This window comes from Peromyscus eremicus, chromosome 20 (genome assembly GCF_949786415.1).
Source record: "Peromyscus eremicus chromosome 20, PerEre_H2_v1, whole genome shotgun sequence".
Taxonomy (NCBI): domain Eukaryota; kingdom Metazoa; phylum Chordata; class Mammalia; order Rodentia; family Cricetidae; genus Peromyscus; species Peromyscus eremicus.
This window is the reverse complement of record NC_081436.1, coordinates 60,447,321-60,567,645: the sequence shown is the minus strand read 5'-3', so window position 1 is coordinate 60,567,645 and position 120,325 is coordinate 60,447,321. Positions and strand designations below refer to the sequence as shown.

Here is a 120,325-nt window from a genome sequence, read left to right as displayed (position 1 = left end):
GTCTGAGGAATAGATGTAATATGCTTGCCTGGACCCTATGAAGTGATGGACACCTCACACTGTGGTGGCATGGCCCCCCACCAACCTCCATCTGATACCTGATGTCTGCATCAAGGACCCACAAGCAGAGGAGTCCCCAATTCTCCCTGGATCTCCAGCTTGGCTCAGTCCCCAACTGTTGAACAGGCCTGTTTTACTGCCCGCCTACCTACTGTTCACCAGCCTTGACCTGAACCTGCTGTCTAGGCCTTCAGACCCAGGGCTGCTCTTTCATTGCTCAGCTCGACACCATAGCTTCATTCCCAACCCTGACTCCAGCATGTAGTTATATAGATACTTTTACTGTGTGCTGTGAGCTCTGCTATACGAGCGTTAATATTGGTAATTAAGACTGCAATAAAAGAACCTGCATTTACCTTGGACAGATGGCAACATAGGCAGGATTATTTGGCAAATTTCTTCTATTGAAACCACTGAACCTTGTGCATTTATTGTTATTCAATGAAATCTGCCATTGCAGACAGACACAAATGTGTTCATCTTGTTTCTAGCATGGTATGCTCATAACAGAGAATAAGGTTTAGGACCCTCATCTGATGGTGGTCTTCTTGCTGGAAGAACCCCTCCAACTCTTCTAGGATCATGGGCACTTAATTTTCATTATTTTCTATTTTTTAGTGTGTGGATGTTTTGATTGCTTGTATGTCTATGCACCGCATGAATGAGTATTACCAGAAGAGGCCAGAAAAAGGTGTCAGATCCCCTGGAACTGGAGTTACAGATGATTGTAGCCACCATGTGGGTGCTGGTAATCAAACCTGCCCTCTTGAGGAGCAGCCCATGCTCTTCCCTGATGAACTGTCTCCCTAGTCTCAAGAGTTTAAGTTTTCAAATTTTCACATATTATTAAACATCCTTCTGCTAAACCCACGAAAACCAGTTTGTATCTTTATCTGAAACTGATCAACTTGTCGATGGGGAACTGCACCTCAGCCTCTGAGAAGAAGCAGAGCAGAGAGAAGATGTCAGGACACACTGAAGAAAGACAAGGAAAAGCCAGGCTTCCTGGGAGGGCAAGACATGTCTGGGCAAAGATGCCCCTGCGCACCTCAGCAGTTTACAGGGCAGGCCCAGCTGTACAGCAACCTATCAATACATTCCTGAAGAATTACTGCAGATCACAGAGCCTGACCTCATCCCCCTCACATCAGAACAATAAGCTTCCCTAGCTCCACCCCTAAACAAAAGCAAAATGCCTTCTTACAGATGGAACGGACAAGGTCTGTGGTGATGGTTTCGTGCTCTCAGGAGCCTCCCCCAGTACAAACCATCTTACCTAAGAGAAACACAAATTTGAGCTCAACTAAACACAGTGAAATCTCCTGAGCCACATAAGACCAGAGACACAGATCCTGGCATGCTAAGAAATTTAATACAGTCCAATAAATGGTAATCTACCAATTCTCTCACACACCCAAAAGAATCAACTTCAAAGCCATTGCTTTTGAATTTTGATTTAAGACTAAAGAAATTCTTTCATCATCGAGACAGAGCAAGAGAAGACACTCCCCACTGCAAGGTCACAGATTTGCAAAACCAAGCATGGGACAATAAACCATGAAATTTCACCATAGACAGCTCTGTTGGGGGAGATCTGTTCCGGTTGATGGCTCTGAGACCACCAACAGAGTCTGACTTCCGGTCAGGATGGACCAAAGAGTTTCCTGGTGGAATCAGAGGGAGATAGAAGGACACACAGGGGAGGAAGAGAAGGAGCCGAGGGGTTTTTGCAGCCTTTTCAATCAGAGAAATGGAGAAGGGCAGGGTCATGTTTCAGTCACTCTGTGGATCTCCCAGGTTTATTACCTAATATTTATGCCTGAGTTTTATTCTTTAATTAACAATAAAAGAAATCAGCTTTTGCTGTTAACTTAAACAATTAGTCTTTTGAAATTGGAATCTGCATGTGTAAGGAACCAGTGTTAGTCCCTCATCAAATTAGCTTGCTGTAGGCCACTCGTGTCTCCTAATATTTTATTTTGTTTTGTTTTTGTTTTTGTTTTTCGAGACGGGTTTTCTCTGTGTAGTTTTGGTGCCTGTCCTGGATCTCACTCTGTAGACCAGGCTGGCCTCGAACTCTCAGCGATCCTCCTGGCTCTGCCTCCCGAGTGCTGGGATTAAAGGCGTGCGCTACCACTGCCCGGCATCTCCTCATTTTTTTAAGTGCCATAAACGTGAAGTTATTTGTTAATTAAAAACAAAATTCAACATCAGTATTCTGCGTTGAGCTGTAATAATTGCAGCTGACCCTTTTGGTTAAACTTGATAACGATTCTTGGGCCAGAGGAACCAGCTGAGTGGGTTAAGGAACCTGCTGACAAGCCCAACGACCTGAGTTCAATCCCCAGAACCCACATAGGAGAAAGGAGAACCGCCTCTTAGAAGCTAGCCTCTGACCTCCACGTGTGCACTGTGGCATATAGCATGTGCTGTGGCATGTGCCCCTTGGCAAACAATCTTAGTCTTGCAAAACCAAGAAAGTACAAGCCTTCTACTTTCTTCTCAAAACTTGAGCTCTTATTGGGAGAGAAATTTCTCATCTGTAAGGCCATATACCATATAAGGGATTAAAATATTACGCTTGGCAGTTTCCACATCTGGTTTCCTCTGGCTACATTTGCCATGTTAAAAGACCATGCACTTACTGGGAGGATTTTTATATACAAGCCACCGTGTGTTGGGAACAAGAGAAACGTGTGTGTGAGCTCAGGATTGCTCATCTCTACACTCCTGTCCATCTCCAATCTTTCAATACAGTATGGCCTTTTCAGGGTGTAAAGAAATACATGGAAGTGTGCTCACTAGTGTAACCCTGTCAAGAGAAAAAGTTTACAGAAGAAAAAGTGGAGAAGGGCACGAGTCTCTTCACGATGAGAAGTCTTGGCCAGTACCTCAGAGGATGCTGTCTATAGCTAACATGCGGTCTACATCTTAGTCTCCAACAGGACCCACGGCCTCAGGGTTAAAGCTTTAATGCAATGTGGGTATTAAGAAGAACTTGGCATAGTCCTTCCAACGAGGATCCAGGCACTCTTTCTAAGCAGGCAGCATACCAAAACTTCTCCATTCAGGGTGTCATTTGTCTACTCCATGATGAGTTGTGGAATACAGAACTCCTAGTGATGGAAGCTTGAATGACTCAGAAGAGTCTTTCAAATCAAAGAAAATGCAGGGTTTCATTAAATATCACCCCCAAACATACTGCCCATTAGCTCCATAAACCCCAACTTATCACTGAATTGATTTCCTTTCATGATTAGCGTTTGTTGCTCTAATTTGGGTACATGATGTCACATTGGTCACCACAGGGCATTCATATGCTTGAATCAGCCTTAAGGAGTTTTTGAAACTCCACATTAATCTACTAGTTAATCTAGCATGAAATTCTAGGAAAGTTTTCCCTGGTTGTCAACCAATCTCTGTTTTGCTGGTCGTTGAGCTTAGGCTGTCTTACAAACAGTGTAAGAGTTCTGTGGATTTTTATCAAGTCCAGTTCTTCCCAAGTACTCGACTACCTGAGCTACACTCCCAGCCTATGGCAATTTCAATGTTTACATTCGTTTATGGTGTCAAGTCACTTTTAAGTCTCTGCCATTCCAACTAACATAATTTTAAAATCCCAAGTTACTAAAAAAAAGACTCCTAAGACTGTGACAAGTGCTACTAAAATTTTCATCACACTTATATTCAATTTATTCATTTTAAATTATGATTGTGTTCACTAAGCAGAATACAAGGTTTCAGGAAACACCATCACAGAGCATATTGCTTAAACCTTAGGACTGTAGCTTAGTGGAGGAGTGCCAGCCTGGCACACACAGTGCAGGCTGGATCCTCAGCCTAGCCAACACAATAAAATATCCAGCATATTCCTTACTGCATTGGTTAAGTCAAAGTCACTAAAAACAGCAAAATGCAAGGCTTTCTGGATGCCGCCATGAATTTACAGTCAGAGCCTCCAAAGGGCCTCAGTGGTTACCAAGCTTTTGAACATGGACTCTTTATCAGGAGGTTTCACCACACATAGACATACATCATTTCCAACAATCCATTCCTTTATGGGCCAACTTATCTTCCTTGCAGACCATTTATTCTGAGGATATGTTCTTCTCATTCTGACCAGTTTCTAAACAGGTGGCATCACAATTTAACAAAGGTCATATGTACCCCCACACCACACACTGACCCTTGTACCCCCACACCACACACTGACCCTTGTACCCCCACACCACACACTGACCCTTGTACGCCCACACCACACACTGACTCTTTGGGCCCTCCCGTGGTTGTGGCTGCCTTCACCACCTAACCGCAATGTAGACCCAATGAACGCCTGATTCCTTGTCTTTTAGCAACCTGACCTATCCACTGAGCCCAGTGTGGTTTTTGTTATTGTCTAACCTAGGGAGGCACCTGAGATCTCCCTGTAAGCCCCAGTTCTAGCCCTAAAACCTGGCCAATTTCTGTTGAACATGGTTTCAGGCATTCAAGACTACATGAACCAGACCTGTCTGTTGCAATTTCCAAATTCAGTCCAGACCTAGAAATTTGTCCGGGAGTGTCATTAAAGCGTAATCTGAGAGGACTGGAGCAATGGCTCAGTGGTTAAGAGCACCAGCTGCTCTTCCAGAAGAGTTCAATTCCCAGCACCCACATGGTGGCTCACCAACATCTGTAATTCCAGTTCTAAGGGATCTGATGCCTTCTCCCAGCCTCTGCAGGTGCCAGCACACATGTGGTACACATACATGCAGGTGAGACACCTATATACATAACACCAAAAGAAAAAAAGAGAAGCCTCGAGCCAACTACCCTGAAGAAGGAAGTGAAGGTCCAAGGGCAGGGCTGAAGCTTGGGATGAAGACAGAGGAACTACTTTCTCTTTCTCAACAGCGTAATACTTGCTTGGCCCACATCTTCAGGCTGTTCCAAGATCAGAGGGTGCTGGGCCTGTACAACGGCTCTGTATCTACAGAGTGACACACAAACTAGAGGAATCAGAACCATTTAATAAGAGAGAGAGAGAGAGAGTTAATGAAATTATTAGTGCTTTGCTCTGTCTTTACATGAAGGATCATGCCTAAATTATCCATAGAGAGTCTGCTCTTTGAAAGACTGGTGTTATTACTAATATAAAAAATATTGTCATTAACATAAATTATGCTGCCATTGTGACCATGTGACATGTCAACAGAGGGAGGTCCAAAGTGCAAAAAAGTTTCTTAAAGCTGACAGAGCCTGACATGAAATCAAGGCAAAGATTTAAAAGCACTTTGTAAATGGGAAAGTGCCAAATAAATGCCAGTCATTATTATTATTAGCTGAACTAAGGATGACTTACTCAGTTGGACATTTAAGTTCATGTTGAAAAATGCCAACCAGTTTCCAATTCTGTCCCGAGGCAGTATTTATTGGTGCCATCTGCTGGAAGTTCCTGAAAACTTGATAAACATGGTGATGCCAGGATGAACTGCATGGCCAGCAGAACAGCACACTGTACTGTGTTCACTCTCTGCACATGCAAACTAGTGTAGGTAACGTTCCTCAGGTGCATTTCCTAGATTAGATTTTGCTGTGTAAAATATTCAGTGCCAACTAAATGAATGTGTTTCCTGAAATACAGTGTTTGCTCGCTCACTCATTCAAAGAGAATTTTGAGTTGTCTGCCAGCCCTGGGCCATGAAGCAGACATGTGAGGAGGTGACTAGCTGGCCAGCCTGTAAGGGCTTGTGGCTTAGTAGATCTGCCTAAGTGTCATGCACTGGGATAAACAAAGATTCCATAGAGGAGCTAAGGAAGGGGTCTCATAAGCTCAGTGGGTGGTGATCTTCTCCAAAAAGTCCTGAAATTCTACCATTTTTGTAGACAGGGAAAGAGAGAATTACTAAGGAAAGATCCCTTTGAGGGAATGCAGCCACCAGCAAGTAGAGGCAGGATTAAAGAAAACCGAGCTCATTTCAGTCCCGTGAAATATCACGGTGCCACATGGACCTGATGAATTGCTGGACTAGACTCAAATCAGGGTAGTCTTCTGTCTATTAAATGGACCATAGATTTCAACATAAAATGTCTATACCCTGAAAACAAATATAATAGTCATAAAACCTAGACCTAATGTTCCCTCCAATGAACTCAGACCAGGACAAGTGCAGTGGGCTGCCTCTCTACTTAGAAGATCCACCCAGTCAGTTCATTGACCCTGTAACAATGCGATCTTGCATTTTATGTGACTGAAATTTGTGGATCCGGTCAACGATATGTTGCTGAGGATTTACAGGTATGTGAAAGTTATCAGTGGTTCTCAAACTCTAAGTCTGCTTCCAAATTGCCTGAAGGGCTTTTTAAAACACAGGTTGCTGTGTCCCATCCCAGCTTTCTCATTCAGAAGGTGCAGGGAGGGGCTGAGAACATGGAGTCTAATCGGTTCCCAACTGCTGCTGCTGCTGCTGAGGACTGTACCTGGGTGCTTCTGATTTAGATTGACAGCATAAGTTTAAAGATGATAAAGGCAAAATAGTCATAAGACTTACAAGCATTTAAATTGATTTATTCTGATTTTAAAACCCAGGGCTGCAAGTGAGATGGCCCCGTGGGCAAAGGCACTAGCCGCCAAGCCTGAGTTCAATCCTGGTACTCATATGGTTCAAGGAAAGAAATGGCTTCCTTAAGTTGCCCTTTGACCTCTGTATGTGTCCCATAACATGCACAGAAGCTCCCGAAGGTGAGTGTGCACATGCACGTGCGTGCACACACAGAGGCACACACTCTTGTACACTAAATAAGCAAACAAATGAATAAACATTTTTTTTTAAAAAGTAACACAGATTTATATTGAAAAATAAGGACAATTGTAAGGAAGAATATTTCACTTTAAATCTCAACACCAAGAAATAACCGCTATTAAAATTTGATATATTTCTTTCCCCATTTCTCTTGCTGGGTATGTATGCCTGTGTACATAATCATGCCATATATATTCAATTTTTCATTTTCCCCCTTTGGGTATTATATCATGAATATTATTTGTAAACTAGCCAGCACAGAGTACAATGAACAGGATATTCCCCTGAGCAACTAAGGGCTTAGATCACGGGGAGTTCTCTTTTGTGTGTGGGGTTTTTTTTTTTTTTTTTTTGTTTTTTGTTTTTTTGTTTTTTTGTTTTTCAAGACAGAGTTTCTCTGTGTGGCTGTCCTGGAACTCACTCTGTAGACCAGGCTGGCCTTGAACTCAGAGATTCGCCTGCCTCTGCCTCCTGAGTGCTGGGATTAAAGGCACCACCACTGCCAGGCTTTGGAGATTTCTTGAAAATAGATGGCACCTGCCAGAGCAGACGTTGGAGGAATAGGGAAGGGTCTTCACTCCACAGTGCCTGCTTGTCATTAGTAGAGCTGTTTTCCAGAACATAAGTTCTCCTGCTTTGCTAGCTGCCCAATGCCTAAAGAAATCTTTCCTCAAGCCCCGGGTGCTTGCAACAGGGTGGAACCAAAAGCATCTACTCCAGCAATAAATCAGGAATAAGGATGAAACCTCCTAAGGCGGGACTGAGGAGCACATCTGCCTTAGTGAGGGTTTCTATTGCTGGATGAAACACCAACCATGACCAAAAGCAGCTTGGGGAGGAGAGGCTTTATTTGGTGTATGCTTCCATATCGCTGTTCGTCATTGAAGGAAGTCAGGAAGAAACTCCAACAGGGCAGGAACCTGGAGGCGGGAGCCAGATGCAGAGGCCATGGAGGAGTGCTGTTTACTGGCTTGCTTTCAATGGTTTGCTCAGCCTGCTTCCTTATAGAACCCAGGACCATCAGCAGAGGGATGGCCCCACCTACCATGGGCTGGGCCCTCCCCTTTCAATCACTAATTAAGAAAATGTCCTCTAGGCTTGCCTACAGCCTGATAGTCTATAGGTGCTTTATCAATGGATGTTTTATCAACCTCTCTGATGACTATAGTTTGTGTCACGTTGACATCAATCTAGCCAGCACAACATCCATACAGTCCTCTTACAGCCGCCCGGGCACCTGGGACCTCTGCAGTAAGTTCTCTTCGTGCCTTAGCCATCACTCCATCACCAAACGGACTTTCCAGAGCGGATGTTTCTCCGTTGTCTTATGCCCTGTATACAACGCGATAGTTTCCATCCCTGTACGAAGTACCTGGGATTGAAAACGTGGAGGAGGGAAGATTTACTCTGGCCAACGCTTTCAGATGTTTCGCTCCACTGTCATGGTTCTGTGCCCGTGGTGAGGCAGGAGGACACCATGGCGGTGGAATGCTGCTGCTCACCTAATGTCACTTGGGAAGCAGAGAGAGGACGCCAGGGGAAAAGTACACCTTTTGATGTCACATGAACAGTCTGCTTCTCACAGTTAGCTGTGAACCTCTCAGTGAATTTAACATCCTTGTTATCCAATCATTTCTCCATAGGTACACCCTCTGGGAACTGAGCCTTTAGCATATGAACCTTTTATTTTTGTTACTATTTTTTGGGGGGTGAGTTACTTCACATCCACACCGTAACAGTTTTCAGCAAGTTTGATTTTCAAAAATATTTTCATCAGCTATGTTTTTTTTTTTTTAAATTGGTGAAAGTATTAACTGAGGGGGCTGGAGGGATGGTTCAGTGGTTACAGAGAATCCAAATTCAGTTCTCAGCATCCACAATAAGGCGCTGACGATCACCCGTCACGGGTGACTCCAGCTCCATGGGAATCTGACATCTCTGTCCAGGTGCGAGTATCCACATACAGATATCTACTTACCTAATAAACACATGAGAGGCGCTTGGCTGAGACCCCTTCTCTCTCCGTCTGGAAGACTTCCTTGCTCTCTTTTCTTTTCCTCTCCAGCTCAGCAGGGGATGGAAGGAGTATGAACACGTAGGAAGTCAATGATCAAATATCCCCCTTTGGCGGAAAGGCTCTCAAGTAAACACTAGGAATGATCACAGTCTCGGCTCCTCCCACAGCCTCTGTATCCTCAGCCCCTTCAACTGTGGGTGAACAGTACTAACTTGGAATGCATTAAGAAGAGTTTGCTTCAGTGGCAGTTTTGATCAGGGCTAAGATTAGCTGATTAAGCATGGAACTAGCCCAGTTAATTGTGCTAGCAGTCCTAGCACAGTTTCAAGAAATCTGACTGTAAGTAAAGAGACGTGGTGGCTAATACTATTGCCAAGCTGATCTGAAATCACCTAGGAGACCAACTGTTGGCATTCTGGCCCTGCCCTTGGGGACCCGCCCTGCATCCTGACGTAAAGCCTCCTTTAAGGAAAGACCCCTCCCTTCTTCTTCCTCTCCCCCTTCCTCCCTTTCTCGCCATGAGGTGTGCACACCTCTGCTTTCCCTCTTCCCTCCCTTTCTCTCTTTCTCTCTCTCCCTCTTTCCTTCCCGTCCTCTCTCTTTCTCTATCTCTCTATTATAATAAACTCTCCACATGGATGCTGTGTCTGCATGGTATGAGTGACTTTTCACCGTGCCACGATGCTGCCCGCCAAGTCTGCACGGCATGTCTCCCTCACCCACGGGGGCACCTTGGCACCTCCTGGGCGCCGTATCATTGCACCAACCCCAGAGCATATCTGTGAGGGAGTTTCTGGATTAGGCTAATTTGGGTGGGAGGACTTGGCATAAACGTAGGTGATGTTATTCCCTGGGCTAGGGTCTTGGACTGAATACAAAGGAGAAAGGCAGCAGAGCACCAGTGTTTATCACTGTCTGCTTCGTCACGGTGGACTCAGTGTGGCCAGCTGCTCTGTGCTCAGGTCTTTGATTTCCACAGAGATTGACCCTCAGACTGTGAGGCAAAGAACGCCTTCTTCCCTTGAGGTGAGTTAGTCAGGTATTTGTCATCAACAAGAAAGGTAATAATACAACAGATCACAATTTATGATGAGAGTAAAATTCGGGGGCAGACCTCTAGCTTCAGACCTATAAACACTTTTTAATTCTATAAATAATAAATGTTTATCAAATAAAAGCATTATGTCTTTCCTTCCCAAAATATTTTAATTATTTAGGCAGTCACTCTAGTTAGTTAACGATATACCATACCTTACCTTGTCAAGTCTGAACTCTTCATTTCCATAGTTTACTAATTAACTGTGTCATCTAGTCAGAAATACTCTAGGCATTTCAAACAGAGGATTCACCAGGAAGAAAAGCTACAATGTTTCTGGAAGGGCCAGAAATCAGAAAAGGCAGGATGGTGCGATATTGAGAGAGTAGTGACTGGGACTCAGCTATCAGCCTGAGGCTAGAGGAGAAAGAAGTGATGTTCAGGGCCCACCAAGCCTTCCTCATGCTCCTGCTGAGGGTCACTGTTGCTGCCTCCCACTGCCCACCAGCAGCTGTGGTCCTACTCCGCAGTCATAGGTCCTCTTACCTCCTAAAGCGCTCTGATGGCACCCGGAAGTTATTGATAGGACATGATCTCTAGAATCAGTTCTTTACAGTAGAACTTTCTATAGTGATGTAAATGACTTTTAATCTGTGTGACTTAGTTCAGCAGCCACAAGGGGAAGATGGAGTGATTGAAATGAACCTGGTGTGACTGAGGAACCGATTTTTTTTTTAAGTTGATGTGGCTAGTGGGTATCAGGTTGACTACACAGATCCAGCACCTGTGATACACCCCAGACTGTAGAAGGGCTGTGTTTGAACCAAGACAAGTGACTGGTGGACAGTAGTGCTCAGGAAGCTACCCTGCATCTGCCACTCATTAGCTGTGTAATTGGACAAGATACTCTGTTTCTGGAAGCCATCAGTTAAAACAGTAATGACAGAGCAGTGTATGGTGTTGCTTTCCTGCAATCCCAGGTCTTGAGAGGCTGAAGAGGCGACCGCAAGGGGGTCACAGGTTGGAGACCAGGTAACGTAGTGAATTCCAGGCCAGTTCCCACCACATGGTGAGTCCCTGTACCAAACCCCCACGATAAAACAAACAAACTCAAGCCCATCTCCTAGGATTATAGAGCCATTGTCAGAACTAACAGAAAGATGGAGCTATTCAACAAATGCCTGGCTCACGGTAAATGCCCAATGAGTGCTCATTATCATCATCAAAATAACTATTTCCAGAACTTTGGTCTTAGGGGAGGAGGAGTGGCAAGATATAGGAAGCTTGCAGAAAGATAGTCAAATATGTCTCCAAGTGCTTTTTATCTGTGATGTACTTGGTATCTGTTTCTTTTCCCTTTTTTTATAGTATTCTTCGTCTCTTTGTCTAGCAATCAACTTCAGTCTTTTTTATTCTTATAATAGGTATTATATTTTCACTCTTCATTATCATAGTGTTACAGCCATAATGTTATAGATGGTTTACTTGATTATCATAAGCTGTGGAAGTTCACAATGGTGTCAAATGTTTGTTGGGCCTGAAGTTTTCTTGCTATTTGCTGTTTGGCTCCCAAGACTGGTTTTGGGTGTTTTGATGACACTATTATAACACAAGAAGAGGCTTTAGTCATAACACAGTGGTTGTGTGTTTATGCTTAACTCTTCCTTATCAAGTTGTTAGATAAGAAATGTAGAAATATTTGCAGATGTGTTTGTAGTGTGGTTCTAATATATTGTAGAGATTTAACTTGTTATGAAATGCAACATTTTGTGCCAAACCTAGCCATCTCTCCCACAGTCTCGTCTGCGCTTGCAAGACTATGCTCTGGAGACTTATCTCTTACACAAACAATGTTGATGAGGCCTATATGTTGGCAGCTGCTTAAAGAAGAATATCCCAGAGGAAATCTTAGAAATTTCACAAGACAGATCCATCCTTGTAACTGTGTTGAAGGCGAGCCTGATCACGGTTCACGCTGTTAATGAGACACACCTAGAAATGAAGTGATTCTCTCACCAGGGTAAGAAAACTAACTGCGTTTTCATTGCTCAACTATATTATTAAATGTGTAACATTTTTGTAGATAACATGTAAGCGTAAACATAAAAGGAATGTTGGGTTCTAAATGTCATCCAACAATAGCAAGATTGGCCAGCATTCAGCTCCACTGGCTGCTGTTAGCAATGTGTGGTGATGTGGCCAGAAGCACAGCAGGTCCTCTACCAAAGCCAGGAAAGGTCATGTGTTTTCCCATGGATACTTAGTTAACACTGAAGGGAGCTCTTTATATTCAGCTAGAACAAAAAACAACAACAACAAAAAAAACCCAGGGCCCATAGCTTTATTCATCAAGTCTTCGGAGTTATCTTTAGTGCAATCATTTGCTAAGACTTTTTTTTGCTTGTTTGTTGGGTTTGTTTGTTTGTTTGTTTGTTTTGTTTTGTTTTTTTCCTTTTTTTTTTTTTTTTTGATTTTTTGAGACAGGGTTTCTCTGTGTAGCCCTGGATGTCCTAGAACTCACTTTGTAGACCAGGCTGGCCTCGAACTCACAGAGATCCACTTGCCTCTGCCTCCCAAGTGCTAGGATTAAAAGCATGTGTCACCACACCAGGCTGGGACTCCATTTTTTTAAAAAGCATTCCAATGAATTTAGAAGGTGGAAGTGAATAATTTTCTCTGATCTTTTCTTTTCTTTCAAAAAATTTTAATTTACATTATTTTATGTAAATTATGTATGGGTGTTTTGTCTGCATGTATATCTATGTACTATGTGCTTTCCTGCTGCTTGTGGAGGTTGGAGGAGGGCATCAGATGCCCTGGAACTGGAGTTACAGATGGTTGTGAGCCACCATGGGTGCTGAGAACTGAATACAGGTCCTCTGGAAGGAGCCAGTGCTCTTAACCTCTGAGCCATCACCCTTCCAGCCCCAACTTTCTCTGGTCTTCTTTTCTACCTCTGAGCAATATTTAAGTGTGCAGAAGGACATTAGCTGCTGGTAGTTGGTACTTTGCCCAAATCATGGTTCCCAGGTGTCTTTTCAGTTACTGCGCCTGTGAAGTCCTATGCTCTGCTTAAGACCACACAAGATTCTGGCACAATGTCCAGACAGAGGACAGCAATTTCCTCCCAAACTCAACTTTCCGTATAGTCATACTTGATCACCGAAGTTAGAGGGACTTGGCACATTCTTAGAGAGCATTTATTGGAGAGCAATGTATAAGCTTTGGACCCCCGTTTCAGTGGACTTTCCAGGGGACACCCATAGTTCTATTTCTGATAGAGGAATACTGGGACATTAGGGTGGAAGTGAAACATGACCTGTTGTAACTGTAATGTCATTCGAGGACACGGACTTTGCCTCTTGCCTTACACATTTTGGTATAGACTCGAAGAGTTGCAGCAGCTTGGTCCAAGTTTTCTTTGGTTCTTTTCATGACAGCATGTTGTACCTAGTGAAAGCGCAGTGCACAAAGTTCCAGTTTCCACCTGGTGGAAAGTTCAGGAAGTCTCTCAATGTCAGGCATGGTGAAAAGGGCTTATGTGTCTTCTCTCGTACAATTCTCACACCGAAGCTAGGGCTGAATATGTTCTTTAATTTGTATGCTTATAAATTGAGACTCAAATTAGAACCAGCGAATGGCTGAGCCGTGATTCAATCCCAGATATGCTAAACCACAAAGACCATTTATTCAAATTCTGAGACTCTACATGTGATAAAACACCAAAACAACTTGAAAAAGAAAATGTTTAATTGGGATTATATTTTCAGAAGCTTCGAATCCATGACCATGGATCAAAGGCACGGCAGCAGGAGCAGCTGAGAGATACTAAGAACGGCATGAGTCTTTTCAAACCTCAGATCCCATCCCCAGTGACACAGCTCCTAACAAAAGGCCACACCTCCTAATCCTTCCCAAACACTTCCACCTCTGGGGACCAAGCATTCAAACAAAGGAGCCTACGGAGGCCATCCTCTTTCAAGCCACCACATGACTCATTCCTAAAAGCATGGGAGCAAGTAGAAGGAATGTTCCTTTCCCAAAGGAATCAGCTTCCCAACATGAGAGTTTCCGACCTCCTCAGAAACGGAATGTCTGCAAATCAAGTTTAGGAAAACATGAGACGGGCTTTCTCAAAACGCTGTGGCAGGGAGTCAAATGCTGGGCAAACTGATCACGGCAGACCTAATAGTCATGCCTAAGAGCCAAGGTAATTTGGGTTTTCTCCCTTAAACACAGCTTCTCCAGAGCTCGTGGTAGTTAGAAAATGTCTCAAATTGCTATTTTTCTTGCTGAATATAGCTCCCAACATTTCAACTATAGTTAAACCAGTCCAACCAGGAGAAAAGCCAAGGAATGTGTCCTTCAATATTTTCTACCCAGTACAACAGTGTATATCTTTGTGCTATAAGATTTCTTAAGTGAGAATTTCATTTGACAAGCTGGGTGAAATGTGACCAAGACATATGCTTCTCTAGGAATGTCTTTGCCTATCTAATTTTCCTATTCAGTTAGGAAATACCACTCATTTTTCTGCCTTTTTTTTTTTTTTGTCGCCTCTTAGGACCTATGCATGGTGCCTTTCCACATATAATACATTAGGACTCAATAATCACTGGCTGAATGCAGAACAGTGGGGACCCTCCACCACTCCACCCCAACACGATGCAAGGGACCTGACATTGTGATTATAAACAGGCTTCCTTTTGCTTTTACTCACTATCTGATGTTCTAGGACACTCCAATAGGATTAACTCTGTCTGCCTATAGTTTTTAAAGGCCCCAATAAGGACCTCCTAACTCCCCCTGTCCCTTTAAATTAGCCGTGGGACACCCCAAAAGCAAGATGCTAGTCTTATTCTGGGAAGTTTTCAGAATTATTTTCTTTCTTAAGATTCATATTTTTTTTTTATGTGCATGAGTGTTTTGCCTGCCTGCATGCATGTGCACCAACAGGAAAAATAAAATAAAACACTAACATTTATCAGATACAACTTTGACATAAAATTTCTTCCATTTCTTTGTATTTGTTGTCTGTATCCAAAACTCATTATTAAGACCAATGTCAAGGGTTTTCTGAAGTTTTACTGTCTCAGGTTTTACATTTAAGTCTAATTCATTTCAAGTTCATTTTCCATCTGGTTAAGATAAGGGTGCAAGCCAGGCGATTGTGGTGTCCATCTTTAATACCAGCACTCCAGAGGCAGAGGCAGTCGGATCTCTGAGTTTGAGTCCACCCTGGTGTACAGAGCAAGATCCAGGACAGTGAGGGCTACACAGAGAAACCCTGTCTCCACCATTCTTTCTTTTGTGTGTGGCCATTTGGCTTTCCTAGCCATCTCTTGACAGGCTCTTCTCTCCCCATTGTGTATTCTTGGTGCCTTGCTAAAAGGCAGTTGATTATATAAACATAGGTTTATTTCTGATCTCTCTGTTCTGGTCCATTTGTCTGTAGATTTATTTTTAGACCAGTAACATATTGTTTTGATTACTATAACTTTGCAATTCAGTCTAAAATTGGGAAGTATGATGCTTCTAGCTCTCTCTCTCTCTCTCTTCTTATGTGGTACCATACAAATTTTTCAATTTCTGTAAAAAAGCCCACTCAGATTTTGATATGAATAGCATTGAATCTAGATCACTTCGGGAAGTATAAACATTTTAACAATATTAATTATTACAATCTAGGGCAGTTTTAAAAACCACACAGAGTCATTAGCAGCCCATGAAATACAATCAGGTATAAATTTAGGTTTTCACATCAAAGGAACTTAGTTATTTTCTAAATCACTAAGCTTGTGGCAAGAAACCCTAGATGTTAGCTAGTAGCTGGAGGGGAAAATACTATTTCTACTACTTGACTTAATATGGCTGCTTTGGTAAACCAAAATAAAAAGACAGATATTAAACATTAAAGGTGACCAGATGGCAGGCACTGAGCCACTGGAAACAAAACCCAGCAAGTAAACTCATAGAAACAAAAGTGTGACTCAAAGCCTTCATAGGGCGGAGGCCATTTTTCTTCATCATTATAAATCTCTTTATTTGCAAATGACAATCCCAGAGCTCCACAGACGCAGTCTTATGCATCAAACTGTCATTAAAATATGTAGCTCTATCCCACAGTGTCGTGTTACTACTGCCCTGCAAAGTTTACTTTTCCAGTCATACTGGAGGGAGTAGTTAAAAGGTATATCATGTCTGGACAGCTATATAGATGCAAAACAAAGGTGAACTGCCATGCTGCAAACACTGCACCACTTAGATTCTAGTGAAAGCAACAGGCAAGGCATGTCATGTGAAAGTCCATTTTAAAGTAAACACTGTTCTCTAGGTCATGTTCACAGACACCCTTAAGTCAATGCAAAATTCACAAATACCACTTGTAGGGACCTGAGCCATGGGGAGAGCTTTCAAGGCTTATGGGAAGGTGGAACGGAGAATTTCAGAAGGGAAGGGACCCATGCAAACACTCTGCTTTCCTAAATGAGCCTTGGTAAAATATCAGAGATGAAGAAATTTATTATTGCATGTATCTGCAAAGCCTAGTGATGGGTTGCAGATGTCTGGATAAGTAGTGAAATGAAAACTTCTACAGTTTATAAATTATATATTTACTTCAAATATTTATTACATTCTGTATTAGTTACTGTAGTCGGATGTTTCTCCGGTCCTGCCCGGCCCTGCAGTTGAGACAAATCTCTCCCACTTGCATCCAGCAGCCACTTGGCCCCAAGTAAACACACAGAGGCTTATATTATTTACAACTGTATGCCCTGATTGCTCAGGCTTCTTGCTGGCTAGCTCTTACAACTTAGCCCATTTCTTTTAATCTACAAGTTGCCACATGGCCATGGCTTACCAGTACTTTCACATCTTGCTTCTCCTGGTGGCGGCTGGTGTCTCCCTAGACTCCGTCTTTCTCCTTCCTGTCTCTCTCCTTGGATTTCCCACCTGCCTCTAAGCTGCCTTGCCATAGGCCAAAGCAGCTTCTTTATTAACCAATCAAAGCAACACACATTCACAGCATACAGAAAGGCATCCCACAGCAAGTTACTTTGCTGTTTCTGTGGTAAAACATCCTGACCAAGGCAACTTATGAAGGAAGAGCTCATCTGGGCTTCGGGTGCCAGGGAGTTAGAGTCCATCACCGAGCAGCAGGCATAGTGGCTGGATGAGGGAGCGGATGCTCACATCTTGAACTGCAAGAAGAGGCAGAGAGTGAACTGGTGGTGACACTGAGTGGAAGCAGGACAGAGACTTTGATTCTCAAAGCCTGCCCCCACTGATATACTTCCTTCCTCCAGCAAGATCGTGTCCACTGAATCTCCTCAAATTGAGCCATCAACCTGGGACTAAGAGTTCAAAGGTCAAGACTATGGAGGACACTTCTTATTCCAACCACCACACATTCAATTCAGCAAACATCATTTAATGTGCTAAAAAATTTTTTTTTGAAACAAGGTATCACTTTATATACATTGGCCTAAAGCCCATGGCAAGTCCCCTGCTTTCACCTCCCAAATGTTGGGAGTATAGCTATGAACCACTAAGCCTACCTATGATAAAAGTTTTATAGAGCAGTGTTCTGCTCACAATCACATCAAATTATGTAACTTTCCTGAGTCTAACTCCCAACATTGTAGTTTTTATTATGTATTTCAGGGGCTGACCCCAGGGCCTCATGCAGAGTAGGCAAGTGTTGTTCCACGGATCTGCACTTCTGACCCTACTCTTGGTATTTTTAAATAGTTTTGAGAGACTTGCTCTCTTAAGGCTGGAATTACCAATACTATTCCTAAAGTAATACATTTTTTTTTTTAATAAATGAAACACTGGAGATTCCAATCTGACATGTAAAGAACTTAGAGACTGTCCGTTTGTCCTAGCAATAAATGAAAACTTGAGCAGATACAAATCAACAACTCTTCTTAGATCTGGCAGAGAAGTAAGGCCACCAAACAAGCAGATAGATACAGAGAATGACCGCCTAGCACGGCAGAATCCACCAGCAGAATCCTCCGGAGAAACCGGCAGAGGAAGGAACACCAGAGCAGTCGCCGCTGAGTTGCTAGAGGCTCCTGTGGACCATCTGAGAGTCAAAAGTCCCAAGGGGTCCAGTCTCGGGGACCACCCGCATTGCTGTGTGTTTTACTTTCGGGGTTTCCCACTGAGAGTCAAACATCCCCTCTGCATCCAGGAGGAAGGGGAGGGGAAGCAGCCACTTTGAAATATGACTGCTATAATCCGACCTTGGTTGCTCCTCCAAGGCCCGATGTTAAGGGCTTGGTCCCCAGCCTTGAGTGCTTCTGAGAAGGGGCAGGATCTAGAAGAGGCAGGGTGGCTGCGAGATGATTTGATGGATAAAAGTGCGTGAGTTCGATTCCCTAGAACTCACAGCGGAAGGAGGGAGCTCACTCCTGGAAGCTGTCTTCTGACTCCCACACACTCCTTACAGCACGCACGCACGCACACCGGGCCCATGCACGCACACCGGGCCCATGCACGCACACCGGGCCCATGCACGCACACCGGGCCCACTAGAAGGTCCTAGTGACGTCCTGGGGTGTGCTCCTCTCCTACCTCTCGGCTTCCTGGCTTCCAGGAGGTGAGCAGCTGTCTCCACCACACTTTGCAGCCATGACTACCTTGCCACAGGCCCCAAAGGAACAGGGCCAAGTGACCACGGACAGAAACCATGACCCCAAATCAGTATTTCCCCTTACAAGGTGCTTATCTCAGGTATCGCCAGGTGACACAATGCCAGAGCGCTGTTTTTCTTACGGAAACCTCCTCTCAAGAGAAACTACTTTACTAGAGCCTAGACTACTGGGAGCCTAAACCAACTGGAGGGAGTAAGATATTCAACCCCACCCTTCTAGCCACCTGACCCATCAAAGGGGGGTGGAAAATGAAGACGGTCCTGGGAACTCCCAGCCCAGAGTCTCGGGATCGCTAAGGTTAGAGGGACTCCTCGGTCTCGACAACAGCTTCTCCTCCCTTCACACATTGTCACCGCGCACTGCAAAGCCAGCCAGAGACAGAGAAAGCATCAGAACGAGTTTCAGATTCGGCAGCAACACTGGACTTACTAGACCAGCACCTTAAAATAAGCACAGTTACTGTGCCAAGGGCTGTAAGGAAGACAGTAGGAAAGACACAAAAATTTAAGGAAGAAAGAATTAAGATTTCCTGGACATAAAAAAACACTGCCGGTCCTGGAGTTGGCTCAGCACCTAAGGACACTCACTGCTCTCTCAGGACCTGGGTTCAGTTCCCAGCACCCACGTGGTGACTCAAAACTGCCTATAACTCCAGTTGCAGGGGATCAGACACCCTCTTCTCACCTCTGTGGGCACTAGGCACGCACAAGGTGCGTGTACATACATGCAGGCAAGACAAAATAAAAATAAATGAATCTGTTTAAAGGGAACCACTGTAATAAAAATAAAGAATTCCTAGGATAGGTTCACAAATATCAGTAGATTGGACATTGTTGAAGAGAGAAGCTCTGAAGCTCAATAAATCAATAGAAACTTGTAAAGCCAAAAAGAGAAAAGCAATGGAATGTAATATCCAAAACTGGCTCAGCTAAAAAGTAACATTTATGTGACGGGAGTAGCAGAAGGATAAAAACAAAAACGAACAGAGAAAAAAAATAAAGCCACATGCTCGAGAATTTCCAAGATTAATGCTAGGCATCAATAATGTCAAGATTAATTCCCTAAAAATAGAGGGAATATTTTCTAGCACATTTTATGAAAGCAGCATTACCCAATATCAAATCTGGACAAAAGCATCAGACAGACAAGTATCTCTCATGAATGTAGACATAAAATACCTTAACTATCAGATATACTTCAACAGTGGATAAAAATAACTGTTGTAGCTGGAGAGATGGCTTAACCATTGAGAACACACACTGCTCTCATAGGCGGCTTGAGTTCAGTTTCCAGCACCCACATGGGGAAGTTCACAACTGCCTCTAACTCCAGCTCCAGGGGAGCCGAAGCTTCTGGCCTCTGCACTCCCCTGCATGGACCTCTATACACAGTCACACACACATATGTTGTGAAATATTTGGTTACACTGTGTAAAGATATGTCACTGTGATGGGTTTAATATAAAGCTAATCAACCAATAGCTAGGCAGAAGGTATGGCAGGGACTTCTGGACAGAGAGAGCTCTGGGAAGGAGAAAGGCAGAGTTGCCAGCCAGATGAGGAGGAAGCAGAGTGGGCGGTACAGAGATGAGGTAATAAAGCCATGAGGCAGAAAGTGAATTAATAGAAATGTGTTAGTTCAAGTTGTAAGAGCTAGTTAGAAACAAGCCTAAGCTATCGGCCAAATTTTCATAATTAATAATCTCCGTGTCATTATTGGGGAGCCAACAGTCCCAACAAAAAAAGTCTCACTACACATATACACATAATTAAAAATAAATTAAGGGTATGGAGAGTTGCCTCAGAGGTTAACAGCACTTGCTTCAGAGAACCCATGTTTGGTTCCTAGCACTCCCACCAAGAAGCACACAACAGCCTGTAATTCTAGTGCCCTCAGAACTCCCCCACTCCCTAGATCCTAGATTTGGTTACCAAAGACCCACTCCACTGTCCCCACCCCTGCATCCTGCCTTATTGACCCCCCCTCTGCTGTGCCCCTGGTCCCAATTCCTGGGGACTTCAGCTGCTCAGTCACAACCCACACCAGTCAGAAGAACTGGTGCAGGCCAAGCAAGCCAAAAAACCAGATAGGTGAAGTCGGGCAGAGACTCCCTGATGGACCAGAGACCCATCAGCCACCAGAATCACAGATAGGCAGCCCACCAGAGGACTTCCTCCACTCACTCAGTGCCCCCAATCCCCATTCCCCTCCTCATCACCATATCCCACTGCCCAACTGGGGCAGAGACGCCCTGCTGCACCAAAGGCCAAGCTAGGTGCCAGAAGGCCAACCCCCAATTTGGACAGAGACTTCCTACTGGATCAGAGGTCACACTGCCACTAGAAATCCAGGCCACAATGCGGGAGTCCAGCCTCAGCTCGGGTTCAGGGAAGGGGCATCGGCACAAGGAAAACTTCTGACCGCCAAGTGGATTGCACTCAAGTGGCCCCGAATAGCTCAGGCCATCTTTATTTATACTTAAACAGGGTTTTTCTTATCAGGGCTACACAAACAGCTATATTATTGGCTTCTATTTTTTTACTTTAATAAATACATTTAAAGAATACATGGTAATCACTATAAAACCCCCATTGTTCCCCTTTATGCTTCCTACCCCCGAGTAACCTTATTCTAGATATAGAGTTCAGTATGTCTTCAGGCTTAGTTAACTATCAAGCTAGACACATCCTACTCTGACAGCACTTACTCAGCTGGTAGCTACCTGCGGTTACAATGTTAAAAGGTAATCGACATGGGCACAGTGCTTTTTTTTTTTTTTTTTTCCGAGACAGGGTTTCTCTGTAGTTTTGCGCCTTTCCTGGAACTCACTTTGTAGACCAGCCTGGCCTCAAACTCACAGAAATCACCTGCCTCTGCCTCCCGAGTGCTGGGATTAAAGGCGTGTGCCACCACCGCCCGGTGGGCACAATGCTTTAAGGACAATATTAAAACCCAGATAATTCTTTCATGTCTGCAAGATATATTTTTAGACAGTTCCCATGTCTCAATCTCTCTGTAAAAGGCAGACTTTGACAAAGCATTCTTTTTTCATCTCATTATACCATATTTCTTCCATCAATATAAACTCCTAGGTGTGGTAAAGATGGATCTATCCATCCCACATTTTGCATTTTGTTTTTTTCCCTCTTGGAGCATACCAGATCCTACCAATGATCCTATGCTTGGTGTTCAGGGAACTTACTCTCAACAGTTGGCACCACGTGCATTCCCGAGGCTTTCTTCCTAGTGTGTGAATGCATGTCTTGCTCTCCTGTCCTGAACTGTGAGACATGGTTAATGTTCCAAGTGTCATGTTCTCATATGTACCTAACTATCTCCATTGAGTCAGAAAAGTTTCCAGGGCTGGGAGTTGTAGTTAGTAATTCCAGATAAGAGATTTAAGAAGCATTCACACCCTGCTGGATCTTACGGGAAAATATTTGAAAAGGAACAGAATTTCCAGGGAAAATTACAGCTGTTGCATGTTCAACTGAAAAAGTAAAACTAAAAAAACCACCCAAAGAATCATCAATATAATGAGAGAGAAAAGGCCCATAAGCTGCAGATTCCTATGCTGTCGCCTGGACTACCAGTCCTTGCCAAGCAAGAGTCGTCTCCACAGGTGCCTTGCCCTGAGGACACCTCGTTGGACAGGTAGTGATATGCTGATCTGAGACTAGGCTGCACAGCTCCCAACATCTCTCTCTTATTTTATTTTTTAAAATAATGAGGCAGACATTACAGGTCACATCACACAAGGCAGAATTCAAACGTTTGATGATGACTAGAAAAAGAAAACAAGGATCAAAATAATCCTACTGTAATGTTCAGACTAACAATAAAAGACCTAAAATCCTCAGCAGAAACATAAGATTGGATAGAAGAAAGGAGGAGGCAGCAAAGTCAGCGTGTGAGATAATAGATATCTGATGGTGTTAATCATGAATATTAATATCTAATCAGAACTATTTCCAATTTTTTAAATATGTGCCTGAATCTACGTTCAGGTAAAATTAGTGCCATTATATTGCAAAAGAGTAGCATAAATCCATTTATATGCTGCATGACAAGAGACCATGAGTCTGACTTTTATATTTTGAATTTGAGTGTACATGCATATTGTAGCTTCTTTTAAAACATTAATCCTACCCATTAATACTTTATCTGTACCTTCCTGTGTCACAAGTGCCAGGGAAACATTTTTGGATAAATTAAAAACGTGATCAGCTGTATGTACTTGCTGTACCAAAGCAGTGGTAGATGCTGCCTCAGAAGCTACAATAGATATCAGGGCAGTAATGCCCAAAATCAAGGCTGCAATAAATCGCCTTGGAAAAGAAAAAGCTTGGGAAACAGTCTCCAAGGCATATATACCAGTAACATCAAACCAAGGCAAAGATAAGTTTACGGGCAGCAAAACTAAAAGAGTTTGTCTAATAATTAGGAAATTACCTGGAGTAAAAGTATGATCAATACAGTTAGTAATAGCAGAGTTAATATAAAAAATAACATAAGTCCAATTTGATTTTTCCATATGCAAAGATCCAAAGTCTCCGAGACCTGTCAGTACAGCAGAAAGAGCAGTAACACAGGCCTGAAGGCCACTTCTGATTGTGGAGGATTGCAGAGGCCTTCTAACTTAAGTATAACTGGTGGCTGCAAAGAACTTGTATAAATGTCTTTGAAGAACAGGATGAGTTGAAGTTTTGGCCAAAAACATAGGGACTAGAAGCAGACCAGCTATAAATTTTATCTTGAATGTCTTTAGGGGAATAAACAACACCTCCACAAAAAAAAACACAAAGAAAACAACTTGAATGCCCCATAACAGGATCAACAGACTCCCATTTGCCCTGGGGCAAGAAATCAAGAACCCCAGGGGGAGTCTCTCTTTAGTAGTAGCCAATTAAGTGGATAGGGATTTATTAGCCCCTGAGACAAAAGAGAAAAACCAAAGATCTTTTATTATTTTATTTCCTCTAGGGGAGTTAGATATCAATGTCCTATAAGAGAGAGAAACACATCTTGACTCAGGAGTGATATCTGTTGAGAAGTAGATAGGCCAGGCATCTGCATGTCCTGTATAGTTTAGGAGACCAGAAATCTCACAATGAACAAAAACATTTATATCTCCCCCATCAACCTAGAGTCATTAACCATCACTCTTACTTCCTCAAAATCCCAAGTCACAGGGTGAAACAGAGGTATCCCCAGGACATGCGCCCAGAACTGTTCCTGAGCAGCACATCCTGGTAATAAAGACAGCAATACCTGCATGGAGAGCAGAGCAATCATAGCCAAAGTCAGAGAGGGAGGAGTGACTTCACCGCCTTGATCAATCTCGGATCCTCGGTCATAAATCCCAGGTTTGGAATTCAACATCCCAGTCCTCCTGTTGAATTTCAATCCAGGATGTCTCCAAACCCACCAAAAAACCTATCAGAGAGAAATGTCCCAAGTCACGTCCAAAGGCGTCTCTTTCCGTGTGATGGGAGCCCAGCAGGGTGAGCGGAAGCTTCCTGGCATGCCAGTACGACTTTCATAAGTAAAAGTAAACGAAGCAGGGAGCAGAAGGGGAGAGACAAGTGGTTAGAGCAGGAAGGGGAGGAAAAAGCTGGAGAGATGAATCAGTAACATTGTCCCAAGTGCTGGGATTAAGTGGGGCTTGGGGATCATCCATTGGAATTTCCAGTTTAGTGTCAGGGCCCGGCATAGCACCGTAGACACCGTCAGCCAAGCAGCCCTTCCAAGCCATTTTCCCAGACCCATAAGCATTTCGTGAGTTAACTCTTTTCTTTCCCCAATGAATCACCCTGGGGTGGGCCTGACACGGCATCGTAGGAGCAAATCCCATTGGCCCCTTTTTATGTTTCTGGGGGTGAGGTCGTGTGGTATCGCAGGCAGTGTCAATCAGAACTATGATACTTTGCTGCCTCCTTCTTAGATCCTGAATGAGATAACAACAAAAAAGAAACTTACAAAAGAGATGTAAAGTTTATAAGAGTGAGAGACATAAAAGCTTAAATTACTTATTTATTTAAGAAAACGTTTTAAGGTCTAAAAGGATATTTTTAGGCTGGTAATACAAGACATGATGGAAGATGGTCTAGATAGAAAACTTTGGACTCATCGAGATAGGATAGATAATACAGCATTTTCTCTGAAATTGCCAAATACAAATGGACTGGACATTGTGAATGTAATTCTTACTTGATAATTATTCTTATTATATATAGTTTTACTGTGTTAGAATTAAACCCTTTCTTTTTTTTTTTTTTTTTTTTTTTTTTGGTTTTTTTTTCGAGACAGGGTTTCTCTGTGTAGCTTTGCGCCTTTCCTGGAACTCACTTGGTAGCCCAGGCTGACCTCGAACTCACAGAGATCCGCCTGGCTCTGCCTCCCAAGTGCTGGGATTAAAGGCGTGCGCCACCACCGCCCGGCTTCTTTTTTATTTAGACAAAAAGGGGGAAATGTTGTGGAATATTATGTACACTGTAAAGACGTGTCTCTGCCTAAGGCGCCTTCTGCTTGGTTTAATAAAGAGCTGAATGGCCAATAGCTACACAGGAGAGGATATGTGGAATTTCCAGGAAGAGAGAGGAAGAGGAGGAGGAATCTAGGCCCGCGGACTTTCACCAGCAGACTCAGAACAAGTCAGATGTGCTGTACTGAAAAAAGGTAAAAGCCACATGGTAGAACATAGATTAATACAAATAGGTTAATTTAAGTTATAAGAGTTAGTTGTGGAAAAGCCTAAGCTAAGGCCAAGTTTTTATAAATAATAACAAGTCTCTGTGTCATTATTTTGGGAGCTGGCAATCCAAGAAAAGTCTGCCTACAAGAAATGGAGAAGGACATTTCATACTCATCAAAGGAAAAAATCCTCCAAGATGACATTTCAATTCTGAGCATCTGTGCCCCAAATGCAAGGGCACCCACATTTGTAAAAGAAGCATTACTAAAGCTTAAATCACACACCAGACCTCACATGCTAGTAGTGGGAGATTTCGATACCCCACTCTAACCAATGGACAAAAACTAAACAGAGGAATAATAGAGCCAACAGACACTATGAATCAAATAGACCTAACAAATACCCACAGAACATTTCACCCAAACACAAAAGAATACACCTTCTTCTCAGCACCTCTCGGAACATTCTCCACAGCTGACCTCACACTCGGTCACAAAGCAAGTCTCAACAGTTAAACCTTGTATGTCACAACCACCATCCATCCTCTGGCTCAACAGATTAGAATCAATGTATACAGTTCATCACATTAACAGGCTAAAGAAGAGAAGTCACATGATCACATCAATGGATCCAGAGAAGCATTTGACAAAATTTGACTCTCAGCAAACTAGGACCAGAGGAGAACCTCTTCAAGTTGCTAAAGAATATCTGTAAAGAACATACAGATAGCAGATGTGAGAGTGAGAAAATTCACCTGAGAAGAATGGATCAGAAACAGTGCAGAAAGGAGAGTGGGGTGCAATACTTTACATGCTAAGAGAGTAAAACATCTACCAGCCTAACATTCTATACCTTGGAAAAACTATGCTTCAAGTTAAAAGTGAAAATCTGCTTCAACTTTCAGTGACCACACCCCCAGCACTGGATCAGAGAAACATGAAGAAACTGAGAAAGAAAAGATGAGCAAAGCCATCACTGTCAGAAAAAAATCTGTGTGTGAGGTGATGATGTCCAAGTTCACACAGCTCCAGGTCCCAGAGCTAGGCTTGGAAGCCAGTAATTCTGAACTCCCAAGTTTGTGCTCTTAATCTGATGCCATTGAAATGAGCTTTTTATATTGAAAGACAAGGATGATACAGATAATTGCCTGAATGTTCCACATCCACCCTCAAATGTCCCCAATCATTTTAGTGTATCACTACTCACTATATAATTAAATGCAATTAAGGATAAAAATAGACCGCATTTCTGTTTTTTTTTTTAAAAAACAACTCATGACATTTCCCCTCCAAATCACATAATATATGTTTATGGATTTCAAATATATTACATTAAAATGCCACTACCTGCTTCAGGTATTCTAGCCTGATCAGAGAAATGTTCACAAAGCTTGTAAGAATAAGGGAGCTAACAGATGACTTTTCCTTCTGTATTTTGATCAAGGGCTCACTATGTATCCCGGGGTGACCCTCAACTTTCTCTGTAACCTAGGCTGGCATGGAATTTGAGATCCTGTCTCAGCCTCCCAAGTCCTGTGACACCACACCCAGCTGAGAAATGTTTCTTCTACATAGAACCTTAAAAATTTTGTGAGAAATACTCTTCCCACGTAGAAGGTTAATTTTCCACACAGAAACATCCTGCATAGAAACCCATTCTGCAGTACATAAACTGTCTGGCTTCTAATAATACTAAGATCAAGATAATATTAAATTTTCTTTAACACTGCCTCGGCGTTTACAGTTGTCCTATGCTTTTGTTCTTGCTGTTGTTTCGTCTTTTCATTTTATGTACCAACCACAGATGCCCTCTCCTTCCTGCCCTCCAGCCTTCCTCCCAAGCCCCCCCCCCACTCCCCGCTCATGGGGAGTCAGCACAGCCTGGCACATTCAGATGAGGCAGATCCAAGCCCCTCCCTCTGCATCAAGGCTGTGCAAAGTGTCCTGCCATAGACACTGGGCTCCAAAAAGCTGGCTCATGCACTAGGGACAGATCCTGATCCCACTGCCTGGGGGCCCCTAAGCAGTTCAAGCTAAACAACTGTCTCGGCTATCCAGAGGGTCTAGTCCAGTCCCATTGGGGGCTCCACGGCTATTGCTCCACAGTTCATGGGTTTCCACTAGTTTGGCTGGCCATCTCTGTACATTTTCCCATCATGATCTCTCTATACGTTTCCCCACCATGATCTTGATGTCCCTTGCTCATAGAATCCCTCCTCTCTCTCATCGATTGGACTCCTGGAGCTCAGCCTGGCTCTCTGCAGTTGATCTCTGTTTCTTTGTATACCCTGGCTGTCCAGGAACTCAGAGATCCGCCTGTCTCTGCCATCCCCAGTGCTGCGATGAAAGGCGTGTGCCACCCTGACAGCTTGTCCTAAACTTTTGATAAAGCCAGGAAAGAATTCTCTTCTCCAAATTCATCTCCATTTTAATGTTTTGCCGATCTCAAATCCTGGTTATTCAGTGGTGTCCTTTATCCCAGATGCTGAAATGTGACATTTTTCTATAGCACAGCGATTCGGCTAATAGCAGCCTCAAGTTACTTTACAGGCTGCAAATGCAGTTTAACATAGCAGGCATTCTATTACTAGTATACACAAGGCCTTGGGTTCCCTCCCCATTAGGGACAGCAACAACAAGAAAAGTCACTTTGCATTTGTCAAAGCGTTTCTACAAGTTCGTTTGGACCTCACCCCAGAGTCCTGCAGATTAGATTTAAATGAACGTGAAAGACTAAAATTAAGTAACCATCGGTGTACCCAGTTATCCTGTCTACTTAGGGAGGGCTCTCAACACTCCGTCGTCCCTTCTAGGTCATTTATCCCAAGTGAGGGTGGCAGAGCTGGTACCAAACACCGCGTTGACTAAAGCAGTCGAGTTTCTGGGGCTCTTCCCGGCGGCAGGAAAGCTGTAGAACCTGCCGGGGCTGGAATTCCACCGGCACCTGCCGTTCCGGGTGGTTGCCAGACTGCCGGAGCTCACGGGCTTTTAAGGCAAGCTCCCCGGGAAGTGACACGCGGGCCAACTCCGGTCTCCGCAACAAGTGGCCGGGGAGCCGCCCCACGCGGTTGAACGGGAAGTGGGTTCGGAGCGGGGCTTGGGGTCAGCGCTGCGGCTGCGGAGTGGCCGGGGTGGCGGGGACCGGCCCGGGCGGCGGGCGAGCGGGGCGAGTGGGGCGAGCGGGGCGGGGCGGGGCGGGGCCGGTCCCTCCGCCGCCGCCGCCGCCGCTGCCGCCGCCGCCGCGAGCCCCAACCTGCCCGGCCGACCTGGCGGCGCAGTCTCGCGGGATCGCCCAGCTCTCGCTCCCCGCGCGGCCCCGGAGGCGGTCGAGGCCCGGACGCTGCCCCCCTCCCCACCCCACCCCACCCCGTCCCCGCCCGGGCCGTGTGAGGTGGCGGGGCCGCGCGACGCCGAGGGAGAGCCGCCCGAGGTGAGGCGTCCCCGGCCCGGCCCGACGGCCAGCAGCGGCCCGGGGCTGGCGCCGCAGGTGCGTCCCCTCCGGGTCCCCGCGGGCCCCCGGGACGCCGCTGCTCCGCTGCAGGCCGGGGACAGGTGCCCGGGCACGGGGCAGCGGGTTCAGGGGAGCCCCCACCCCGGGAGCGGCCGACGGAGGGTTTGCACCGGGTGGAAGGCGGGGTGAGGAGGGCATGGGGTGGGCGCACTGAAGGGACGGTGCCGAGGGGAACCAGCCCAAGGGGATGGATGGCACTGGGAGTCTCCAGGCCGGCCCACTCTTCCTGGAGCACCCGGGGCAACCCGGCCAGACAGATGGGCCTTTGGGGGAAACAGGAAAAGCGTGTCCGCAGAAGACTGCTATTGTAGCGTGCTGACCCTAGGGACTCCCACTGGGCTTCAGTTTTCCCCACTTAGAGAGACGACCAGGGGACCCCTGGCTGCGCGCCTCTCTGCCTTACGTCTCACCACCCCCCCCCCCCCACCCCGTCCCTTTTCTCACCTCCAGCCTGCTCGTCCCACGTCTCTCCTTTGCCCCGCGTTGTTTCATCCTAACCCCCCCATCAGCACTTCTCCAGAAGTGAAGCTTCCTTAGCCAACCGATACATTCCATGCCAGGGCAGGTGGGAACGGAGCTGGCTAGGGTGGACGTTTGCCATAATTTTTTTTTCCCCCAGTGTCGATCACCTCTAGAATGAAGTTCGGCGTAAATGTCAATGTGTGGCAAATGTGGCTGATAACGCACTTTGGGGTTGTTTTTACAGCAGTTGACCCAGAACTCATGTTCAGGAAACACGGCTTCCTTCAGAATGGTCAAAATAATGGCATGAGGCGTTTTGGACCTTTTATCTCCCAGTGAGAATCTTCTGATGATGCAAGGACTTTGAGATTTAATCCAAGCCATGTGGTAAAGTCGGGGGGTCTGAAGAAAATGGAAAGGCCCCCGTTTCTGTGGCTGTGCCTTTTCCTGCCCCTGGTAAGAGGACACAGCCTGTTCACCTGTGAGCCAATCACTGTGCTCAGATGTATGAAAATGGCCTACAACATGACCTTCTTCCCCAACCTGATGGGCCATTACGACCAGGGAATCGCCGCTGTGGAAATGGAGGTCAGTGCTTCCGAGGCCTTTATCGAAAATTGCTTTATACGTAGTTTTTTTTTTTTTAAACTATTATTTTATCTTTTCTTTTTCACAAGTCATTTTATAAAATTACTTTTGAAAATTAAATCCTACCCCACTATCATATTTTGTGTACAATTGGGGCCTCTAGTTAATTCGCTTAAAGGGAGCGAATTCGCTTAAATCACAATGAACAGTGATTACAGGTGATTAGATATTTTGCTTTTCTGAGTTTTGGATGGTTGTGTCTCTAAAATGGTGAATTCTGAATTCTTTTAATGGTTGACTGAGTGTATAATCTGTATTGCTTGAGCTAAAATTGAAGAAACTTACATGTTTTTTTAAAAAGTACTTGTCATTTGGTTTAGTTTTTTCCAAAGCAAATAAATTATTGAAACGTTTTGGCGTTAAAGATAATGTTTTACTGAAAAGTGACTTTTTCAGGCATAGCATTTGAGTATGGTTTTTTTTTTTTTTTTTCTGTAAGTTCCTTGTGAGCAGAAACCCCACTGGTAGGGTTAAGGACAGAGTGACTCTAAAGATTGCCTTAGGTGCCTCAGTTACCTGCCTGTCTCTGGTTTAGAGATATGCAGATGTCTCAGGGAGGTGTGGGAAGAAAGAGCTACCTGTAGAGACAGGAACCTGCCCTGCCACACAGATCTGTTAGGTTGATAAGTTTCATGAAGGAAAAAAAGAGACAAGGGTGTTGTTTTTGTAATCTCTCTAGAAAAGCTGAAGGCAGTAAAGGGTTTTCCTCAGGCTGCCTCTAAGAGACGAACCCGCAGAAATGTAACTAGATAGGACATTTTAACGTGGCTCCATTTGCTGCTTTGAAGGTCTGCCATTGTCTTGCTGCCTCACTCTAGACTCCTGTCTGGGTAGGACACTTTCTAAATACTAAGATATCATTTTAGAAGATTTACAGGTTACAGTATTGTAATCTCTCAGGGGTTTTTCCAAACCAATGCAAACTCTCCTTCCCTTTCGTCAGACGTGGAGAGGTCACTGAGGACTGATCACTGCCCCTCTCAAATGCAGCAAGTTCTCCCACTCTGCTACACCCTCCACCCTGTGAGGTGTTCTTTGAACACTCCACAAACGATGCGGGGAGACTTCCATTGGTTAAGCAGAGCCATAGTATGTAGTGGGAATACCATCAAGCAATAATTACAGCCTTTGTTCTTGCTTTCAACGATGACAATGTTTTACAACCCATTTTCCAGTGAGTTTTTTCAAGCATTTATTTTAATCCGGCTTCCTCACTGTGTTTAGCTATGTACATTTTAAGTCTAAATGTTGACAGTGACATATAAATCCCTAACATTTACCCCGAGTTCCTTCATGTTGGGTGGCAGGGAAGGCCAGGATACACTGCTATTTTAAAGGCTTTTTGAAGACAATAACAACTGGTTTCTGTCACATGCACTTTTTATAAAGACAAGTGTTTGTTTTCTACCTTAAAAAGTTGTTGTTTTCCTCTCCTAGCTTCTTTCCCAGATAGTTTCAGTCTGGACTCCCTCAAGAAGGGTTTTTGCTCTTTATTCGAGTACTGACATTACCATCTCTCCCTGTATGATCTCCACAATACCAAGCGCTCCTGGCCTTGGGCCTGTCCAGGTTTCCTGTTACATTTCCAGGGAATTAGTTTTAAGATACGGACTGAAGAATTTCATGGCGGTCATGGCAGCCACTTGTTCCTTCTTCTTTTCTCGTCTTTTTGCAAAGACTTTTTATTTTGAGACAGAATCTTGCTTAGTTGCCCTGTCTGGTCTTGAACTGTCTCTGTAGGCCAGGCAGACCTTAAACTTAGACACCTTCCTCCTTTTCCTCCCAGGAGCAGAGGTTAGAAGTCTGCCAGTGGCACAGGATTTCTTTTCTTTTTTAGTGACCAGGGTCTTCTTGTGTTTTCCAGACTGGCCTAGAACTTGCTGTCTATCCTGGGCTGCTTTTGAGTTCATGATCCTCCTGCCTCCATGTTCTGAATGCTAGGATTATAGGCACTTAACACCATGCCTACTTCAAATGTACTTTCTTAGCTTCCAAGAATTCCATGTTAAGTCAAGAGATTTATCTTATTTCTCTCTTTTAAAAATTAATTTTTTATTAATTGTATGTGTGTATATGCACAGTGTGTGTGTGTGTGTGAGTGTGTGTGTGTGTGTGTGTGTGTGTGTATACACACATATTGCATTCTTAGTAATATGTTACCTAGGCTGCATCTTACTTACTTTCTACGTGAATTATTTATGTATTTGTGGGTGGCATGAAGAGGCAGGACAGAGGAGTATATTGGGTGTCTTTATTGCTTTCTGCCATATTGCCTTGAGATACGGTCTCTGATTGTACTGGAATCTTACTGTTTTGCCTAGGCTGTCTGGCCAGCAGGCCTTTGGGATCTACCTGTCTCTGCCCCCATTGCTGGGATTACAGGCATGTACAGCCATGCTCAGCTTTTTATTTGGGTGCTGGGAATTCGAACTTAGGTTTCCATGCTTGCAACTCTTACTGCTTGTGGTGGTTTGAAAGAGAAAGGCTTTTTTTTTTTTTTGAAAGAGATAGGCTTATATGTGTGAATACTTGATCCCCAGTTGGTGAAACTATTTGAGAAGGATTAGGAGGTGTGGCCTTGCTTAGAGGAGGTATGTCACTGTGGGGGGCTTTAAGGTTTCAGAAAACTGACACCTTCCTCAGTGTCTCTCTCTGCCTCCTACTCGTGGATCAGTATGTTGGCTCTCAGCTACTGCCTTGCCTGCCTGCCTGTCATCATGCTCCCACCATGATGGTCATGGACTCTAACCTCTAACCATAAGCCCCAAATAAACTGTTTCTTCTATAAGTTGCCTTGGTCATGGTATTTATCATAGCAATAAAAAAAATATCTAAGACACTCTTTGCGCCATCTCACCAGACTCTGAATGTGAATTAAAAATTTTTTTCATGGCCCGGCGGTGGTGGCACACGCCTTTAATCCCAGCATTTGGGAGCCAGAGCCAGGCGGATCGCTGTGAGATCGAGGCCAGCCTGAGCTACAGAGTGAGATCCAGGACAGGCACCAAAACTACTCTGAGAAACCTTGTCAAAAAAATGTATTATTTTTGAACTATATGTATGTGCATATGTTTGTGTGAAAGTGTTGCATGTGAGTGTAGGTACCCTCAGAGACCAGAAGAAGTCATCAGATCCCCTGGAGTTGGAATTTCGGGCTGAGCTATTGGACTTGGGTACTGGGAACTGAGCTGCGGTCCTCTAGAAGAAGCAGCAAGCACTCTTTACTGCTGAGCTATCTCTCCAGCTCCACCCTGCCCCAGCATGTGAATTTTGTTGTTGTTTTTGAGACTACATGACTTTTTCTGGCTTAGAACTTGGTATGTTGACCAGGCTAGCCTCTAACTCATAGAGATCCACCCACCTCTGCCTCCGGAGTGCTGGGATTGAAGGCATGGACCACCAGACCCCACTCTATATGAATTTTTAGTCAAATTTGTCACAAGTCAAAAGGATCTGACAGGGATATCATGGCTCTTCAATTTTGCTTCAGAAATTGCTTGAAATAAGATATTTCAGTTTTTCCACCTCATTTTATTAGCTAAGCATAAGGTCATATGTATTACAAAGAGTTAAGTTATGACTCTGAGTAGTAAGTTGGCTTTGTAATAAAAGGATGTTGTGCAATTGAACTCTCCCTGATGGGAGAACAAATGGCGGCTGGTTTTCCATTATGTTTCTTTTGTTTTCTATCAAGAGCATCGCTTTAGAACTTAGGAGGTTGACATCCTGTGAGAAGCTGATTTCATATGCTAGGACTGAGGTTGGTCTAGGGAAATGGAAACAGGAATATTGTATTATTCTTTGTTAGAAGTCCAGGCTGAAACCGAGTCATGTGTTGTGTTTAGACCAGCATGTGGCCGTTCTGCTTTTAAACAGTTTAAAGGAAGTAAGCCACAAAAATCTTCCTTTTCATTTGTTAGTATGTACTATTAAAGTGTCGATATTCAATTAAAAATAAAAGGAATGGACAGATACTGGATCAACAGACTTCTAAGAAAAAAATGTTTCTATGTAGAGTAACTTTTTTAGACATTTGCTTTTTTGTGCTTTTAGAGGAATCCAGTGGACTCTGTCCTGATATCATTTACCGCCTCACTTCATTCTTAGACCCAAGTCTGTAAAGGAGAGCAGATGTTTAGTGTGGCCCCGCTACTTTGCTTTAGGGTGTACTAGGTAAAACAGCTGTGGTTCTCCCACAAGTAATATAGGGGTTGTAGAGGTGAAATAAATAAACACTTGAGAGTGTTCTCTGTCAGAAGTATCGTAGCTGCTCTTTTAAGCAGAGACCCACAGCTCACCTTCCCTTGGGATGTTGTGTTGTAGATACAGAGAAAGGCCCCCGACTGCTTCTGGGTCTACTGAGTAAAAGGAGACCCCATGTGAACAGAAGGGTCTGTGACTAGGCACAGAGCTCCCATTTGTGTCTGGCTCCCCTGAGTCTAGGATGCTGTCAGTCATACTCTGTGAAGAGCCTGTCCACAGAGGGAAGACTGTGGTGGTTATTTTCTTTCCTTGAGAATGTGGAATGCAGGTAGTAATACATTTTATTTCTCCATTTGTGTATTTATAATGTATTTATTAATATTTACTGATGGTATACCTGAATGTATGGTTTTCTCAGAATTAGCTTTCCGTGTTGGACAGTTGCCTATCTAATATCAACCAGTAGGATGCATATTTTTCCAGTTTTCCAAAGGAAATAAATTAAATAGTATAATGCTCCCTGCCGAGAAATATTTTTCAGATCCATATGGAAATGTGCATTTTTAATTTCTATTGTTTGGAAGCTTCACTTTACATTTGTTAAAGAAGCTGACTAGCCTGAGATTGAACTCGTTGATAAAAGCAAGTAAAAGCATTTGTATCACAGCAATACGTAATAGATTGATTTTCTTAAAGAATTCCTCTAGACCACGCATGTTGGTACATACCTTTAATCCTAGCACGGGGGGATGCAGAAGCAGGAGGATTTCTGAGTTGAGGCCAACCTGGTCTACAAATCAAGTTCCAGGGCAGCCAGGGCTACACAGAGAAACCCTGTCTTGAAAAACAAACAAAACAAAACAAACCACAAGAATTTTATGCAGACTTTTATAACCACCGTGACAGTGTTTCCATTTAATTAGCATTTGGGGACCTTCAAGAGTTCATTGTTCCTTTTCTCCCTAAGGTCTGTCACTTTCTTTATCAGTCTCTTTGCAGATTTCTTGATTGTCACTCAATTCTCATCACTGTCACTAGACATCGGCTTCCTTTTTGGTTCCCTTTAAAGCAGAAGTGAAGCCTTGCTCACTCTGTGGGCACTACTGAGTGCGACCGGGAGTAGGGAGCATACGTTCTGAAATGAAAATCAGATGCTTGGCTGCTACCAACAGGATGCTGATCCGTGCTTCTGTGAAAGGATAAATGTTCTTCAGCACTCTCCGCGACAAAGCCAGCCATGGTGCCCCAGGACTGCTCTGCTTAGGCTTCAGAAGAAGTCTGACACCTTCCCTTCTCTCGGCACCTCAGTTAGACATTCTAACGCACACTTTTCAGAACTTCTAGTACTGAACCCCAGGCCCTTTCCCCGTATACTTTACTGAGACTAGCGGGTATCCATCCATTCAACAAATTATTTGAGTGCATAGATCAATAAATAACCAGAGACACCGGTCATACAATATTGAATAAGAGCGACCTCCGTGCTCTCGTGGAGCATCAAAGAAATATAAAACAATCTATCTGGTTTTGCCTTACTGTTTTCCATTATAGTTTTCAGTAAAGGTTTATATTCTTAGATTGCTCTTTGCCCACAGCTGCTCATTAAACGAAATAAACATTTAGAACTATTTTAATATTATTTTGCTCTGATCAGTGATTCATTTCTTTTACATGCTTTTGATTATTTGCACTCTGTAAAGGAGCCTCCTTGGGATTTTTTGTTTGTTTGTTTGTTTGTTTCTCTTCCTAAGATAAGGCATCTGGACTAGTGAGGGAGGAAAGAATTGACTAGTATAGCGGTGGACAACTTATTTAACAGACAGATGAGAAGTGGGGCCCAGCTCCAAGGAAGTAAGCTTCAGTCAAGATGCTGGTGGAGGAGGAGTCTACTTAGGAGAACTGCACATAGAATTCCATGGAGGGCAGATGCTTACTGGAAGGGATCCAGGGTCTTAACCTGGCAGTGCATAGCTGCGTGGTCCATCTGGATGTGGTGCCATATTAAGGGCTTTAGACTGTTGGCTTCTCTGCTTTGGGCATCTTGACCACTCAGCGATAGCCAGGCCAACCTCAAGGGAAGTCATACTATTGAATTTAGATCCCCTTCCTGCTACTATGACCCCGTTGTTCCAGGGCCTAACAATCAAATCTTGAATAATGAGAAAACAAAACAAAACAAAAACCCGATTCTCATCCAGAGTGGATATTTAGTCTACATGGTTGAGAGTTTCCTCTGCGTTGAAACCTTTTGGCTTGTATTCACACACAGCCAAACCACTGGATATTATAGGCTCCTTTTGGAAAAATGTGCTTACATACTGCTTTTCCAGATTTCTAATCACAAGTTCTCCTGTCTTCCTCTTTAAAATAACTGTGTGGGGCCAGCGAGATGGCTCAGCAAGTAAAGGTGACTGCCACTCAGCCTAGTCAGAGTGGATCCCTGGGACCTACATGGTAGAAGGAGAAAACTAACTCAGAAGTTGTCCTCTGACCTCCACATGTGTGCTATGGTTTATGTCACACACACACACACACACACACACACACACACACTCACACACTAAATTTAAAACAAATTCTCTTTTAAAAATATCCCTATCTGGTTATGCTATTAGTCATATTCTATCAGTGTAACTTCTTATCTCAAAGTATCTTCCAACTGATAATGTTTATAAGACACAACAATTAAAATTCTGTTTACTTAGGGCTCTCTCTGAATAAAGTTAGCATGATACAGTAGTTCACTCTTGGCTGGGCCAGCTTGTTTAAGCTAGACTGTTACTGGTCCTCTTTTGTCATTTAGTCCAAGGGAATTCTCCAGGAGGCCATAGTGCTGCTGCTGCTGTTGTTTGTTCTGTGGGGCTGGTGCTTGGATGCAGAGCCTTGGGCATGCCAGGCAAGCTGTTCAAACTTGAGCGGCACCCCAGCCCATCAGTGACGTTTTAGGACAAAACAGCAATATGGCAGAAGTAGATATTCTAAGAACTTGAGCAATATGCTTATAGTGCTGCCCCATGTCTTTAAGACATGCTTAGCCACTTGAAGATGGAATGCCTTTGGGTACACCTGACGTCATGAGTAGGTGAGTTTGATAGCTCCTCGTTCATGAGAAGTGACTTAGGTTGGTGACCTAGATGTTATTTAGATTTTCTAGATATTCCATTGATTTGTTCAATCCCTATTAGGACCAGTACAAACCAAGGTGGAAAGTGCCTTTAATTCAGTAGAATTAAACCCATTTATTTGCTCTAATGTGTTACCATGGATCTGGAGCATAGGTCTATCTATGACCTCATCAGTTTTACACCCTTAATATAATGGGCTGGTCTGACATCTGTGAAATGGTGATGTGGGTCTCTGGCAGGGAAATTGAGATGCAGAACTGAAGAACTGGTTCTCATCTGAAGAGGTTATCAAGTAGATCTCTGGTCCCAACCCCAGTTCCCAAATCAGTAGATCTGAGATGGATGGCGAATCTGCATCTCTAAGAAGTTCATGGGAGTTGCTGGTGCCATTGATCTAGGGACTAACTACTCTTTGAGAATTCCTTTCAAGGCAAGTTAGCCTGGACGTACCACTGGCCCGTCTGTATGTGCTAAAGAGCACTGGCCAGATTAGAGCTGCATACAGGTGCCATGGCAACACTGATTTGTTGTAGTAAGGAAACTACATCTGGAAAAGAACCTTACCCATGCATTTGGGGTTGCTCAAGACAACTACTAAGAACACATCTAGTTCCCTAGGATGTTAAAATGGACAAGTAGCAGGGTTACTCGTTTTGATGGTGTCACTAATCTCAGAGAGCCCTATTGATCTACATTATTGATTTTTTTAAAATTTTCTATCACGATAGAGAAAAGACCTCTTACTAGCTTGTGTTTGGCTCTTCCTCCCATGGTATTGTTTGTAGAAAACCAAGACAGTGATTGTACTTTTGCTAGATACGGCTATGTAAGACATACACATAGAGGTTTTACAGGTGACAGTGGGTTGGCTTTGTCCAGCCTCCAAAAACCCCGTTTCTGAAGCTAGCATGCCAAATCTAGATTCTCTGAGAAACAAGCCCATATTCTTGTTGTTTTTACTTTTTGGCTCTTTTGGGGGGCCCACCACCCTGCTTCCAAATAAATCACACAGATTCTAATTTTTATTTAGGAATGCCTGGCCTTAGCTTGGCTTGTTTCTAGCCAGCTTTTCTTAACTTAAATTATCCTTTCTACCTTTTGCCTCTGGGCTTTTGTCTTTCTCTATTTTGTATACCTTTCTTTACTTCTTCCTCCGTGGCTGACTGTGTAGCTGGGTGGCTGGTCCCTGGAGTCCTCCTCTTCTCCTTTTCTCATTCCTTGATCTTTCTCCTCCCAGATTTCTCCTCCTATTTATCTTCTCTTCCTGCCAGCCCCACCTATCCTTCCTTCTGCCTTGCTATTGGCCATTCAGCTCTTTATCAGATCCTCAGGTGTTTTAGACAAGCAAAGTAAAACAACTTCACAGAGTTAAACAAATGCAACATAAAAGAATGCAACATCTTTGCATCATTAAACAAATGTTCCATAGCATAAACAAATGTAACACATCTCAATTAATATTCCACAACACATATTGGTATATAAAATTGTGTTCCTTTTTTCTATCTTTTCCTGGCCCCTCAGAAGTAAATCTCAACAGTGTCTTGCAACTAATTTTAGCTTTTTGTTTTTGGATTTTGTTTTGATTTGACCCTCACAAATTATGCCGGAATGGAGCTCTTGGTTGAAGCATTAAAGAGTGATGGGGATGGAGCAGAGGCAGTTTACTTTCTTCTTACAAAGTAAAACTTGCCAAGAAGGAAGATCTTGCCTCAGAGGCTGTGGGTTTAGAGTGCTGCACGGAAAGCCCTCTGGCCTTGTCACCATCCCCATTGGAGCTCTGGGTCTCACTGCTTCCTAACCCTGTCACTGTGTGATTTCTGTGAAAGAAAGGCACGCCCAGCTGACAGAGATTGACAGCCTGCAGGATTAACTGTGCGTTCGGTTTCCAGCCTCTGCGGCTCTCAGTCCTTTTTAAATTTCGTGTTTAGAGTCAAGAAATGAGAGTGCTAATCATGCCGTCCTCTAACTAAACACGCCCTTAGAGCCTTTACTTCACACACCATCTTCGCGGTCTTCGTTTCGCTGTGTAGTTCTCTGATGGCGGCTTTCAATTGATTCAGAAAGATCTGTTCTTTCCTTCATAGGAGGGATCTTTCTTAGGTGTACTCAGGATCCAAGAGATTGCAAGACTCATTTAGTCTGTCATTTATGCCCCATATGTTGCCAGATTTTCATCTCTAAATGGCAATAGGATGCTTACTGCTTTTGGCCTCCAGTTAGGCTGGAAACTCATTTCTAGAATTTGTTCCATTTCCTGAGATCATTTACAGTCCATTCTTTGTGGAATTTCCATACTAGTTAGTCATGTTGGCTGGTTTTAGGGGGAAAAATGGATGGAGCTTCAACAATATATAGACTCCATGACGAGGCTGGCAAAATCAGATTCAGATCTTGGGGGTGGGGGGCATGAAAGGAGCCAGAACATAGATAAGATCATGCCAGAGGATGTTTGTCACCATGCCAGGCCTTTGGCACTACAGAGATGGGGTTGATCTCACCGCAGCCATCTCACCTAATCTATTTATATCTCTCTTTTGCCCAGTTCCTTCCCGAGTCATATACCTAAGGCATCCAAATGGCCAGGCCTGTGAGTTTGTTGCCGGAATGCCTCTCTGTAACCTCCCTCCTTAGCTTCTCTAACATCTCCCCTACTTTCAGATCCCCAAAGTGGAACTGCTGAGTAGACGGAGAGTAAATGTTGATGCCAGAGCTCATGCAAGACAGAGTTGCCTGCCAGAAGCACGTTTTGTTGTTCAGAGGTTAGCTTTGCTGGTCATGTCTCTGTTGCTTTTCATAAACTCTTGAGCTATCATGAATGTCCTTAGAGGTCGTCTAGGAATCTTCTCTCATTTCACTCTGAGAATACCTTGAGACTCAGAGACAGAAAATTGTCTTGGAAGGTGACAACAGGTAGTTCAACAGTATGTAGAATTTAGTAAGAATTAAAGTACTGGTAGTATATCCTATTCATTAAAAGATCGTGTGAAGTGGCCCCCTGTTCTCGTTCTCATTGTCTGTTTATTCTATTTCAGCTGGTTTTAGTTTTGTTTTTTCAGAACGCAGTAGAGGTGTGAATTCCCTTTTCGCTCTCTTTCTCCTTCCTGGTTTCTGCAGGTACTAATACTAGCAGCTCTGTCTAGGGTTCCAGCTGAGGACTGACCCTTGAAGGAACCTGCTTGTCATTTCTCTGAAGGTTAAAACTTCAGTTAACAGGACTACTTATTTATTTATTTCTTTGGTTTTTGTGTGTTTGGTTTCTCTGTGTAGCCCTGGCTGTCCCAGAACTCTCTTTGTAGACCAGGCTGACCTCAAACTCACAGAGATCCACCTGCCTCTGCCTCTCAAGTGCTGGGGTTAAAGGTGTGCACCACCACCTGCCCAGCTGGACTATTTTTAATCATTATTAAATGTTAGACCCTCAAAAGTATTAGTGATACTTTTTGTTACTGTGTGACTTTCTTCGAGAATACAATAGAAAAATGAAAAATTCATGAGTGAGATCATGAAGTCATAGGATCGCTGAGAGAGTTGGGATATTTCACCAAGCAGGAAAAACAAATTGAAGAGACTGTGGAGCTTGACTATTTCCTCAGTTCAGAAGTTTACATGGCACTTCCTATGCAAATACACTTAATGACGGCATGGAATTCAGCGTATAAAACTGAAGGACATGAGGGATATCAAGGTCAGGCTTTTAGTGTCTGCATCTAAAGCTTTGGTTTCCAAATATGGAGCAGGAACGTTCTCTGGAAAATGTTGATTCCTAGTGAGATTTTTCACTTCAAAAGCTTGAGAAAATACTCTCGTCCTGTTCATGCTTTCAAGTGACTGCTCTGTGGAGTTCAGTAGCAGGCTGACCCATTGTTTGAAGTAGTGCTTGTTTCTAAAGTATTTGTTCCAAAATTACCTGTTCACAGTCAGGAGGTCTGCACAGTATTTGGAATGATAAACATACCTTGAGGTTTTTGATGTGTGACCTGTGAATTTCTGTTGTAGATTTCCAGTCCTCTTTTAAGGTATTCCTCCTCCATCCTTGTTGGATTGAGGCATTTTACTTGGCTTGTGGTTTGAGAGTGTGATTTTCAGCAAGAACTGGGGTAAAGATCAAGAGGACAAACTCTGGGGTCACATGGGCTACAGTCCCTCCTGTTGTTTACACTCTGTCACTATCCAAGGTTACTTAACCTCTCAGAGCCCGACCCTTCATCTGGAGGCTGTTTCACAGGGTTATTGTGGTGTCTGAAAAAGCTCATTATAACATTTGATAATTACAAGACTTATAATATTATAGTAACAGTAGCAGTGAGTTGGGAATAAGAACATTTAGATTCTAATCCAGCATAGATTTGGGTATTTCCAAAATAATTTGCACTAAGAAGTTGGCACATACTCCTTGTGAGCCGAAGGCTTGGCCCAGCTCAGTGGTTGTAGGACTGTGATGTCGAGGTGCTGTGAGGTCACTGTAGAAGGAAGCCCAGAGAAGCTTCTCAGCAGGGAGGGTTTCCTTCTGGGCCAGAGCAGCTGAGCCTTTGTTTGTTTGGTAGGTCAGGCTTTTTGTACTTAGCACTTAACCGTTTATTGGCTAGATGAGGTGTACACAGACGTTTTGAGAATCACTGACTCAAAGGTCCTCGCAGGCTCCCAAGACTAAGTCCTTTGTCTGTTAGTCTGATCAACTTGCAAGTTGGTGGCTCTATTGGGTCTGATCCAAAGACGTGTTCTCTTTGTCCTGCATAGTGTTTTAAATGTGTAAAGTGCCAAGATTCAAGATTTGGGAGATTTCTCACCTAAAAATTGAGGTTCTCTTTTTTTGTATATGCAGAATTGATGTGTCTGATAATTCTGTGCTCACATCTCCAAGGAAAGGTCTGCTGGATCTAGGTGGCAGCCACTGTCAGCCACTCCCCTGTCTCACACACATGTAACTGGTGAGCCTGGCCTTCAGACGGAGTTTCCGTCTTCAGTGTCTAACTTAGTCTCTTTTCTGTATGTAAATGTCAGTGTTGCTGTAGTAGACAAACTGTTTGTGTCAGGGCTCTCCAGAGGATTAGAACTCTTAGAATGAACATGTATTAAAAGTAGCTTCGTTAGGTTGGCTTACAGATGGCATACTGGGGAGCCCAACATTGGCTAGCTGGATGCTGGAGAGCCTGAGAGACCAGAAGCTGCTCAGTGCACACACCTTGTGTGTTTGTCCTGTAAGAAAGTTGTAGAGTGGCCAGGCAGTAGTGGCATACGCCTTTAATCCCAGCACTCGGGAGGTAGAGCCAGGCCTCTGTGAGTTCGAGGCCAGCCTAGTCTACAGAGCGCGATCAAGGACATGCACCAAAACTACACAGAGAAACCCTGTTTCAGAAAAAAAAAAAAAACAGAAAAAGAAAAAGAAAGTTGTAGAGCAAACGTACGTGTGTGACTTGCATCTTGCCATTGAACTGGACACCAGTTTTTAAATGCTGGCCGTCAGCTCACTGTGGCAATTGTGAAGTGGTTTCTCAGTTAGAACACAACACTGTACCCTGGCATTCTTCCTACTGAAGAATCTGATTATCAGACTACTTAAGGACCCTAGCATTTTCATAAAGGCTGTTTTAAAGTCTTTTACTTGTGCTGCAGCTATGTTGGAATATTTAGGGCCTGCTGTGGTGGGGTTGCTGGGCTCTATGGAGATGGATTGTCCTGGCTGTTATTGTGTTTTTTATGCTGGCGTCTAGACACCTGGGATTGGGAAGACTGTAATTCTAGGTGTTGGTGTCTTGTCTTTGTTGGGTGGAAGTTTTGTTCCATGGTTTCTGTTTCCTTTCTAGTTCTTAAGAGAGTGTGGTAGACTGTGTGTTGCCTGTAGGAAAATCTGGGGTCCTGATAGGTATGGGCATTGGGGGTTTCAGGTAAAATGTGTTTCTGGATATTGGGACCTGGGACTTAGGAATGGGGAGGGGCTGGGGGCAGTAGAGAGGTTTCACAAGAGGAGAAAAGCAGGGTGTTCCACCAGGATCTGTTCAGTTAGTCCACTGGGTATGCGGCAGAAAGTGAGGGGAGGCTGCAGCAGAATGTTTGCTTAAGAGCCAGGGATGAGACTGGGGGATTGGACTTTGGGGGATGCAGGGAGAGGTGAAGATCTGCAGTTAGCTTACTTGCTGCTCTGGCAGGAGTGGCCTGTGGGTTCCCAGAGAGCGCCTGCTGGAGTTGGGGGCTGGAATAAAGCAGTGAGTAGGGCATGGGAGTTAGGAGGGGAAGACCTGTTGGATCCACTGGAGATCGGGGAGGGCTGCAGGAGGTATTCTGGTGCAGAGCTGGGGATGAGACTGGGGGATTTGATTTGGAGGAGCAGAAGGTGAGGCGAAGGTCTACGGTCAGCCTACCTGCTTCCCTGGCCAGACACTCAAAACTATTATATTAGAATTAGACTTGTTGAGGACAATATAAACAAGAATTCAGTGGGCCAGCTGTTCATGCCTCCTCACCAGAAGAGGATTCTCACAGGGCCTCGGCAGTTTCCTGGCCAGGTGAAAGGCTGACCATTGAGTGCCTTTTTACTGGTAAAGGCTGAGAGAGATACAGAATACTAGCTGTGGGCTGGAAAGATGGCTTTGCCGTTCTCAAAGGCTTGGCCCACAACCAGAGTGCCAGAATACCAACTGTGGTGGCCCTGTTTTTCCTTAGTCACTTTGCCCCATCAGGTCGGGTGAACTTTCCGTGGGTCCAACATTCTCTAAACCCATTGTCATGTGATTGTTGAGTGTGGATCCTCAAGTTTTGATATACCTGGCCGAGAACTTTCTATAGTTTTGTCTCAGCCTCATTGTTATGAAATTGTCCATCAGACACACACACACACACACACACACACACACACACACACACACACACACACACTTTTGTTTTGTTTTTAGAGACAAGGTTACTCTGTGTAGCCCTGGCCACCCTGGAACTCATTCTGTAGACTAGGCTGGCCTCGAACTCATGGAGATCCACCTGCCTCTGTCTCCTGAGTGCTGGGATTAAAGGAGTGCACCACCATCATCCAGCTAGCTGTTTATATTTTAAGAAAAAATGTATTAGGTATAAGCAGTATTCAACAGTGTATTTTAAAGTGTATTTGCAATTCAGGAGCTATTTAGTTGGCCATACTGAAGAAAACACCATCCCTATTCCTTTTTATCTTCCAGAAACTTTTCAAACCTTATAATTCACCAATGAGAGCTTTTCCTAGGTTTTTTTTTTTTACTTGTTTGTTAATACAGCTATGATTTCAGGATTTTTTTAAATGTTTAAATAAAAACAGTTCTTTTCTGTGGCATTAAGAAGCTGGAGAAAGGATGCTAAAACATAGGTTCAGTACATTCCTCTCAAATCAGAATTTCCAGTCCTCTCCTACTACACATTCTCTGTATATGATGTCAGTTTTTATACTGATGACTTTAAGAGTATGTATTCTTTTTAAAGATACATTTATTATTTATTCATGTATGTGCATGTGTGTGTGTATATGCTGTGTGTGTGTGTGTGTGTGTGTGTGTGTGTGTGTGTGTGTGTGCATCCGTGTCCTCTGGAGTGGGAGTTATAGTCAGTTGTGAGCTGCCCAGCATGGGTGCTGGGATCTGAACAGTGCTCTTAACTGCTGAGCCGTCTCTCCAGCCCCGAATCTGTATTTTAAAGCATCTTGTGTAGCTGCCTGCTAGTAGTTACTCTGCACTGAAATGTCCCATGGACACTGTCCCGTCAACAGTCGAGTGAATGGAGGAGCAGATGATGGGATAACAGTGCAGTGGGATCCCACAGCAGTTAGAAGGAATGGACTATTGCTCTACGAACAACATGGATGCATCTCACAGTAATGACCTTGGGCAGGAGAGCTGGCAGTAAGTTAAGAACACTTACTGCCTTTGCAGAGGATGGGGAGGGTGTTTTCAGGTCCCCATATCAGATGGCTCACAGCCACTTGTGACTACAGTGCCAGGGAATCAGATGACCTCTGGCCTCTTGGGACACCTGCATACATACACGGTACACATAAACTCACTCGGGCACACATCACTAAATCCATAAATGAATCCTTAAACAATGATGATTCCGGGTTAAAGAAGCCAAGCAACAGAAAAGCACACATACTGTGTGGTTCCACTTGTATAAAATAGAGGTGGTTGCTGGGGATGGGAGTTACTGAGTGCATGAGGTGGGGAAGTGACGGGGAGGGGAGGGTTACAGGGGACTAGATTATAGTCACCTTGACTAGAGTCATGGTTTCAAAACTTACCTAGTTGTACACTTCGTATATATTTAATTCATCCCATATGACTACTTGAGTAAAGCTGGGGAAACCCTCAGTCCCAAAGGCTTCCACAGAAGAGCAGCAGGCCTTGCCCACACTTCCCCGCCCTGCCCCAGACCTGCTTCCCAGAGCAGCCACTTGAACTCCTACATGTGTTTTCTCTGTTCTTTGTTGACTGTCTCTGTCAAATTTGAGTCTCTGTTGTAGGTCAGAGTTCAGTTCCCCTATTCCACTGCTTTTACTTTTCTTTCCTGCGTCCTAATGACAGTGTTTAACCGAATTCTTATCAGTGTTAGTGTTACAAGGGACACTAACTATCAGATGCCGCTGTGTCAGGAAGTCTGTTTTATTTCTTTAATATCTCCACAGTTAATGCAATAGCTGCGTTTCCCCAGTTCCTTTGCTGTCCGTACGTGTGGCTGATTCTTTCAGATGTCTTAATAGTCTTGTCAGACACCTAGCACCAATTTCCCGAGGTGTTCCAGGTACTGTACAACCTGTTTTCTGTGTGTGTTTCTTTTAATTTCTTCTTGGAGTTTTATTTTTGAGACAGGGCTTCCTGTAGCCCAGGCTGGCTTCAGACTCACTGTGTCATCAAGGACAATCTTGAACTTCTGATCCTTCTCTCTCCACTTCTTGAGTGCTGGGTTTAGAATCCACCATACCTGGTTTACAGTGCTGGGACCTTACACGTGCTGGGCAAGCACTCAGCTGACTGAGTTACATCCCCAGCCCCTGCAGTCTGTTGGTTCCAGTATCCCACTCCCCTTCCCAGGCTCTTTCCTTCACGCATCTGCCTTCCTGTGCTCTGATGACTTTGTGCACTAGACTCAGAGCTGTGCTGCTCAGGGCCCCTTTCTGCTCTCCAGTGTCGGGACACTCAGTCCTGCACCCTCACCATTTTCCTTCTTCGTTTTTCCCCATCGGTATCTTTTCCAGGAATGCTACGTACTTTACTTTTCCACCCCCTTATTAAAAATGGATTTTTTTTCTCTCACATCATATATCCTGGTTATGGTTTCCCCTCCCTCTACTCTTCCCAGTTCCTCTCCACCTCCCCTCCCATCCAGATCCACCTCCTTTCTGTCTCTCATTAGAAAACAAACAGGTTTCTAAGGGAATATAATATAATATAATATAATATAATATAATATAATATAATATAATATAATATAACCAAAACTAATATAATATTTTATATAAACTAATATATATTATATAATACAATATATAATAATATAATATAATATAATATAATATAATATAATATAATAATAACCAAAACTAACACTTCCGAACAGAACAAAACAAACAGAAGGAAAAGAGCCCAAGAGAAAGCACAAGAAAGAGACTCACTGTTCTTATAATCAGGAATCCCATAAAAACAATGAACTGGAAACCATAATGCATATGCAGAGGACCTGTAGGGTGAAAGTAGAGAAGAAAAAGTATATATAAATAAAATAAAAAAGGAAAGCCCTGACAGGGCAATATGAGACAAGCAGCCTCCACAGCTGCCCTGAATCCACTTCCTGTTGGCCGTCAGCTGCTGAGCGTGCTACCCTTGAGAGTAGTTTGTTTTCCCCAGTGAGACTCCCTTGGAGTAGACGAAATTATCATTTGCAGGTGGTTGTCTGCTGGAGATATCTCTGGGTTAGGGATGGGGACACCTGTCCACTCTCCCTTTCCGCTCTAGGATGCCATCTGGTGCAGACCTGTACAAGTTGTCTCAGTCTCTGTGCGTTCATAGGTGCCTAGATCATTGATTAAGAGGACCTTGTTTTCTTGGTGGCCTTCATCCCCTCTGGCTGGTACACTCTTTCAGCCTCCTTTTCTGCCGGGGTCCCTGATCCCTGACAGGAGGGACTCGATGGAGACATCTCTTTTAGGACTGAGTGTCCCAAGGTCTCACTCTCTGCATAATGTCTGGCTGTGGGTCTCTGTATTTGTTCCCATCTGCTGCAGGAGGAGTTTCTCTGGACACACTGTACTTTTTAATTTGAAAGTTAATTTTTAAAATTCCTTCCAGGGCCAAAAATGTCATTATTTTACCCTAACCTAAATATTTGGCTAGATATAGAATTCTGTATTGAAAGTGACTTTCCATCTGAACTTTAGAATTATTTCTTCATTGCCTTCTAGCGCCTGATAGATTAGCAAATATTTAGAATTTAATCCATTTGCATATGTCATCCTTTGGACACAGTTGTGATCCTCTCTTTGCTGGCCTAATGTTTTGTTTTAGGCATGCTTTGCCATTGTCCATTCATCCTCTGCACAGGCATTCATTATTTATATATATGTATGTATATGACATCACTGGGTAGCAGACACTACTGTAGACTCTGGGGATACAGCAGCGACTGGAACAGACTTCCTTCCCTCCTTTAATTTCATCTAGTGGTCAAGGCAAACGTTAAGAAACAACAGTATAGAACAACTCCTTAGACAGGTAAGGACAAGCTGCAGTAAGGGGTGGGAAGAGACAGACTGTTTTAGATAGGTGGGAAGAGGACGTCTCCAGGAGACAGGCGAGCAGACTCTGGTGAGGTCAGAAGTCACGACTGTGGCACAGTGTAAAGACTGAGGCGGAAGCACCGTGGATGGGAACAAGCAAAGGAGAGCAATGCAGGAGAGAATGGGAACCAGTGCCGGCGGCGGGTGAGGCCGGCAGGGCACGGTAAAGGTTCTGTTGGAGTCCTCGAACAAGAGCAGACCCAGATCTTAAAGATCACGTTTGTGGGACTATGGATTGCTATGGATGTAAGATTAGCAAGCATGGGATAGTGGGGCCCAGAGGGACCTCTGCAGTGGGCTAGGAAGGGCACAGTGACTTCCACTGGGTGGTAATAATGGGAAATGGCCGAATTTGAAATATATTTTGAAGGAAGAATTGTAGGATTTGTTGACAGACTGGGTATAAAAAGAATGAATTCTTTCATTCCTTTCAAGATTCTTGGCCTGAACAGCTTGAGCATCATGAGATCTGGACGATTGGGGGACTGTTTGGAGGACAGTGGGTCTGAGTTATGTTGTAAATGGACTGAGTGTGAGGTGCTTGGTGAAGCCAAATGGAGCTGTCAGGAAGCAGATGTTCACATCTGGAGTGCACCAGAGAGGTAATGCTGGTGGGTTTCCCTGGAGCAGTGTTCTGGTGCAGGAGGCGCAGGGTCTGAGCTCTAGAGCATTTCTTTCTTTATAATCAACAAATAGAAGACCTAAAGAGGAGCAGGCAGTGAGGTGAGTAAGAATCCAAAAAAGTTAGTATCCTGTCAGACAAAAGGAAAAGATGTTCAGAAAGAGGGATTGTGCTGGTTTTGATGTAAACAGGATAAAGACTCAGAGTTTGCCATTGGACTTGGTGTGACGGCTGTCACAAGTGGTTTACATTCTGTTCCTTTCCTTCTGCCACAGTCGTGACTTCTGACCTCACCAGAGTCTGCTCGCCTGTCTCCTGGAGACGTCCTCTACCCACCTATCTAAAACAGTCTGTCTCTTCCTTACTGCAGCTTGTCCTTACCTGTCTAAGGAGTTGTTCTATACTGTTGTTTCTTAACGTTTGCCTTGACCACTAGATGAAATTAAAGGAGGGAAGGAAGTCTGTTCCAGTCGCTGCTGTATCCCCAGAGTCTACAGTAGTGTCTGCTACCCTGTGTGTGTGTGTGTGTGTGTGTGTGTGTGTGTGTGTGTATACATCATCTGAATGATGAATGCCTGTGCAGATGGGATGAATGAACAATGATAAAGCATTTCTTCTAAAAATAAAAAGGTATAACCTATAAAGTGATAATTTCCACATTGTATGAAGAACTCATACATAAATCTAACAGACTAAAAAGTTCCTACCTCAAAATGTAACCATATTGAAAGAAAGAGTTAAAGATTCATTTGGAAGATAAGTAAAAAGGTATATGCTTTAAGCATTTGTGACTAATATTTTTCTAACTGTGTCTTTCTATTTTTTTCTTAATAGCCCTTTCTGCCTCTTGCAAATCTGGAATGTTCGCCAAATGTTGAAATATTCCTTTGCCAAGCTTTCGTACCAACCTGCACAGAGCAAATTCATGTGGTTCCACCTTGTCGTAAATTATGTGAGACAGTATATTCTGATTGCAAGAACTTAATTGACACTTTTGGGATCCGGTGGCCTGAAGAACTTGAATGTAACAGGTAAGTTATGTTTTTCACTGAAAATTGAAAATACAAATACTGAGTACTAATGGAATGTTAGCATTGTTAGCTACCCATGGTATTACTAACAGTTGACTCACACTTGGGCACAATGGTGGTAAGCACTGCAGACCTGCTGGTTAGCAATCAGCAGACTTAGATTTCGCTCTCAGGGAGCTTACAGTGAGGAGAAGGGGCAGATAATAATCGAGTAGTTCCGCTCGTAAATACAGTCGTGACTGAGACACAACAAAGATGAGAGCGTAATTAGAAGAGGTGCTGGGCCTGGGGAGGGCCCAGAAGGACTTGATGTCCTCTAAACTGTGACAGCTACGGCTGAGCTACTTCGGTGATGGGAGAGGGGAAGAGCATTCCAGACACCAGGAGCAGCTTGTCCAGACCTTGTGATGGGAAAGCTCTTGGCACAGTAGGGCGTTGAAATGCCATGAGGAGCTGAGCACGGTGGCACAGGCCTGTAATCTGAGTGCTCAGGTGCCTGTGCCAGGGACCGAGACTTCAAGGCTATCTTGTCAGGCCCTTCCAGGTGCATAACACGGTACGGTCTCCTGCCGGGGGCAGGGGTCTCCAGGTGTGTTAGGGTAGGAACGGCTTCCGTGCAGACCAGGGCGCTCTGCTGCAGTCCCATGAGGGATGTTGGAAAGCTCTCCTTGGCAGTTCACCTCAGGACTCCAGGCTGCCTCCCTTTCCCAGAGTTGATGAGTAAGGAGTTCACCTCAGCTGCCTCTGAGAGTAGCCCTTTACATCCAGGCTTTTTGTTTTGTTTTGTTTGTCAAGATGTCAGTCATTTGGTCACACCTGACTAATAAGGAAAGTGTGAATGTGTGTCCAGGAGGGAGGGAGGGGTCCAAGGATGAGGAAGCACCGGGTCCAGCCACTGTGGAGGAGCAGCCGCTCCTTAACCGGAGCGCTGGGGGCAGAGGCTGGACCGTGGGGCTAAGAGTGATGGAGGGGATGGAGAATAAGGTCAGACACGTGAACGGTCTTCTGGAAACCTGGTGTTGAAACAGAGGAAGAGGGTGTGGCTGCCAGAAGGACTCAGAAGATTTCCCTTAATGAGATAAGTGGGGAGAATAAGAGAGCACAGAGAAAGTAAACAGCAGGACTTTATCTGTGGTGAGAGTTTTATTGGACAGATTTAGTACAAGATAAAGGAGCAATAACTGACTACTGTAAGAACTTCAGATCAAGGGAAAGGCAGCCATGTACAACAAGAAGAAACAGTCAATAGAGTCTTCTGAGGAGGAGCCAGGATCCCAAGCACAAATGTGACAGGCAGGAGGCGCCTCCATCCTAGTGGTGGGATGGGGTCAGGGTGGCCCCAATTGGTAGGGTTGTATGGTTACCAAGGTGCTTGGAGGACTCCTGCCTGCTGGTATCCGTTGGAAGTAGCTGGTGTCTGGGTCCTGTTGAGTCGGGGAGGTGGTTATAAATTTGAGAAGCGGCAGGTGGAGTAGACTGTCCAGGCACTGTGGGTAATCCTGAATTTGTAGTGGGTACTGGTCTGTAGAGACATTCTGCAGCAGTGGTGGGATGCTGGGGCCGATTACCTGGGGAGCAGATGTTTGGGTTTAGTCTGTGGTTGAAGTTTTATCAGATGGATACAGGGCAAAGATGAGAAAGGGTACCATGAGAGGCTGCAGAGGTGGTTCAGGGGTTAAGAGCACTTGTTGTTCTTGTAGACAACCCGGGTTCGACTCCCAAGCACCCACATGACAGCTCACAACTGTCCATTACTCTTGTTCCAGGGGATCTGATGCCCTCTTTTCCTCTGAGGGCACTAGGCATCCACATACAGATATGGACACAAAACACTCGAGTACATAAAATGAATAATAGAAAGAAAGAGTAAGATGAAAGAATAATGAAAAGGATATTTAACATTAGTTAGCGTGTGACTGCCTAAATGGATGATGACTGAGGTGGAAACAGGATGTCCCTGTGAGGTTTAAAAAGGCATTGTAGACAGTTTATAAACACACTGTAAGATTGGAGCTTACAGACCACTGGCAAGATGCCTGAGCTGATTTTTGAAGCTAGTGCGCCCCTACAGAAAACGGCCAGATTCCCAGGTCACCATAACTAAAGATAGGTGAAGTGGCTCGGGATTATCTTTGGAGGGAAGGAAGTTAAGAAGCCAGAGTTTAATGAGTTGTCCACAAGGAGGTCAAATGCCTCAGGATGATGCCGGCAGGAGGGGAGGTGAGAGAACCCCAGATTCCCCCTCGGTCTTCATGCCTTCTTACTGTATGCCCTCCTGGCCTAAGCTGAAGATACAGCAGGGAAGAATTCCTGTTGTCCTGGATCTTACAACTTAGTGGCAGGAGGATGACATAAATAAATTCTAGGTGTACTCAGAGGTGATGTCGGTGGGAAAGATGCTTGCTCTTTCTGGGATTGCCTGCACAGTTTTAAAGCATAAAGGTCATGAATCACAAAAACATGAGTGATATTGAAGCTGACATTTCCCCCTCTTTTGGAGTTTTAATTTGTAAAGTTTGATTTTGTTGAGAAACATTGTTTTCTTATACCAAATCAAATTTGTTTTGTGTTTGAAATACCTGATACATTGCATTGGGAAATAGAATCTCCATTTTTTAAAAATATTGTGTAAACCCAATGTCAAACCATATGTCACTAGTATAAAGCAGACAAACCTCTCTTTTTAAACTACTGATGATTTGATCACTAGAAATACTCTAATTTCTCCCTGGATGTTAGAACAGTCTTTAAGGTTTTATGGCATCTTATTTTGCAAATACAAAAGCAGGAGAATTTCTGACTAGAGCTCTTGTCCTCGCCTGCTGGAAGCTTTAACACAGCCCCACAGGCAGCTTCTGTTCGACTCTGGGACTCTGGAAGAATGGCACACTTAGGCTCTGGGTTCCCAGGACAGTGCCTCTGCCCTTCCAAGTGCCTTTGCTTTGGAACAGTGGGGAAAGCACCTCAGACCTTGGAGGCCCAGGTCCCCAGCTTGTTAGGGCCAGACACGCTTTTTATGCAGGACTGTGTTGCCAATGGGTCAGTGTGTCTCCTCCTAACCGCACCTCCTCCCTGTCCTCTCTTGCCTGACTTTCCCCGTAGCACAACCTGTCCAGTACATGGGGGAGGGTCTTGGGGTCTTATTTCGCTTTCTTCCCTCATTCTCAGTCTTTCATAGCCACACCTTCTCCATAACTGTGTACCTGTCCTGTTTTCAAGACAACATACTTGGGCCTGCAAAGAGGGCTTGTGTTGCTCTTGCAGAGAGCTGGAGTTTGGTTCCCAGCACCCATATCAGGTGCCTCACAGGCGCTTGTAATGCAGCCTTTTGGAGGGTCTTCACCTTCATGGGCACTGCAGTCACATGCACAGACACATGGACTCACAGTTTTAAACAGAGAAAATCTATCAGCACGTGCCTCCACCACCCAGAATACTGTGATGGAGTTTTAAATCATTGCTTGCATTCCATAATGAAAATGATGCAAAAGTGCTCACTTAATGTTTTTATAATGTGAACTATCCTACTGTGTCAGGATCAAAATGCTACTTGTGTTTCTTATGTATACCGTCCCACAGTACTAATGTAATATATTTAGGCAAGGTAAAATTGTCTGTTAGACATGAGTCTCAGGAATACATTTTTTTCACCTAAGTAAATTCCATCTAGGCCTTTGTGACTGAATAAGTGTGATTAATGTGATTAATATTGTGTAGGTCTGACCAACCGCAGTTACAGTTCACAGTAAGAAAACAGGATTTAAAGCTAGGCATGGTGGTACACCCATGTAATACTAGCACTCAGGACGCCAGGGTAGGAGGATCCCAAGTTGAAGGCCAGCCTGAGGTATGTACCAGGTTTAGGCTTAGGCCAGCCTGGTCTACACAGTGACAGCTTGGAGGGGGTTTTAAGCACAGTTAACTTATGAATGATCCTTATCAATTCATTGAACTTTACACTTTAATGTTTATTATTTTGTTTCCTATTCTGTAGACATTAGGGGTTTAGAATTTTAAATATTTAGTTTATATAGTGAAATCTCACACAGTAAGTTGGGGAAGGCTGGTTTTTTGTTTTGTGTTGTTTATCGCCAGGCTGAAGAAGGTATAGAACCTTTGTGGAATTCACACATTCTGGTAGATGCATAATCATTGTCCAGAACAATTTAATAATATGTGGTAAATTGTAAATGCCCATATCCTAAATCTGAGAAATTGTCTATAGAAACTCCTAACAAATTCTGAGCCATCAACAACAATATCGGTTATTCCTTCTAAAAACCCTATTGTGGTAGGTGATTTGTGCATGCCACAGTGTATGGGTGGAGGTCAGAGGACACTGTGGAGTCAGGTCTGTCCTTCCACCATGGGGGTCCTGGAGATTGAACTCAGATTGTTGGGGTTGGCAGCAAGCATCTTTACCTGTTGGGCCATTTATGGCCCCCATTTTTTTTTTAAGTAGAAAAATATCTGAATGTCCATCACAGAAGAACAGTTAGCAAGTTGTGATGTACTTACACACTGAACTACTACTATAAGGTTGATAAAATGAACACCCCTGACTCACACCTGTCGATATTAATAAACTGAAAAAATGTGTTGCATGTAGACAGCGAAGTCATGGCATGATGCCATTTATATACAGTTCAGAACCTGTGAAACTATTATACAAGGTTATGGCTAGTAAATAATACAGTAAAATATCTTCAAATGCTTGAGGAGAGTAAAAACCAAATTTCTGGTAATGAATGCTCTTGAGAAGAAAGAAAAGGGAGTAAGATGTGACAGGAAGGAGTCCTGGCCATGTCTGTAATGTTATATTGCTTTACTTCAAAGACACTAAGCATGATGGGCGGTGGTGGCACATGCCTTTAATCCCAGCACTCAGGAGGCAGAGACAGGCTCATTTCTGTGAGTTCGAGGCCATCCTGGGCCTCCAGGAAAGGCTCCAAAGCTACGTAGAGAAACCCTATCTCAAAAAACCTAAGGGGGGAGAAAGACACTAAGCAGAACTGAACTGAATGATGTTACATTTCAATAAAGTTGCAAGATTTTGAGTATTCATTTTACAGGAATATATTTCTATCTCCCTGTCTTTGTTTTGAGACAGATTCTCACTATGTAGCCCTGACTATTCTGAATCTCACTCTGTAGACCAGGCTGGTCTCCAGTTCACAGAGATCAGCCTGCTTCTGCCTCCTGAATGCTGAGATCAAGGTGTTCACCACCACACCAAGCTCTTATTCATATTCATTCTCTCTCTCTCTCTCTCTCTCTCTCTCTCTCTCTCTCTCTCTCTCTCTCTCTCTCTCTCTCCCTCCCTCCTCCCTCCTTCCCTCCCTCTCTCTCCCTCCCCCCTTTCTCTCTTTCTCCCTCAAAAAGTATTTTACTGGGGCTGGAGAGATGGTTCAGCAGTTAAGAGCACTGGCTCTTAATTCCCAGCACCAACATGGCAGCTCATAACTATCTGTAACTCCAGTTCCAGGGGATCTGGCATCTTCACACAGACATACATGTAAGCAAAGCATCAATGCACACATAAAATACATAAGTTGTTTAAAGTATTTTATTGATATTTATGAATGGTTTGCCTGCACGTATGTCTGCGCAGCATGTGTGTACAATGCCCACAGATGCCAACAGAGGGTGTCTAGTCCCCTAGGACTGGACTTACACAAAGCCCCTAACTGCCATGAAGGTGCTGGAAATCAAACTCAGGTCCTCTGGAAGAGGAGCTGGTGCTCTTAACCACTGAGCCACCTCTCCACCCTCTTATTCTCCATTTTAATCTTAGACTGTTTTGTTTTGGATGCGTTCTCATTGCTTTTAAACCGTGTAAACCCTTCAAAGTAATATCAGTGTGCACAAATTCAGCTCAGTGGTAAAGTTCTGTGTAGAAGAGAATTATCTGTGTGTTGCTCAGATTTGTCCACAAGCAGAGAGGCTGCCAGCCCGTCAAACCAGCGATGTGAGTCAGGCTGGTCCGCAGCCTGTGTCGTGATGGCAGTCCTGTCCTCCTTTTAAGAATGTAAGCTCTACCCTGTCACTCTCCTAGCCATCCTAGTTTATTCCCCTTGGTCACGTGATTGATCCGGAATTGCTCTGAGCATCAGAGAAAGGAAGCCGGGTAGGCTGGCGCTCGCTCGGTGGAAAGAGCACTTGTCCCGCGGGCGCTGTCCCACACTCAGATAAAGAAAAGCCCGTTTCCTTGGGTTTTATATTTCACACGCCATTATTAGGCAGGCCAGTATTTTGTCTGGAGATTACCAAAATAGGTAAATTATACATTCTCTTAAATATTCAGTCTTAAAGGCAGAAAATATTTAAAATTATGACTTGACTAATTATTTTCCAAGGAAGTAGATTTTTATGATTTTCTGTCTTCATGTTGATATATTTAAGTGAACTGAGGCTTTGTGAACAACCATAGATTTTGGTCAGTTTCAAAACTCTACCCAACCCTGAATCACTCAGCCTTACATGTCTCCCATCAACTGTGAATGCACCAAGACCATGGTTTATACTGGGGAAGTGTAAGATAAAGTGGGGGTGGGTCTGAGAGGAGTTAGGGGGACAGAGAGGTGAATATGATCAGAATACCTTCTAAAGAATTAATGAAAATGGTGTTTAAAGACTGATGAGCTCATGTATTGAGTTTTTGTGATCTTTACAGATTGCCACACTGTGATGACTCTGGTCCCGTAACTCCTGATCCACACACAGAGCTCCTTGGTCCTCAGAGGAAAACTGAACAAGTCCCAAGAGACATTGGCTTTTGGTGCCCAAAGCATCTCAAGGCTTCAGGAGAGCAAGGCTATAAGTTCCTGGGGATTGACCAGTGTGCCCCTCCGTGCCCCAACATGTATTTTAAAAGTGATGAGCTGGACTTTGCCAAAAGTTTCATAGGAATAGTTTCAATATTTTGTCTTTGTGCAACTCTGTTCACATTTCTTACGTTTTTAATTGATGTTAGAAGATTCAGATACCCAGAGAGACCAATTATCTATTACTCCGTCTGCTACAGCATCGTCTCTCTCATGTACTTTGTTGGGTTTTTGCTGGGCAATAGCACAGCTTGTAATAAGGCAGACGAGAAGCTGGAGCTCGGGAACACGGTCGTTTTGGGCTCGAAGAACAAGGCTTGCAGCGTGGTGTTTATGTTTTTGTATTTTTTCACAATGGCTGGCACTGTGTGGTGGGTGATTCTCACCATTACTTGGTTCTTAGCTGCAGGAAGAAAGTGGAGTTGTGAGGCCATTGAGCAGAAGGCGGTGTGGTTCCATGCGGTTGCCTGGGGGATGCCCGGATTCCTGACGGTCATGCTGCTCGCTATGAACAAAGTCGAGGGGGACAACATTAGCGGGGTTTGCTTCGTGGGCCTTTATGACCTGGATGCCTCTCGGTACTTTGTCCTCTTGCCTCTGTGCCTCTGTGTGTTGGTCGGGCTGTCTCTCCTTTTAGCTGGCATCATTTCCTTAAATCATGTTCGACAAGTTATACAACATGATGGCCGAAACCAAGAGAAACTGAAGAAATTCATGATTCGAATTGGAGTCTTCAGTGGCCTGTATCTTGTGCCCTTAGTGACACTTCTTGGTTGCTATGTCTATGAACTAGTGAACAGGATCACCTGGGAGATAACTTGGTTCTCCGATCATTGTCGCCAGTACCGCATCCCGTGCCCTTATCAGGTAGGACCTATCATTTGGATTATGCCACTGTTTACTTTTCGTGTTCCTGGAAATGCGCTTGTATTGGTCGTGGTCAGAAAATTAGACCGGTTTGAGAAGACCTAACAGACACAGGGAGTCCTTCCCTGTGTGCCAGTCAGGCTGGGCGACAGCTGGAGTCCTTCCCTGTGGGCCAGTCAGGCTGGGCGACAGGCTAAGAGTTCACTCCTCAAGCAGTAATTCTAATTACAGTTATGATACAGTGAGTCTCCTGTAGTTATTTTGAGCATTAAATTGAAAATAACAATTAAATTGGGTTATAAAAGCAGATTAACAATTATGAAGAACAGGCCTCACCAGAGGGATAAAAGGAAAAGTAAATGCTCCTGAATTGGAGAGGTTTATTGTTTTTTCCCAACTCCTTTTGGTAGGAAACCCCTGTGTTTGGGTTTAACCTTTTGTGTAGTGTATGCTTCTAAAAACAGAACTTGATTTCTGCCCATCCCATCCTGTCATTCTTAACCAAGAAAAACCACACAATTGAAAATAGATTTCATGTGTCTCTGGTGCTTATGATTAGTATAAGGTGCTGTTTTTAAAATGAAAAATGGTAAATTCCTGAAAATATATAATTTCTTAAAGTTGAATTTTTCCTAGTAAAATAAATTTTAGCAGTATGCAGTATGCCTGTATACTTAGGAGGCTGAGGTAGAATGGTTGAGTTTGAAGTCAGCCTGAGCAGTATAATATAGTAAGACTGTCTCAAATAAATTAATAAAGTAAAACTTAGGCTTCTGTCTGGCTGGGATGCAGCTTATGGCAGAGTCCTCACATAGTGTGAGTAAGGTCCTGGGATATACCGGGCAGCTTCTCTCCCTCCCTTCCTCCCTCCCTCTCCCTCTCTCCCTATTCCTCCTGTTCTTTGGCTCCTCCTGTAGAATCACTTTAAATATATACAGATGAGCACTACAGCATTATTTGCAGTTGGAACTAAGTGGGAAGTAACCTAAGGATGTTGAAATAGGGGCTAGTTGAGTGAGGTAGAACTCACATAGGAACAAGCCTTGAAAAGCAAAGCTCTGTCTGTGCTGGTGTGCGTGGGGCTCCTAGGCATATTAATTAGCACAAAAAACAAGATACAATGCAATCTGTGCAATACTTTTATACTTGAACACTTACTATAGTATTTGAAAATGTATGCTTTAAACAAAAGTATGATTTTACTTTTTATGAAATTTCTGCATTTTCACATCTTACTAATATTTGTTTTGTGGCAGCCAAACAAATTTTAATATCATGTGCATTGGTGCAGAAGGACTAGAAAATAAGAGTTTGATTAGTTTTTAGTTTTTCCTTTTTATGCATATGAGTGTTCGCATGTATGTATATGACCACATGTACATTTGGTGCCACAAAGGACAGGAGAGGGCGCTGGAACGGAGCTGTGGATAGTTGTGACCAACATGTAGTGCTGGGACCTGAACCTGAGTTCTCTGCAAGAGCAGCCAGTGCTCCCAACTGCTGAGCCATCCCTCTAGCCCCAAATATATTTTAAACATAGATTATAGTGAAGGGAAATAGGTAAATACTTACAGACAAATATTTTAGCAATTATGAGAGGCCACTCTACCAATAGGAGAGGAAAAGGTCAAGAGGTCATGCCAAGATTCTGAAAATCATAAGTATTTTTCTCTGTGAGAGCCATATTTTGATATACATATAAGTTCCTTGTTCAGAACTTCATAAAAATGTATTGAACTTAAAATGTTGTTCCTTATATTATTTATTCAAACAGACTGAAGATTTATAATTTGCTCAAACTTTACTTTGACAGTGCAGATTTTTCTTTATATTTTAAGTGTTATTATTTATTTTGTTTTTAGGCAAATACAGAAGCTCGACCAGAATTGGCTTTATTTATGATAAAATACCTGATGACATTAATTGTTGGTATCTCTGCCGTCTTCTGGGTTGGAAGTAAAAAGACATGCGCAGAGTGGGCCGGGTTCTTTAAACGGAACCGCAAGCGAGAGTAAGTGCGGACTGTTTATCCTAAGATTCATTTAAAGTAAAGAGAACAAAATACTGATTTTTTTTTTAACCTAAAATGATAGCAGTTCAAAATATTGATATTCTGTAATATCAATACATACTTAGGAGTAAATAGTTCATTTTGGTTCTATATATATATATTGTAGATAATGTGCTGTAGATTTTTTATTTCCCACTTATTTTATTATCACACTCTTCGTGTTACAGACTTCATAACTATAGATAGACAAGTGGGTCCTACCTGTAGCCCCCACACTTGGTGGCTAGAGGCAGGAAGATGGCAAATTTGAGGCTCACTGGGATAGCAAGACCCTGTCTCCAAAATAGTTTAATTCAGAACTATATGCTTTTCCACTAATAATTTTTGAAAACTGAAAATTTCATTTAATTGGGCTTTATTATTTTCATTGTTATCAGTGTGTATCTCATATTTATGTATCCATACTAACTTTACTATAACTTGTCAACTTCAATGTTAGAAAACGGGGTCATTGATTATACTATACCCTCTTCCTTCTGGCTTACCCCTATGTTTAGCATATTTCTGTGGGATACAAATACAGTCAGTCTCGTTGAGATGATTGTATTTCTTTGCCTTCAGTCTTTGGTTTTTGACTGTTTAATTTCTCACCAATGTGCTGCTTCTGTTAGCAAAAGCAAAGAAGGTGTTTGCACAAAAGATTTCAGGATCTAGGAATCCCAGATTTTATAAATGCTACAGACCGTACAGAGCTTCTAACTAAGGAGTCTGTCTGTACCACTTGAGATGGACTGAGCAAATTCTCCCCTGGGTTTCCCCGCAGCCCCATCAGCGAAAGCCGGAGAGTGCTGCAGGAGTCCTGTGAGTTCTTCCTGAAGCACAATTCCAAAGTGAAACACAAGCAGAAACACTACAAGCCAGGGTCACATAAGCTAAAGGTCATTTCCAAGTCCATGGGGACCAGCACAGGCGTGACAGCAGACCACGGCACCTCTGCCGTGGCAATCGCTGACCATGACTGCTTAGGACAAGAAACTTCCACCGAAGTCCAGACCTCCCCGGAAGCGTCCGTGAAGGAGGTGAGAGCAGACAGAGCAAAGGACCGGGACTGTGGAGAGCCTGCTTCCCCTGCAGCGTCCAGCTCCAAGCTCTCTGGGGAACAGAACGACAGGAAAGGCCGAGCGGGCAGTGTGAAGGAAAAAAGCAGTGTGTCGGAAGGGGCTCCAAGTGAAGGAAGGTGAGGTCAGCTGTGTTGTCTGCAGTTGTTGTGATTCGAAATAGAGCCTTATTCGTTTTGTATTGGCACGTACTGCATCTGGAACAAAAGCATTTTATGATGAGATACCTTTACTTTTAATTCAAGGAAGTTTGGTTTCAACCAATAAATATGCTACTTAATAGTTCAATTCTTAGCTTTAAGAAGAGTCTTAATGTAGGAGTTCAAGTTGGAAAGTGATATTCATTTCTTATGATAATTGTTAGAGTTATTTGACATTTAGGTAAGGGTTTACAGTACATCTGAAGTACAGGCCAAACTATGGTCATACGTCATAGCTGAGCATAGTGGTACATGCCTGTAATCCCAGTGCTGGGAAGCTGGAGTTACGAGGGTCATGACTTTGAGGCCAACCCAGGTTACACACAAGCAAGTGCAAGGCCAGCCTGGGCTATAATAGTAGCAAGAAAGAAATATCTCGAGGAAACAAAACACATTATTTCATTCTGTATCTAAGGTACTATTTTATACAAAGATGATCATAAGTTTTTAGCTTCTGAATATGTAAAAATATGGTGGATTTTTCCCAATGGCCAAAAGTAACCAAAGCACAGGATTGGTTATAGTTTTTGTTTTTGTTTTTTCTCAGAATGTTGACAACTAACTATAGCAAGACCTTAAGGTTGTCCTAAACCCTCTCAGACAGGGCTGAATATACTTTGTGTTCCCATAATGCTTCCTTGTACCCGGCTGTAACTAGCTAGATGCTTTACCCTCCACAAGATTGGAGCTGAGGTCTTGGTCATCATTGTATTCCTAAACTCTTACGCTGTGTTTTAACACTGCTAAGAAATCACTAAGCTAGGAGCAGAAATCTGCCCGAGGAATTGTGTTCCCTGTGAGATATATCATGCTCGGCCGTACAGGACAGCACTGGATAAAGTTTCTGAAGTCAGCAAAGGTTGTATCTGAGAAAAAGTGTTTGTAATTTGAAGTGTTACCCAAAAGCTTTAGTGGATTGTCTTCTGATAGAGGTCAGAGCTGCTTGGGGGTAAATGAGCCACAGTTAGTTAGGAGGATGATTGACATCCTCTTGTGATTCTGCATATATGCGTATCAACTTTCTTTTTTCTAGGGTAAGTCCGAAGAGTGACATCACTGAAACTGGCCTAGTGAAGTGCAGCAATTTGCAGGTCCCCAGTTCTTCAGAACCAGGCAGCCTCAAAGGTTCCACATCTCTGCTTGTTCACTCAGCTTCTGCAGTTAGAAAAGAGCAGGGTGCTGCCGGGCATGCAGACACTTGAAGAAACTTTTATCTCATGACCCTGGAAGTCAGTTCTTATTACACTGGAGACGACAATGCATTTGTCTTTTTAAAAAAAACCACTGTTGAGCTGGGAGAGTAGCTCAGTGGTAGAGCATTCACCCGGAATACTTGAGGACCTGGGTTCATCTCCCAGCACTGCAAAAAGAAAAATCACTGTTACATTCTTCTTTTGCACTGAAACCAGCTTTGTCTTCTGCCTAGTTTTTTGTTTGTTTGTTCGTTTGTTTCGAGACAGGGTTTCTCTGTGTAGCCCTGGCTGTCCTGGAACTCACTCTGCAGACCCGCCTGCCTTGCTGGGATTAAAGGCGTGCGCCAGCACCACTGGCTGTGTGTCTGCTGTTATCCTGGGGCAGGGGGACAGATTTCAAGAATAGTACAATGCTTTCATACCTGGAAAAAACAAAAATATCCAGGTTAATAATATTTTCAAACTGTAGGGGGTGGAGAGGGCATTAGAGGAATCTTCCTTCTATTTATGAAGATTCTTTCTTTAAAGTATTTTAAGATATTTTATGCTGTTTCATTCTTTTGATATAAAACCAGGATTTTTCTGAAGTATTTAAAACTTATCATTAAACCTTTATATGTATGTGTATATATATATTTGAAAACACACTTATATGCATTTGAACTTTTTTGAAAATCCTAGAAAATTGATTCAAATATTTGTATGATGTTATTCTAATATTTTAGCTACTTTGCTATTACTGTAGCTGTTACACTGAATTTATAAGAAACTTGTAAAACAGCATTCTTTATAGTATAAAGAACAGGTATTACACTGAAAGGTTTGTAAGAAGCATTCACCTTTCAAAGCCACTCCACCTTACCTTACCTGTGAGTTTTGTGAGTGTTGACATGTGAAGAGTTTCACAGGTCTCTGAAGGAGATGCTGTGGAGACAGTGTCCTCCTTGTTGTCCTGCCTCCTGCTGTTTGCATCTGACATTGGCAAGCTTTCACTTGTAATTTTTTTTTTTTTCTGGAGCTGAGGACCAAACCCAGGGCCTTGCAGTTGCTAGGCAAGCGCTCTACCACTGAGCTAAATCCCCAACCCCTCACTTGTAAATCTTTATAAATTACACAAAGCTATTGAGTTCCTTTTTTTTTTTTTTAAGGTTTCATGACCACTCAAGATTGAATTATGGCCATTTATAGTTGCTCATACTTTTCTATTTTATTATTTTTTATCTTTTTGAGACAGGGTCTTACTATGTAGCTCTATCCAGCTGTCCTGGAACTCAGTATGTAGACCAGGCTGGCTTTAAACTCACAGAGTGCCGCCTACCTCTGTCTCCCAAGTGCTGAGATTAAAGACTTGAGCCACCACACCCAGATTTCATCCTTTATTAAAATTTAAACTTAAATTTTTATAGTACTACAGATACATTGTATTGTATCTTTCTCAGATGCTGTGCAAAATTCATGTCTGCAACTGAACATGCAAAAGAAAGTGTGCTGGTAATAGTAGTGAAATATACAGGGAAATGTAACAAGTGGTAAACTAATGTGGTTTGAACAACACACTTGAAAATAACAAGGAATTTCCTTAATTTTGTTTCTCATTAAGTATTATTTCCTGAGCAACATTTTCTTGGGTGCTTTGGGCCTGTCAGACCTTCTGCTAAAGTTTAAATTAAAATTATCATGTACTGTATGGAAAATGTTGTAAATACTAACTTTTCCACATTTGTAAACTTTGTACACAAGAACTTTTTTGTGTGATCTTTTCACCAATAAAATTTTCTTTGTATAAAGTATTGTGTTGTGTGCTGAGATGTATAGTACTGACACAGGAAATAGTGTAATTTTTCAGGTTAATGATGGCATAACTAACAAACCAGAAGTTCCTTTTTAACTGAGGAAGGATATTTGCTTTCTGTCACAGTTTCTTGTAGCAGGCTTTCTTTTGGGCCACCAAAGAGCTCCCAAATCATGACACAGAGACTTCTTATTAGTTTTGCATGCTTGGCCCTAGTTTAGGCTTGTTTTGGGATAGCTTTTTAAACTTAAATTAACCTGTTTCTCTTCATCTATATTTTGCCTCAGGGCTCTTTACCTTTCTTTCATTCTGTATGTCCTACTCCCTGGCTGGCTGGCTGACCCCAGGTGTCTCCCTCTCTTTCTCCCTCTCCAGCCTAGATTCCTCCTCCTACTTATTCTCTCTGCCTACCAGCCCCATGTATCCCTCTACTGCCTAGCTATTGTTATTCAGCTTTTTATTAGACCAATACGGTGCCTTAGACAGGCAAAGCAACACATACTTACACTGTTAAACAAATGCAGCATAAACAAATGTAAAGCATCTTTACATAGTTCAAGTAATATTCCACATTTCCCCCTTTTCTCTAAATAAAAAGAAAGGTTTTAACTTTAACATAGTAAAATTATATACAATAAACAGCTATCAAGTAAGAATTATATTTATAATATTCAGTCCCTTTGCATTTGGCAAATTTGGAGAAAGTACTCTATTATCTATCCTATCTTGATGAATCCAAAGCGCTGTACTTAATTTACGTCCTATCATAACTAATGAAAACTGTAACTGTAACTATGCAGTCTTCATCTCCGTCGAAGACCCCAGAAGGATATAATATTACCTGAGTGAACAGAAAGTGAAGAACAAGCAATTTCCAAAACTATAGAAACAACAGAGACAGCCGGCTGCCTGGACAGTCACCCGGGATTCCTCTGCAGTGTTGGGGCATCCATCTTTGGCCTGCAGGCCTAGAATATCCGGCAGACTTTTCTATGAAGTAGGAATTTTGAAGGACTGTCCTACCTTTTTTTTTTAAGTTCAGCAGTCACTTTCCTTTGTGTCCTACATGTCCAGTTTGTACAGCACACTGTCAGCAGTCAAGGAAGGGCAGTTTCTTGCCCAAATGACTAGTTTTTTGCCACAATGAAAGCAAACTCCTTGTGGAGGTTCTTCAATGCCCATCTTCCTTTCATGAATTAGATTGATTTTACCAGGAGCAGACGTGTCTCACTGTCATAAAAAGTCCTATGTTAACAAAACATTTTAAATGCCATATTCTGTAGGTCTTTGAAGCATTTGAAGATTACCTATCTATCTAAAGTGTATCTGTTTAACCTTGAAAACATACCTAATATGACTACAAGTTTGATTATTAGAGACGACTAACTACTACCTGCATTTGTTAATTACATTATATTTTTTAATGAGTTGCATAAGCACAATACCCTAAACATACATACAGTATAACAAAAATAACTTTGTATCAATATACCAAAATGTCTTAAACAAGAGTAGAAACTTATATAGAGTATGTTCTAACAAAAATGACCTTAAATTTGTATCAATATACAAAAATCTGTACCAATGTAAAATATTTGAGGTTAATAATTGTCTTTTTATCCTATATTCTTATATCCTCACTAAATGATGGCAAACATTCACAACCCACCAAATGACCAAAAAACCACTCACTCCACTTCTTGGGAATGTGGACCTTGTGTTCTATAGACTGCTTCCTGTTGTCTGAGGGTGACGGCATCTCCAGGGGACTCTGAGAAAATTGAGATAATGATCACATCCTGAGGGAACTAGTTGTAACATTTGTTGTCCAGTCTCAGAACTGTTTCCATGCAGAGGGATCAGTATATATGGCACCTGACTTGTAGTTTTTCTTGGTTTATTTCTTTATGTCTGTAGGTTTTCAAGAGGACTTCCATGTTCAAATCTGATCTCTATTACCTTGAAGGAATCCACAGGTTTTTATTTCCTGTGGAAACAAAAGTATAAACTCGGCAGGGCAGTGGTGGTCTCAGGAGGCAGTGCCAGGCAGATCTCTGTGAGTTTGAGGCCCATCTGGGCTATAGATCGAGTTCCAGGAAAGGTGCAAAGCTACACAGAGAAACCCTGTCTCAAAAAACAGAGAGAGAGAGAGAGAGAGAGAGAGAGAGAGAGAGAGAGAGAGTCAAAAGTATAAACTCTTCCCCAACACAATACATTTTCTGAATTCCATTTTAAAGTTAAGGTGTTCTTAAAGTATCTAGGCTGGTTTAATTCAGTAGCTCCTGTTACAATTCCATGTCTCTCAGCAGCTGTTGTTCACTCATCAGCACTCAAAAAATTCAAAGTCAACACAACACATTATAGGCTCCAGACTCCCTGTGTATTTCCCACCTTTACATGGCTTTTTCCCTTCATATTGCTTTACTCTCTCTTTAAAGACTTTATTATTTTTAAACTATTTTTTCCTATGACTGTCTATACCCATTTTCTTTCTTAAGCCTGCACACATTTTTATTTAAATTTATTTGAAATGCATTGGTGTGAAAGTGTCAGATCCCCTGGAACTGGAGTTACAGACAGTTGTGAGCTGCCATGTGGGTGCTGGGATCGAACCTGGGTCCTCTGGAAGAGCAGCCAGTGCTCTTAACCACTGAGCCATTTCTCCAGCCCTGCCTACACACATTTTTAAACACTTTGTAACCTGTTTAGATTATTTTTTTCCATCTAGACCCGCCTTTATTACGTGTCTCTAGCCTTTTCTGACATTGTAAACCAAACCTTAAATTGCTAAGCCATAACTAGGCCCTCCACCATGGCTTTGCTGGCTGGCTCTGCCCCCTCCCTGGGTCCATCAGAGCTGAGCCTTAAGCCCTTTAAGCATTTAACTGGCAGCTGCCTTTAACCATCCCAGCTCTAGGAAGCTAATGCCCCACTGTGGCAGGGGTCTTTCCTTAGCTTGTTGTTTCTACTTGACATGCCCCCTACCCAAGTGCTGGCCGTACGGCAGAGCCTCTCAAAGGAGCCCTATCCATTTTGGGTTTTTGTTTTGTTTTGTTTTTTGTTTTGTTTCCAGCTTTCTCAGGCCCTATGTGAAATTTGGGCCACACGTTGGAATGCCAAATGTAGCTAGCTTTCTTTTGGGCTACCGACCAGCTCCCAAATAATGACCCAGAGGCTTATTATTAGTTATGAATGCTTGGCCTTAGTTTAGGCTTATTTTTGGGCTAGCTTTATTAACTAAATTAACCTGTTTCTCTTCATTTATGTTTTTCCTTGGGGCTTTTTACCTTTCTTTCATTAGGTAAGTCCTACTCTGTGTCTGGCTGGATGGTGGCTGCCTGATTGACTGGCCTTGGGCTCCTCCCTCTCTTTCAACCTTGTTCTCTCCATCTCTCTTCTCTCTGCCCACCAGCCCCGCCTATCCCTCTGCTGCCTAGCTGTTGGCCATTTAGCTTTTTATTAGACCAATCAGGTGCCTTAAGCAGCCAAGGTGAAACAAACGCAACACATCTTTACATCTTAAACAAATGCAACATAAACAAATGTAACACATCTTTACATTGTTAAACAAATGTATCAAAAACAAATGTAACACATCTTTGCCTAAAGTAATATTCCACAACAGTTCCTTTCCAAAGTATAAATTATGTAGCCATGTTTTCTATAACATGTTAGAGCCAGTGGGAGACCTGCTAGGTAAGACAAAGGGAACCAGGACCCCATGTGTCTGTTTCCAAGAGTGGATTGGGTCATTTGAACAAACCTCCTCAGTAAATCGATGCAGTGAAGCAATATTGCTTTCCAGATACTGAAAAGCTGATAAAGTAGTGAGGAAATGTCAGGGTAAGATCTGGGAGGAGGGGAATTCCCTTCGCCAGCCCCAGTGTTTGCAGCTTCTTTTGTCTGGGGCAATTAGCTGATAAGAAGTGTTGCTGAGAAGTGGACATGTTATGGAAAAAGCCTCAGAGATTGAAGTTGTGACAAGGAGAAAAGGGACAGTACCTGCCATAAATTTAGGATTGTGACCTCGACGGGCTGAAAACAGCTACTTCAAGCTCTCTGGTTAGGGGAGAAAAAACTCAGACTCTGACACTAGATTAAGGTGGTTCTGCCTGAGGAACCCTCACATAACAGACAGAAGCAGATGAAAATCCTTTGGAGGAAGAGAGTTATTGTTTGTACTCCATGAATTTGTTTGTTTTGAGACAGGTTCGCTGGCCTAAGGTGGCCTACATAGAGAGCACAATGTACTCCAGGCTAGCCTCTGGATTGCAGCCCTGCCTATGCCTCCTGAATGCTGGGATTACAGGCCCACACCACCATGCTTGGCCTTCCACAACCCCTTTTTAACAATAGTATCTAGGGGACTGGAGAGATTGTTCAGCAGTTAGGAGTACTTGTTCTTAGAGGGACCTGGGTTCAATTCCCAGCACCCACAACCATTCCTAAATCCAGTTCCAGGGGATCTGATGCTGTTCTCTGTCCTTTGTGGGCACCTGATATGCATGCATAGACATGCAGGCAAAACATACACATAAAATACATAAGTGGAAAAATTTTTTAAAGAGTGTCTTATTAGGCCAGGTGTGGTAGCACACGTTTTTAATCCCAGCACTCTGTGAGTTCAAGTTCAGCCAGACATATATGTAGAGAGACTGTATCTCAAAAAGTCAAAAAAAGTATCTATTCTATAATAAATGAGGCACGACTGACCAAAATAAATCCATTTTTTAAAACACTAATCTATCTTACAGTTTTTTTTTTTCAAAAAACTAATGATGGGTGTAAGGTGTTACTAAATGTATTTTTCTATCAATATTAGTTAACATTAAACTAGCCGCCATGGTTAGTAAGCCTCCAAATCTTAGAAGTACAAATCTTACCTGCTTACCTGTACCTAGCGGGTACAGATGTTGTTGGTATTATTCAGCCCTGCCCTTGACCACACCCATCCGGGCTGCATCATCCTTCCCTTGGAGGATACACACTTCTATCACTATTCCATTTGCCAGAATGTGGGCACAAATTGATACCTGGCAGCCAGAGGGGCTGAGAAATGTGTTCAAGGATGCTTGCTTGTCAGAAGAACAGGCTTGGCAACCCACCAGCTGCTGTGGAACAGTCTTTGTACACTGGAAATACGTATTGCTCTCATTGTTAATAAAAAGCTGATTGGCCGATAGCTGGTCAGGAAGAGATTGGGTAAGAGCCAGACACAGAGAGAATGCTAGGAAGAGGAAGGGTGGAGTCTGGAGTCGCCAGCAGACCCTGAGAGAAGCAAGATGGACGTGCCATACTGAGAAAAGGTACCAGTCATGTGGCAAAGCATAAATAAAAATTACGGGTTAATTTAAATGTAAGAGTTAGCTAGTAACAAGCCTGAGCTATTGGTTGAGCATTTACAATTAATATTTAAGTTTCTGAGTGGTTATTTGGGAGCAGCTGTGGCATAGGAAAACTCTGTCTACAACCAGCCCACATTTCAAAAGGGTAATTTGATGTGTTTGATAAGTGTACTAATGTAATGATATCCTTCAGTTCTTTTAATAGCCTTCCTTGGTCATAATATATCATTTAATATATAACTGAATTTGAATGTTATTGATTTATTTAAAGTAAAAAATATGTATACACATCCACATATTGGCTTAGTACTTATAGACAGACAGCTTGAATTTTAAAGATATTCATTGTGAATACTTTGAAGAAATCTCTAAAGTATTTAATTTGAAAGAAAATAGGAGTGTGTGTGTGTGTGTGTGTGTGTGTGTGTGTGTGTGTGTGTGTTTTATGAAGTCAGTCTTTAACTTGAAAAGGGCCCAGTAACTTAGAGGTAACAATTTATAAGACTTACATAGCGTTTTGAAACTGGAGAGATGGCTCCATGGTGAAGAGTACTGGTTGACTTTCCAGAGGACCCAAGTTGGGTTCCCAGAACCCATGGGATGGCTCACAACCATCCCATGGCAGATCTGACACCTTTTTAGCCTCCACAGGCACCAGGGATACATATGGTGCACAGACGTACATGCAGACAAAATACCCATATGCATAAATAAATAGATAAAATTTTAAACGTAATTACATAGCATTTTCAATTAAAGAAATTTGGATTAAAATGCACAAGACCATTGGATTTATATTTGTAGCAATAAAGTTTGCATGAACGGTGTACAAATATACTCACAGGCATCCAAGATAGGGTGATACATTTTCAGAGATCCTCAACAAAACTTATACGGGACAGAATGACATCTTAAAGGCCCAGGGCACCCTGGGAATCCCTAACTGCTACACTACTCAAGTTCTGAAGAAATCTTACCTAAACTTTCCAGGTAAAACCAGTCTGGAATTTCCAGCCATCATCAAAATCAGTTTTCCTGCTGCCTCTGTTCCATCCAGAAATGTGCCACTGCTGGGTGTGTCCACTCGCTGCCTCTGCAAAGCACAGCGTTGCCAAGGCAGCAGTTAGTGGACACACCCACCAGGAAACAAAAGATGTAATTTGTAATAACCACACGGAACCCTGCTGCTTCCTTTCTGCTTGGAAAGCATAATCTTCAATAACTCACTGCCCAGAGTCGAAGTCAAAGGTTTTGATTCCAGGTGGCAAAGGCCTTTAGCTGCCGCCACTGTGACCTGTCGTGTGCAGAGGAACCAAACTGCTGTTAACTCACCACAGCAGTGTGTCCAGGCTGGTCTGGGACGAGCAAACGCCCTGAGCCCCAGAGCCGGTTGGCAGTGGGACATGGTACAGTGGAGTTCATGGGAATCATTGCTGGAGGAGGGAGGCCTGCTGGGGGCCACTGCAAAAGAATGGAGATGTGTGGTGCTCAATGCCAATGGAAAGAGGTTGCTGAGATGGGTTAAGTTTGGAGCTAAACCTGAGGTTTTCATTTTCCATCCCCGGAAGAAAAACAGACTAGGAAGAACTTTGAAGAAAGATTTTCTAGTTTTCTACCACAAAAGGAGGTAAGGGTGAACCTACTTAAAGTTTTGATTAAAATGACTTTTTAAAAGTTTTCCAGCAGGGCAGTGGTGGCGCATGCCTTTAATCCCAGCACTTGGGAAACAGAAGCAAGTGGATTTCTGTGAGTTCGAGGACAGCCTGGTCTACAGAGTGAGTTCCAAGACGGCCAGAGAAATCCTGTGTTGAAACAAAACAAAAACAAATTTTTTTCCAAATAAATTATTTTGCAAACATATACTGCAGATGTGCGTATGCTTTATGTGTTTCCTACTTATTTTTGACTTACACTGAATTTCAACATACCTATGCAAAGATTCTACTAAGCCCCACACACATATATAATGTAAGCATATTGTTACATACTATTATATATATTTATTTAAATTTGTTAGTTTGTTTGTTTTTAGTTAGACTGTCATAGGCAGACCTAGCTGGCCTTGAACCTGTGGTAATCCTCCTGCCTCTGCCTCTCCAGTGCTGGGATTACAGGTCTGCGTCAGCAGAGCCAGCTCAGACTATGATGTAGGTTATGTTACGGTAAGAAGTGTGATGTCAGCAGTGACTTAGACACATTTTTCCTAAACTCAGAAGAAAACAAAACACTGTGATGCTCTCACCATAGTTTCCCCAAAGGATTAGCTACTTTGTGAGCTGGTTTCCTTAGGGCTCTATCCCAGGGACTCCAGGATTAATTGTTTCCACATCACAGACTGTACAAGCCTGAGGAGACGCCACACTCCAGCTAAGACAGTCACCAGTCCCCAGGGCTTCTTGCCCTCCTAGTTGCCCACTTGAAAACGTTTCGGTCTGTCAGAGTCGATCACTGGCAAACCCTTACTGGTGTTTTGTATCTCTTATCCCCTCCACCGTTGGGACAGGCTCTCCGGGACAAGGACAGCATGGCGTTTCTAAAGCTGTCGCCTTGCAGGCTCTGGGCAAACAGAAAGTGAAGAAGAACAAAACAGCAGACCAGTGTTTCCTCAACCGACAGTCAGCACTGCCTGTCACCAGCCCTCAGACTCTGGGCATCACACGTGCCAGGCTGAAGATGTTTTTGATCTAGCTGGATCAATCAATTTGATCTATCTGGATAGAAATCACAGACAGACAGAGGCCGCACTGACAGTTCCAGCAGCTCACGAGCTCACCTTCCAAAGCCAGAAGCGTTTAGCCCAAGCCCTGGGAACCAGAGCCTTGGTTGCAAGCTTTAAAGCCAGGGGCTGTTGACTGCACTCCGAGCCGGGGCTGAGGCTCTTGGCCTCCGCTTGGGTGTTACAGCCCTGAGGTGGAACTGTTGGGGTTCCCACCCTCTAGGGGCTCTCTAGCTACCTCAGCTACCTCCTTGTTGCAGCTCCCACCCTAGTTCTGAAGAAAGCCCATGATTTCTTTCCACTCTTTGTGCAATCATCTCAGCTCACTCTACACACAATAACAAATATGCAAAGTAGAAGCCTTACAGGGCCTAATGTTAAAACACTGCAAGATGTCCATGTGTGTGTGTGTGGGGGGGGTGCTGGGGGGGTGGACAGGTGTCAGTGTGCCGGGGAGAAGCCTCCCAGACTAACTAACCCCAGAAGAGGGGCAAGCACTGTTTATTCAGCCAGAAGAAGGGTGTGGCACGCTTGTACACATTGTAAATCCACCAGTCACAGCCTGCCACACGCCCACTTCCAACTCCACCAGTCACAAACCTTCAGCTCCTCACACACGTTTTGCTAGAGTATTCCTTCTTCATCCCAGACATTGCTGAGGACCGCTATTCTAAGCTCAAGAACAGTCAAGGGTGGGGCCTTCTGCAGCCACCGTGGCCTGGACTACTGGGAGGTTATAACTGATAGGAAGTTTTCTGTCCCACTGTAGACTAAAACACTGTAGCTAGGGCAAGGCCTCCTGAAGCGGAAGTTTGCGTGTTCAGCAGCAACTGTAGCTGTGGTGTTTCCTGCAGCCAATGTGGAGTTTCCATCCATGAAATTACTGAGGCAGCAGAGATGCCGTGATGACGGGCCTGACAGCTGCCAGTAGAGGGGCAGCTTGGGCGACATCTCGCTACTCAAGGCAGCCAGGCACAGCAGATGCAAGAGAAGGGCCTGATGTGTTGATTTAAACATCAAACTGCCAGGGTCTCCAGCAGCTTAGCCTACTTATTTGAAGGAAAAGTAATATTAAAGTTCATAATATAGACCTATTATTATTATTGCTATCACTTGAAACAGAGTCTTCTGTCACCCAGACTTGCTATGGAGCTGAGGCTGACCTTGAAGTTTTGATCCTCCAGCCTTGTTCTCCCAGCTCTGGGATGACAGACATGGGCCTCCATGTCCTGTTTCTTCAGTGCTGGGGACTGAGTCTAGGGATTCACACATGCAAGACAAACAGCAGCAGGGCTGCGTCCTCATTCTCTAGACTTATCGGTAATAGTAGCATTCTTTTTTTTTTTTTTTTTTCTCAAAAAAAATTAGTTCTTTGAGGATTTCATGCAGTGTGTTTTGATGATATTTTGTTTTTGATGCTGTAACTTACTGCTCCCAGACCCACCTCTTCCATACCCTGCCAACTTGGTCTTTTTTCTTTAAATACTCATTAAGCCCAATTTGTGCTGCCTCTATGTTCTTGTTGTATGTGTGGCCTTCCACTGGAGCGCGGCTGGCTCACCAGGAGCAACACTCTCACAAACAAACAAACAAACCAGCAAATGGACACCCCCTCTCCTGGCAGCTTCAGTTTCCAATAGTTCCTTGGCTAGGGGTGGAAGAGACTTCTTGCCTACGTCCCATCCCCATGCTGGAATTCAGGCTGGCTTGAGGTTGCACAGGTCCCGCACATGCTGTCGCAGCCACTGTGAGTTCATACGTGACTCTGCCCTGTGTGTGCAGAAGACACTGGTTCCCTGTAATCATCGACTGCCTCTGCCTCTTATACTGTCGGCTTTCTCTCACGTGATGATGCCCGGGCTTTGGGAGAAAGGACGTGATCAGTGTATATCCTAGTTAAGGCCGAACAGTCTACAGTCTCTAGTCTCTAAACCTTAGCCAGTTAGGGGTCTCTTCGTTAATCACCTACTGGGAATAGAATCTTCTCTAATCAAAGTTCACAGATGCATTAATCCACGAGTATAACCATAGGCCATTAGGGTCAGTTTAATACTTTATCCTTTAGTAGAATAATAGTAATAGTTTCTTCCTAGATCCTAGGACCTATCTAGTAGCAGATTGTGGGGCTGACAGTGGTGTTGGGTGTGGGTTTCATCTTGGGGTGGGACTTACTCCAAGCAGAAAGTGATGTTTGTGTTACCAGTGCACCGATGGGCATGTCTAGCCAGGCCCGTCATTATCATAGCTTGCAAAGCTCACAACTGGGTAAGACTGATGATTGCTTTTCTCCTCCAGTGTGTGCGTAGAGATACCATGTTCACTGCCTCCCTATTCACAATAGCCAGGAAATGGAAACAGCCTAGATGTCCGTCAACCAACAAATGGATAACGAAAATGTGGTATATTTAAACATCAACATTCTTCTGTTGTTGTTGTTGTTTTGAAATAGTTTCTTACTATGTGGCCCTGGCTGACCAGGATCTCACTCTGTAGACCAGACTGGCCTTCAACTCACAGAGATCTGCCTGCCTCTCCCTTTCTAGTGCTGGCATTAAAGGTATGTGCCACCACCACCTGGCTAAACATTAGCATTCTTAACACTATCTTACAGTACCTAATTCCTAGCCAGATACCCTGGAGAGAGCTAAGTCCCTCCATCCTTCTCATGGGTAGGTTTCCCGGAACATCTATGGCCCAGAGGTGTTTTGTTTTTGTTATTGTTGCAGTCCAGGTGCTAGAGGTGAAGCCAGGGGCTTCAAGCATGCTACATGATTGCTCTTACTAGCTACACCTGGCTCCCAAAGGTATTTTTCTTTGTCTGTCTTTTTTTTTTTTTTTGGTTTTTCGAGACAGGGTTTTTCTGTGTAGCTTTGCACCTTTCCTGGAACTCGCTTTGTAGACCAGGCTGGCCTCGAACTCACAGAGATACGCCTGCCTCTGCCTCCTGAGTGCTGGGATTAAAGGCCTGTGCCACCACCGCCCAGCTCCCAAAGGTGTTTTTCATGAGATGAGGGAACTCCTGGGTTTTGAAGGCCAGACAGAACCTAAATGCTCACAAAATGCTCCAGAGACCAAGTCTCCGCTCAACAAGTATACAGTGAGGAGAAAACTGCATTTGTGCATGCAAGAGATAAGAATAGATAAAGAATTGCCAGTTAAAAGAAATGAACAGAAATGTACATCCCTCAATATAAACACCTCCACGGACAAACTAGTAACTGAGTTATGCTTATAAATAACAGTGTTGTGTGAGCAGTCCCAGGGAATGATAATTTAAAGTTTACTATGGTTACATACATAGAAGTTTAGCAAGCTTCTATTATGTGCTTAATTTGACACTGCTATTAAATCAAGGCACATTGCATGTATCTGTGTATATTTTTGTATGTGTTTATCTAGATGTATGTGAAGGTAATTTGCTTAATGATATTCAGTATTTTACTATCATTCTAGAATTATTCACTAGATAAAAATATCCTTTCCTCCTCATCCTCCACTTTTCAGAAGGCACAGCACATGTCCTTCTGGAACATGACACACAATTTTATTTATTCATTCTGCATATGGAGACTAATACAGGAACTCTATGACTGATGTAGTTGAGTCCTTCCTCCTACTGTGGCTTGGTTTAAAACTTAACTTAGATAAGTGACCTGTGTCTCTGGATAAAATGCTTAGAAATATTTGGCATGTCTCAGTCCTCCGCTGAATTCTAAGTTAAATATTTCAAGATGCCTTTGGTCAGCCAAGCCTGACTCTTGGTATGCAGACATGAGCAAATCACTAAGAAAAATAATTAAAACCCCATCTTTGGATATGCAGCTTGGAAACCAGAATATCTGTTGAACATATTAACAATGACTCACAGCCACATGAGTTACATATACTGAAGAATTAAGTGTTTAACTCATAGTTCTGGGTGTGCTGAGGTCTAAAATTATTATAACTCCAAAAGAAAGTTGGGATTGAATTAGAGATACTGGACCTGATTCCTAACCTCAAGGCCAAGAGTTGGCCAATAATGCACCCTGTTAGGCTCAGACATGAGAGGAACGGCCCTGTCTCCCTCAGCTGCCTGTGTTCCAAGTCTCTGTCAGGCAGGAGGGCAGAAACGTTTTTGAGGCAGGCCGTGGTGGGATGCATTCTCGCTTCTAGTGGAATGTCTAACAGTCTCAGAACAAAAGGAGTTCTGGTGATGAATTGTGAAGGAAGGGAAATCTTTCGGGGTTCCCCAGGAGCCCCACTGTGTCTGGACTTCCTCCGTCAGTCGGAGAAGGAGAAAGCTGGTCACGGGGACACTGTCCGCTTGTCTTAAGTACATCCTTCTCCTTGTGCATCACAGAGCCGCAGTGCTAGGACTTTGGGGTTCTCTGGGCTCCTACGGCCAAACCCAACCCTTTAGAAAGGAGTTGATACACGTGTTCACCTTAAAATATAAATGTTCACGGGATGTGATCTCAGATAAAAAGCAATCAAGTAATGCAATTTTACTCAGGGTTACTGACTCATATGATGAGTGATGGACCTCAGAAACACTATGCCGAGTGAAGGATACCAGATACAACCGTATGCACTAAGAATAAGTGGCCTAGAATGAGGTTAGTGATGGTTAGGGTCACAAGGTTGTACTGGTGTGTCTAGCACCGTGCTGTCAAATGTCCAGGTCGATGTCTTCTACTTAAGCCTTATCCAAAGCTCTGACGAAAAGTTAGCCCATCTGTGTCCTCCACCAAAAGCTTTTGTTGACAACCCAGCCTCCATCCGCCACTCCTGTTCACTGCAGAACCCCAGTCGCTAGCGGTTCTACTCTGGGTGGGAAAGGGATCCTACACGTTGCTTCTTGATTTGCCTTAGTCTGTTGTGGTTGTCACATTCACTGGCTCAACACCATATTTCGGTGACTGTGTGACCAGCTTCTGGTCACTGAGGGGAAAAGTAGGTAGGTCTCCTCTTGGAAGGATTCCCTTCCTCTCAAGGAGGGGATGCCAGAAGTCATCCCCTTCTTCCTCTAGGTGCTCCTGCACCCGGCAGAGGCATCTGGACCAAACGTTACCAAGGGAAGACAGCATGAAGATGATGGAGAAACAGGAAGAGGCAAAGACTCGAGTCCTTGATGATGCATTTGAGCCACTGAGTTACTTACCCAACTCCATGTTGGACCCCAAAGTTTAGGGTCTCAAGTGGGCGCCCCAAGAACCCAGACTCCAGTCCAGTTGATGCAACAGCACCAGGATTTATTAAGCTTCTATATAGAAGGGCAAACTCTGCTCCTAAGAGCAAGAGCCGCATCTTACTGCAGCCCCATAAGGGCTTTTAAAGGAAAAACCCACAAGATTACAATTCCCATACAATTTCATGGCCTGATCACAGGGTGATCACAGAGGGGGTACAGTCATGTCCTCATGCACATTCTTCCTGAAACCTCAAGGGGGTTATCAGGGCGGGCGTGGAGTTTACACAAAGGTCACGGTGGTCCTTCCTGGAACACCTGCAACTATCCCAATCACAGTTGAGCACATCTCTTTTTTTTTTTTTTTTTTTTTTTTGAAGACTGGAACCTAATCTTTATTTACAGGACACTGCAGGATACGAAATTCCACATAGAAATAAGAAACTCAGGACAGTTTTATATAGTATGTACAGTTCACAACTGTTCAAGTATAGTTTCTTTGTAAAAAGTGCTACAATAACAAACCACATTTAAAAAGAGTTCTTAGTAGAGAAACAGTAAGACAAATTTATGAAGAACACAGGACATAGCTAGCAACTTTGTGCTTCAGCTGGACATTAGAAGTTAAAGGTCCCGGGAGCCCCATCCTGAACTTGGAAGGCAAAGCCTTCAGAGGTAGTATCTGGTACCACAGTCTGATCTTCCTCTTCCTCCACTGAGAAGTACTTCTCAATCAAGTTTAATGAAGCCTTGTACACAGACTCATTTTCATGGCTCTGTAGTGCTTCAATTTTGTCCAAGCCTCCACACTCTTCAATCATTATACTGAGTTTCTCTGTCTCACCTAGTTTCTCAGCAGCCTGAAAGATATTAGAAATGGCATCAAGAATAACCAAAATAATTTTGGTATCTTTTGCACTTAAGAGGTTCATCAAAGGTTCTATTATGCCACAATGAACAAGATATACAATCTGTTCAACAGTGCCACCACTGGTGTAGTTGGTTACAGCCCACACAGCTTCCTTCTGTGTCTTAAAGTCTGCCTTAGAGAGGACCCCAACAAGAAATGGGACTAAGCCATGATTCACAACTTGCTATATCTGGTCCTGGCATCCAGCTGTGATGTTGGACATTGTCCACGTGGCCTCCTTCTGAATATTAGTTTTGGGGTTTGTGAGCAGGTTGGGAAAGACTGCAAGTGCTCCTGCGTCTATCACAATCTGAGTCTGTTCATCAGTTCCAGTGACAATATTCCCTGTGGCTCTTAGTGCAGGAGTCACGATTGGCAATTCAACAGCTCCTAGAAGCTTCACAAGCTGGGGTACAACTCCTGTCTTCACCACCATTTCAATGCGCTCATTTGGACCATCGGTCAGATAGGAAATAGCCCAGCAGGAATCTGCTAATACTTCTGGATCATTGTGATGCAGGAGACGAACTAAAGTAGGAAGAATCTGCTCCACGGCATCTAAGGGGGGGCGGGATTCTTATTCCGACAGAGGTTTGAAAGTGTCCAGGTAAGATTACGTAAGTAACCACATGCCAAGGAAGACAGGTCAGGAATCGCAAGAAGTGCCAACAATGGGTCAATCGCACCGTATTTGATAACCAAGTCCCGGAAAACAGAACCATCACCTGCAATGTTTCCAAGAGCCCATACAGCTTGCTCGCTGATGTGAGCATGGGGAGATGCCAGGAGAGAAATGAATGCTGGGATAGCGCCTCCATCCACCACAGCCTTCGTCTGTTCAGATGTTCCAGAAGCAATGTTAGTAAGCGCCCAAGCAGATTCAAACTGAATGGGACTACAATCAGTTTTGCCCAAGAAGGACACAAATTTTGGGATCAAACCAGCCCGGATGATGTTGTCTATAGGAGGCTGTTTCTCCCTAGAAAGCAGTTTCCGAGCAGCCTGAGTAGCTTGGAGCTGGCTTTCCAAATTGTTGCTGTTTATGCCTTTAACAATGTCCTCAACAGACCAATTTACAGTGCCCTGATTGTTGCGGTTTTCCTGCAGCGGAGAAGTAGCATCATCAGGAAATGAGCTGACGTTTCTCCTCTTCAGCATCTGGTCATCTTTCTTGGCTTTCCTCAGCTCCACATTAACTTCTATTCGGCGGTGCCGCATTTCAGTACTGTCTTTTCCTTTGTTCTTAAATGTGTTGAGCCGGGCAGCTGGTGAGTTAGCGTTCTCATTGGTGGACATGGTTGCAGGAATAAGGGTGAAAGCTGCACAGCGGGTTCAGGCTTCCAGGAAAGGCGGTGCGGGGCTCTCAGGCTGCGGGGTCGGCGGCCCTGGAAACGTCCAGTGCGCTTCAGCCCTCAGACTTTGTGCCGAGCACATCTCTTAACAGAAATCTTTTTACATTGTTATATTGTTACAGGGGTGATTGAGTAGTGGTTGAGTCAGGTTGCCCTGGGAACTAGATTTTTAGTTTCTCATTTCCTGGTGCTTGAAGTTTCTCTCTTCCTGAGGCTTGGGGGTGTAAGCCTGAAGGGCTAGGGTCTTTCATCCAGATCTGCCCTCCTTCTGAACACCTTTATAAGAGGAAAGAACTGTCTTATTAGTTGAAATTGTGTTGAGTTCATTTTCTCTGTATGTGTCTAGGTGTGCATGTGTGTGTAAGTGCATGTGGGGGCTAGAGGTAGATGCTGGGTGCCTTACTCAATCATTCTCTCTTTTTGAGACAAGGTCTCTTGCTAAACCTGGAGTTCACTGATTCTGCAAGGTTGGCCAACCAGTGCACTCCAAGGATTCACCTACTCTCACCCCTTACCTCCCTGCCTCCCCCCCAACTCTGCCTTACAGATGCATACTACTGTGCCTGGCTTTTTTGTTGGTGCTGGGGATCTGAACTCAGACCCTCATAGGCTTTCATGGCAGGCTTTTATCAGCTGAGCCATTTCCCCAGCCCTGAGTTGCTATTACTGTTGCTAGAAGCATATTGATCGATTTAACAATCAGCGCGCGCGCGTAAAAGGTAAAAATAAATTAAGATGGCATGGTAGGGTTTATGTAGATCGAGGACGTCTGGGAATCATCACTGCCACACTGCAGGAGTAACAGGGAAAGCAGCAGTTACCATCTGGCTGGGGAAATACGCTTCATGCATACTGGGACTTCAACCTTAAAGATGAAATCACTAAAAATTCCGCTGTCAGCGTGAGGGAAGAGTAATGGAATAGTCAGCGATGAGCGGGCAGCTTTCCTCAGTATTATATCTGGTGAGACGGTTTTTTGTTGTGCCCTGAGAGTCTACTCTCTCTAGTATTAGAGAAGTGCCACTCCAAGTGGAGATGCTTTGACAATTGCCACAGCTGAAGGGAGTTTTGCAGCAGAGCAATGGCAGTCCTCGGGAGTGTTTGTTAAAAGCGTGACCTCAGTCTGAGGGTTCAGCTCAGCAGGAAGTGCGTCCTGGTACTCATAAGGCCCTTGGGTTTTATCCCCAGCACTGCCCTCCCATATGACCCAGAGCCATGGATGGGTTCCTTGGTCAATACTGAACTATCTACCCAGCCATATCCATTTTTTAAAATAGTTTTTAATTTTTAGAGCAGTTTTAGATTTACAGATAAAAAAATAGTGGACGGCGCCAAGCTTTCTCATGTACCCCTGCCCTCAAACACATGAAGCTCTTTGTACTAAATTCCCACCAGAGTGATGTATTTGTGGCCACTGGTGAACATGTTACTGATAACTCATCCAAGGCCTGTGATTTACACCAGGGTTCATTCCCAGGGTTACACGTTCTAAGGGTTTAGATAAATGTGTCACAGCCGGGTGTCTACCGTCATGGCATCCCCCAAGGAGGTGTCCCTGGCTTAAAATGCCTTCTTTCCCCACATCTCCACCACACGTTGCATTTTCCAGAGTGCCCTCTGGTTAGAATTATATGTATGTAGCCTTATCAGATTGGCATCTTTTACTGAGGAACATGCATTTAAAGTTCCTCTGTGTCTTTTCATGGGTTAACACCTCAGCTGGTTTTCAGGGTTAAATACTGTTTTGTTGTCTAAATGTACCACAGCTTATTCATTCACCTATTGATGGCTCATGGTTGCTTCCAAGTTTCTGTAACTATGAATAAAACTGCTATAAGCATACATGTGAAGAATTTTGTGTCAACATAACTTTTCAACTTCTTTGAGTAAATACAAAGGAGTGTAATTGCTGGGTCACATGGTAAGAGTATGTTTAGTCTGAAGACAACTGCCAGACTGTTCCCAAGTGAACCATTTTGCAGTTCCACCAGTAGTGACTGAGTGTTCTTATTTTGTTTATTTGTTTTTGTTTTGTTTTTCAAGACAGGGTTTCTCTATATAACCTTGGCTGTCCTGGAACTCACTTTGTAGATCAGGCTGGTCTCAAACTCATGAAGATTGGCCTGCCTTTGCCTTCAGAGTGCTGGATTAAGGGTGTGCACCATCACCACCTGTGAGTGCTCCTATTGTTCTGTGTCCTGGCCAACACTTGATGTGGTTCTAAAAGGCACACAGTGGCATCATATGCTTTCCTAGTTTTTGATTACACAATGACAGGGGATACTGGGCATCCTTTATGCGTTTACTTGCCATCTGCATATCTTCTTTGGTGAGGTACCTTTTAAGGTTTTATTTGCCCACTTTTAAGTTAGGTTATTTTCCTACTGTTGAGTCAAAGATTTAACTTCATTTTAGTGACAGATTTCAAGAGATTGGTCCCTTCCCAACCTGACTCCACCCATCTGTTCGAGATGCTCTATTACTTGTATGGAGACAAGGGCCACAATTTCAGGTCAATTTGATGCTAATTATTTAACATCTAAGTGCCAGATCATTGTTTTAAATATTAGGAAAGATATAATACTCATCTTAGCTGTGTTTTGGGACAATAGTTATGGCAATGAAAAATTAGGTAACACAGGAGGGCATGAAAAGCATGTTGGTAAAGTGTGGCATTTCTTTAAGCATTTATCACAAAACTCTTTTAGTGTCAATCAAAACCTAAGTTTCCTCTATATATACATTTGAAAGTTATTTTGCAAACATTAGATAAACTGCTAGACATTCTTGAGAAATACGTAAACTTACAAACTGCTTATTCATCTCACTGTCACCATGTGCTAAACTACAGCAGGACAGAAGAGGGTTGGTGTGCCGAGTTACAGCCGACAGAAGAGGGTTGGTGTGCCAAGTTACAGGACAGAAGAGGGTTGGTGTGCCAAGTTACAGGACAGTAGAGAGTTGGTGTGCCGAGTTACAGAAGACAGAAGAGTGTAGCTAGAGTTTTCCTGCCTGGTCCACAGTCAGGACAAATCTCTCTCACCTACCAGTCTCACAGCCGCTCAGACCCGACCAAGGAAACACAGAAACTTATATTGGTTACAAACTGTATGGCCGTGGCAGGCTTCTTGCTAACTGTTCTTACAGCTTAAATTAATCCATTTCTATAAATCTATACCTTGCCACATGGCTCGTGGCTTACCGGCATCTTCACATGCTGCTAGTCATGGCGGCAGCTGGCAGTGTCTCTCTGACTCAGCCTTCCACTTCCCAGCTTTATTCTCCTCCTTGTCCCGCCTATACTTCCTGCCTAGCCACTGGCCAATCAGTGATTTATTTATTGACCAATCAGCAACACATTTGCCATACAGAACATCCCACAGCAGAAGAGGGTTGGTGTGCCAAGTTACAGGACAGGAGAGAGTTGGTGTGCCAAGTTACAGGACAGAAGAGGGTCGGTGTGCCAAATTACAGCAGACAGAGAGGGTTGGTGTGCCGAGTTACAGCCGACAGAAGAGGGTTGCTACGATGATGATCTCACACCGCTTCAAGCACAGAGACCAGAGGAAGACTATGTTAGTAGAGATTTATCAAAGGATTCAGATTGGTTTTTTGAGGCAGAAATACAAAAAGATCAGCATGGAAACGAACAGCCTTGGAGCTAAAGTGCGTTCATGTTTGCTGTCGTAGAGGCAGGAAAGGAATCTGAAATAACAACTTGGGAATCAAATGTCTAATCATTAGCTTTCTACCAACAACTAATACCCCAGGGACTTGAAGACTGTGGAGAATATAGAGAAGAGCATGAGTTTGGGAGACAGCCTAAACTCTGTCTGGAGAACCATCAAGAGATAACCAAACACTACAGCAAAGAGACTGACCAGAAAATCCAGCCTGTCGGTGACATTTTCCAGACCTACTCAGGACTTCAGTAAGTGGGGCCCTCAAATGTCATCCCAAATGATGACTATTGAGACTAGAATCCTTTGGGAAGTAGAAAACAAACATTTTACAGAATGACCCCCAGTGTGCAAGGAAATTTGTGCAAGTTTTTGGGATTCTGCATAAAGCATTCACACAAAATGATTTCTGGAACATGCCATTGCAAGCAGAAATAAGCAAAGCCACTCCCTTAAGATAAAACTGGAATTTCCAATTGCCTTTGTGTCCTAGAGAAACCACTGGGACAAGAAGAGATAGGTATCTCAGGCTGACATAGATAAATGGCACTTTGTGACACATCTTTTGAACTTGGGGTTAGTTACCCTGGTACTTTATCCTAAGCCTGCCCCCTAGAGGTCTCCTATTTCCACAAGGTTCCTAGATCGAAATTAACGGGGAGATTATAAAAACAAAGCACTTTTCTGGTTACAGGAAGGGGGAATTGATAAGATATTCACCCATTCACCCCAGTAAGACTGTGTCCTGTGGTAGACACTCCAAGTTGTCGCCCCAACAACTAACTACCGAAGAAGTGCCCTCCTTTGCTAGAAGAACCTGAATATTTATCATTTTCCAAACAGCCACGTCCTTGGAAAATGACTTGCTCAGTGACTTGTTTTGGCAATAGACGTGAGAGATAGTCTTGACCAATGAGACAGAGGGAAGTCTACCAAGAGGATTCTGGGAAGAATTTTAGAGGTCTTGAAAGGGAGGATTTAACAGGGTCATTCCACGTTTGGGAACAGTCAGGAAGGTGCTATAGGCAGAGGATAAAGGCAAAAATGCAGAAGAAATAGAATAACAACAGCAGTGTTTCCATCACGTCAGTTCACTCCGAAGACCAAGAGGTCTCCTCCTCAGCCTCACACGTCCACCCACCTTATCTTTTTCTGGATTTGGTGCAAGCAGCTTCAGCACCAAATTAACATCACTTCCAGCTCTGGTCTACTTATACATTTCAAATCATACTTTGTGTAGCATCAATAAAGAAATTAGGGGTCAACAGTGTCCATAAACATATGAATCATTTATTTAATTGGGAATTGGAAGAGGCAGTAAGGTTTCTCTGATAATTTTGATAATACCACCCAATTATAATATCTAATAATATTGCTAAGAGGCTTTTTTTCAAATTATTGTAAGGAATATGGGAAGGAAATTTGTCAAGACTTAATTTTCTATACAGTAGTTAGTAAGTCATACAGCAACGTAGTTATTGTTATAGCTGACAATAAACTATTTTGTTATGCTTGGTTGTTTTTATTTAGATAGTCACACATTTATTGTTTTGTCTCTAAACCTCTTGACCTTCCTTTTTCTCGTCACCAATCAAGTCCCATTTTGTCACCTTTTAGCATTCTGTATTGGACACCTTTGGAAGAGGTGGCGCATCTGTATTCAGTTTACTCTGCCATTTGCTAAAAACCTTGCAAGGTGAGAGCAGTCAATACTGTGAGTTTGGGTGTTGTTGTTGTTGTTGTTTCAGAGTTTTTTGTTTTTGTTTTGTGTGTGTGTGTGTGTGTGTGTGTGTTGTTTTGTCTTTTATAATTTCCACTACAGTGTCTCAACTTTATATCAACAAAGCAAATCCATGCATCAAGCTCGTGGAGCTGAAGGAAGAATCACAAGAAACCACAGCTAACTGATGGCAGTGAGGGCCATCAGTCTATGGTGGGGAGATGGGAGAACTGGATATAGTTTGTAAACCTAAATGTTTAGGGATGTGATTCCAAAAATCCTGCTTGCTTTGGCTTCCTTTTATCATGAAACAGGCAGTTCTTTGTACCTCGAGAGACACGCAGGCTGCAAAGAGCCATCTGAACTGCTCAGAAATGCCTTTAATCTTGACCATTTTCAAACCCAGATCTCCATGGTGGATTATTTTCTGAGGAATTCTTACAATAAAGAGTCTGTTCAGAGGATGCTGATTTAAAAAAAAAATCCTCCTGTCCACGGAGCATAATGAGAAGGGAAACTGGGCACAGCTTCAGGTAACTTAATAAGAAGGAAGAAAATTTGACAGGAAATGAAAGACTACCCAAGTTGAAAGTGTGTAGCGTGCGGAGTAAATGAAATGTAATTCTTGCAGGTCTCACAGTGTTTGCCCTGCAGCCCTGCAGCAGATGCCAGGTCCCAGTTGTATAAACATCTAGAAATAAAAAAGGAAGAATGTAGAATATGCTTACCATAATTGCAGGTCAGGGACTTTGGGTCATCTTTCACCAATAATTTAGATTCTATAATTTTCCATCAACTTGTATTCTCTAAAAGTCTAACCATTGGTGAGCTGTAAGGATGCTGGTTATCTACGAGGTGAGACTGTGGGTAGGTCAAACTTACTGGCAATCTAGGTATTTATGGCTGGAGGGAAAGCCACCGGAGTGCTGAATTTTAAAGGGGACTGTGTGACAGAGCTCAGCTTCTCCTTCCAGGGCTGGGTGGTGCTGTGTGTCCCCCCCAGACCATCCCTCTCCTGCTGTGCTCTGTCCTCCACAGCCTGCTTCCCAGGCTTCAGCTGGGCTTGGCCAGTTGATGCACAAATCAGGTGCTATCCTTGAGTTTGACTTCCTTTTTTTTTAATTTAAATACAGAACTTTGACTTATCTGATAAAAATCATTATAATAAATATGTGCGATTCTCTTTCAGAATCAGATATTGTGTTAAGGTAGCATTCTCTTCATGCCGTCCTATGAAGATACACTATCATGACCTTCTTTCACCAGAACTGAGCTTCAAATAGATTTTAGGTAACTTGTTCATTAAGCGCTTAGATCAGAATTCAGCCAGCGTCTATAGTTTTTACCTTCTATTCCATACATAATGTCTGTGTGATACAATTGCTCTGTTCTATGGCTGTGAACGTGTGGACAAAAGTTAAATATGTTAAAATTACAACGGCTGATACAAATTGCTCTCAATTATGCATCACAGTCATAAGATACATGGATTGAATTAGGTGATCTTAAAAATTCAACACTGCAATTCTTTGATTCAGTGGGGTTGTATCAGAACTTGAATTACAGATAAACTCTACTAAATAATTCTAACCCACTCACTTCCCTTCCTAATCTATCAGTAGAGTTTGTTCTTGTTGGTTTGAGAATGGGTGCTGTATGTGCATGGAAAAAATACAGCCTTCAGCTACTCTTAATTATTATTTATTATTAACTACTAAAATATTCTTAGTTTTAATTATTAACTACTTAAATATTATTAACTAATTATTAACTACTTAAATATTCTTAGTTTTCCCTTCACAGTAATGGAGGTTGAGCCCAGGGCCTCACATAGAGCTTCGGCCCTTACTTATTTAAATAGAAAAATCAAGTTTCTCTTAAGCTTTTAAGGTCAACATAAAAGCCTTAGGTTCAACTGGCTCAACCATTTACAAGACTTAATTGTCCTAAAACTCAGATCTAATTAGAAACAAAGTTGAATAAATTATTGTACACATTTTAAGCGGCATTTACAAGCTTATTGCACCCGATTTTCTCATGTGCAAAATTCCTGTCAAGGAAAGCTTAAAAATGTAGTAAGTAAATTTTTTAAAGCGCTCCAGCACTTGTTATAAATCCAATAGAGTAAAGGGCTGTCAGTGTGGGTCAGAGACAGAGAGGCTGTAGCAAAGTAAGGCCCTGTATTAAACTCCCTGAACTCAACGAGAAAAAAAAAAACCCTATTAATTTTCAGGATTATAATTGTAGTGACTAGGTCTTATTAAATATTTAAAACCTTTACAAATATGACTAAATGTGATTATTCATTTAGAATTAATATTACTATCCACTGCTAAATTTTCTTAAGAATGACATATACTCAGAATTAACTAAATTGTGTCATTACAACTGTTACAAGACTTATTCCTGACATTAGACTTCAAAATTAGATCTGGAGCTGGGTGGTGGTGGCGCACACCTTTAATCCCAGCACTGGGGAGACAGAGCCAGGTGGATCTCTGTGAGTTCGAGGCCAGCCTGGTCTACAGAGTGAGATCCAGGACAGGCACTAAAACTACACAGAGAAACCCTGTCTCAAAAAAAAAAAAAAAAAAAAAAAAGCAAAAATTAGATCTGGAAAAGTTTCATTTGTTCCACTGGAGTTGGAGAAGCATCATTCTGAAATGGAACTCAGAATCGAGAGCTCATTCATAATGTCTAAGGCAGCGGTTCTCAACCTGTGGTTGGGACCCCTTTGAAGGTCACATATCAGATATCCTGCATATCAGATATCCTGCATATCAGATATTTACAATTCCTAAGAGTAGTAAAATTATAGTTACGAAGTAGCAACAAAATAGTTTTGTGGTTGGGGTCACCACAACATGAGGAACTGTATTAAAGGGTCGCAGCATCAGGAAGGTTGAGAATCACTGGCTTTAAGTGGAATGAAAGCCTAAAAAAGTAGAACAGGCCTGAGGATTAGACCAGAACAATTGAGCTGGCTAAGGTAGAAACTCGAGGTAAAGATAAATGCCTTCGTGAACCCACAGACCTACAGAATGACGCAGAGTGATAGTGCTTTAAGCTCATTTCAAGACCCATGAGACTGGATTTGCAAAAGTCCTTTGTATGTATCAAAGCACTTACACTTTGTTACATGTTTAGATACAGATAATGACGCCCAGCTCACCTACATCACCACGTAATTGGATTGTGTCTGTGAATCCAGTATTAATCTGGATGTTAATCTAAGGTTAGCTATTGGCTCAATGACCAGTCTGGACTCTTGCTTACATAGAAAGGGACCAGCAGTAGGAACTGAAATGTCTGAAGATAGACTCTCTGGTGGGTCTCTGCTTCCCTTCCAGCCACCAGACTGCTCTGACTACAGCAGTGTGGCTACCAAGGGGCTCCCACGGGGACTTCATCCAGCTGCATAAGACAGTAGGATTCATGGGCATGGGACCAATGCAGTCACACAATGTGGAGCATTTCAACGGGATCTCACACTTGCAGCAAGGTCTTACTACCTAGTCCAAGTTAGCTTTGGGATCCCAGCATTCCCCCTGCCTTCCGTGTGCATGGATTACAGGTATGAGCTGCCATTTCTGGCTCTTAAACACATTTTTATTACTATTTTTTTTTTATTTTTCAACAGTTTCATACATTTATAAAATGAATTTTAGTCGTTCACCTCTCATTCCCGCTTCTCGTGCCCTGTCCTGCTGAAACCCTTCTTTCTGACAAGCCCCGCCCCCTGGTACTTTTGCGTCTTCTCTTGCCTGTGACCCACTGAGTTTAATTAGAGTTTCTTGCCCCAGTGTTCCTGGGGTGTTACTTAGTGGAGCAAGTGCAATTTAACAGCGGCTATCCCACTGAAGAAAAACGATACCCTCCTCCCCTAAGTACAGCTAACTCTCAATAGTCCGACTCTCAGGGAGGGGTGGAGCCTCCCCGGAGTCCCTCCCCCTTCCACGATGAAATGTGACGGGCCCAGCCTTGTGCAGCTGTGAGGAGTTCATGAGAGCAATATCCGTACCATGTCCTGAAGATGTCCTTTTGGTACACATCCTCTGGATCTTATATTCTTTCTGATTTCTAGTGTTCCTTGGGCCTCGGAAGTGATGATGCAGCTGTCCCATTGAGGGCCGAGCTTTCTACCATCATTTATTCCCGGCACTTTGTCCTGGGTTTCTTCACTCACCGCGGTCAGCTGCGTGAGAACCTGCTCTGACCAAGGCTGCCTACAGTACTGACTTCCACTCTCAAACCTGAGCCGAGGCCATAAAATTCCTAGCACCTTCTTTTAAAACAACAGAAGACAGTGTATTTTCAATTCACAAACGATAGGGGTAGCTTTCGAATGCCTTTGGATCGCTGCTTCTGCCCAGCAGGAGTGAAACTTCCCTACAGCAAGGCACTAACTCACCCGGGATTGGTGTCCTAGACCTGGGGGGGGGGGGCTGTTCCTCAGTCACTGCTCCTTAGCTGTGCCTCTCTCTAACTTGGGGTGCCTGACTGGATTTCTAATGGGACCCCTACGTAGTTGAATGTGGCTTCACCGCTGTTACCATCCAGCAACACCCTGGTGTTGCCATAGGCCTGTCAAGAACTTCATCCTGCCATTGATGTTCCAAAGGAGTCCTGTTCTTAGCTGACACTGGTAATAGCTTGATCCGTGAAGAGGATTTTTTTTTTCTAGCATGGACAATGGGCAGATGAATAGAGCTTTTATAAAATTATATATTTTAATTATATTTTTATTATTTAAAACAATTTTAAAATTTAAATATATTTTGATCATGTTCTTCTCCTCCCCCAAGTCCTTCCAGATCCACTCCCCCTCACTACCCATGCAACTCAAAAAATAAACATAAACCCAATACAACAACAAAAGCCCCCAACACCAAGAAAGATAAATAAAACACCACCCAATAAACAAACAAACAAAACCCCACCAAACTGTAGCTAAATAAAAGTACACACACACACACACACACACACACACACCAAAACAAAACAAAAAAACCTGTGGAGTCCAATTACATGTTTGTCAACTGACATGAGGCCTGTCCTGGAGTGGTTGATACACCCAGTGCCACTCCATTGGAGAAAACTGATTTTCCCTCTCCAGCAGGTGTAAGTGACAGGTCAGTTGTTAACCTTTGCCCTAGTGGCTAAGTTTTCATTCATTCATTCATTCATTTTTTTAAATAAACAAAATAAAGTATAATAAAATTAAACAAAAACTGTCACATCAAAGTTGGACAAGACAAACAAAAGCAGGAAAAGAGCCCAAGAGAAGGCACAAGAATCAGAGACTTGTTCACACACTCAGGAATCCCACAAAAACGCTGACCTGGAAGCCAGAATATACACACAGAGGACCTAGCGCAGACCCTGTGCATGCTGCTCCATTTTCTGTGAGTTCACGAGCTTTGGTCGTGTTGATTTAGAGGGCCTTGTTCTCTTGGTGTCCTCCATCCCTTCTGGCTCTTTTGGCCTCCTCTTCTGGTGGTGTTCTCTGAGACCTGAGAGGAGGGATTTGATGGAGACATCCCATTTAGGGCTGACTGTTCCAAGGTCCCTCATTCTCTGTGTAATGTCCGGCTGTGGGTCTCTGTATCTGTTCCCATCTGCTGCAGGAGGAAGCGTCTCTGATGGTGGCTGAGCAAGGCACTGATCTATGAGTACAGCAGAATGTCTTTAGGAGTCATTTTATCCCTACACCTTTTTTTCTTTTTCTTTTTTTAGACCAGTATTATTTGGTTTTCTCCTAGGTCCCTGGACTATCTAGTCTCAGGTTCTTGGCCACCTAACCAGTGTCAGGTATGGGTTCCATCCTGTGGAGTGGACCTTAAGTCAGATCAATTATTGCTTGGTTACTCCCACAAGCTCTGTGCACCAGTATCCTAGCCTATCTTGCAGGTAGGGCACCATTGTAGATAAAGGTGACTGTCATTTGTGACTGTCTTGGCGTTTACATCTCTCTTTTGAGAGCATGCAGAGTATGTTCCTATACCAAAGACACTGGAACTTAGGGGTAAAGGCTCTAAGTAGGCACCGACTCGACATCTCCATCTTCAATGAGTTGTATAGGTGTTGTCTTCAATGTTGGGGCCTTGCCTTCAGTTTGTGGACAGCAACCTATAGTCTTGGCAACAGCCTGAGTTGTTTGGGAGATTTCCATGGGTCCCCTTCGGCCAACAACTCAATTAGCTGTAACCCAATCGCAGTACTGGAAGCTTCTTTTGCTGTCAATAGATGTCTAGTTGGAGCTGGGCAGTGGTGGGGGCATACCTTCAATCTCAGCACTTGGGAGGCAGAGGCAGGCTGATCTCTGAGTTCGAGGCCAGCCTGGTCTACAGAGTGAGTTCTAGGACAGCCAGGACTATTACACAGAGAAACCATGTCTCAACACCCCCCTCCAAAACAGATGTCCAGTTGGGACTCTGTCTCCTCCATTATTTGGTGATTTCATTAAGATGGCCTTCATATATATGTATAAAGCTTCTACTTTTTTAACCTTCCACACTACCCCTCACATATCCTTTAGTTTTAGTCGTCTCTCCCTGTATTCCCTCCCACAACCTCCCTACCCCTGCACTCTTGACCCTCCCATTCCAGACCCACTCTGTGTATCCATAGCTATCTATTCTATTTCCCTTTCCTAAACCTATCTGTTCCCTCTAGTCCAGCAGTTCTCAACCTGTGGGGGTCGAATGACCCTTTCACAGGGGTTGCATATCAGATAGCCTGCATATCAAGATATTTACATTATGATGTATAACAGTAGCAGAATTACAGTTAGGAAGTAGCAACAAAATAATTTTATGGTTAGGGGGTCACCACAACATGAGGAGCTGTATTAAAGGGTCTCAGCATTAGGAAAGTTGAGAACTACTGCTCTAATTCCTTATACTGTACCTAATCTCTGTGGTTCTATAGGTTGTAGCTTAGTTATCATTGACTTCACAGCTAACATCCACATATAAGTGAAAACATAACATATTCATCTTTCTGAGTCTGGGATACCTCACTCAGGATGATTTTTTTCTAGTTCCATCCATTTGCCTGCAAATTTCATGATGTCTTTTGGTTTTTTTTTTTTTTAACAGATGAGTAATACTCCATTGTGTAAATGTACCACATTTTCTTCACCCATTCTTCTGTTGAAGGACTAAGTTGTTTCGAATTTCTGGCTATTGTGGATAGAGCAGGAATGAACATGGTTGAGCAAGTGTCTCTGTGGTAGGATGAGGCATCCTTTGGGTATCTGCCAACCAAGAGTGGTATAGCTGAATCTTGAGGTAAATTGATTCCCATCTTCCTGAGGAACAGCCATACTGGTTTCCATAGTGGCTGTACAAGTTTGCACTCCCATCAGCAATAGATGAGTGTTCCCCTTACTCCATATACTGGCCAGCATGAGCTGACATTTGTTTTCTTGATCATGGCCATTGTGACAGGTGTAAGATTAAATCTCTGAGTAGTTTTGATTTGCATTTCCCTGGTGGCTGAGGATGTTGAACATTTAAGTGTTTCTCAACCATTTGAGTTTCTTCTTTTGAGAATTCTGTTTAGATTTTTTGTATCCCAGTTTTTAATTGAGTCAGTTTCTTGATGTCTCTTGATTTTTTTTTTAGTTCTTTATATATTTTGCATAGTATCCCTCTATCTGGTATGTAGTTGGCAAAGGTCTTTTCCCATTCTGTAACCTGCTGTTGTCCGAATGATGGTGTCCTCTGCCAAGTGTAAGTGTGTCCATTTCACGAAATCCCATTGTTGTTGTTCTTAGTGCCTGTCTGGTCACTGTTGTGACTTATTGCTGTGGAGACAGCATTCCCAAGGCAACTTTTACAGAAAGCATTTTACGGGGGGCTGGCTTCCAGTTGAGAGGCTGAGTTAATTATCATCACGGTGTGGATCATGGTGGCATGCAGGCTGGAGCAGTAGCTGAGAGCTAGATCCTGATCTGTAGGCACAGAGAGGGAGAGAAAGATGAGCTTGACATGCGGGTTTTTGAAACTTCAAAGCCCTCCCTTCCCTCCAGTGACACTTCCTCCAACAAGGCCACACATACTCCAACAAGGCTGTACCTCCTGATCCTTCTAATCCACAAATAGTACCATTCATTCCCTGTTGACTAAGCATTTGAATATATGAGCCTGTGGAGGCCATTCTTATCCAAACCACCACAGTGCCTGTGCTGTTACTGTTCTGTTTTGGAAGTCTTTTCCTGTGCCAATGAGTTCAAGGCTGTTCCCCACTTTCTCGTTTATGAGATTCAGTGTGTCTGGCCTTTGTGAAATCTTTGAGATATTTTGGAGTTGAGTTTTGTGCAAAGTGATAAGTCTGGATCTATTTGCATTCTTCTACATGCAGCAGCTATTCAATTTGACCAGCATTGTTTGTTGAAGATGTTGTCTTTTTCCCTAGTGTGTATTTCTGGCTTCTTTATAAAAAATCAGTTGTCCATAGGTGTGTGGACTTATTTTTCGGTTTTCAATTTTATTCCATTGATCAATGTGTCTGTTTTTGTGCCAATGCCGTTCTGTTTTTATTACTATAGCTTTGGAGTACAATTTGAGATTGGGGATGGTGATGCCTCCAGAAGTTCTTTTATTATTAAGTAATAAGTTTTCTGCTCCTCGATAATGAGTTTCTCCACCAATGCAGTAAGCCAGATCAAGCCGAATTAAAAAAGCATAACAACAGGTTTATTTGAGCAAAGCAACTCCCAGGTGGGTTCTCCAGTGCCAGAGATCAAGGCTGGAGAATCCACACTCACAAACTAAAGCAGGGAGACTTTATAGGTTGTAGGTGAGGGGTGACGCTGTGCCTGTCACGAGCTGGATTTGTGCCCAAGTGTGGTCAAATGCTGAGCGTTCAGGCCGGGACTTGGTGACAACAGGGGAGGAAGTAGCAATAGTCACCAAGACAGTGGAACTGGGCTTTTTGGTGCCTTTCCTCTGAGCAGGTGGGGTTTGGAGAGAGAGGGGGCAATGGAGAGAGAGAGGTGGGGGTGGGAGGGGGATGGGCTTTCAGAATCATGCCGAGGCAAGCTAGAGGCTCCAGCTAAACATTCAGGATTATTTTAGTTATCTTGGGTTTTTTTTGAGTGTGTTTCAATTTGAAACTGAAAATTGTCCTTTCAAGTTCTGTGACAAATTGTGTTGGAATTTTGTTGAGGATTGCATTGAATCCATAAATTGCTTTTAGTAGGATGGCCATTTTTACTATGTTAATCCTACTGATCCAGGAGCAGGGGAGATTTTTTTTTTTTTTTTTTTTTTTTTTTGGTTTTTCGAGACAGGGTTTCTCTGTGTAGCTTTGCGCCTTTCCTGAAACTCACGCTGTAGCCCAAGCTGGCCTCGAACTCACAGAGATCTGCCTGCCTCTGCCTCCCGAGTGTGGGGATTAAAGGTGTGTGCCACCATCACCCAGCATGCGAGATCTTTTTATCTTCTGATTTCTTCTTCAATTTCTTTCTTCAATGTCTTAAAGGTTTTTTTTGTTTTTGTTTTTGTTTTGTCTTAAAGTTTTTATCATGCAAATCTTTCACTTGCTTGTTTGGAGTTACCTCAAGATATTTTATATGATTTGAGGCTATTGTGAAAAGTGTTATTTTCCTGATTTCTGTCTCAGACTGTTTGTTGTTTGTATATAGGAAAGCTGCTTATTTTTGTGAGTTAGTTTTGTAACCAGCAACTTTGCTGAAAGAGTTTATCAGCTGTAGGAGTTTTCTTGGTGGAATTTTCAGGTCACTTATATATACTATCATATCATCCACAAATAAAGGTAATTTGACTTCTTTCTTTACAATTTGTATTTCTTTGATCTATTTCAGTTGTCTTATTGATCTAAGTAAAACTTCAAGTACTGTGTTGAACAGATATGGAGAGAGTGGACAACCTTGTCTTGTTCCTGATTTTAGTGGAATTGCTTTGAGTTCCACTCCATTTACATTGCTGTTGACTACAGGCTTGCTATAAACTGTCTTTATTATGTTGAGGTATGTCCCTTGTATTGCTAATCTTTCCTGGACTTCTGTCTTAAGGGGTTAGATTTTTGACAAAGGCCCTTTCTGCATCTAATGAGATGATCTAATAAGATGATCATGTGGTTTTGCTTTCAGTCTGTCTATATGGTGGACTACATTTACCAATTTATGTATGTTAAATCATCCCTGAGTTTTGGAGATGAAGCCTTTTTGATCATAGTGGATTTTTTGGTGTGTTTTTGGATTTGGTTTGCAAGTATTTTACTGAGTAGTTTTGCATCTATGTTCATAAGAGAAATTGATCTGTAATTCTCTTTCTTTGTTGGGTCTTTATGGGCTTTGGGATCAGGACAACTGTAGCCTCATACAATGAATTGGGCAATGTCCCTTCTCTTTCTATTTTTTGGAATAATTTAAGGAGCATTGCCATTAACTCTTCTTTGAAAGCCTGGTAGAATTTTGCACTAAAACCATCTGGCCCTGGGCTTTTTTTGATTGGAAGACTTTAAATGGCTGCTTCTATTTCACTGGTGGTTATAGGTCCGTTTAAATTGCCTATCAAATTTTGATTTAACTTTGGTAAGTGGTACTTATCAAGAAAATTATCTATTTCTTTTAGATTTTCCAATTTGGTGGAGTATAGTTTTTTAAAGTATGACCTGATGATTCTCTGGATTTCCTCGGTATCTGTTGTTATGTCCCCCATTTCATTTCTAATTTTGTTAATTTGGATCTTCTCTCTCTGCTTTTTAGTTAATCTGGATAAGAGTTTGTCGATCTTATTGGTTTTGTTAAAGAACCAACTCTCTGTTTCATTGATTCTTTGTATTGTTCTCTTTCTGTTTGATTGATTTCAGCCTCAGTTTGATTGTTTCTTGCCATCTACTCCTTTTGGGTGTGGTATCTTTTTATGTTCTAGAGCTTTCAGGTGTGTTGTCAAGTTGCTAACATGAGATCTCTCCAATTTTTTTTTTAATGCAGGCACTTAATGCTAAGAACTTTCCTCTTAGCACTGCTTTCTTAGTGTCCCATACATTTGGATATGTTGTGTATTCATTTTTATTCAACTCTAGAAAGTCTTTAACTTCTTTGTTAATTTTTGTCTTGACCCTTTTTTCAGTCAGTAGAGAGCTGTTTGGTTTCCACCAGTTCGTAAGCTTTCTGTTGTTTCTGCTGTTATTGATGTCCAGCTTTAATCCATGTGGCCAGATAGGACGCAGGAACTTATTTCAGTTTTCTTGTATTTGTGGAGACTTGCTTTGTGTCCCTGAATGTGGTCAGTTTTGGAGAATGTTCTGTGAGGTGTAGGGAAGAAGGTATATTCATTTATGTTTGGGTGAAATGTTCTATAAATACCTATTAGGTCCATTGGGTTTATAACTTCAGTTAGCTCCAACATTTCTCTGTTCAGTTTTTGTCCGATGACCTGTCCATTGGTGAGAGAGGGTTACTGAATTCTCCTACTGTCTGTGTGTGAGTCAATGTGTGATTTAAGCTGTACACACATTTCTTTTATGAACTTAAGTGCCCTTGTGCTTGGAGCATAGATGCTAAGAATTGCAATGTCCTCTTAGTGGATTTTTTTCTTTAATGAGTATGTCATGTCCTTCGCTATCTCTTCTGATTAGTTTTGGTTTAAAGTCTATTTTGTCAGATATTAAAATGACTATACCAGTTTGTTTCTTAGGTCCATTTGCTGGGATATCTTTTCTAACCCTATACCTTGATGTGATGTCTATCCTTGATGTTAAAGTGTGTTTCTTGAATTCGGTTGAAGGATGGATTCTGTTTTCACATCCATTCTGCTAGTCTGTGTATTTTATCAGTGAATTGAGGAATTAAGATGATGTTGAAAGATTTCAATGACAATAATTGTTGATTCATGTTATTTTGTTGTTGTTGATGATGATGATCATGGTTCTGGTAGTGGTGGTGGTGTGTGCTTCCTTCTTCTTCTTCTTCTTCTTGTTCTTCTTCTTGTTCTTCTTCTTGTTCTTGTTCTTCTTCTTCTTCTTCTTCTTCTTCTTCTTCTTCTTCTTCTTCTTCTTCTTCTTCTTCTTCTTCTTCTTCTGGTCCAGGATTATTTTTTTCCCTGTTTTTTTTCTTGGATGTAGTTAACCTCTTTAGGTTGGAGTTTACCTTCTAGCACCTTGCAGAAGGCTGAATTTGTAAATATATATTGCTTATATTTGGTTTTTATCATGTAATGTCTTATTGTCTCCATTTATGGTGAATGAAAGTTTTGCAGGATATAGTAGTCAGGGCTGGCATTTGTGATCTCTTAGAGTCTATAGCACATCTGTCCGGGCCCCTCTGGTTTTTAGGGTCTCCACTGAGAGGTCAGGTCTTCCTTTTACATGTTACTTGGTCTTTCCCCTTGCAGTTTCCAATATTCTTTCTTTGTGCTGTACATTCAGTGTTTTGGTTATTATATGCCAAGGGGACTTTCTTTTCTGGTCCAGTCTGTTTGGTACTCTGTATGCTTCTGATACTTTGATAGGCATCTTCTTCTTTAGGTTAGAAAAATTTTCTTCTATCATTCTGTTGAAAATGTTTTCTGTGCTTTTGACCTGTCTTTTCTTCTCCTTCCTAATATTCTTAGATTTGGTCTTTTCACAGTGTCCCGGATTTCCTGGATGTTTTTTGCCAGGAGTTTTTTAGATTTAACATTTTCTTTGCTCTATGTATCATTTCTTCTAGTATGTCTTCAGTGTCTGAGATTTTTTTTTCCATCTCTTGTATTCTGTTGGTGAAGCTTGCCTCTGAGGTTCCTGTTCTAGCTCCTATAGTTTTCAGTTCCAGATTTCCCTCAGTTCGGGTTTTCTTTATTGATTCCACTTTCAGGTCTTAAATGGTTGTATTCATTTCCTTCAACTATTTCTTTGTGTTTTCATAGATTTCTTTAAGGGATTTATTCATTTCCCCTTTAAGGACCCCTATCATATTCATAAAGGCTGTTTTAAAGTCTTTTACTTATGCTTCTCCTGTGTTGAAATATTCAGAACCTGCTGTGGTAGGGTTGCTGGGTTGTAGTGAAGACATAATTGTCCTGGCTGTTACTGGTTGTGTTTTTATACTGGCATCTAGGCATCTGGGTTTAGGGAGATTGTAATTCTAGGTGCTGATAAATGGTCTTTGTTGGATGGGTGTTTTGTTCATTGGTTTTTTGTTTTGTTTTGTTGTTTGTTTTCTCTCTGTCTGGTTCTTAGGAGAATGTGGCAGCTGTGTGTTGCCTGTAGGAAAATTTTTGGGGGTCCCGATAGGTGTGTGCACTGGGGGGGGGGGTTCCAGGAAAACATGTTTCTGGGTATTGGCAGCTGACACTTAAAAATGGGGAGGGGTTGGAGATGGTGGAGATGAATTAACAAGAGGGAGAAAAGCAGGGTGTCCCATCAAGATCTGCTTAGTTAGTCTCTGGGCAGTGGGAGTAGAGAGTGAGGAGAGGCCACAGCAAGAGGTCTGCTGGAGCTGAGGGAGAGACTGGGGGATTAGACTTGAAGGAACAGAGGGAGAGGTGAAGATCTGCAGTTAGCTTACTCGCTTCTCTGGCAGGAGTGGCCTATGGAGCTGGAGGCTGGGGTAAAACAGTGAGTTGGGGGAAGAAAGTTTGCAGGGGAGGATCTGTGGGATCCACCGGAAATGGGTGCAGAAGAAGGGACAGGTGTTCTGGTGCACAGCTGGGGTGGGGCTGGAGAATTGGACTTTGAGGAGCAGAGGGAGAGGCAATTAGTCTACCTGCTTTACTGTGCAGTGTGGCCTGTGGGTTTCCAGGGAGTACCTGCTGGAGTTTGGGGGAGGGGTGGGCAAGGCAGTGAGTTGGGGAAGGGAGTTTAGGGGTGAGAGGCTACTGCAGGCATCTGCACCAGAGCTGGGGGTGGTACTAGGGGACGACCGGAGGGAGGGAGGGAGGGAGGGAGGGAGGGAGGGAGGGAGGGAGGGAGGGGTGAAGAGCTGCTGGTCACCTCTGTCTTCCCTGACAGGGAGTGCTGGATGGAGCTGAGACCTGCTTCCCTGGCTGGAGTCCATGGAGTTTTAAACATGCGTTAATCTTATGGGGAATGGGCACTCGAAAATGATCTTCCAGCACTGAAAGTTGGTTATTGTCCATGAGCCTCAGTTCTTCACCTATGAATGGAGAAGACAGGCAGCAGCATCCCCCACGGGATTGCCAAGAGGCCATGTCAACAGAGCTTTGCACCTTGCCTCTTAGAAGGGGATAGTACTTCTTCAAACATTAGCAATCATTTGGGTCATAGGACTCTTAAAGACTTTTTATATTATAGCTCTCCTTGCTTAATACTCCCAAATGTCCTCTCTCTCTCTCTCTCTCTCTCTCTCTCTCTCTCTCTCTCTCTCTCTCTCTCTCTCTCTCTCTCTCCCTCTCTCCCTCTCCCTCTCCCTCCCTCTCCCTCTCCCTCTCCCTCTCCCTCTCCCTCTCCCTCTCCCTCTCCCTCTCCCTCCCTCTCTCCCTCCCTCCCTCCCCATCACCACCCCAAGGTGATTCCTGGCCCAGAGTTAAGACACTGCCATCTCAGTTTCCCCTCATCCGTGGTTCCTAACCAGTCACCAGGCGAGGGTCCGGGCGGGCGGAGCTGCGGAGGAGGGGCGGGCTCGAGCCGGGGACCCTGGCCTATTACAGAATGCAATCTCGGGTGTCCAGGGGGCGGGAGGGAAGAAGGGAGGGCGGCGCTCAGTGAAAGGCTCATTGATGTCGCGGGCTGCGGAGCTCCGCCAGACGCGGACCAAGGCCGGGCCCCGCCGACCCCTCCACCTCCGGCTCCCGGGCGCTTCGCAGCCACCGCACACCATGCACCCCCAAGGTCGCACCGCCTCCCCGCGGCTGCTGCTCGGCTTCTTCCTTGTGCTGCTGCTGCAGTTGCCGGCGACGTCCAGCGCCTCCGAGAACCCCAAGGTGAAGCAAAAAGCGCTGATCCGGCAGAGGGAGGTGGTAGACCTGGTGAGTCTGAGGGAGTCGGTCCTGACCTCAGTGCTGGAGAGGACCCAGCCACGCGCGCACAGGGAGGGCATCAAAACAGCTGTCGGTGGTGCTGACCGAGAGGCGCGCCTAGGACAGCGTGTTAGCTATCTTAACTCGAGTGTCCTGCCTTGTCTGAGTCTGTGTGTGGGGAAGGATCTGGGACATGCCTGAAGTGGAGTCTTGAAACTCCCCGGGAGTCCGTAATGAGAGGTCATCGCAGAGACGCGACGTGGGTCAGGTGAGATGTCCCAAGTCCGTGTAGTCGCCCAGGAGTTTCTGTCCTCGGGGAGGCCACCCTTGAGAGAAGTGAGGGACGTTGTGGCTGCAGCTGGAGTAGACTGAGCTGCTCAGCTGATTTTAAAAGCAGGCCTGAAGAAGACCCTAGGCCAGCTGATCGCCTGGGCCCGGGCCAAGGCTGTGCTACGTGTCCTTTGTTGGGACTGGTGGCCACGTCTGCCTGGAGGAGAGACTAACCCCCCCCACACACACACACACACATAGCATGCGTCCAGCTTTTTGTAACTTGAAGATTATGAGTCACTTTGGGTCATCTTTCTGGGGAGTATGAGTTGCAATTTACTCCCTGGAGGACTGCAGCTTGGGCCAGGAATGGTTCAGAGGGTTTGGAGCTGGAAGGGGGACATGAAGGGCGCCAGTAGGAGCCCTCCCAAGGACCCATTTCGCCTGTTCTGTTCAAAGCAGATGTGCATCCAGGACTTCAGCCTGTTGCTACCAGTCAGGAACATTGCGATCGACAGAAAGGGAAAGAAAATGCTTCCGGGAAAGCAAATATCCCAAGCTCTCTCCGAGGGGCTGATGTGTGGGAAAGTCTGTTTGCATTAAATCTTTCCCTCTACACTCTAAAAGTCAACAACCCCGTGGAGGGCAGAGAGGTTCTCTGTCCCGTGCAAGAGCCAGCCAATGACAGATCTGTAGTCCTCGGCACGTCATAAACTCCGGTCCTTAAACCAATCTACATGGCTGCCAGGCATTGCAATACATAAGAGGGCATTTGGTGTTTGTTTGTTTTTTAAAGATTTGAATTTCTTAAACTGACATTCTAGGCTAAACTAATAAAACAAGCTCCCTGACAGCTAGTTCTAAACTGGATTCAAAAGCACTGGGGGGTGGGGGGTGGGGAAATCCCTGCTGTTTCACACAGCGGTGGTGGGTTTTTGTTTGTTTTTTGTCGTTCTTGTTTTCTGCTATGATATATAATTTTGCCCCACAAAAGCACACTGTGTTGGGGCTACGGTTCTATTTTAAGCGACTAAGTTCTTAAAATAAAAATAAAACTGTGCCAAATGAATGTGGCTCATGTGCAGCCTGCATTTTATGAATGTGTAGTTAAGATATGGAAAACAGTCCGTTTCCCCATAAAGCTGATATTTTCCCCTCTCAGGATTTTACTGGACCTGTGGCTTCCCACAACTCCAGCCCAACTTGGAAAAGCATACTGTGCGCCGGGCTCAGGTGCATCCTGTAGATTGGATTTGGTCTTGGTGACAGAAAGTCCACACAGTCACTAGGAAGGTTTCAACAGATTGTATAAAGTAACTTCTTTGTATTGGCGCTTTCAAAGCCTTCCTTTCAGGCTCCCACTAAGTCCTGCCCCCTGGTGGCCAATAAAAGAAATAGGGAGCTGGGAGAGGGAATTTGAGCTTCCTCTCTCTCTCCTCACACTGTAGACTGACATTCACTGACAACTCTAAAGATCTATTGGGACTAGGATTTTAACTGGGAAAAGAAAAACTTTACTGTATGCAACATCTTGCCTGAGAGGAATTAAAAAATATCAAATGTACTAGAGAAATTTACATCAATAAGGGAAATGTTAAAAATTTAATTGGAATGCACTGCATTTTGAAAGGTCTAATTAAGGGCACCCTTGTTTCCGCGTGAACTAATTCAAGGGTAGGCACAGGAATTGGACAAAGGGAGCTCAAAGTATCACTGTTATAGGTCAATAGTAGAGCACTTGCCTAGGATGCATAGGCTCTGAGTTCAATCTGCATTAGTGTGTGTGTGTGTGTGTGTGTGTGTGTGTGTGTGTGTGTGTGTTGAGGAGTGGACTCCTGCATCCCAGGCTGGCCTCAAATTTGCTGTGTTGGGGGGATCCTGAACTCTGGATCCTCCTGCCTCTGCCTCCCAAGTACAGGGATTCCAGGTGTGTGCTACCAAACACTAACTTCAAGGCAAGAATGTTTGTTATTATCCCCAGTTTATACATAAGGAAACAGGCACTGAAATGCTGAGTAAATGGCCTGGTCTCACATATCTAAGAGTGGGTGAGGCTTGTATCAAAATAAAAAGGAAATGGTTCTAGAATCTTTACATCTCAGTTCTACATCATCCACAAAACAGACAACAAAACAGAGAATCCCAGCTCTTACAGATGGTTTAGTAAATTATTACCTACCTGTTGAGGACAGATGGTCACATGAAACTGGACCACAGACTCCTCTTTAGGGAGACAGAACGGGCTGGCAAAGTGCAAGCCTAGAGCATCTTCCTTTACATAAAAATAGGAGAAGCAGATGATATGCGCATCCAACTTAGAGATAATGCAAAAGAAGATAAGTAAGGCGTTATTTCATAGTTCTTTCCATGGCAATTAATCTTAAGTCACTCAAAGGAAGAAAAAAATATGTGGATAAGTATTTTCATTATATTAATATCTATAACAAAAACCAGAAGTAAGAACCCAAAAACTGAGCACTAAAATTTTTGTATGATTGTTTGTTCTGTTTTGTTTTTAATTAATTTGGGGGGGGGCATGCTGCTGGGGTGAAGGGTGGATATGGAGAGACTGGGAGGTGAGTGGAATCGGGGTGCTTGATGTGAAATTCCCAAAGAATCAATAAGGAATTATGTTTAAAAAAATTTTGTTTGTATAATAGCAAGGCAGTGGTGGTGCACACTTTTAATCCCAACACAGAGGAGGCAGAGGGAGGTGGCTCTCTGTGAGTTCAGGGTCAGCCTGGTCTACAGATCAAGTTCCAGGGCAGCCAGGGATACACAGAGAAACTGTCTTAAAAAAAAAAAAGTATGATAATGTAAAAGTACGTTTTTGGAGTATAAGTACTTAATAAAATATGGAGTTATAAGGACCAAACACAGATTATTGGGAACTAGAGAGATGGCTCAGCAGTTAAGAGCACTGACTGGTTTTCCAGAGGACCCAGGTTCAGTTCCCAGCACTCACATGGCAGCTCACAACTGTAATACCAGTTCCAAGAGATCTGATCACTGTTCTAGTCTTCACAAGCCAGACATGCTACCATACTCATAAAATAATAACAACAAAATTTGAATTAAAAAAGATCAAATGATGTGTACCTTGGAATACAGCTAGTTAAAATTACATATAATCAGAAGTACAAAGAAAAAGACATAAAAGTGTTTTCTCATTGTTTTGTATAAGTTTGTGCAATAAAAAAAAAAATGAAGACGTGATATTGTTTTCTAAGTAGCCTTAAAATGAGTTCTCCAAAGTAACTCATAAGAACATGGACAAGGTGGTTTAAAGGGACTCTTGACAGATTCACATATTCACGAATGAATTTCTTTATTTACTTGTTGTGTCCTGGGGGTCAAACCTTGAGTCTTGCGCTCGCTAGGCAAGAGCTCTACCATTGAACTACATCCCTATACCCTATTCTGAGTTTGCGTCTTAAGTGATGATGCCCTTTCCCTTCTCCTTCCGCACTATAGTACAATGGAATGTGCTTACAAGGACCAGCAGGAGTTCCTGGTCGCGATGGGAGTCCTGGAGCCAATGGTATTCCTGGCACACCAGGAATTCCAGGTCGGGATGGATTCAAAGGAGAAAAGGGGGAGTGCTTAAGAGAAAGCTTTGAGGAGTCCTGGACCCCAAACTACAAGCAGTGTTCGTGGAGCTCACTGAATTATGGCATAGATCTTGGGAAGATTGCAGTAAGTAAAGTCAAATCATATTAAAGTTGAAGCAAAATGTATTTTCTAAGTCAGTGTCAATTTTATTTTTGTCTCTCTTTATATGTGATTTTTCAAAAAGTGTTTTATTCGAATGCTCTCTAGTTACTTGCTCTAGACTAGTACTAGAGACTGCTTTCTTATTTACAGTTGTTCATCAGAAGTTGCCATTTTTTTTTTAAAGCTATCCCTTATAGTTCCTGCATTATTAAGACACCATTTTTTTTTAGCAGTGGTTACAATGGATACAGAAACTTCCTGCCAGGAAGAGATTGTAGGTCATAAGCCAATACACAGATTTTTGTGGACAAGCTACAGGGAAGAAAACGAGGCTAGATCTTTTGTTGTTGTTGTTTTGGGGTGGGTTTTTTGTTTTTGTTTTTGTTTTTTTGAGACAAGGTTTCTCTGTGTAGTTTTGGTGCCTGTCCTGGAACTCACTTGGTAGTCCAGGCTGGCCTCGAACTCACAGAGATCCTCCTGGCTCTGCCTCCCGAGCGCTGGGATTAAAGGTGTGCACCATCACCGCCTGGCAGGAAGCTAGATCTTATTACTGTGCTGTACAGGTTATTTTGTCTAGGTTCATACCTCATACTGTGTGTTGTTGAGCAAAAGAAAGGTCTAGCCTGGTGTGGCAGCTCATGCCTATAATCTCAGCATTCAGGAGGTAGAGACTTCTGGAATTCAAGACCATTCTTGGCTACATAGCAAGTTTGAGGCCAGCTTGGGCTACTAGAAATACTAACTAAAAAAAAAAAAAAAATGAGAGAGTGGGAGGATGGGAGAGAGAGAGAGACAGAGACAGAGATAGACAGAGACAGAGACAGAGACAGACAGAGACAGAGACAGAGACAGAGACAGACAGAGAGAATGATCTATCCCAACAGACACTAATACTATAGAACACCAGTTCTGTGAAGGTGGGGCTTCCTCTCTGTTGACTTCTGTATCCAACTGAATATAGTTGATATTCAGTATTTTTCAATAGAGAAAGAGTACATAGACTTGTTTAGCCAAAAGAAGACTAGCTGTTTCAAAAATAAACGAAAGGTACACTTAATGAGGTAAAAATATCTAAGAAAGCCCAAAATTGGTTTTGTTTTTGTACCAATCTTGAAAGTAATCTTTCTCCCTCTATAAAACTCAAGCTTTTTAAAGACAATGGAGAGAGAATAGTTAAGTGAAATTCAGTGTATCTTCAAAGACTCTTACTTTATCTTTTATGCCCTCCCCTCCAATTTCTCCTCTACCGCCCACCACCACTTTCCCCTCCCAACTTCATGTACACTTTTTGAAACTCCAGTAAGTTCACTCAGTGACGCCCACATGTGTGTGGGCGGAGACTGCTCTCCTGGCCCACGGTAGCCTCTCACAGGCCTTATCTCTGGAGAAAACAGACTCTGCCTCCCTAGCAGCCATCAGTGGCTAACAGCCCCACATCTAGGGGTGGGACTTCATGAGCTTTTCCCACATCCATGCTGGGGTTTTGGCTGGACTGATTTTTGTGCAGGTCTTGCGTATGCAGCTTGCTGTGGGTTCATGTGTGCGATGACCTGTCCTGTCTGGCAATTTCTGTTTCATTGCAGGTACCTACAATGCCCCCTCTTATTCTCTGAACACTGACCACTTGTGGGTCTCTGTACTAATCTTCGTCTGCTGCAAAAGGAAGATTCTTTGATGAGGTTGAAGAGATGTACTAATTTATGGGTATAAAAAGAAAGACTTAGGGGGCAGTTTATTACTATGTCTTTTTAGCAGAATAATAGTTTTAGTTTCTCCTCTAGGGCCTTATGAGCTAGCCAGCTATGGGTTTGGGGTCCAGTTAACTCTATCAGGCATGAGTTTCATCTTGTAGAGCTGGCTTTTAACCCAATCAGAAAGTAGTTGGTTACTCCCCTAACATTTGTACCACTGTTACACCAGTGGGACCACTGTTATCCTAGTTCACGGGGTTCACATCTGGGTAAGACTTTTGATTACTTTTCTCCCTTGGCAACATGCATTGAACCTTCCAGTATTATGAAAGCTAGCCAGTAGGGATGAAGTCTGCAGGTCAGTGCCAGCTTAATTGCCTATGTCCTATAACTTAAGTATGTGGTATCATCAGAAATAGGAAATATTATTCACCTGTAAAGAGAAATGAAATGATAAGATTCACAGGTAAATGGGGGGAGACTAAAAATAGTCCTTTTCAGTGAGGTCACCCAGACCCAGAAAGATAAATACTGCATGTTCCCTTTCACATATGGATGCTAGCTTTTTGTTGTTGTTGTTGTTTGCTTTTGTTTTTCAAGACAGGGTTTCTCTGAGGAGCTCTAGCTACTCACTCTGTAGACCAAGCTGGCCTTGAACTCAGAGTTCCAGCTGCCTCTGCCTTCTGAGTGCTGGAATTAAAGGGATGCACCACCACCACCTGGCCTGGATGCTAGCTTTGAATCTTTAGATTAGCATATTTAAATTAGGGTATATTCATAGACGTTATAAAATTAGTAAGGAGCCATGGTACTCAAAGGAAGTGGGATAGAACTCTGGCATTATGAAAGAGGAAAAGTGAATAATGGAACAGGAAGGGCTAAATGAGGTGGGGAATGGGAGGGCTGGAGAAGAGTGTATATGAGGAGGGAAAACTAACACTAAAGACCTTTGAAAAAAGCCATATGGAAACATACCACTGGAGAAGCTTCCTAAAATATACACATATACATGTATAAAAGGAGCTTAAGTGGTGTTTCCCTAGACACCATAGACTAGCAAATAAAAAGCCCAATACTAAATATGGGGACCTTTTATGGAGTTGTTGGTCAATGGGGTCTCACAGACTCTAGCAATTGCTCTGGGTTAGCCTCCATTACTTGATAGTCAAGGTCACTTTTTAATTAAATGTGAAATGTTCAGCTGTTTTTCCACTGTGGCAGGAGTGTACATTTACGAAGATGCGCTCCAACAGTGCTCTGCGTGTTCTGTTCAGCGGCTCACTTCGGCTAAAGTGCAGAAATGCTTGCTGTCAGCGCTGGTATTTTACATTTAATGGAGCTGAATGTTCAGGACCTCTTCCCATTGAAGCCATCATCTATCTGGATCAAGGGAGCCCTGAACTAAATTCAACAATTAATATCCATCGTACTTCTTCTGGTATGTATAACAGTAGCACTGCAGAATGTGCCTCAGATCTGCCTAAGAAGGTGTTTGATTTCCACTGTGATGCTGGGTAACTAGCCTGTTGTAAGTAGATCTCTAGCAAGTCCTAGTATGTGACTCCCCACCCTGGACTGCAACTCACAACTGTTCACAGATCTTTTTCAAAGGGTACAGATGCTGGGGCGCCATCACTGAGCAACTGACTCAGAATCTCTGGTCACATTGAATGACTGGTATAAGATTAAGCTAGGATTTCTTTTAATCATATAAAAGTCCTGTCCTCAATTTGAATATCATCAGATCTATGGATCAGGGCTGAAAAGGGCTTTCTTTAAAAAGACTTGCATATCTTGGGGCTGGAGAGATGGCTCAGTGGTTAAGAGCACTGACTGTTCTTCCAGAGGTCCTGAGTTCAATCCCAGCAACCACATGGTGGCTCACAACCATCTGTAATGAGAGCTAGCGCCCTCTTCTGGCCTGCAGGTATATATGCAGACAGAATACTGTATACATAATAAATAAATAAATCTTTAAAAAAAAAAAAAAAGACTTGCATATCTTGATTCAGGCTCTGGTTCAGGTCTCTTCCAAGTACCAGTAAGTCTCCAGTACCTGTATCTTAAAAACAAAATAAAACAAAACAAATAACAACAAAAAACCCTGGTTGTGGTGATATGCCCCAAAGTTAATGTCTAGTTAGAAATGGCAAAACAGACAATTGATCTAGTTCTCAGCCTTGGCTACCCGATAGGCTCACCATGGTACCACTCCTTCAGGAAGATGGAGTTCATGACGATTTGATTTGGTAAAGTCACCATTTAACCACTTGACTCACTGTGAGGTGATACTAGATCCACACCTGTCTGGTATCAGAATTTTCCCAGGGGCCTGCCCTGAGAAAATCCGTCCCAGAGTCCTGGGGAAGATGCTACATCTGGCATGGGTTTATCTCAGGGAAGAGAATCTATGTACACTAGTTTCTAACGTCTGTTTACTTTATTTCTCTATAACAAACTTCTGTCTACACAGCTTCATTTCCATCCTGACACTCAGCTCCTCTCTGTCCCTTCTTTTTCTGTCCTCTCATAGCCCTGGTAAGCTCTTATGCTTTCAATCTCATCTTCGTCTTCAGTTTCTCTGTCCATGCTCATTTCTTCTCTTCCTCCTCTCTTGACCTGACCCAATCCTTATTCTCTACAAAAGATCTGTCTTATTCCTTTCTCTCTGGCCATGTGACTCTGCCCTACCATCTACAGAAACTCTGCCTTGTTATCTTCTCCTCTGGCCATGTGATTCTGCCTTACCAGGAATCCTACATCCCCTTTACTCTTACCCAGATATGCAAAAAACCCTTTGTTCTGAGTCAAATACTCTGGAATGCCATTTGGCCAGTCTGGGGAAGGAAAGTCTGAGCTTCATTTGCACAAGAAACAAAGCTATGCATCTACAGTCTGCATGTCTCCTAGACTCTGTAGGGGTGTTACCTAGTAGATCAGCAGTACATCTGAGAATCTTATACTTTTTGCCTTTAAGGCCTAGTAGTATATGAACACACAAGAATTTCATAGCAAGAAACAGCTGAATATTAAAAGCTGAGTAACACCAAATATTCCTTGATAAATGGCTTCCCTCTAGAAAAGATTCCTTCATCTTTCTAGGTATAGCTTTATTATATATAGCTGAATCTCTATAATATGTTCTTGCTGCCTGCAGCAGTCTGGAGTTCTTTGACTACAAGGTTAAGTGGACACGTTTCTAGGCCATAAGGGGTCAAGGCCTTGGGGAAACTTGAATATTGCTGGCATGCATTTTCAACTAGCGTGGTCCTGAGACTACCAGACAGCTTAAATGGATTGTGGGCTCACAGCTTACCTCTCCAAAGAGGTCTGAGCTGGTGGCAGGTCCCTATATTCTGGTGTTAGTTGACTTATAGATGTCATTGCCAGTGATGACATATTGCTTCAGTTCCATATTCAGGGGCTCAGTTGGGCTGCACTAACCTCAGCTAAGCTGGGAGCCTACCAGGGCACATGAGCACATTAATCTCAACCCACAGGAAAGCTACACAGCCACTGGACCACTTGCATGCCACAATTCATTCTCTTTAGGAATCTGCCAAGTCCAGCTTCCTTTCTCACTTCACACAGGCATCAAAGGGAACATGTCTCTCTGCTTGTTTTAGTGACCAACAGTGAAATCTTTCTTTTAGATGTGAGTGAAGTACTTTGGTAAGGTTCAATGCAAGATGTATGTTAGTGTGTGAGAGTCCAGAAGACTCTTGAAAGATACAGCATCAAAACAAAACAAAAAACAGGTTTTCTTTTTAATTATAGTAATTCTGTTAAAGGTTGGTGAGGTGGGGGCTGGAGAGATGGCTCAGAGGTTAAGAGCACTGACTGCTCTTCCAGAGGTCCTGAGTTCAATTCCCAGCACCCACATGGTAGCTCACAACCATCTGTAATGAGATCTGGCACACTCTTCTGTATACATAATAAATAAATAAATCTTTAAAAAAAATAAACTGTGCCGGGCAGTGGTGGCTCATGCCTTTAGGGCTGGAGAGATGGCTCAGAGATTAAGAGCACTGGCTGCTCTTCCAGAGGTCCTGAGTTGAATTCCCAGCAACCACATGGTGGCTCACAACCATCTATAATGAGATTCGGTGCCCTCTTCTGGCCTGCAGGCATATATGCAGACAGAACACTGTATGCATAATAAATAAATAAATCTTAAAAAAAAAAAAAAGTTGGTGAGGTGGTGTAGCAGTAGAAGGTGCTGACCCCTGAGGCTGATGAGCTGAGTTTGGTCCCTGGGACACATGGCGGAAGGAGGGGACCAACTCCTGTAATATTGTTCTCTGCTCTCCACAGGTGCACTGTGATACAGGTGTTATCCATACCTACATACACACATTAGGCAGATAATAGACAGACAGATAGATAGATAGACAGACAGACAGACAGACAGACAGATAGATAGATAGATGATACATACATACATACACACATTAGACAGATGATAGATAGATAGATGATACATACATACATACATATATACATACATGTAAATTTTTGCAAAAAAAGAATCTGTGTAAATTAGATTCACACATTGAATGACTGGTATAGGATTAAGCTAGGATTTCTTTTAATCATATACAGTCCTGTCCTCAATTTGAATATCATCAGATCTATGGATCAGTGCTGAAACGGGCTTTCTTTAAACAGACTTGCATATCTTGATTCAGGCTCTGGTTCAGGTCTCTTCCAAAGCTGGGAAGTCTTGACAGCTAAAAGTGTAGGTATGATTTGTAGGTATGATTTGGTAAATTGTTCTTTGGCTTTAAATCATCTCTGTAACTAAAACATTCTGGTTTGAGAATACTACTCGTTGAGGTAATAGCATAGTAATTATGCATCTGCCTTCAAAAATATTTATGTACCAACTAAGGAAAAGAGAACTTTATTATGAAATCCTTATCGGGTACTAGAACTTTTAGTTAGCTTTCCAGTAAGCAGAATTATAATCTGATTTTCTACAGTAAATGCAGAAGGAATGGTTTTGCCCTTTGTTCTAATGAGAGTTGTGATTGGCTCTGTTTTGCAGTGGAAGGACTGTGTGAAGGGATTGGTGCTGGGTTGGTAGATGTGGCCATCTGGGTTGGCACCTGCTCTGATTACCCTAAAGGAGATGCTTCTACTGGATGGAATTCAGTGTCTCGCATCATTATTGAAGAACTACCAAAATAAATCCTCTGAAGCTTTCATTTCCTACCTCTTTTATTTTTAAAACCAAACCTTTGAATGGTTCATTTAAATGACATTTAAGGAATCGCTTTACGTACCCAGCTGAATGAAAATGCAAAGTTAAATATGTTTACAGACCAAAGTGTGATTTCACACTTTTAAATCTAGCATTATCCATTTTACTTCAACCAAGAATGGTTTTGGGATTTTTTTTCCATTAATTACTTTGTTCATGATTCTTTTCTTGGAACCTATATATTGGAGTGTCATTGTGATCTTTCCTATTTCCTACTGTCAACATTTTAAAAAATATAAAAGTTATGTCATTGTACGAGCTGTAAATGTTTAGAATTGTTTTATATCTGTTAAATAAAATGTTTCAAATAGCTTTAGTATTCTTTTTCTGTTTGTTTGTTTGTTTGTTTGCTTTGTGTAGCCTGCTGTCCTGAAAGTCACACTGTAGATCAGGCTAGCCTCGACCTCAGAGATCTGCCTGCCTCTGCCTCCCAAGAGCTAACCATGCCTGGCAACTTTAGTATTTTTAAAGGGAAGATTTTGCCACTGAAGTTGAATTTCTAGTACTTAATATATGAGAAGTTGAACATAAATCTAAACTTTAAGATTCATTTAACAATTTATGAAATTTTAGCACATGTATAACATGGTTCTGTATCTTGAGGGATATGAAGACATAAGGGTATTTATATGTCAGGAACATAACAGTATTTTAGGAATTTTATCTTACTGTATCAAAAAATAAAAACTTAAGGCTTTGGCCTCAAACTGCTTGGCATTCGGTAGAAAGGATAAGACACACACAAAAATGAGATTGTTGAAGGAGGTTGCAGAGTACAAAGTAGAAGTTATTGCTTTGAATCAAGAGGATCAGAAGGTATTCACCAAGTCAGGATCAGTGTGGGAATCAAGGGGATCAGAAGGTATTCACCAAGTCAGGATCAGTGTGAGAATCAAGGGGATCAGAAGGTATTCACCAAGTCAGGATCAGTGTGAGGGAGATGGAGTTCTGGGCTTGAATTGGAGGTGTCAGCGGGAACTCATGTTTTATTCACTAAGAAGATCTAGGAACAATGGCCAGCTCAGTGATGCTCAGACTGATAGCTACAATAGGAAGGTCCTGTAAGATGTGAATGACTTTAGCTCTTGGGCAGGAAATGTACAAGAGGATCCCAGAATACCTTACTTGGGAAAAAGACAACTCGAAAGGATCCAAGGATTCAGCTTGACTTGTTTCCTACTGGCAAAGATGACGTGCGTATCAATAAAGACGATAATTGCAATAGTTTGAAAAATATCGACCAACATGATATAGTAAGATAATATACACGAATTCATGATATGCTAAAACAAAAATTCATTGTGGAAATTGTGAGATGCCAGCAAATCAACTCGTATTCAAAACTGGGAAATAGAACCAAACATTTGTCCTGCTTTCTTTATGTGAATTGTGTCTCTGAGTAACCAAATTATTTATGCATGAAGGAATTACTCTTTTTTAAAGTACATATAGCCCAACGAGGTGGCCCACTGAGTAAAGATATTGCACTAAGCCTGATGATATGGTCAATCCCAAGATCTATACGGTAGAAAGCTACTGTGTGGAACAACTACTGAAAGCTGCCCTCTGATCTCTACACACTCACCATGGCACAAATGTGCTCCTACACAAATACATACATAACCACACACAAATTGAGTAAACCAGTAAATGTAATAAAAAGTACACAAAGCCATATCTTTAAAAAAATATATATAGTATATTTATTGTAATAGTATTGCATATTTGTAGTTAGCAAGCAAAGAAAGAATGCTAACATTAGACTATCTTCCTTTTCAGCCATTTATGAATTAAGGGATCTATAAGTGTGGATTCATGGCTCCTAACATGCCCCAAAGAGAGACCAGACTAAGTGCCCCCTAAGAAAGTCATGTAACACCAACACCTAAGAGACAGTTTTAGCAGCAGTCTAACCCGGATTCAATTTAGCATGTAGATATAACTACTTATTGATGGAAACACAGGGGATAAAAGACAGATATAGATACAGTGGTAAAGATAAAGACATAAAAGGCAAAGAACAGACTATAGAAAACTTGAAAGAGAATTTGATTTCTATGGTGATATTTTGTTTGTGATCTAACAAATAAAGCTTGCCTGAAGATCAGAGTGTGGAGCTAAGCCACTAGTTAGCCATAGAGGCCAGGCAGTGGTGGCACACACCTTTAATCCCAGCACTCGGGAGCCAGAGGCAGATGGATCTCTGTGAGTTCAAGGCTACCCTGGGCTACACAAGATTGATCCAGTCAATCAAGAGAAACAGAACCAGGCAGTGGTGGCACACACTTTTGATCCCAGAACTTGGAATCTCATGCCTTTAATCCCAGTACTAGGGAGGTGGAGACAGGAAGTGATATGGCTGGGCAGAGAAAGGACTAGAAGGCAGGAGGAGACAGGAGCTCATCCCTTTCAGGCTGAGGATTCGTAGAGGTAAGAAGTCTCTAGTGGCTGCTGCTCTGCTTCTTTGATCTTTCAGCTTTCACCCTGATGTGTGACTCTGGGTTTTTATTGATAAGACCAATTACGATTTGTACTAGAGATTTCTTCAACAAATTGCAAGAAAAAAAGATTAAAAAGAGGCATATGATTATATCAACCTATTGCAAGATTTGTACTCAGACATTGGTTCAAGAAAATTATAAGCTGGGCGGTGGTGGTGGTGCACGCCTTTAATCCCAGCACTCGGGAGGCAGAGCCAGGCGGATCTCTTGTGAGTTCGAGGCCAGCCTGGGCTACCAAGTGAGTCCCAGGAAAGGCGCAAAGCTACACAGAGAAACCCTGTCTCGAAAAACCAAAAAAAAAAAAAAAAAAAAAAAAAGAAAAGAAAAGAAAATCAATTACAAGCACAACACAAGGTCAAAGTTTTCTTAAGATAGTAAACATTGATGGTATAAATACTTTTGTGTATATTATTTTAGTAATTCTTAAATAGTACTCGGTCTTTAGAGCAAAATTGAAACATTTAAGATAATGTGAATCCATGTGTTGTGGTTTGAATGAGAACCATTTCCCCAAAAGCTCATATATTTGAAAGTCCAGGCCCCAGTTGGTGATGTTTTGGGGGAAGTTACGGAACTTTGAGGGTGCAGAGCCTTGCTGGAGGAAGTATTGTCATTAGGAGTGGACTTTAGAGCTTATAAATCCAATCCAGTTCCAGTTTGCTCTCTGCTGCCTGTGTTCAGTGAGACAAGTTCTCACTGTTACTGTCACAGTGCTTCCCCCCCCCCCCTACACTATGGACATCTAGTCCTCTGAAAACAAGCCAAAATAAACTCTTAAGTTTCCTTTGGCCATGGCATTTTATCACATCAACAAGAAGACAAGTAACTAATAGATTATGTCCGGAATCAACTTCAAAATAAGCTGGGAAGAAACAGGGCAGTCTAGACGGAACAATATTAAAGACAGACATTAACTAACATAGGTAAAAATTTTGGCCAATAAAGGGTATACTAGCTAGTTTTATGTCAACTTGGCACAAGCTAGAGTCACTGGACAGCAGAGAGCCTCCATATGATCAGGCTGTAGGAAAGCCGTAAGGCATTTCCTTAATTAGTGATTGGTAGGGGAGAGTCCAGACCATTGTGGGTGGGCTCACCCCTCCACTGGGGTCCTAGGTTCTGTAAGAAGGAAGGTTGAATGAGCTGTGAGGAGCAAGCCAGTAAGCAGCACTCTTCTATGGCCTCTGCGTCAGTTCCTGCCTCCAGGTTCCTGCCCAGTGTGAGTTCCTGTCCTGACTTCCTTATGTGGACTGTGACTCAGATATAAATAAACCCTTTCCTCCCCAGTTTGCTTTTGACCATGGTGTTTCATCACAACAATAGTAACCCTAAGACAAAAGGGATTAAGAACATTTAATTGAGAGCAAGAACATTAAGTGAAGACTCTGGGATGGAAAGAAATGATGTTCGGGACCAATATGCATGTGTATAGGAACTCTAAGAATTTAAACTGGCAAAGGAGGCTGAGAAAACACCTGGAGGTCAAAACCTCCAGAGTTATCTGTGGAGCAATAGAGAGCTATTGACAGATCAGCCAGAACATTCTGACCACTGAATGGGAACTTAAGTCAAATGACAATTAAAAAAAAAAAAAACTAGGTAAAATAAATGAATGGGTGTTTCTCTGAAACAGCACACAAATTTATGAAAAGATTCCCAGTATCACTAGTCTGTTGGGGAATATTAAAGTGTGTTGCATTTTTTCCTACTGCTTTTGTTAACAATTCAAAGAGGTGTTTGATTAAATAAAATTAACCTGTAAGAAGGAAGCTGAGTCAGCACGTAGCTGACAGGAAGTGGTAGGGAGGAGCCTGATGTAGCAAGGGTTTAAGTGGGGGCTGAGAGAAGGATGCTGAGTTTTTTGGAAGACACCAGCAAAAAGAGAAGGTTAGCTACTTGCTATTCAGCCTCTCTGAGCAAGCAGAATTCCACCTAAAGCACTGAATCCTGAGTTCTTTAGACTTAGATAAAGTTTCCCCTAGTAACTTTGAAAGAGTCGGTCCCTGAGGGAACAAAATCTCCTCAGGCTGCAGCCCTGATGAGGAAGCCCTTGCTTGAGGGGCAGCCACTGTAGAAAATAAAAACCAGTTAACAACACTAGTCAATAGCAAAATTCAACATAAAATCACAGATTTACCACTTTATACACATTAGAAGGCTATCACTAAAAAAATAGAAAATAAGTGTTAAGAAGGATGTGGAAGGAGTCAACCTTCAATAGGGTACTAACGGCACCGTGCACAGCATCTACAGAGAAGGATGTGGAGGGAGTCGACCTTCAATAGGGTACTAATGGCACCGTGCACAACATTTACAGAGAAGGATGTGGAGGATGTCCACCTTCAATAGAGTACTAATGGCACCATGCACAACATTTACAGAGAAGGATGTGGAGGGAGTCGACCTTCAATAGGGTACTAACAGCACCGTGTACAACATTTACAGAGAAGGATGTGGAGGGAGTCGACCTTCAATAGGGTACTAACGGCACCATGCACAACATTTACAGAGAAGGATGTGGAGGATGTCCACCTTCAATAGGGTACTAATGGCACCATGCACAACATTTACAGAGAAGGATGTGGAGGGAGTCGACCTTCAATAGGGTACTAACGGCACCGTGTACAACATCTACAGAGAAGGATGTGGAGGGAGTCGACCTTCAATAGGGTACTAACGGCACCGTGTACAGCATCTACAGAGAAGGATGTGGAGGGAGTCGACCTTCAATAGGGTACTAACGGCACCGTGTACAGCATCTACAGAGAAGGATGTGGAGGGAGTCGACCTTCAATAGGGTACTAACGGCACCGTGCACAGCATCTACAGAGAAGGATGTGGAGGATGACCTTCAATAGGGTACTAACGGCACCGTGCACAGCATCTACAGAAAGCAGTTTGGTGGCTCTTCAATGTGTTAAAGGCAGAATTGCCGGATGATAAGGCATTTACACTGTTACGTACATATTCTAAAGACAAGGTGTACAGACCAAAGCTTGAATATGAACGCTTACAATAACAGCACTACTCATGATGGTGAAAAGTGGAAACAATCCAAATATCTATCAACTAAGAACAAAAAGATGGGCAAATACAAGTATATGAAGATAATGTAACATTATCCAGTCATAGGAAGAATTATTAACACAATGCTTATGATGTGGATTAACCTAGAACCATGATGCTAAGTGTGAGAAACCAGACCAAAGGCTGCATGCTGCACATTAGTGATTGCCAGAAGAGAAAGGCTACTCAGCAGGGTAGGATTTTGTTCCGTAGTGATGAAAATGTTCTGGGATGATAGTGGTGATGGTTGCATAACACTGAGTACACCAAGTGCCACCAAATCATACATATCAAGCAGGCAAAATGGGAACTTTATATTACGTATATTATCCACATGTTTTAAAAGCAGCTACTGGAACGATACGCCTTTCTTGATAAGTGTAGGAATGAAACACGGGATTTAAACATATCCAAGAATTAAAGATTTCAAACAGGATATGGAAATGTGACTGTAGGAGAATCAAGAATCACTTCAAAGTTTCGGTAGTGGACTCTGGGAGAAGTAGAAATGCGGTCAGAAGCAGACCTGGAGACCAAGTGGTGGCTTAAACATGCTGATTCGCACTGCTAATAGGCCATCCAGGTAGAGCTGGCCAACAAGAAGTGAGAAGTGAAGGCCCAGTGCTCAAGGGGCAGCTTGGAGGCCGAGACAGCTCTTTGGAAGTTTTCCCCAGAGAAATGATGACTAAAGGCAGGAATGGTGTCACGAGTCTGTATTCCTGGCATTTAGGTGGGCAGAAAGATTGCTAGTTGTCTTAGTTAAGAGTTCCTATTATAGCTGCAACAAAACACCATGACCAAAAGCAAGCGGGGGGGGGGGGGGGGGCGGGGGGGGGAGGGGGAGGGTGTGTTGGTATTGTGTTCCCCAAAATATTGTGTACCTTAATAAACTTATCTGGGGTCAGAGAACAGAAAAGCCACAAGATACTTAGGCTAGAAAATGCTAGCACACGCCTTTAATCCTAGCATTCCAGAGACAGAAATCCCTCTGGATCTCTGTGAGTTCAAGGCCACATTGGAAACATCCAGGCATGGTGACTCACGCCTTTAATCCCAGAAAGCAGCCTTTAATCCCAGGGAGTGGTGGTAGAAAGCAAAAAGGTTTATAAGATGTGAGGACCAGAAACTAGCAGCATTTGGCTGGTTAAGCATTTGGCCTGGTTAGGCATTTGGGTGGTTAAGCATTCAGGCTTTCGAGCACAGTTCAGCTGAGAGCCATTGGGATGAGGACACAGAAGCTTCCAGTCTGAGGAAACAAGATCAGCTGAGAAGTTGGCCAGGTGAAGTTAGCTGTGGCTTGTTCTCTCTCTCTGACCTTCCAGCATTCACCCCAATAACTGGCCCCGGGTTTGATTTTATTAATAAGAACATTTAAGATTCCTGCTACAGGAGGGTTATTTGGCTTACACTTCCACATGGCTTTTCACCACCAAAGGAAATCAGGACAGGAACTCAAGCAGTGCAGGAACCTGGAGGCAGAAGCTGATACAGAGGCCATGGAGGGGGTGCTCATCAAGGCTTGCTCAGCCTGCTTTCTCATAGAACCCAGGACCAGCAGTGGAGGGGTGTCCCCACCAGCAATAGACTGAGCCCTCCCCCTATCAATCACTAATTAAGAAAATGCTCTCCAGGTTTTCTTTCTTTCTTTCTTTCTTTCTTTCTTTCTTTCTTTCTTTCTTTCTTTCTTTCTTTCTTTCTTTCTTCCTTCCTTCCTTCCTTCCTTCCTTCCTTCCTTTCTTTCTTTCTTTCTTTTTCTTTCTTTCTTTCATTCTTTCTTTTTGGAGACAAGGTTTCTCTGTGTAGCTTTGTGCCTTTCCTGGATCTCACTCTGTAGACCAGGCTGGCCTCCAACTCCTTCCAGGCTTTCTTACAGCCTGATCTTCCGGAGACATTTTCTCAGTTGGGGCTCCTTCCTTGCTGATGACTCTAGCTTGTGTCGAGTTGACATAAAACCAGCCAGTACACTAGTTCAAGGCCAGCCTGGACTACCAGAGTAGGAAAAAGAAAAACAAGATGTGAAAATTAAAGCTATGAGATGAGATCACATTACAAAGAAAGAAAACAGACAAATGCAAGATAGAAAAGTCCAGATTGAGGAAATTTAGTGGATAGAAGTATAGGAATCCAAAGCAGAGAATATCATCAAGCCAGTGACAACATTTAGTAAAGGAAGGGATGGTCAACAGTATGAAATAAGATACAGATGCTGATGAGGTTTATAACCAGTGATGTGGTTCAGCAGCAGGTTCCTTTCCTCCCCCAGCTTCACATGCATTGATATCACATTGGTATCTGAAACAGGTCATGATCTGAAACTGACCAACACTAAAAATCTCGACTTCCTTATTTCTTGCCCTTCAACTATGGGGTAATTGATTTGGAACTCCTATCACAGCCATGAGCTAATCTCCCTCATTTGTATAGTGCCCCTAGAAATAAACAAAATACTAAAACCCAACAGGGAGTGAGTAAACATATAGTGTTCACAGAGTCATGTGAACTGGAGGGAAGGAGATAAATAACTCCCACAAAGATACAGGAACCCACTACTTCACTGAAATTCCCGAGAGGTTATTATTGTGAATTATGTTGGTATGTACTGAAGGGACTCTAGGCACCCTGAGTGTGGCAGGCATGGCTCTGACAGGCCTTGTCCTTCTCCCCCATTTCCTCAGATTGTACTCCTAAAGCTAGCCAAGATCCATTTCCTTATTTGGTCACTTCTGCCACTACCAAAGTCCAGCTATCAAAGTGTTGAAGTCCAGCAATCAAAATTTCCCTTTAGCCGGGCGGTGGTGGTGCACGCCTTTAATCCCAGCACTCGGGAGGCAGAGCCAGGCGGATCTCTGTAAGTTCGAGGCCAGCCTGGGCTACCAAGTGAGTTCCAGGAAAGGCGCAAAACTACACAGAGAAACCCTGTCTCGAAAAACCAAAAAAAAAAACAAACAAACAAACAAACAACAACAACAAAAAATTTCCCTTTGACTCAACCAATTAACATGCCCAAATAAAATTAAACCCCTTACCCTAACATGGGGGTTCCCCCTTTTACCTCTATACACTACCATTTGCCTATGGGTTTCATCTGTCTCCTCTCTATCCAGAGGCAATCCTTTGGCACTCTTGGGCAAATAACCCTGGCCCCTCTCCCTCGTTCCCTTCCCCTTCTCCCTCATTCTGGCTCCTGTCTTTGTCTCTTTTTCCCTGCCCTCCATCCCTCTGGGGAAATAAATCTCCTTTGTGCTGGGGCTTGGGGTGTCTTGAGCCAATACTGGTCCGTTCATGTGTCTCTGAGAGGGAAAGGCAGGTTGCTGGAAAGACATTTTTGCCATCATTAAGAAAACAACTTGTAGCCATTCTTGGGTTTTAGAGACATTATGCAACACCTGAATGTGATACTTTAACCCAAGTATATAATCACCCCCATGTCTGCCAGTTTTGAAGGAGAACTGGGCCGGAAGGCTCTGAAGCAAATTCAGGCAACAACAGAAGCAGTCTATTTGGTACTTTTGGTCCAGCAGCTCCAATAACTGTGTTTATGGCAAACAGAAATGGCAATTTTAGCAAGTATCAGTAAGAGAACCAAAGACAGGATTTGTAGGAGTTGAAGGAAAACTATGATTTGTACTGAAGATGGCTATTTTCTAAAGGAGCATGTGGCTTACCACAGTCAGTGGGCCCTGGTGGAGACATCAGGTGACCGAAGCCGCTTGAGTTTTCCACCACGACCCCAGTATGGACACGGGCTAGCTGTCTGAAGGAAAGCAATCACAGAAGGGTTAGAAGACACACCATGGGAAGTTGTTGGGAGCATAGCAGGCCCTTGTGCCCACAGAGCTCTAGAGAAACCAAGAATGTTAAGCATACAGGATTGTCTTTCCAATGGGAAAGATGAAAAACCGGTTCTTCCATCCAGGAAGCTGAGAATTCGAAGTGATTAACAGCCTGGTGATCTGTGTTATCTGTTGGGCCAGGCTATATCAAGCTCCTACAACTAGGACTGGAGATGGCTAGTAATCTAAATGCCCCTGACAGGCAGAGGCTCCGCCAAGCTCCCCCAAGCAGGACCAGAGGTGGCTAACAGCCCAAATGACCTCTATGCTATCTGTGTGACCAAGACCAGGACAGACCCTTAGGTCCTTAAGCTGTACAGGTATTGTATCTCCAGAACCCATCTTCTTGGAGGAAATGACATGCACCCTGAGTTGAGTTTCAATGTGATTATGCTTCTTTGTGCAGCAGGGATTGTATTACACCAGGGAACTTGTTTTGTTTTGTTTCAAATTGTACTGGGCTTAGATATATTGGGAATAAACCGCCTGTCATTAGACTCCCTGATGTCTGATC

At 43.1% G+C, this 120,325-nt stretch overlaps 2 protein-coding genes and 1 pseudogene across 4 annotated transcripts; 2 read left to right on the top strand and 1 right to left on the bottom strand.

Moving 5' to 3' along the window:
- Positions 1 to 29,472: 29,472 nt before the first annotated feature.
- Fzd6 (frizzled class receptor 6) lies at positions 29,473 to 63,642 on the top strand. Its single transcript, XM_059247863.1, has 6 exons — positions 29,473 to 29,812; positions 49,446 to 49,642; positions 56,316 to 57,333; positions 59,196 to 59,344; positions 60,168 to 60,581; positions 61,696 to 63,642. The coding sequence occupies exons 1-6, from the start codon at positions 29,636 to 29,638 to the stop codon at positions 61,862 to 61,864; spliced, it is 2,124 nt and encodes a 707-aa protein (XP_059103846.1). The 5' UTR covers positions 29,473 to 29,635; the 3' UTR covers positions 61,865 to 63,642.
- A 13,618-nt stretch (positions 63,643 to 77,260) lies between these two features.
- Positions 77,261 to 79,208, bottom strand: LOC131896497 (importin subunit alpha-1-like; annotated as a pseudogene).
- Positions 79,209 to 99,314: 20,106 nt separating this feature from the next.
- Positions 99,315 to 110,534, top strand: Cthrc1 (collagen triple helix repeat containing 1). 3 transcript variants are annotated; one of them, XM_059247875.1, is made up of 4 exons: positions 99,315 to 99,482; positions 103,218 to 103,439; positions 106,370 to 106,586; positions 110,202 to 110,534. In XM_059247875.1, the coding sequence occupies exons 1-4, from the start codon at positions 99,333 to 99,335 to the stop codon at positions 110,336 to 110,338; spliced, it is 726 nt and encodes a 241-aa protein (XP_059103858.1). In that variant the 5' UTR covers positions 99,315 to 99,332; the 3' UTR covers positions 110,339 to 110,534. The 3 variants fall into 3 exon arrangements, with proteins under 3 accessions (XP_059103858.1, XP_059103857.1, XP_059103859.1); XM_059247874.1 differs by having other exon boundaries at positions 110,196 to 110,534; XM_059247876.1 differs by lacking the exon at positions 103,218 to 103,439 and having other exon boundaries at positions 110,196 to 110,534.
- Positions 110,535 to 120,325: the final 9,791 nt, after the last annotated feature.

Coding starts and splice junctions, on each gene's coding strand:
- Cthrc1 (XM_059247874.1), top strand. CDS start 99,333: ATGCACCCCCAAGGTCGCACCGCCTCCCCGCGGCTGCTGCTCGGCTTC. Junction 99,483..103,217: donor AGAGGGAGGTGGTAGACCTG/GTGAGTCTGAGG, acceptor TCCGCACTATAG/TACAATGGAATGTGCTTACA. Junction 106,587..110,195: donor TATCCATCGTACTTCTTCTG/GTATGTATAACA, acceptor TCTGTTTTGCAG/TGGAAGGACTGTGTGAAGGG.
- Fzd6 (XM_059247863.1), top strand. CDS start 29,636: ATGGAAAGGCCCCCGTTTCTGTGGCTGTGCCTTTTCCTGCCCCTGGTA. Junction 49,643..56,315: donor GAAGAACTTGAATGTAACAG/GTAAGTTATGTT, acceptor TGATCTTTACAG/ATTGCCACACTGTGATGACT. Junction 57,334..59,195: donor GCATCCCGTGCCCTTATCAG/GTAGGACCTATC, acceptor TTTTGTTTTTAG/GCAAATACAGAAGCTCGACC.